Here is a 144,179-nt window from a genome sequence, read left to right as displayed (position 1 = left end):
TCCAATGTTGCTGCTGGCTATTAAGTCTCAGGTGCCTAACTTTAAGAACCGCCAAGCCATCAGGATGTCTTGGGGGTATTCAGGTCTGCTGAGGGGGCAGGTGGGGAAAGGAGGAATAGTGCGTAGAGTTTTTCTTTTGGGCAAGCTTGATGAAGAAAATAAACAAGGTATTAAAAAAGAGAGTGAAATGTATAATGACATTTTAATGTGGGACTTCATGGACACCTTCTTCAACCTGACATTGAAGGACATACTGTTCTGGAAGTGGTTCTCCAAGCACTGCCAAAATGCCCGCTTTGTCTTCAAGGGTGATGATGATGTCTTTCTGAGGACACCTGCTGTCCTGGACTACTTGTGGGACCAGGAACAGCTTCACTTAAAAAAACATGGACACACCAAAAAAATGGATGATTTTCTTGTTGGGGACATTATCACCTCTGCAGTACCTCTGCGCTTGGCAACCAATAAATATTTCATCCCTGAAAGTTTCTATAAAGGCTTGTACCCAACTTATCCAGGTGGAGGAGGAGTAATCTACTCTGGTGCTCTGGTTCCCAGACTTCTCCACATGTCCAGGAGAGTTCATCTCTTCCCTATTGATGATGTTTACATGGGAATGTGCCTTCAAAGGCTGGGGGTCAGCCCCATCAACCACCCAGCATTCCTCACGTTTGATTTTAATGCTGAAGAAGCGAAGGACCCCTGTGCCCATCACACTATCCTGTTGGTCCACAAACGCAGTCCTATACAAATATTAAGACTATGGACAGAGATCATAATACCAAGCACCGAATGTAAAAACACAACCCTTAGAACGAGAAATAAAGAATAAGATATACTTTTTATTGAACCTGTTAAGCAAAACCAGGAGTAACTTGACCTTGGGAAGCAAAAACATTTGGGTTTAACAGGTTTTGAAAGAAAACATTTCACCCTTGACTACTTTTGTTTGCTGTGAAAGACTGCAAACACGACTCACTGTTACTGATTCTGTATTATGAAGCTGAATTCCAAGAAGTCTGAACCTTAAAACTATGTAAACACAGGTGTCATTTACTGTAACACTCAAACATTTTAGGTATTCACAAAGTAGAATGATAACTTTTGTCCACCAAAGACACCCCTCTATATATAGAGAGACTGAGTGTGTGCAAACATAAAGAGAAATGATATGGTTTTAAAATGATAATTGGCACCTTATTTGCCTATATGTTTATAAATACCAACATTTGACTGAATGCATTCTTTGAATACTCAGGGTCTCAGGGTCTAGCAATTGATTAAAAAAATAAATAAATGTGATTATTATTTACAGTAACTCTTATGGATTAACTCTTGATTTCAAAAGGACATTTTCCCTTAACAAATGCTTGCAGCAAATATACATCAGATTCTAGTCTAATACAAAATAAGAAATGTTTATTGCCATATGTACACAAATAATACAAAATGTCAACACACCCGATCTTCTTGAAACATGTAATCCTATATGCATAGAGAAGAGGTCTTTAGCCACTTTAAAAATTAAATCAACTGACGATCTTGCACTGACAATTTTTTTTTAATCTGCTCCAAATTCTTTTGTTTAACATTCATGGTTCGTTTGTAGAGTCTAATGATTATATGACTATTCAAAGAAGTAAAATCTTGCAGCTTTTGTTACGGTGAACACAGGATTAGATGTACAGAATTGACTAAAAGTTCTCTTGTCCTTCTTCATCTTTGTCCTCTTTTTCATCATCGTCATCTTCATCTGAGTCTTCATCACTCTCACTGTACTGCACAGTGGCTCGGTTTGTGTTAACAAAAAGGTCCAGTTCATTGTCAGAATCGCTGTTGTCACAGTCATTCTCTTCCTCATCTTGCTCTTTGGATTTAGTCTCATCTTTCTGTGCTTCTTCCTGCAGCTGCCCTCTTAATCCTCCTGCCTCAAATCCTTTAGGCCTGTATGAAAATATCTTAGTCAGTAGATTACTAAAATCTCATATATTTATAATTATACTCTCCAATATGATATGTCAATAAATGTGAGAAATGTTTTGTTTTCTCACCAGATGCCAAGTTTCCTCAAATAGTTAATATGGTCCGTGTACAGAATGAAGTTGATCTCTCCTTTCACCTTGTCACCTTCCTCAATAGGATCAACAATCACAAAATCACCTGCCAAAGATAGCAGTGGTTAAATAAACACTGTAAATATTCCAAAGAAACCATTATAAAGCCAGTTTTAAGCAAACCTCTTTTGATCCAGATGTTCTTGCGGAACTTTGTGGGCATGCTGAGCAGAAAACTCTCACCACTCTCTGTCACAGCCTTGTGGAGGTTATTGCCATCGGTTCCTGAAATCTGGAAGATACAGAAGCATTCACTAGTTGAGCCCACAGCTTTATAGCACTCCTGATATCATGTGCCATTCAAGATTTATATCTAACTTGAGTGCCGTGTATATTGCAGGTTACTTGTGCTGCATGGCATGTCTCTTCATCTGAAGATTGTTTTATTGTAATTGCATTGGCAATAATATTTCATGACAATTGTTAGAAACAAAAAACAAGCATGTAAGCAAATTGAGGATGAGGTAGTGCAAAACAGATTAGTACTGATGTCTGTAATACTGCGGTTGCATGATGTGCATACCGTAGGAGGATGGAATAGTGCATAACAAATACAGAGCAAATATTTGACAAAGTAAAGTGACTAAGGTATTGCTGTGGTGGTGGGGGTTGTGAGGGGGGCATGAAATAGAACCAGATAAACCAGCAATAGAAACTCTGAGAAAGAAGCTAATCCACAAGCTGTCTCTTTTTGCAGATGTGGATAGACCTGTGGCATTTTCCCCAATGACAGTGGGGTTAACAAACAATGTTTTAGGTGAGAGGACACTGATACTGAGAAATTATATAAAGCGGTGGCTGGTTCAGGAGTTTCACACTAATGATACATTGAGCTCTTGGCTACATGTTGCAGGTCTCTTTGGTCAGCATCAGTGCAGCTATATGATATGATAGAGTTCACAGTTAGAAATAGTAAGATTTCTCTTTTCAGCTCCCTTGTTGAGCCTTCTTTAAAGTCTGGATTGTGTTTAGTGAGCAGTAGAACTCCTGTTACAGAATCACAGCAATTTAAATTTGGCCACTTTCTCCATCTCTATGTTGTTTATATAACAGGGAAGGTGTTTTCTGTCCTTCAGGTTTAAATGTTCTAATTTTTTCATATTTTGAGAAACAAAACCAAATAAACTTACAATAAGTAAAATATTGTAAGTAAAACAAAACTCACCTTCATAATCTGCTGTTTCTCATTAGGTGTGATGTAGTTGCCTAGAACTTCCTTGACAACATGCTTGCGCTTGGTTGCCTTGGACATTGTTGGTGATTTGTGGAATCTTCCTTATCTGTAATAAAAGATTGGATTTAGATCAATCTAGTATCCTCTACAAATTTGATGTGTGGAGAATAAACGCATAATTCTTTATTTATTTATCTTTAAACACTGTTCATCATGGATTTTTATTGTCCGTTCCCTGTTCACACCATAGAGCACGAATACAAAGAAAAATCTCTTCTGAAAACTCCTTTGTCTGAACTAATGTGTCTAGTCCTGTAGCTAGTCTCTGGTCTGACACCTTCAGCTAAATTAAACCTAAATTTATTAAGAAACCACTGAGAAAGATAATGTTTTTGGAAAAAATGATAGAATTTAAAAAAAAATAGATTAATCCAATTTTTAAAGGTTTTCTGTTCATTCTGGTGAAATACTTTACTAAGCCTGCATCTGGTCTGTGATCCTCCAAATGATGACCACTGGACTAGATAATGATAAACACAAACTGTGCTTAGAAAATGTCTTTTTTTTTTGTCCATTTTTACACATACATTGTGGAATAATAAGAAAAATGGGAAAACAGGACAGATAATTGTACACAGTAGTAATTCAGTTGTTAAAACATTGGGTTGCTGATCAGCAGGTCATGAGATCAAACCCCAAGTTACCTTTTGTAGCCCACAACCCTCAACTGTTCAGCTAAGCTGTAGATAAAACCTTCTCCTCAAATGAGCTGAATGTATTCATTATTTAAATGTACCAGTAATGTTACTGGGTCTGATACAGTTCTTCCACCGCTGTACTGAGGATGTACATTCATCAAAATATTCAGGTCCCTTTACCACAGATAGCGTGTCAGAAATTGTGACAAACTGTAAATGTCAGTAATTTTACCTTTATATAAAAACTGTAATTATAACTTAATATAATCACTGTACCTTTATAAAGTAGGTTTACTTAATATAAAATGTCATGCGACGGTTATAACATCTCTGCAGTACAAAATGCTGAGTAATTGAGTTAGCTAGATAGCCTAGCCTAGCTGTTGTTAGCCGGCTAGCTACTACTCGACTAAAATGACGTTCATTTTACAAACTCAGTAACATCGTAAAAGTCGCGATTTGTAAACGCTACATACCTGTAAAATCTTCATAAAAATCCAAAATTAATCCAGTTGTTGCTGTTTGGTACATCGAAATAAAGTCCCACACGCTGCAAAACCGCTGAACGCCTCAAGGATCAAGCGGAACTCACTTCCTGTTGCTTCCGTTTCTAGGACGTGGGTCATTGTGGGTAATGTAGTAACAGCGTCATACGCTTCGTGAACACAGAGACGACAACATACAAATGAAAATAAGATGAGAATCAAAAAAATAATAATACTGAAAAAACTAATGTATATGTAAATGTATAAAGACATAAAATAAAAATTTGAAAAATAAATAAATTGTAAAGTTGTGCTACAGATGATTAGAATGGAATAGAATGAGATGCTGGGATGTAATACACTGTTAGAAATTTTAACAGTACAATCAGGTTATGCTTAAAAGCAGTAAATTTTTTTTACTTGTGAAATAAAACGCCATTTATTGTATTTATTTATTATAATATCGTATTTATTGCGTAAGGAAAAAAACAGTACTTAACAGTATTTTTGGAACAGAAAACTGCAGTGTTCGCACATGGATTCTCATCCTTCTTCCCACTGTGAGTTAAAAAGTAAGCACCCTTTTGCTTTTACAACAAAGTTGAATTGTGGATACTGGAACTGTAGCTGTTTTTATACTCTCATATTAGTGATAAACGAGCCAACGGGTTACATGCGACATGGTGAGGATCGTCCAACATGGTATGAATTCCTCTTCGAAGATAATTCTTTATACAAAATTGCATTTAAATGATTCAGGGCACTGAAATGGCCTGTAGCTTGCTTACAAATAATTCCAGAACCTGCTGTTAACGTCAGACAAAACAATTTCGGTACCGTTGTGCTTGCCAGTTTTGCTAATCTTTTTCTAATTTGTACATGTCTCTACTCTGAGTAGTATTTTTTGAAAACTGCAGCGAGCGCATATGGATTTTCATCTGTCTTCCCACCTAATAGGTGAGCAGCGACTTTTTGCTTTATACACAAAATTCATTATATTTGCAATTAAAAGAGTCGTATTATGGATACTGGAACTGTGACTATTTTTTATATACTCTCTTAAAACATGTCAATTGGGACCTTGTGATGCAGACCTTTTTGTCTGATGAGATACTAAATCTCTATAACTGTTTGTGCTTGGAGACAGAATCATTAGACAATATTGAAAATATCTTCATTTGTGTTCTGAAATTGAATGAAAGTCTTACAGGTTTGGGTGAGCTGAGGGTGATGACTTTAAAAAAAAAAATGACATAATTCGCATTATGACATGTTGACTGTGTTTCTGTCCAAACCATTCCTTGATCAACATTTAAATGCTTTTGTTATGTTAGAAGAACAGGGCTCTGTGAATGGGTTAAATGATGTCTGTTTCCTTTACATTCATTTGCAATCTGGCTATAGAAAATGTATAAATTATGTGGCTGCTGAAATGGTTTTTTCTTCTAAATGTTTTAGGTGAAAACCCAGGAAGCTGCATGCACTGATGGATGGCCAGTCTTGAATCTTATCGAGTACATTTTCTCCCTAGACAAATTCTGAATATTCTCTTTAATTTTCATTAAAATTATTGATGTGATCATTAAAAATAATGTGCATATTTCAGTTAAACAATTATTTGTCTTGTGTTTATTATAAAATATTGAGAACATTTCACTAATAAAGTCAAGATATACATTACAAACCTGTGTAATTCTTAGGCTTGATTTGAGGAACCAATTTACGCTAATAAAATTGATGAAAGAAGGCCTCGTTTATTTTAAGAGAATTGGTTCAATTATGCAGTTTTGACTGAGATGCCTTCATTTGAATCTAAACAATGGCAGCGATCAGACGACATTTTGAAGGAGCAGACGAAGGAGCAGTGAACACGTTGAGATGAGGCTTAATAACATACATTTATCCTCATTTCTTAAATAAGCTTTTTCAGGAGAGACACGCTATGTTCACGCTATAGTTCAGGAGCATAATTGTACACTGATATTATACAGAGCACCAAGCCATATTTAAAATTATTTGCTTCTATGTTCATTTTGAACTATATATTGAAATTGAACAAATGGTTTAGGTTCTAATATTGAAATATTATAATTATTATATTATCTGAATCTGAACAGCAGTGATCAGGTGACATTTTGTCATGGTGGACAAACAGTGACCACGTTAAGAGGTAGGCCTAAGCATTACTAATTTAAACATTTATTATTATGTATTAAACTAGCACTATTCAGATGCACACTTGGTGTTCACTCTGTTGAGTTGAATCAAGTGTTTTAAAATAAAGGTATACAATTATGTGATGTGTTTTGTTGTGAAAGTAGGAACGATAGTCTGATCTTGAGCTGGTAATAACTAACGTTGCTCACATACGTGCCGTAGCTAGAATGGACATTTGATTGCTAACATCAGTCATAAGTGTGTTCCAGAAGTTGTGCACGTGGTTATACTTTTAAGAGAATTTATATGCTCATATATTCACTTCGAATTGTAAAATGGGTTAGAATTTTGAAACCTTTAACCCTTTCATGTAATATATGCAATGTTTCCTTCATACTCAACATGAGGTGGTTGAATTGTGAGACACATCTATTGTTACCAAGTTTTGGTGAAAGTGCACTACACTGAGTGACTGATTGTTCTACAGCTTTTAGTAGGTTAACTGGTTTTATATGTTATGCAAAACACAACTTATGTCAGGTTTTAGTCCAGAATGTGATTAATCCCACAAAAAAGTTTGACGTGGATAAATTCAAGAACTGTTTTACATAGATTTATTTTGTCAGATCTAAATACTGCTGTGCATTTTATATACATATACATATATATATATATACACACATATATATATTGTTTTACAAATGGTGTTTACAATTTTGTTATTAGTGGAACATGGAATAAAAGCATGTTTATCAACAAATATGCATTATGTATTTATTTCATTGCACATTATTTTTTTATTTTATGATTAAGTCATTTATCTTGTAAATTGAGGTTGATTTGCTTAAACCAAAAAAGCAAATTCCACTAATAATATTACATTCATCCTGTGTTAGGCTAAATCATTTTTTTTCAATGATTTATTCAAGTAGATTCTGCAAAAAAAATCAAGTCTTAAAAACTACATAAAATCAAAAGGTTTAGAAAAATATATTTTAAAAAATGATTAATCTTTATCGTCATCTTCATTAGATGTACAGAATTGACTAAAAGTTCTCTTGTCCTTCTTCATCTTTGTCCTCTTTTTCATCATCGTCATCTTCATCTGAGTCTTCATCACTCTCTCTGTACCACACAGTGTCTCGGTTTGTGTTAACAAAAAGGTCCAGTTCATTGTCAGAATCGCTGTTGTCACAGTCATTCTCTTCCTCATCTTGCTCTTTGGTTTTAGTCTCATCTTTCTGTGCTTCTTCCTGCAGCTGCTCTCTTACTCCTCCTGCCTCAAATCCTTTAGGCCTGTATGAAAATGTCCTAGTCAGTAGATTGCTAAAACTTTTTATATATATAAAATTACACTCGCCAATAAGATATATGTCAATAAATGTGAGAAATGTTTTTGTTTTCTCACCAGATGCCAAGTTTCCTCAAATAGTTAATATGGTCCGTGTACAGAATGAAGCTGATCTCTCCTTTCACCTTGTCACCTTCCTCAATAGGATCAACAATCACAAAATCACCTGCCAAAGATAGCAGTGGTTAAATAAACACTGTAAATATTCCAAAGAAACCATTATATAGCCAGTTTTAAGCAAACCTCTTTTGATCCAGAAGATCTTGCGGAACTTTTTGGGCATGGTGAGCAGAAAACTCTCACCACTTTCTGTCACAGCCTTGTGGAGGTTATTGCCATTGGTTCCCGAAATCTGGAAGATACAGAAGCATTCACTAGTTTAGGATAGCCCACAGCTTTATAGCACTCCTGATATCATGTGTTATTCTGCATTTGCTTGCGTACTGGACAAGATGGTTGGATTTATATCTAATTTTTGGAATGACATGATGAGGATGAGTTAGTGCAAAACAGATAACACAGTACTGATGTCTGTGGCTGTGATTAAGGAGGAGTTTAAAATAGAATTAAAACAAAACTCACCTTCATAATCTGCTGTTTCTCATTAGGAGTGATGTAGTTGTCTAGAACTTTCCTGACAACATGCTTGCGTATGGTTACCTTGGGCATAGTTGCTGATTTCTGGAATCTTCCTTATCTGTAATAAAAGTATGGATTTAGATGAAAATCTAGTATCCTCTAGCAAATATATAAACCAAACTGAATAAACCAGCACCAATGATGCCCTTATGCACAGATTCAGTGGTCTACAACTGTGTGTTGTGAATTTGATGTATGCAAAATAAACGCATAATTCTTTAGTTATTTATCTTTAAACACTGTTCATCATGGATTTTAATTGTCTGTTCCCTGTTCACACCATAGAGCGTGAATACAAAGAAAAATCTCTTCTGAAAACTCATTTGTCCGAACTAATGTCTCTAGTCCTGTAGCTAGTCTCTGGTCTGACACCTTCAGCTAAATAATTAAACCTAAATTCATTAAGAAACCACTGAGAAAGATAATGTTTTTGGAAAAAAGGAATGAATTAAAAAAATAGATTAATCCAATTTTTACAGGTTTTCTGTTCATTCTGGTGAAATACTTTACTAAGCCTGCATCTGGTCTGTGATCCTCCAAATGATGACCACTGGACTAGATAATGATAAACACAAACTGTGCTTAGAAAATGTGTCTTTTTTTGTCAATTTTTACACATACATTGTGGAATAATAAGAAAAATGGGAAAACAGGACAGATACAGTAATTGTACACAGTAGTAATTCAGTTGTTAAAACATTGGGTTGCAGATCAGCAGGTCATGAGATCAAACCCCAAGTTATCTTTTGTATCGTTTGAACGAAAGCTCAACACGAAACAGCTTGTCTCTGGACGGGACATTGTCCTCAATTATGACCCTAAAAATGGCTGGGCTTGAGCCAAAATGTTTTAAATGGGAGCAACATTACAAATGATAAAGGAGTCCAAAAAGGCAACAAACACTTACAATAAACAACTACCTTTTGTAGCCCACAACCCTCAACTGTTCAGCTAAGCTGTAGATAAAACCTTCTCCTCAAATGAGCTGAATGTATTCATTATTTAAATGTACCAGTAATGTTACTGGGTCTGATACAGTTCTTCCACCGCTGTACTGAGGATGTACATTCATCAAAATATTCAGGTCCCTTTACCACAGATAGCGTGTCAGAAATTGTGACAAACTGTAAATGTCAGTAATTTTACCTTTATATAAAAACTGTAATTATAACTTAATATAATCACTGTACCTTTATAAAGTAGGTTTACTTAATATAAAATGTCATGCGACGGTTATAACATCTCTGCAGTACAAAATGCTGAGTAATTGAGTTAGCTAGATAGCCTAGCCTAGCTGTTGTTAGCCTGCTAGCTACTACTCGACTAAAATGACGTTCATTTTACAAACTCAGTAACATCGTAAAAGTCGCGATTTGTAAACGCTACATACCTGTAAAATCTTCATAAAAATCCAAAATTAATCCAGTTGTTGCTGTTTGTTACATCGAAATAAAGTCCCACACGCTGCAAAACTGCTGATCAGTGATTAGTTCCCGATGCCTCTAATTTCTAATTCTAATGCGCGTCACTGAGTCATAGTAATATAAACAATAACAAAGTGCAATGACGTCACAGACACGACAACACACAGACAATATAAAAATTAGATGGGAATAAAAATAAATAAATAAAAATACACATATGTAAATACAAATAGACAAAGAAATTAAAGAAATAAATACACTGTATGTACAGTTGTGCTATAGAAGATAAATAATATAAGATAATAAATATAAGATTATTGCATATTGTTATTGTATAATGGGTTGAACTTTTAACTAACTGCAGCGCTGTCAAGTGTCACGCATTGAGAGTGACAGTCACGCATTTCGGTCTTTTGTCACGCTCTCCGCCAAAAATCGTATTTGTCACGCAGAAAAACTTTTTGACTTTTTGTCATATATTTAATAAGCCGCAGCGCCCAAAATGTATCAGCCCGCACCGCTGTCTCTATTGGAAACGGGCAGGAATCAAGCGCGTCTCCCCTGGAGTTCTTAGTCGAGCCTGACTGACACTTATCCGCCAATCAAAAAAAGAGACTACACAATAGCCAATCAGAAAATAGCACTATCTGGCGAAGATTTAACGCAACAACCAATGAAAAAAAAAACAACGTATTCATTAGCGAGGGTATTTTCGATGGTCGGTTTGAACGAAAGCTCAACACGAAACGGCTGGTCTCTGGACGGGACATTGTCCTCAATCATGACCCTAAAAATGGCTGGGCTTGAGCCAAAATGTTTTAAATGGGATCAACATTACAAATGATAAAGGAGTCCAAAAAGGCAACAAACACTTACAATAAACAACTACCTTTTGTAGCCCACAACCCTCACAAACACTTACAATAAACAGCTACCTTTTGTAGCCCACAACCCTCAACTGTTCAGCTAAGCTGTGGATAAAACCTTCTCCTCAAATGAGCTGAATGTATTCATTGTTTAAATGTACCAGTAATGTTACTGGGTCTGATACAGTTCTTCCACCGCTGTACTGAGGATGTACATTCATCAAAATATTCAGGTCCCTTTACCACAGATAGCGTGTCAGAAATTGTGACAAACTGTAAATGTCAGTAATTTTACCTTTATATAAAAACTGTAATTTTAACTTAATATAATCACTGTACCTTTATAAAGTAGGTTTACTTAATATAAAATGTCATGCGACGGTTATAACATCTCTGCAGTACAAAATACTGAGTAATTGAGTTAGCTAGATAGCCTAGCCTAGCTGTTGTTAGCCGGCTAGCTACTACTCGATTAAAATGACGTTCATTTTACAAACTCAGTAACATCGTAAAAGTCGCGATTTGTAAACGCTACATACCTGTAAAATCTTCATAAAAATCCAAAATTAATCCAGTTGTTGCTGTTTGTTACATCGAAATAAAGTCCCACACGCTGCAAAACTGCTGATCAGTGATTAGTTCCCGATGCCTCTAATTTCTAATTCTAATGCGCGCGTCACTGAGTCATAGTAATATAAACAATAACAAAGTGCAATGACGTCACAGACACGACAACACACAGACAATATAAAAATTAGATGGGAATAAAAATAAATAAATAAAAATACACATATGTAAATACAAATAGACAAAGAAATTAAAGAAATAAATACACTGTATGTACAGTTGTGCTATAGAAGATAAATAATATAAGATAATAAATATAAGATTATTGCATATTGTTATTGTATAATGGGTTGAACTTTTAACTAACTGCAGCGCTGTCAAGTGTCACGCATTGAGAGTGACAGTCACGCATTTCGGTCTTTTGTCACGCTCTCCGCCAAAAATCGTATTTGTCACGCAGAAAAACTTTTTGACTATTTATCATATATTTAATAAGCCGCAGCGCCCAAAATGTATCAGTCCGCACCGCTGTCTCTATTGGAAACGGGCAGGAATCAAGCGCGTCTCCCCTGGAGTTCTTAGTCGAGCCTGACTGACACTTATCCGCCAATCAAAAAAAGAGACTACACAATAGCCAATCAGAAAATAGCACTATCTGGCGAAGATTTAACGCAACAACCAATGAAAAAAAAAAACAACGTATTCATTAGCGAGGGTATTTTCGATGGTCGGTTTGAACGAAAGCTCAACACGAAACAGCTTGTCTCTGGACGGGACATTGTCCTCAATCATGACCCTAAAAATGGCTGGGCTTGAGCCAAAATGTTTTAAATGGGAGCAACATTACAAATGATAAAGGAGTCCAAAAAGGCAACAAACACTTACAATAAACAACTACCTTTTGTAGCCCACAACCCTCACAAACACTTACAATAAACAGTTACCTTTTGTAGCCCACAACCCTCAACTGTTCAGCTAAGCTGTGGATAAAACCTTCTCCTCAAATGAGCTGAATGTATTCATTATTTAAATGTACCAGTAATGTTACTGGGTCTGATACAGTTCTTCCACCGCTGTACTGAGGATGTACATTCATCAAAATATTCAGGTCCCTTTACCACAGATAGCGTGTCAGAAATTGTGACAAACTGTAAATGTCAGTAATTTTACCTTTATATAAAAACTGTAATTATAATTTAATATAATCACTGTACCTTTATAAAGTAGGTTTACTTAATATAAAATGTCATGCGACGGTTATAACATCTCTGCAGTACAAAATGCTGAGTAATTGAGTTAGCTAGATAGCCTAGCCTAGCTGTTGTTAGCCGGCTAGCTACTACTCGATTAAAATGACGTTAATTTTACAAACTCAGTAACATCGTAAAAGTCGCGATTTGTAAACGCTACATACCTGTAAAATCTTCATAAAAATCCAAAATTAATCCAGTTGTTGCTGTTTGTTACATCGAAATAAAGTCCCACACGCTGCAAAACTGCTGATCAGTGATTAGTTCCCGATGCCTCTAATTTCTAATTCTAATGCGCGCGTCACTGAGTCATAGTAATATAAACAATAACAAAGTGCAATGACGTCACAGACACGACAACACACAGACAATATAAAAATTAGATAGCTTTAACAGAGAGATTCGAATCTCACAGTTAGCAGATGATACTACTCTATTTTTGAAGGATAAAGAGCAAGTTTCTCCAGTTTTAACTACCATCAATGCCTTCTCTAATGCTTCTGGGCTCAAACTTAATTTATCTAAGTGTGAAATTATTTGCTTATTTGACACTGTGGAAACTGAAATTGAAAATATACCAATTAAAAATGAAGTGAAATATTTGGGAATTCATATAACAAAAAATTTAATTAGTAGACAATCTCTGAATTTTTCTCAACGGTTATTGAAAACAAAATATATTTTTAATAATTGGCTCCAAAGAGATTTATCAATTTTAGGCAGAGTTTTCTTATCCAAAACAGAAGGATTATCCAGGTTTGTGTACCCTTCCCTGTCTTTAGCTGTAGATAATCACACCTCCAAAAATATAGATAAGATTTTTCTTGATTTCATTTGGAGCAATAAGTCACACAAGTTGAAGAAATATGTTTTAGCAAACAAAAGGAGTGATGGGGGTCTCGAAGTCCTGCATTTTGATGATACTAACAATACATTTAAAATTAATTGGTTAAAAAGATGTTTGCTTGGGTCAGATTCTTTGTGGTATTTTATTCCTAATAATATATTTAAGAGGGTAGGTGGCCTTTCTTTTTTGATGAAATGCAATTACTCCACTGGTAAATTACCTATTAAACTGGCTAGATTTCATCAACAAGCCTTGTTAGCCTGGAAACTGGCTTACAACCACAACTTTTCACCCCACAAGACCATCTTATGGAATAATTTGGATATTAAAATTAGAAAAAGATCAATCTTTTTTGATAAATGGTTTAATAGAAACATAATTTTTGTTGCTGATCTATTCAACTCTGATGGTGATTTATTATCTTATGAAAGCTTTATGAATATCCATCATTGTCCCGTTCCATTTAAAGAATTTAACTCTGTTATAAAGGCAATTCCTGATGGATTAATATGTCTAATGAAAGCTTCCCTTACCCATGAGTCATGCACAAAACAACTTTCACAGTTATTTTTGGGAGGTGTCTCGCTTTTAAGTAAAGATTGTAATAATAAATGTATTCGTCAACTTTTTCAATCTCGAAACTCAATTTCTCCAAAAGGGAAATTTTTTTGGAGTTCTAAAATAGATAACATTAAATGGAGGAAAACATGGTTATTACCATATAAATACTGCATACCGAATGAAGTGAAAGAAGTGCACTTCAAAATTTTGCATAATATATACCCTTGTAATGCATTTTTGTCTAAATTTTGTGATGTAGCTGATATATGTACCTTCTGTAAAAAAGAAAGTGAAGATATTTGTCACTTATTTTTCTCATGTAATGTTTCCTCACTCTTCTGGAAAGATTTGAGTCTCTATTGTTTTTCTAAAGTTAACGTGAATGGTGTTTTTCACATTAAGGATATCGTTTGCTTTTTTGAAAACCAAAACAAATCTTTAGAGTCAACTGTTAACTTTCTTATCCTCGTGGCAAAGTTCTATTTTCACAAACAAAGATTTCTTAAGAAAATACCTACTTTTATAGAGTTCGTATGTGTAGTAAACATTTAATTAAATCACTGAGAGTAATTAATAACAAAAAATGTATTTCTTTTTTGAAGAGATATGATGAGATCTTTCTTGTAACGTGATTAATACTTGTTTTGATGTGTTTATTTTTCTTTTTTTATTATTTATTTATTTATTTAATTTTTTTTTTTTTTTTTCTTTTTTTTAGAACCCTCTTTTCTTTACTTGTTCTGTTTCTGCCTTTTTTTCTATCTATTCTGACATCTGGTCAGTTAAGGTTGGATGTGTTGATGATACATTTTGTGTAATGTATACATAGCTGTGTTCGATTAGAATCTTTGAATTTGCAATAAAAGAAATTAAAAAAAAAAAAAAATATATATATATATATATATATATATATATATATAAAAATTAGATAGGAATAAAAATAAATAAATAAAAATACACATATGTAAATAAATTAAAGAAAAAAAATACATACAATGTATTTATTTCTTTAATTTCTTTGTCTATTTGTATTTACACATATGTAAATACAAATAGACAAAGAAATTAAAGAAATAAATACATTGTATGTACAGTTGTGCTATAGAAGATAAATAATATAAGATAATAAATATAAGATTATTAATGGTGCTTGCAAAGCAACATTATTACTGTTGTGCCGGACAAAACTTCGGCACGTAACTTGTCCCGCAGCTTTTGTCCTAGACCCATGAATGAGGTGTCAAATCGACCGGCTCATTGAGGAGAGGTGGGCTATGACTTTTATAAGCGATCCGAGTACCGGTACTTCTGGTATCGGGTCTCAAATTGGCCTTTTTTCCCATAGACTCCCATTATAAACTTTGGAGGTTTATAACTCGGCAAGCTTTCGATCTATCTACACCAAACTCGACCAGCTCCTTTAGGGTGATAATTTAAACAAAGTGTTAAATTGGTGTACTGACTGGCCTTCCGGTTGTGCTGCAGCACCACCCCCAATATATGCAAAATCAAAAAACTTTTTACAACATGGACATGTGACATATCAAAACACTCAGCACATTGAGGGGAACTTCCTCACATGTATTTTGATGACGTCACGTGATGTCACGTGAAAATAAAAAATGAGCACAACATGGACATGTGACATATCAAAACACTCCACAAGATACATATCAGAAAACATCCTCAAGAGTATTCAGATGACGTCACATGCTCGTCTCGACTAGCCTCTGGGATTTGCCACATGCAAGCACCATTCACATTTTCTTCAGAAAATGTACGTTCTAGTTGCATATTGTTATTGTATAATGGGTTGAGCTTTTAACTAACTGCAGCGCTGTCAAGTGTCACGCAGGAGAGCCAGTGTTGGTGGAGCAGCTGTTTGACATGAATTTCCCTAGTCTCACTATCTGCTGCTTATCTGTCAGAAAGCTGGTGATCCACTGACAGATAGCGCTAGGAACAGAGAACTGGATTAGTTTGTTCTGGAGGAGTGTTGGAATGATGGTGTTAAATGCTGAACTGGTCTACAAACAGGATCCTTACATAAATCCCTGATTTATCCAGGTGTTGCAGGGTGTAATGCAGTCCCAAGTTTACTGCATCGTCCATGGACCTGTTTGCTTGATAAGCAAACTTCTGGGGTCCAGTAAGGGTCCAGTAAAGTCTTTCAGATAAGCCAGAATCAGTATTTCGGACAACTTCATGATGACAGACGTCAGTGACACAGGTCTGTAGTTGTTAAGTCCTGTTTTCTTGGGTTTCTCTAAGACAGGGATGATGGTTGATTGTTTGAAGCTGACAGGGACTTCACACAGCTCCAGTGATGTGTTGAAGATGTGTGTGAAGACAGGGGCCAGCTGGTCAGCACAGGTTTTCAGACAGGCTGGTGTCACTGTTTGGGCCTCGTGCCTTCTTTTGTTCTTTCTGAAGACCTGGTGCACATCATCTTCACTGATCTGGAGCACAGGAGATGGGGAGAGGGGGGTTACTGGAGGTGGTAAAGGTTGTGTAAAGAGATGGTCAGAACTGATGTGAGCGATTTCAAATCTACAATAAAACTCAATCAGATCTTCAGCAAGTTGTTGATTTGCCACAGTGCTGGGGGATACTGTCTTGTAGTTGCTGATGGCTTTCAGACCTTTCCAGACTGAAGCTGAGTTGTTAGAAGTTAGCTGATCCTCTGACTTTTTGGGTAGCTCTTCTTAGTCACTCTAATCTCCTTATTCAGAGTATTACTGGCCTGATTGTACAAGACCATGTCTCCATTTCTGTAGGCATCCTTTTTAACCATCCTGCCTGACGAAGGTGTCTGAGTTTTTCTGTAAACCATGGCTTATCGTTGAATGCTAGATGACTTCTGGCAGGGATGCATATGTCCTCACAGAAACTGATATATGAAGTTACAGTCTCGGTGAGCTTGTTCAGCTCATTGGAAGCAGCTTCAAAAACACTCCAATCAGTGAGGTCAAAACAGGCTTGTAAAACCTGCTCTGTATTGTCGGTCCATCTCTTTATAGTCTTTACTACAGGTTTAACAGATGTAATTATTTTTGCCTGTAGGTTGGTATAAGACAGTGTTACTCATTGCGCGGCTCGCGAGCCTTCTGCGGCTCGCCAAGCTTTAATATGCGGCTTGCATGGCAGTAAATAATACGATGATATGATCATGTGGTTAAAATTTATTTTTCATTTAAATAACATTAAAAACAATCAGGCAAGCATAGAAAAATGAATGTGCTCTATTACAAATAATAATATGTATTTATATATATTATTTGACTCGTCACTGACTCACTGCGTTCTGCGCAATAGCCAGTTTTTGGCGGCCTGTCAGAAGCTAGTTTGTGTTTCATGCTAGTTAACAACTTGTGTTTACTGTACACACGGACTAAAAAATGGATCGATTTCTTATCAAACAATCCTGTGCACAAAATGTACAGCAACAAAGCAATGTGACAGTGACAAAAGAGGTAACTGATGGGGAGCATGCATCATCCGCAACTCGAGAGGAAGACGGAGACGTAGGTTGTGGAGAGTCCGCACCTGCTAAAAAAAGAAAGGTGCGAGTCATACAAGATGAGCATAGAAAATTTCAAGAAAAGTGGACAGATGAATTTTTAGTTGTCCTTCACAGATCAAACCCTTTGTGTTTACTATGCAAACAAACCCGCTCTGGTTTCAAGCGAAGTAACCAACGAACATCTTGCATGCCTCACAAGCCTGGTCTCTAAAAAACCTTATTCAAATAATTTCTTTCAATGCTAAAAACATTAACTAAGGAACATCTACTAATCAATTAAGAAAGCTCTATTCATTAAGTGTTTAGTGAACTGAAAACAACAAACAATCTAGATCTAATCTAGGAAATGGCCAAAGTCATGATCCTACCAGTTAGACACCTATAATATGTCACATATTTCTATTTTACAGTTAATGTGAGCATTTCATATGAGTGTTTTATCGTCTGGCTTAAAGGGTTTTCCCTTGAAATGTATCTGCCTTTACTAAAACACCACTTTAGACCAGTTATTAAATTTCATAAAGATTTATATAATGATAAAGAGTAAAGAATAGATGTGCCTTATCAGAATAAAATGAATAATTCTATAACAGCATGACTGGAAATGTTTTATTCTTATACCTCAGCAATTTGCAAAAAAAATACTAGAATTTTTAATTTATTTACAAACATGCTATTTAACGAGCACTTATCTTAGAACAGCTGTTCCCAGTTCTAACAGATGTTCCCTCACAAGCTTTTTACCCACTCTCTTTTAAGTTAATGAACAGTATAATCCACAGGTGTCTGATCTTAACCCTGAAAAGGTTTGGTGTGAATGATGGTTTTCTTTCCAACCAAGCAGAAGTCACAGCACATGACAAATTAAACAAATAAAGTCATTTAAAGTCAGCACTTCCCTTTACCCTCGACTGCTCAGCTATATAAAAAGTGATCTATGTAAATCACTCTAGATTAAGGCATCTGCCAAACAGTGTAAATATAAATGTTAAGATAAATGAACATTTGACTGGCATTGTGTTTATATACTCCTTTACCAAATATTACAGCTATGACAAGAACAGGATCTCAAGTAAACGTTCAGCCAAGTAAACATGATTTTGTTAAATACATATTGATCAAGCACCATATTTCCTTTCTCTGTGTAGGGCTAGATGTTTTTAAATGAACACAAGCCAAGCATTGACGTGTCTCTCACCTTCTCACCGTAGTCTTCTCCCCAGCTGCTCTTAATAGCCCAAAATGGAACGCCGTTACCTGTATACAAAACAAAGAGCCAATTTATCCTGAGGAAAAATGACAAAATGACTAATGCTAAAACAACAGCTTTGTAGAGTTAAATTTAGGGATTGTTTTTAAAAACAGATATTAGTTCCTGAAGGTAAGGATTATTTTAAGACAGGTTTTCTTTCTCTTTTTCTTTAGCAGACTGAGAAACTAAAATATAATGATTCCCAAACATTTTGCAATATGATGTGTGCAAAAGCAGTATTCATTTGTTTCTAGACATACAGGTATGTTATTGCTATAATTTATTGCTGACGTTAGCCCTATTGAAAAAAGCCTCAGTTGGTTGAGGGTAAAACTTGTCAAGGTTTTTATTGCACTTGTAATTCGCCATACAGCCTGCAGAGGCAGCAAAGTGCTTCTTTTGCGGTATGATTCCTGGATTTTAAGCTGAACTTAATTTTGTTTGTTTATTTCTCATATGTACAAGTAACAAGAGTGGAAAAACAAACAAACAAGCAAACAAAAAACACTGTCCCATAAATTAAGAATGTAGATAATTCAAGCCATTTGCGTGAACTTTGTAAGACAGGGAACAATAAGACTTGTTTTACCTGAAAGATGTCATTCTGTAAGAGAGTCACTAAACCTGAAATGCTACTGATGGCTAGTGGTGTGGCACTACTTAAAGATACAAAAGCTTTTTCCCAATTTAAAATATCTTCAGGCAATTATTTTTTAAGTTGTCTCTCATTTTCACAAACAATTATTAATTGTTACCTGCAGTGTTTCACAAACTTTCCACAGGGAATGAAGGAACCTGTTTTACTGAACCAGGAGAAGATCCTTGGTTTTAAAAACATGCATTACAAAAGCTACATCATAGATTAGCTCTTCACTGTGGTCAACTGGACAGTGCTTCAAAACACATGGTTATGACTAATGCTTTATTTATTTGTGCAAATTTATAGGAAAATAGCTCTCAAGTTCTCCATATCCGACAAGCAGCATGGTGTGATCGATCATCCAGGGGTTGCACAGGATCCTCAGAGGGCTGACGTCATGAATATCTGAGATAAGTGGAAAACAATGACACCCAAACATGTGAGAACATTTTTATTGAATGATGAATGGGAAATTCAGCTTATAGTTTGATATGTACCTGTAGTCAAAGACACAAGTCTACACCTCGTTTCCCTCAACAACTTGTGACTCAGAACTGTGACTTATATCTGATGACAGGACGACAGTATTAGCTGTGGTTCCCTTATAAGGATCTGGTCTCTAAAACACGTTATTTTTTGTTCTACATTCTTTAATCTGGTTAATTAGGGCCTGAGCACCGAATGGTGCGAAGCCCTATTGTTTTTCCTCGGGAGTATTATTTTTAGGGCCTGAGCACCGAATGGTGCGAAGCCCTATTGTTTTTCCTCGGGAGTATTATTAGGGCCTGAGCACCGAATGGTGCGAAGACCTATTGTTTTTCCTCGGGAGTATTATTTTTTTTTTTTTTTTTTTTTTTTTTTTTTTTTTTCCCACACATTGGCCAATTGGGGTCCCTTAACATGCTCGAAAACTCTTGAAATTTGGCACACACGTCAGAGTCGCGCGACACTAGGATTGGACAAAGGTTGGAATACGGGCGTGGCAGGGGGGCTCTGTAGCGCCCCCTGTAATGCAAAAACAAACATTGGTGCACAGATCGGGCAATTATGTACGCACATGTACGAGAGTTGGTACGCATATAGATCTCATCGACCCGAACAACCTTCGCGCTCTAAACTATGAGCTCCGCCCAACAGGAAGTCGGCCATTTTGGATTGTTTTATAAGTGCATGCGGTGAACTTTTAAATACTCCTCCTAGGGAATTCATGCGATTGACATCAAACGTTGTGAACATGATGCCAAGACATTGCACTTGCTAAATTGCGAAGGGATTTTTGATATCTCGAACGGTGCTGCCATGGCGAGGCGACAAAGTTATGGCGAATTCAGAGAAACAGGAAGTGTCTAATATCTAAAGCAAAAAATGTCTTATTGGGATGACACGCGGTGTGTATGTTCGGCCAAGGATTCCGATCGCATCGATGTGCTTATTGTGAATCTCGGACATAGCGCCACCAACAGGCGCCAGGAAGTGTGTCAGTCACAACAGTTGCATGTGGTGAACTTTTAAATACTCCTCCTAGGGAATTCATGCGATTGACACCAAAAGTGGTGAACATGATGCCAAGACATTGCACTTGCTAAATTGCGAAGGGATTTTTGATATCTCGAACGGTGCTGCCATGGCGAGGCGACAAAGTTATGGCGAATTCAGAGAAACAGAAAGTGTCTAATATCTAAAGCAAAAAATGTCTTATTGTGATGACACGCGGTGTGTATGTTCGGCCAAGGATTCCGATCGCATCGATGTGCTTATTGTGAGTCCCGGGTATAGCGCCACCAACAGGCCCCAGGAAGTGTGTCAGTCACAAAGGTGGATTTTTTCACAGTTGCATGCAATGAACTTTTAAATACTCCTCCTAGAGGATTCATGCGATTGACACCAAAAGTGGTGAACATGATGCCGAGACATTGCACTTGCTAAATTGCGAAGTGAGTTTCGATATCTCGAACGGTGCTGCCATGGCGAGGCGACAAAATTATGGCGAATTCAGAGAAACAGAAAGTGTCTAATATCTAAAGCAAAAAATGTCTTATTGTGATGACACGCGGTGTGTATGTTCGGCCAAGGATTCCGATCGCATCTATGTGCTTATTGTGAGTCCCAGGTATAGCGCCACCAACAGGCCCCAGGAAGTGTGTCAGTCACAAAGGTGGATTTTTTGTCAGCTTCATGCAGTAAACTTTTAAATACTCCTCCTAGGGGATTCATGCAATTGAGACCAGACTTGGCCAACATGGTGCAGAGATATTGCAGATGCGAAATTGCGAACGGATTTTTGATATCTCAAACACTGTTCTCATGGTAACGTGTCAAACTTTACTTTCTTTTTCAGGCATATTTAAGTCTTTTGGCGTGCTTAGATTAACTTGAAATTTGACACATACATCACATTTGTCGGCTGTTAAGTGTGGACAAAAAGGTCAGACAAAGGTGTGTCTCTTAAGTGGCTCACTAGCGCCCCCGTTTGTCTAAAATGTGGGGTTTCATTTACCTACAGTCCCCAAATGGGTCAGTAACAACATAAAATAGTCCACTGATATTTACCCACTTGATGCACTTGCCCACCGTGCATTGTTTTCTGGAAGGCACCGTATAGCGATGAACAAACGTGCGAAGGCCCGTCATCGCTGCTTGCAGCTATATTTTTTTTTTAATTTTTTTTATTTTTTCCCACACATTGGCCAATTGGGGTCCCTTAACATGCTCAAAAACTCTTGAAATTTGGCACACACGTCAGAGTCTCGCGACACTAGGATTGGACAAAGGTTGGAATACGGGCGTGGCAGAGGGGCTCTGTAGCACCCCCTGTAATGCAAAAACAAACATTGGTGCACAGATCGGGCAATTATGTACGCACATGTACGAGAGTACGCATATAGATCTCATCGACCCGAACAACTTTCGCGCTCTAAACTATGAGCTTCGCCCAACAGGAAGTCGGCCATTTTGGATTGTTTTATAAGTGCATGCGGTGAACTTTTAAATACTCCTCCTAGGGAATTCATGCGATTGACATCAAACATGGTGAACATGATGGCGAGACATTGCACTTGCGAAATTGCGAAGGGATTTTTGATATCTCGAACAGTGCTGCCATGGCGAGGCGACTAAGTTATGGCGAATTCAGAGAAACAGGAAATGTCTAATATCTAAAGCAAAAAATGTCTTATTGGGATGACACGCGGTGTGTATGTTCAGCCAAGGATTCCAATCGCATAGATGTGCCTATTGTGAATCTCGGACATAGCGCCACCAACAGGCACCAGGAAGTGTGTCAGTCACAAAGGTGGATTTTTTCACAGTTGCATGCAATGGACTTTTAAATACTCCTCCTAGAGGATTCATGCGATTGACACCAAAAGTGGTCAACATGATGCTTAGACGTTGTAGATGATAAATTGCGTAGGGATTTTTGCTATCTTGAACGCTGTTCACATGGCAAAGCGTCAAACTTTACTTTCTTTTTCAGGCATATTTAAGGCTTTTGGTGTGCTTAGATTAACTTGAAATTTGACACATACATCACATTTGTCGGCTGTTAAGTGTGGACAAAAAGGTCAGACAAAGGTGTGTCTCTTAAGTGGCTCACTAGCGCCCCCATTTGTCTAAAATGTGGGGTTTCATTTACCTACAGTCCCCAAATGGGTCAGTAACAACATAAAATAGTCCACTGATATTTACCCACTTGATGCACTTGCCCACCGTGCATTGTTTTCTGGAAGGCACCGTATAGCGATGAACAATCTACAAACTATCAAATTATATAAACTTTGGAAGGCTACCTCTCGGAACATCGTCAGGGAGCTCCTCATGCTCTTCAGCCGGGGTGTGATCCCAAAGGACAGGATCACAGACCAAGGTACACCCTTTACGTCTAGACTAATGGTTCTCCTACCACTCGGGAGAGGTTCTGGGAGCCCTCTGAATGGCCAGGCTGATGGCTAACACCCACAAATGACATCTGGGGCTGGGGCAGTACCTGGGCTACTGCATCGGTCAGGGGTTACTAAAACTATAAGCATATTTTTTTAAGGCTGTCATGGAGTACCCCAACCTACTACAAAGATGCAGGTATGTACTTTTCTGGGTTTGGCTGTATACTACCGACAATTTGTCCCTAACTTCTTTGTAGCTTCCCTCCTTTCAGTTTTGATGATGACACCGAGCAGGTGTTCCTCCTCCTCCTCATGACAAATAAATGCGGAGGGAAAAGGCGGCGGTTCAGCACCATGACCAGCGTCGCTGACAATGCTCCCCAGTGCTACAGCACCATGGTCAGCTGACTTGCTCATTGGGGACAAATACACATACACACATACATACATACATACACACTGTGAACTGTATATATCTTGAATTTTTATTATATTAATTCTTTATACTTCTCCTTATGTTTATCTTTTGTTTTATGTTTATGTTCTGTAAAGCTGCTTTGTGACAATGTCCATTGTAAAAAGCGCTATACAAATAAACTTGAATTGAATTGAATTGAATTGAATTAGGATGTGAGGTGGGATGGCCAATCTCCCACCAAAAAGCAGGGAGGTATGATGGGGAAACCCCCTGAAGGATCTGCTGTTCTTTATCATTTCAAATTCTTCGTACCAAAGGAAGCATCACCTGTCTGCTGAGCCTGAGCCTGCTGAGCCTGAGCCACACTCCTAGGACTCCTAAGCTCCACCTCACCTCACCACTGGCTGTGCTTTCCACACTGACCTCATCATCCCTAAGGCTATCTGCACATTTCTCCCTAAATGCTGCACCGTATTTCTCTCTCTCTCTCTCTCTCTCTCTCTCTCTCTCTCTCTCTCTCTCTCTCTCTCTCTCTCTCTCTCTCTCTCTCCCCCTCTCTCTCTCTCTCTCTTTCTCTCTCTCACCCCTTGTCTCCCAATGCCAAATAAGTGCTTTTGTTTTTACCTGACTTCCTGACTCATTGGTGTTTTTTCCGTGTCTAGGGTGTCCTACAACTGTAAGAGTAAACTGATATATAAGTCCTTCTGTCACACTGTTGGAGAACATATTCAACCAGACCCATATGAAGGATAAAAGTTGAAAAGTTGAACGCGACAGTACACATCAGCAGACATTGTGAACATGTAAAAAATGACTCGACAAAGACTCGACACATGAGGAGGGGGATAAATAGCAGCCAAATTAAGAGTAATCAAGCACAGGTGAAGACATGGGAGACCTGATCAAATGACATTCACAATGAACAGTGATACACCTGCCAGTACCCCCTAGTACTATTTCAGGGAAATGTCCTATTCTATAACATTTTCATTAATAAATTGTAAATTGCAATCATGCTGTTATTGGAAAATAATCAGCTAGGGGTGAGAACAGTAAATCCCTTTTGCATCAGGCTAAATCACAATGCTCTGCCATTTATTATTATTTTAATACTGCATTACTTATGCAATTAAAATTTTTTCATTTCGGTTTCATTTATTAACCTCACCTTGTTCTTAGAGCAACAGTAGTTGTCCAGTTTACCTGAACCCTTGGCCTTGGTGACAGAAAAAGCCTGTGTTCAGTACTTGTGATGTCATGCTCCCCCCTAGTGGTTAATGGCTCATATACAGTAAAAGTAGTCATGCAGGGCTTTGAGAATTTTCATTTTAATACCTATTTCTTTTTTAGCTAGTATACTAGGCTTAAATCATTTTTATCATTTTATTGTGGCAGTTATATACAGTGTTTTACTATCAATAAAGCTGTCCGTTTTATCTCTGTGCTACTGTTATAGTAGAGAGGTTTGGATTGTTTGCCCAGCAGCAGGCTCATTTTCGTCCTTTTTCTTATCACCCTGCTCAGTAGCAGCTTAGTCTCAGCCTCAGACATCACGGAAATGCAATGTTATCTAAACATCTGATGCAAATTGGAAACACTTCAGGAGTTTCTAAATCATTATCTGATTGGCTGGATATCACAGGATGTCCGGGAGATTTCAGACTGGTTGCATTGCATGTCAGTCAGGCTGCTATGGAGTCCAGACCTTCTGCAGTCAGACTGAAGGTCTGGTTATACGAGACAACTAGCAGCTAAAGTCATGATACTCTACACCCAGAAACCCAACAGTTTTCTGGATAATGTAGGTCTATTATTACACTAATGCAAAATGGTCTTTGTATATACTAATTAAAAATGTCTGATAACTTAATTTCTATTTTGTGGGCAAAATGGAACACCAGTGTACTGCTAAAAAGGTTAATAAATTATAGCGTTAAGACACATTTTTACTGCTCAAGCCGGACCTATTTAGAGTAGTTCAATCATTGACATGAAGTCATTTCTGTCACCAGAAGCTAAATTAATCTTAAGTTATTATGATTTCTAAATCAAACATATATCCTGACTGGTTAACTCAGGGCAAATGCTTCCCATTAGGTGGATCATTGTCTCTGACCTGGTTCTTGACACTACTGACAGCTCAGTGGTCTCTCCAGTCCCAGCTGTCTGGAGCTGCCTTACTCACTGGAGCTGCTGGCTTTATCTGTTTCTGCAGGCTCCAGTGACTCATAATGGGGTTCAGATAAATTATTCTGAACTCATCATCTACATCACAGAGTCAGAGACAGACAGGTGGAATAGGTTTTACCATCAGTTTCAGAAGAGAAGAAAGAGAACAGTGTTCTGGCAAGAATACTGTGCATATCAGACTGGAACAGTGTACATACACACATTCACATTCAAACACACACGCTGAAGAGTGTATTATGAATAAGGTATGTGTAATAAGGCTTATAGGAGGACCTCTGAGCCAGTATTCACGAAAATTCTTAGTGTAAAGTGTTTCTGCTAGTAATGAAACAGGGATAATAAATGTATTGCAGACAATAGTTATTAATGATTCATTTATTGATTATTAATTATTAAATGTGACCAATCATATTAGAGATCACAACACAGAAATGCCACATATGCATCTATATATTCTGCTGTTATGGCATTTACAGATTTTATGATTTTATGCTAACATATCTAACACCTACAGCTGAAATGCCATAGCAGCAGAAATTATATAATTTAACGCTGATATTTCTGTGCTGTGTCAAAGATGGTTATATTTACATTTACATTACATTTATTACATTTGTAACATACAGATTTTATTGCATCTCTAATATGATCGGTCACAAATGTAGTCCCTATAGCCTAAAAAATCTTAACATAGAGACAAAGTGAAGGCTTATAATAGACCAGATTTTAAAAGCACTACTTTCTTTTTTTTTTTTTTTTTTTGGACAACCAATCACAGTTTTCAAAAGAATGTTATATCAAGGTCTAATATATCAATGTTAGATCATACCTAGTAACAGGTTTAGCCCCACCTACCTCTAAGAAGTTTGTGTATTTACTTGCTCAGAATTTCTCTAAGATTGGTCCTGAATCACGCTTATGATTTCAGTCTCTCTGAGATCATTCTTAAAATCTTAGCCCTGATCTGCTAATGCTGTCTGAACTGTAATATATAAGAAATGTCAGGTCTTGAAAAATATTTATTGACATATAATACCTGTATAATGAGAATATGACACACACACACACCTGTCAGGTCACTGAATTTGGTCACACCGTATTCTGCTGTTCCCTGGTCCAGAGCCTGCAGAATCTCTGCTGTTTTCAGATTCTGCTGGAAAATCCCCAGGCACTTCTCAGCCTTTGAAGGAGTCAAGGGCTTCATTTAAAGATTTTTTTAAATATCAGCTTTCTTTTCAATGTGTATAGTATTCATAGGACCAGTACATTACTGCATAATGACAGAGGATGGAATAATGCATTTAAGCAGAATGAGACGAGTTAGTTCACTGACCAATAAGAATTAGAATAAACATAGTGTGGGTGATTACCATCCTGAGAGGCGTAAGTACAATTGTATTTGACTATAAAGTCTTTGAACTGTGAAGTCTTTCAGATAAGCCAGAACCAGTTTTTCGAATGAGTTCATGATGACAGACATCAGTGACACAGGTCTATAGTTGTTAAGTCCTGGTATCTTGGGTTTCTCTGGGACAGGGATGATGGTTGAGTGTTTGAAGCAGGCAGGGATTTCACACAGCTCCAGTGATGTGTTGAAGATCTGTGTGAAGATGGGATCCAGCTGGTCAGCACGGGTTTTCCGTCAGACTATTGTCACACCGTCTGGCCTTCTTTTGTTCTTTCTGAAGACCTGGCGCACATCAACTCTACTGATCTGGAGACGCATGAGAGGGGGGTTATTGGAGGTGGTAAAGGTTGTGTAAAAAGATGGTCAGAACGGGTGTGGGGGATTTTGATTCTACAATAAAACTCAATCAGATTTTCAGCAAGTTGTTAATTCACCACAGTGCTGGGGGATGCTGTCTTGTAGTTGCTGATGGCTTTCAGACCTTTCCAGACTGAAGCTGAGTGAACTGATCCTCCAACTTTTTAGCGTAGCTCTTCTTAGCCGCTATGATCTCCTTATTCATAGTGTTCCTTGACTGATTGCACAAGATCCTGTCTCCATTTCTGTATTCATCCTCTTTAGCCAACCTCTTTGGCCTGACGAAGGTGTCTGAGTTTTTCTGTAAACCATGGCGTGTGGTGTAACAATGGTCCAGTATATTACTGTCTCTGGTGGGGCATGTAACGTGCTGCCTGTATTTTGGCAGTCCACTGGAGAGATTTGTTTTGTTAAATCCCCAAGAATTATTATAACACAGTCTGTGTGGTGATGTTCTGTCCCTGTAATCTGATCAGTGAGTTTTTGTAAAGCCAGTCTTACGTGCGCTTGTGGTGGAATGTAAACACTCACAAGAATGGGAAAGTGAAACTCCCGCGGCGAGTAAAACAGCTTGCAGTTAATAAAGACTGCATCTAGATCTGGACAGCACATATTCTTTAACACTGTTATATCTGTATACCACCTTTCACTGATGTAGAAGCATGTCCCACCGCCTTGAGATTTCCCTGTTGATTCTGCGTCAGGTTTCCGTGAATCGCAGAGCATCAGAGTGTGAAAAATCGTTTTGTTGGGTAGAAACCATTCATTATTGATTGATTACTTAATTCATTCATTCATTCAGTACACACACACTTATTCATATCAAGCATGAGTCCAAATTAGACATATGTAGGTGAAGAAGAGTTTGGAGACTATCTCTACTAAGTTTGTTGAATAGATCAGTATGGACATGAATAAGAGTCTATGATATGCACAGTAATGTTTTTGAGTCCAGCAGCAGTTCTTAGGCACAAACTAGTGTCCAGGAGAGATTATCCACTTAAGCAAGGATGTGTTGGAATAATCTGTTAAACTGCAATTCTTTATGTGGAAACAGATCGGACGTGAGAAAGATGTGTGATTCAGTTCATAGTTGTAGTGATAAAACATTCTAAGGTGTAAATGCTAGTCTGTGCCACCTCTGTGGTTATTATGGCAGTATAAACAAAGAACAGAAATTGAAACACAAGTCTGGAACAATTTAGTGATTTTATTCAGCAGATTGACCAAAATAGATAGACCTGAAACCATGCAAGAATCAACAATTATTTAAACAGATTTAAAAAAAAAAAAAGCTTTGATAATTAAACAAGTTATGTCACACTTGTGTGCCATTCAATAATAAAATGTAGTATATTTTATATAGTATGTTTATGTGCACTTCAAATCATTTCTGTTTTGAAACATAGTTATCTATTTCTAAATAACAACGATGAAAAACCAATATTAAACTAGCTACTAATCAATATTATTTAATAACGTTAATAAATTAGAAAAGTATTCATCATTCTCTTGTGGGCAGCTTCCAAAGTCAGTAGCACCCCAATGTATCACCACAATAAACACAAAATCAATTAGTAAATATTAGTTTAAAAGTCAGTATTTAAATTAGAGGCAAATATACTAAAACAACAAAGTATGCGATGAAGCATCACAGTAACAGACTCAGAGACATTGCACTTTATGTTTGTAACGGAAATGAAGGTAATATGAGGTACTGACACTTCATCCCTCTCTGCCATTTTCTTTCTGTGTTTTAATCTAAACTCAAAGGTTTAATAAATTCTAATCTCAAGAACAGTAATAAATGACAGAGTAGAGAATACTTGAATACATCACATCACAGTTTTAACAGATATTAGAACACTGTAACTATTGGGTATTTATGCATGGTTTTGTACGTGTGGTCATATATCTTTCCTACGATATCCTTGTGCGTGCGTGTTCACATATGGTCCTAATTAACCACCGCAGATGAACACATCTTATTAATTCCACACAGACTGGATCCTCTGTACAGGTAGTAGTAACCCTGAACAAAAACAAACATCAATACTTATAATTATTTCTATAGCATATTGACATTATGTACTAAATCTTATCCATATTTATAGATAATGATTAGTAAAGTAGTACACACACATATAGAACTTCCTATAGTTTAGAGGTTTTGTTTAAATCAATTAAACCTTATTCAAATAATTTCTTTCATTGCTAAGAACATTAACATGTACTAATCAATTAAGAAAGATCTATTCATTAAATGTTTAGTGAACTGAAAAGACACCTATAATACTTCACGTATTTATATTTTACAGTGTAGGGAGACAATCAGACACATCAGGTGTACTGAGGCAGGAAGGAATATACAAGGGTGGGGCAGACACGTGAACACAAAACGTAAACAAAAAACATGGCACCAGCAAAAAGTCTGGGCTAGACCCTGACATTCAGTTAACGTGAGCATTTCATATGAGTGTTTTATCGGCTGGCTTAAAGGGCTTTCCCTACATATGTATCTGCCTTTACTTAAGCACCACTTTAGACCAGTTATTAAATTCCATAAAGCATGATATATTTATAATTTTCCTATAACAGCATGACTGGAACTGTTTTATTCTTATACCTCAGCAATTTGCCAAAAATACTAGAATTTTTAATTTATTTACAAACGTGCTATTTAACGAGCACTTATCTTAGAACAGCTGTTCCCAGTTCTAACAGATGTTCCCTCACAAGCTTTTTACCCACTCTCTTTTAAGTTAATGAACAGTATAATCCACAGGTGTCTGATCTTAACCCTGAAAAGGTTCGGTGTGAATGATGGTTTTCTTTCCAACCAAGCAGGAGTCACAGCACATGAGAAATTAAACAATTAAAGTCATTTATGGTTCCTGGTGGACTGGATTGAAACCCTGCATCCTGCATGCTCAGTGATTAAACTACTGCCTACTGTTAACGACAGAAGGTTGTGAGTTCAAATCCCAGCACTTCCCTTTACCCTCGACTGCTAAGCTATATAAAAAGTGATGTAAATCTCTCTAGATAAAGGCATCTGCCAAACACTGTAAATATAAATGTTAAGATAAATGAACATTTGACTGGCATTGTGTTTATATACTCCTTTACCAAATATTACAGCTGTGACAAGAACAGGATCTCAATTAATAATGTTCAGCCAAGTAAACTTGATTTTGTTAAATACAGATTGATCAAGCACCGTGTTTCCTTTTCTCTGTTATAGGGCTAGATATTTTTAAATGAACACAAGCATTGACGTGTCTCTCACCTTCTCACCGTAGTCTTCTCCCCAGCTGTTCTTAATGGCCCAAAATGGAACGCCGTTACCTGTATACAAAACAAAGAGCCAATTTATCCTGAGGAAAAATGACAAAATGACTAATGCAAAAACAACAGCTTTGTAGAGTTAAATTTAGGGATTGTTTTTAAAAACAGATATTAGTTCCTGAAGGTAAGGATTATTTTAAGACAGGTTTTCTTTCTCTTTTTCTTTAGCAGACTGAGAAACTAAAATATAATGATTCCAAAACATTTTGCAATATGATGTGTGCAAAAGCAGCATTCATTTTTTCCTAGACATACAGTTATTGCTATATGTTATTGCTATAATTTCAAAAATACCTTAGAAAAAATTAACTCCATTTCATATATCTGTTAATATGTTTATGTGCCCTGTTGATGTTGGTTGAGGGTAAAACTTGTCACGGTTTTCACTGCACTTGCAATTCACCCTACAGCCTGCAGAGGCAGCAAAGTGCTTCTATTGCTGTATCATTCCTGGATTTTAAGCCTAACTTTATTTTGTTTGTTTATTTGTTTGTTTATTTCTCATAAGTACAAGTAACAAGAGTGGAAAAACAAACAAACAAACAAACAAAAAACACTGTCCCATACATTAAGAATGTAGATAATCCAAGCCATGAACTTTGTAAGACAGGGAACAATAAGACTTGTTTTATCTGAAAGATGTCATTCTGTAAGAGAGTCACTAAACCTGAAATGCTACTGATGGCTAGTGGTGTGGCACTACTTAAAGATACAAAAGCTTTTTCCCAATTTAAAATATCTTCAGGCAATTATTTTTTAAGTTGCCTCTCATTTTCACAAACAATTATTAATTGTTACCTGCAGTGTTTCACACAGGGGCGTAGCCATCATTTAAAAAGTGGGTTTTTTCAGTTAACCGTTGTGTAAATGACAGGTTTTATTTTTAATCATGATTTTTTAGTTATGATTATAAAACAGAAAGAAAGAAAGAAATAGAACAGCTTGCCACTGGGACAGTACCCTTAAAAGGACATCTTTGTACCTTATTTACATTTTTTACATTACATCATCCTTTGCACCCCGTCATCCATCCACCGAAATCTCAGTTCAACATTATCTTTATTCTTATTTGAAGGGTTTTGATAACACATTTGTTAAAACAAAGCCGTTATAAAAGAGTTTATATAACGTTTGTCAAAGCAGCTATTTTTCCTTATAATCCTTTAAATTAAAACTTGCTAATTATTCAACAAGAGCAACAGGCAGAGTTACTAAACATTATGCAACACAATTCGGATACCATATGTCAACTTACACTGCTTGACATTTTTATAAAAAAGGAGTGAAGCGTTTTTTGCCACTTTGAGCTCATCGTAACCGAATGCTGGACCGCGGGTGTGACTCGAGCCACAGTACTGGGGGCGCGTGATGATGACGTGACAAGTGAGTGACTGATTGCCGTGAACGTCATGTATAGACTTAAACTTAGATCTTAAACTTTCTTGTCTCTTTGAATTTTAAATCACTCTGCATTTATATACATTGCTCCATTAAAACCTCAACATGTGGTGAACACAACTCTCCACTAAAAAAGTGAAGGGGACAAATTTACTTTTTTATAAAAAGTGCGGGGGACATGTCCCCCGTGTCCCCTGTGTAATCTACGCCCCTGGTTTCACAAACTTTCCACAGGGAATGAAGGAACCTGTTTTATTGAACCAGGAGAAGATCCTTGGTTTTAAAAACATGCATTACAAAAGCTGCATCATACATTAGCTCTTCACTGTGGTCAATTGGACAGTGCTTCAAACCACATGGTTATGACTAAGTGCAAAATCTTTATTTATTTGTGCAAATGTATGGGAAAATAGCTCTCACGTTCTCCATATCCGACAAGCAGCACGGCGTGATCAATCATCCAGGGGTTGCACAGGATCCTCAGAGGGTGAGACACTCCCTTTCTGTAAAACTACACATACAAGTAGGCAATTCAAATGATATAGTTTCAGAATTGTGTACAGAGATTCAAATTCAAATTTTGTCCAGAGGTACAAAGCAAAAAACCTATCTTGACTAAAGGATGAAAAATTTCCTTTCAAGTGTCTAATTTTTAAACATTATTAAAAAATGGTTGTAAGTTGTTTTTACTCACAACATTTAAAGTTAGCAAATTAAACAAGTATTCATCAAATGTAAGTAAGAAAGCAATACACATTATATAAAAATACAGCGAATATTAATAAATACCAGTTGAGCATATTTAATGTGTGCACATCAAAATTACATATAAATTCACCCACAATTACCCATATGTGGTTTTGATTTTTGAATAGCATACTATGACAAGCAAACATGTGAGCACATTTTTATTCAACGATGAATGGGAAATTCAGCTTATAGTTTGATATGTGCCTGTAGTCAAAGACACAATCCTATACCTCGTTTCCCTCAACAACTTGAGTGTGACTCAGAACATCGAGTTGACTCAAGTGATGACAGAACAATGACAGTATGTGCTGTGGTTTACAGGTTAGACAAGGATCTGGTCTCTAAAACATGCACAACAAAGCAAGAAGAGCTACATTCTTTAATCTGGTAAATCTTTAAACAGTGTGTGTTTGTATGCAACATAAACAAAGTATAAATAAAAGGAACGAATTCTGAACAGGCTGGATATCTGCTTACAATCTGCTTACAAACTATTCATAATCGTTGTGGATAATTGCCATAGGATTATCTAGCCAATCTAATCTAGCAAAATTGATCTTTATAATCGCAAACAAATTCATTATAAATTCATTACACATATTGAGCATACTAAAACAAATTAACTTCATTGTCTTCTTTGACACTAATTATTAGAGTTGATACATTAGATAAACTTGACTAGATTGGGCTAGGAATGCAGTTTAATTACATGATATTATTACATGAGCTGTACACTGTATATTGTTTCGTTGAATTCCCAATACTGTCCTTTTAGCAACTTTTAAATACTATGTGCTCAATACAGAGGGCATGTGGAAGGAGTTCCCAGGTATAAACTGCATGATAACCTACCTTAATAAAAAAACATGAGAAATGTTATTACTACTGATGTGCTTGTGCTTCTATAATTGACAACAAATGTATTACCTGCATGGCAAAAGCATTGAGAGCAGCAGAGACAGGTCCATTCTCAGCCAGCCAAGCAGCAATATCTAAACACACACAAACACAATTTAGATTCTTATTGTGTTACATATATGTTAATGTGTAAACTAATGATACAATCAATATTCCGATCTATGTATTCGGTTACACAATATGGCATGATATCTTCATTATAAAATTATTAATTTAATGAAGATTAAAATTGTATTGGATTAATCACTGGATAAAATTGATCCGTGTGGCCAAATCTGTAAATTTATAAAACTGACCAATATTCGTAATATGTGCATTTGCTCATGTCCAGATAAGATATAAGTAGTGGATATGTTAGTCCAAAACAAGGGCAACCTGTTGTGCAGTTATTTAACAATAAAGAAATTCTGTGATATCTAATCACTGTATTTAAATACTACTGCTATATGCCCTATCTGTTCTATTTTATTTTATTAAATATATTTTCTTTACCTTTTTTACCTCATTAATTCCATTTTTATGATGTTTCTATCCGACTCTATTATCAAATGAGTAGAGCCATACTCAAGCTCATCTCTAATAATAAATATAATATTATTATTATTATTATTATTATCATTATCATCATTATTATTAATGATAATAATAATGATGATAATGATAATAATAAAGATTTCAATGTCTAATTCAATCATTTAATTTCAAAAAATCTTTATGAAACTGTAAAATTATAAACCCATGAAAAATAAAATAAATTATTGTCAAAATCAGATTTCTCAGTAAAAATTATTATCATCAGTAAAATTATTTATTATATAATATAAATAGAAGATGTTTGTATTTGTCATAAAGGAAGTGAATATTTGGATAAACAGCATGTGTTGTTGTACCCCGTCTTCCTTTTCTCACCGTTTTCATCCTTGGGCAGTTCTACAGAGCTGTTGATGTAAGCTGCCACTTTCCCAGAGAAAAAGTCACACTTCTGCTTGTGTCCTGTGTAGCTGTAGTCTGCCTCTGTCTCAAGACCTCCTGGAAAGGGATGAATATAGATTAGATCAATGTCTGATAAAGAGTTTGGCAAATTACACAAAGTATAAAAACAACATGTTATGCGTCACTGGTACACAATTTTTGCTTTCTTTGCAATTTCTTACCAAGGTTTTCAATAGCTTCGTATGCATTGGATGGAAGCCCACCTCCACAAGCTTGATCCAGCTTATCACAGTCCACCAGCTCTGAAACACACACATACAAACCTGTGATTTTCTATACAGTGCAAAAAACGTTTAATTGAATTTTATACCACATTGTTGTTGGATTTGTAGATCTGATGACTCAGAATTTGTTGATTTATTTTACAATGGTAGCTCTGATAATACAGGTTTATATTATACTTATATTCTACAGTAACAGCTCATACACAGGAACTTTATGATAAACACACAACACAATCTGAGACCACAACATGTTGTATGTTACCAAATAATACAAATAATAACTACTCGAGCCTTCTGTAAAGAGACATTTATTGAACCTTATGGAACATTTCCACTATGGCAAACAATGCAGGAAAGGGAAGTTTTGTGCTTTCTGTTTTTTTGGTAATAAGGCAAACTGTGATTTTGTATTTCAAGATAGAAGTGGGAAAAGGCTGATGAAGGGATAAGTGTTTATAGCTGCTATAAAATAAGTGAATGTTAACCGTGTGACGCAACAGAAAAGCCGCTCCTCACCCCAACAGGATAAAACAAGATAAAAAGGAAGGGAAAAGGTGCCAGATCAGCACCATGGGCAGTGAGCAGCTGACAATGCTACTCAGCACTACAGCACCACAATCAGTGCCACTGGATTAGGGTGCGAGGCAGGGCAGCACTTAACGCAGTACATCTTACACCAGCATGCGGTGACCCAGGAGCTGCTGAAATTACTGCTGCTGGATCAAAGGCAGCGACAATCCCTTTCCCTGATCCTGACCGTGATGCTCAGTCCATACTAAGCAAACTGCTTTTCTGGACAGATTTGACCGTACTGCGGAACAGGAGGCCTGGCCTAAGCAGGATTTGCCTACTCAGCGGAGACCCTCAACTGGCCTATTTTGCCCTCTAGGGGGACACCTTGAGCCCAAAACACCCTGGAGAAACTGCGGGATCGATCCACACTGGGCTCGTGCCCAGTGCCAGCGGACTTCCCCCATGAAACCTGCACCTGCGCCCCTCATCCCCCTACCTATCATCTACGTACTATTTGAGAGGATCGGCATAGATCTCGTCGGCCTACTTCCAAAGTCAGCCCGGGGCCATGAGTACATCCTCATGATTGAAGACTACACTACTCGATACCCCAAGGCAGTCCCACTATGGAAGGCCACCTCTCTGAACATCGTCAGGGAGCTCCTCACACTCTTCTGCTGGGTTGGGATCCCGAAGGACAGGCTCACGGATCAAGGTAAATTATGTATAGACTAATGGTGGATCCGTGTCGGCTGTTGCAGTTTAAGCAGCTGAGGACGTCCGTCTACCACCCACAGACTGATGGACTTGTGGAGCGGTTCAATCAGACGCTGTAGAGGATGTTAACAAAAGGTGGTAGATGAGGACTGATCATCAAGTGAGACCGATTGAGTGAAGTGAAGGAGCAATTGTGGAGGAAGCCCAGCACGCCCAGAAATGGGCTTTTAATTGTCCGGCCCAGCCATGTGGCCTGGCCACTTATTCCATCTGGGAGAGGTTCTTGGAGCCTTCCGGAAGGCCGGACTGACGGCTAACCCCCACAAATGCTATTTGGGGCTGTCCGAGGCACTGTACCTGGGCTACTGCATCGGTTGGGTTTACTAAAACCACAAGCAAAGAAGACTGATGCCATCAAGGTGTACCCCTAACCTTAACAAAGATAGGGGTAGGACTGGCAGGCAGGGGCTCATAGCTAAGGGAGGGCCCTTTATTATTAGCCATATTAACATCTTTATTAATCAATTATAAATTGCAGTATTGCAGTCATGCTGTTATTGGAAAATAATCAGAAATGGCTGTTGCTATGGTGCAGTCAGAACAGTCTAGAGCTAAACACCCTCAAAACTGTGGAGATGATAGTGGACTTTAGGAAAGACCCCTCAACACTACTCGCTCTCACAATATTCAACAGCCCGGTGTCATCTGTGGAGGCCTTCAAGTTTCTGGGCACTACCATTTCCCAAGACCTGAAAGACCCACCAGTACTTTCTATGCCAATTAAGGAAGTATTTTCTGCCACAGGAGCTGTTGATGCTGTTCTACACTGCAGTCATAGAATCTGTCCTGTGCACATCCATCACCATCTGGTTTGGAGCAGCAACAAATCAGGACAGAAACAGACTGCAACGCACGGTTAAAACAGCAGAAAAAATAATTGGTGCCCCCTGCCCACTCTCCAGGACTTGTACGAGACAAGAACCAGAAACCGGGCAGGAAAAATCACCACTGACCCTTCACACCCTGGACACAACCTCTTTCAGCTTCTCCCTTCTGGCAGGCGCTACAGAACTTTGCTTACTAAAACTGCCTGACACAGAAACAGTTTCTTTCCCCAGGCAATCACCCTGATTAACAACTCACCATAATTATATTCACTGCTTCATATCTATAAGTACTGAATTATCAGAACTGTCAGTCATCACATCATCTGTATATGTTACACACACTACTACTGCTGTATATTGCACAAAAATCATAATATTGCACACTATTGTTATTTGCACTTCCCACACTTTATGTACATAACTGATCAGTCATATATTCTGTATATTTAATACTCATAATATCTATTGTATCACATCTGCATTTTCTTATATAGACTGTATTATCTTGTATAGTATAGTGTTATTTATGTCTGTACTTTTGAGAGTCACAAACAGCTGGAACCAAATTACTTATGTGTGTCAACACACTTGGCCAATAAACCTGATTCTGATTCTGATCAGGACAAACCACAATGCTCTGTCATTCATTATTATTTTAATGCCATGCCCTGTATACTGTATTCCCTACACAATTAAAAATATTATATATTAATTTCAGTTTCATTTATTAATAAATCCTCACCTTGTTCTGAGAGCGACAGTAGTTGTCCAGTTTTCTTGAACCATTGGCCTTCAATGTTCCCAGTGACAGAAAAAGCCCAGCAAGAGCCACAGAATCCCTGAACCAGACACAGTATTCAGAAATCATTACATTTACATGTATGACATTTAACAGACACCCTTATTCAGAGCAACCTATAGAAGAACTTTGAAGTTTCTAGCAATGAATACAACCTGATACTGGTTCATTATGTCACGAACTAAGAAAACTATCAGTCTATAAACTTTGTTGGGTACGTAATCATCACAATCATTAGAAACAATTATCTCCATGAAACTAATGTATGATCAACATGCATCTTCTTCTTCTTTCGGCTTTTCCCTTCAGGGGTCGCCACAGCGAATCAGCTCTCTCCACCTATCCCTATCTTCTGCATCTCAACACTTGCACCCACTAGCTTCATATCCTCATTAATTACATCCATATACCTCCTCTTTGGCCTTCCTCTTTGCCTCCTGCCTGCCAGCTCCATTTTATTTTATTTTTTTATCATAGGTCAAAAAACTAACTATGGCTGTTTTTTGGGGGGCCTGTGTTCAGTACCCATGATGTCACATTCCGAACTAGTGGTTAATGGCTTTGAGAATTTGCATTTTATTTAATTTTTTTAGCTATAATACAAGGCTTAAATTTTATTGTGGCTGTTATATACAGTGTTTACAATCAATAAAGCCGTCTATTTTATCTCTGTGCTAGATTTATTTTGGAGAGGTTTGGTTTGTTTGCCCATTTTCCTGTTTTTTTTCTCATCACCCTGATCAGTAGCACCTTAGTCTTAGCCTCAGACGTCATGCCCATGCACCGTTATATGAACATCTGATGCATACGGCACAAAATTGGAAACAATTCAAGAGTTCCTAAATCATTTTCTGATTGGCTGGACTTTACAGGATGTCCAGGAGACGTGTGTCACTTTTGCAAACTGGTTGCTTTGAATGTCAGTCAGGCTGCTATGGAGACTACCAGCAGCTAAACGCAGACTCATTATACTCTACACCCAGAAACCCAACAGTTTTCTGCATAATGTAGGTCTAATATTAGACTAATGCTAAATGGCCTTTGTATATACTAATTAAAAATGTCTGATAACTTCATTTCTATTTCATGGGCAAAATGGAACACCAGTGCTAAAAAAAGTTAATAAATGATAGCTTTAAGACACATATTTACTGCTCGAGCCCGACCTATTTAGAGTAGTTCAATCATTGACATGAAGTCATTTCTGTCACCAGAAGCTAAATTAATCTTAAGTCATTATGATTTCTAAATCAAACATATATCCTGACTGGTTAACTCAGGGCAAATGCTTCCCATTAGGTGGATCATTGTCTCTGACCTGGTTCTTGACACTACTGACAGCTCCGTGGTCTCTCCAGTCCCAGCTGTCTGGAGCTGCCTTACTCACTGGAGCTGCTGGCTTCATTTGTTTCTGAAGGCTCCACTGACTCAACATGGGGTTCAGGTAAATTATTCTGAACTCATCCTCTACATCACAGAAAAAGAGAAAAAAGAGGCAGAGATTGACAGGTGGAATAGGTTTTACCATCACTTTCAGAAGAGAAGAAAGAGAACAGTGTTCTGGCAACTGTACTGTACATATCAGCCTGGAATAGTGTGAATTCTTAGAAATGTGGGTGTTTCCCCTTAAAATTAAAGAGAAGATCCTAGTAAAGATAAAAGCTATTCATAAAGCATCTTAACCCCTAAAAGAGCCCATAAGGTCAAAAAGTGTTATGAGCAGAGAGGAGGACTTGTAAGAGGTTTAAGAGTTTCTTTAGCAAAGGAGAAAATGTGAAGAGGGACAAGAAATGTGTTGCAAACAATATTTATTATGATAGTGAGTTAATAAGATGCTACAGATTAGATCGTATAGGGATTCTTTTTTTGACCGATCATATTAGAGATAACAACTCAGACACAGCGCAGAAATGCCATATATGCATCTAAATATTCTGCTGCTATGGTCTTAAACACTAAGATCTCTTACACAGAGCTGAAACGATATAATTTGGTTCTATGATATTTCCATGCTGTGTCAAAGATGTTTATATTAACATACATTACATTTATTACATTTGTAACTTACAGATGTTAGTGCATCTCCAATATGATCAGTCACAAACATAATCCCTACAGGATATAGCCTATATATCTTAACATAGAGACAAAGCGAAGGCTTATAATAAACCAGATTTTAAAAGCGCTCCTGTTTTTTTTTTTATTTAAAGCTCTTTGAGATCATTCTTAGAATCTTAGCCCTGATCTGCTAATGCTGTCTGATCTGTAATATATAAGAAATGCCATGTCTTGAAAAATATTTATTGGAATATAATACCTGTATAATGAGAACATGACACACACACACACACACACACACCTGTCAGGTCACTGAATTTGGTCACACCGTATTCTGCTGTTCCCTGGTCCAGAGCCTGCAGAGTCTGTGCTGTTTTTAGATTCTGTTGGAAAATCCCCAGGCGCTTCTCAGCCTCTGAAGGAGTCAAGGGCTTCATTTAAAGATTTTCTTAAATATCAGCATTATTTTCAATGTGTATTGTATTTCATAGTACCAGTACACCACTGTATACTGACAGAAGATCAAGTGCAATAATGCATTCAAGCAGAATGAGACGAGTTAGTTCACACTGTATAATAAGAATTAGAATAAACGTAGTGTGGGTGGTTACCATCCTGAGAGGCGTAAGTGCGGTTGTATTTGACCATGAAGTCTTTGAACTGCATCAGAAGGTCTACAGATTCCTGAAGAAGATCATGGAAACATCATGTTATAGAGTTTATCTATAAAATATAGACTGTTGATGTCTTTTTCTATCACTTAATATGCATTTTCTTCATATTACCTGGCTGGGCTTGGCATGAGAGAGAGGGACATGTACAATGTTTTTAGTCTCCTTTCGAACTAAAGAATGAAGCAGATGAAAGTCAGTAAAGTAACAATAAAAATCAACTTATTCAGATTATACTATTGACTCAATACCTTAAAAGCCTGAAACTCACAATAACTTCAGTTTAATAATCCTGGAGCTCTGAGGCAGCAACACCACGCAGTGCTCAACTATGAAGCTTTGTTTGTAACACGTTTCAGTACAAAATGTAACTTAAAATGAAATAAATATTTCATTTTTTTCTTTGTTGTTTTCTGTGGTCAAATGCTTACCAGAGAAGTGTAGCTGTCAGTGCAGACTTGTGTGTGTGTGTGTGTGTGTCTGTGTGTGTGTGAGAGAGAGAGAGAGAGCACTTACTGACCTACAGGCTGGCATTTCTGTTTGAGAAGAGTGGTCTTGTTCTCCCAGGGAATGTTCCACACTTCAAACAAACACACCTCTGTCTGAGAGAACAAGAGAGATTAAATAAATAAGAGCATAAGGAAGATGTATTGGTTTCATAACTGATGTGACAAGAACAGTAAACCTGCAAACACACAAGATTGATATAAGTGTTCCTCACAGGATCCTAAACCACATGATCATCGTCTTGGGGGGAAGAAAATCAGGATAAACAGCAAAGTCTCCAGTTCCTGTTTAGTGCTACAAATTGCTGAGTCATGTTTGTTTTAGGGAAAAGTTTACAGGTTTGACAACTGTGTGAGACCACAAGGGAGATGCAACTGTTCTGACAGATGATCGTTTACAGCATTAGAATAAAAACTCACGATTCAGTTCTATTATAAAGTGACGTGAATTCATTTAAACTTCAGACAAGTAAACCATTCCTATGAGGAGATATATATTATACAATGTATGTTATTGTTCTCCTCTACTGTATTTCTCTTTTTATTTGTTGTTAAATATATTGGGAGTTTATGCTGTTCTTTTCCTCTGTGATGCAATAGGTTGAACAATCAGGGTGGCAGTAAATGTTAAGTGTATCTCAGAAACACTGTTTGCAAATCTATTGTTATTATTATTATTATTATTATTATTGTTGTTGTTGTTGTTGTTGTTATTGTTGTTGATGATATTATTATCATAACTTATTATTAACCCTCTCCTACACCCAGGTTTGCTCACCTTCCGTTTCTGTGACTCTTGGAAAATTTTACAGTCCTCTGTAACATGGAACTCTGCAGATTTCTTACACTGAGTTCGTCCAATTTCTGCAGTGATGCTGTATCTCACTCCCTTAACAAGCTGTTTAACACACACATACACACACACACACACACACACAAAGAGAGAGAGAGAGAGAGAGAGAGAGAGAGAGAGAGAGAGAGAGAGAGAGAGAGAAATAATTATACACAGACCTGCTACTTATGTTAAACATAGACTATTGATGCCAAGATTGTGATTATAACTGTGTAATAACATGTTATGTAGTTCATTAGTAGTGTGCACTGCCAGGAAAGACGCCTTGTAAGCGCTAATAAATTACACAATCGCATTACAGAATCACAGGCTGAAGCCACAATCTTACAGCACAGTTTTCTGGCCACTTGCTTCTGCTTTAGCAAAATTCTACAGCATTTTATTGCGCAAAATGAGTGCAAGGTTGAGGCACGTGAACATGTTGTGGCTGTGCGGCTGAACCAATGTATTTGTGCTTGACGCTAAATCATTGACCTGTTTACAAAACAAAGCCTCTAGAACCCGAACTGCAGCTTAACGCCATACGTGTGACTTATCTGTCTGAACATTAACATCATTCCTGAATATAAATAAAGGTGCAGTGTCTCACCTGCCTGGTGGCAGAGATTATTTTGGTGACTCTGCGGATGTGCATCCCGTTAGACAGCATGTTGTAGCGTCGCTCAGCGAACTCTAGTGCTTTCACAAGTCCGGGGTCCGAGTCGGTCAAACGCACCGGAGCTCCAAGAGCTCCAGCGATGTGTCCATTATCTCCATCTCCTCTCACAGCAGCACATACACACACAGTCAGGACGAGGCTCAGGGTGAGCTCCATCTTGTCCAGCCCTTAAGTGCAGAAAAAAGGGACTGAGGCTTGTTTTTGTCCGCGTTTGTTGACCCAGTTAAAGATCCACCAGCTGACGCAGCGGCTCACACTCAACTGCCCCAAACAAATATGGCGCCTGAAGCCGCAGTGACGCTGTGACGCTTTACCTCCCTTTTAGGGCAAAACTAATTCATTCAGAGCACATGTATGTTACGTACATCTGTATTTATGTATCAGAAGAATTATCTGTGTTTAGGATATTGTTATTATTATTATTGTTGTTGTTGTTGTTGTTACTATTATTAGTAAATTATTATTATTATTATTAGTAAGTTATTATTATTATTATTGCTATTTTTCAATTATTATCATCACATTATTATTATTAAATTATTATTATCATTATTATTATCATTTGATTATTATTATTATTGTTATTATTATTATTATTATTATAAGTTATAAAATGATAAATGACCTTCTTTACTGACCCACAATCCCCCTATAAAGTCCTATAAAATTTCTCCCAAAATCATGTTGAATCAATAAAGTTCAAATAACGAAACAAATAAACTGATGTTTATGTATGAAAATATCATTAACCCATTTTATTATCCTCATTAAATCCAAACAATTGTATGCCTATCCTTTTAGTTCCCCTATCCATATAAAGCACTGATTGATGGTTTGCTTCACCAGAATCAGAATCAGATTTATTGGCCAAGTGTGTTGACACACACAAGGAATTTGGTTCCAGCTGTTTGTGACTCTCAAAAGTACAGACATAAATAATACTCTACTATACAAGATAATACAGACTATCAGAATCAGAATCGGAATCAGAATTAGAAAGAGCTTTATTGCCAGGCATCTTTTCACATGCGAGGAATTTCTATACAATACAGGCAATTTGTATGAGCAATTGAAATATACAATATGGGCAATTTGTATGTACAAATGTACAAGTGTGAAATGAGCAATTGAAATATACAATATGGGCAATTTGTATGTACAAATGTACAAGTGTGAAATGTTCAATTGAAATATACATAGTATATATTTTAAGTAAATACAGTGTGAAAATAGTGTGTGCTCTGTGTATGTTAAGTGTTCATCAGATGGATTGCCTGAGGGAAGAAACTGTTCCTATGTCTGGTCGTTCTGGTGCTCAAGGCTCTGTAGCGTCGACCAGATGTCAACAGTTCAAAGAGGGAGTGTGCTGGATGTGAGGGGTCCAGAGTGATTGTCTTTGCCCTTTTGCTCACTCTGGAGAAGTACAGGTCTTGGAGAGTGGGGAGAGTTGTGCCAATGGTTCGCTCAGCAGTCCGGACTACCCTCTGTAGTCTTCTGAGATCAGATTTGGTAGCTGAATATGAATACAGAATATATGACTGATCAGTTATGTACATAAAGTGTGGGAAGTGCAAATATTATGCTTTTTGTACAATATATAGCAGCAGTTGTGTGTAACATATACAGATGATGTGATGTCTGACAGTTCTGATAATTCAGTACTTATGATATGAAGCAGTGAATATAATTATGGTGAGTTGTTAATCAGGGTGATTGTTCTGGGAAAAGAAACTGTTTCTGTGTCTGGCAGTTTTAGTAAGCAAAGTTCTGTAGCGCCTGCCAGAAGAGAGGAGCCGAAAGAGGTTGTATCCAGGATGCGAAGGGTCAGTGGTGACTTTTCCTGCCCAGTTTCTGGTTCTTGTATCATACAAGTCCTGGAGAGTGGGCAAGGGGGCACCAATTATTTTTTCTGCTGTTTTAACCGTGCGTTGCAGTCTGTTTCTGTCCTGATTTGTTGCTGCTCCAAACCAGATGGTGATGGATGTGCACAGGACAGATTCTATGACTGCAGTGTAGAACAGTATTAACAGCTCCTGTGGCAGACCATACTTCCTTAATTGGCGTAGAATGTACATCCTCTGCTGGGCCTTTTTGATGATAGAGTTTATGTTGCTCTCCCATTTCAGGTCTTGGGAAATGGTAGTGCCCAGAAACTTGAAAGACTCCACAGATGACACCGGGCTGTTGGATATTGTGAGGGGGGAGTAGTGTTGAGGGGTCTTTCCTAAAGTCCACTATCATCTCTCCACAGTTTTGAGGGTGTTTAGCTCTAGACTGTTCTGACTGCACCATAGCACCTGCTTTCATGCTGGTCAGAATACTCTATAGCTCATATTTCATATATTTCATATAATTAGAGGACATTTAGTGTTTAGTGATTGTAAATAGGATATATACAGGCATTGATATAATTTCTAATTAATGAATCTGATTATTACTAAGATCATTAGATATACAATATTGCAACAATATTGTCTGTCATACTTCTGTATCTATACCAACACTCCTCACACGTTGCTTTCACGTAATACTTTTACGCCATATTTTACACAAAACAAAAAAATAAGGATTTTGTATCATTATTGTAACAATGTGTCTACAATGCGTTTCCATTTTTGTACGCTAGATGGCGCCAACACACTAAATTAATAAACGTGTATTCCCGAATAGCACCTTGCGCTTTCAACACTTATTAAAAGTAACAATAAACCGTAAACATTAATAGTAATGCAAAACGTATAATTGTTTTGATAAGTAAAAATTGATTTTAAATGGTCTTCAAGGGAAAAACTGACTGAGTCGACTCACTAATGAACAGAACCGTGCTGTGGTTCAGTAAAAATAGTTAAAATCTTATAAACACTATTCTATATATATTTACATTTATTTGTGCATTTTATGGCAAAATCCAATAAAATGCAAATGTAAATGTACATTTTCGTGCAGGTTGTATTTTTCCAGACGCTCATGAACTCACTACTGCCATCTACTGTACATGCGAGTGACGTACGTCGCTGTTTATGTTCCGTGTAGAAACAAGAGTCTGTATCGACTTACCTGTTCATATCAGTAGGTCTGTAAACACAACTAGTTTTAGTTTAGTGAAAGTTTAATCGGGTAATTAGTGACTTTAAGATGGACGGAAAATATCGCGCTAAAGGAAAAAGAGGAAGCGGAAGAGTAGGCCGAGAAAACCGAGAAGAGGTGAGTTAACAGACTAGATATAAAAACCCACCCAGTGTTTATTATTATAGTTACTTCGTGAACTTCATTAGTCTACTTTATTTGAAGTCAATATTTACTCAGTCTTCTTAATGTTTTTCTTATAGAGCAGAGATGTGCGTCTGTCCAAATCCCTGACTTACGCCCTAAGACATGGTGCTGCTAAAATGGGGCTTAACATGGGCTCAGGTGTGTGTGTGTGTGTGTGTGTGTGTGTGTGTGTGTGTGTGTGTGTGTGTTTAATTACCCTGGTGTGTGTGTGTGTGTGTGTGTGTGTGTGTGTGTGTGTGTGTGTGTGTTTAATTACCCTGGTGTGTGTGTGTGTGTGTGTGTGTGTGTGTGTGTGTTTGTTTGTTTGTTTGTTTGTTTAATTACCCTGGTGTGTGTGTGTGTGTCTCTGTCTGTCCAAATCCCTGTCTTATGCCCTAAGACATGGTGCTGCTAAAATGGGGCTTAACATGGGCTCAGGTGTGTGTGTGTGTGTGTGTGTTTAATTACCCTGGTGTGTGTGTGTGTGTGTGTGTGTGTGTGTGTGTGTGTGTGTGTGTGTGTGTGTGTGTGTTTGTTTAATTACCCTAGTGTGTGTGTGTGTGTCTCTGTGTCTCTGTCTGTCCAAATCCCTGTCTTATGCCCTAAGACATGGTGCTGCTAAAATGGGGCTTAACATGGGCTCAGGTGTGTGTGTGTGTGTGTGTGTGTGTGTGTGTGTGTTTGTTTAATTACCCTAGTGTGTGTGTGTGTGTGTGTGTGTGTGTGTGTGTGTGTGTGTGTGTGTGTTTAATTACCCTGGTGTGTGTGTGTGTGTGTGTGTGTGTGTGTGTGTTTGTTTGTTTGTTTGTTTGTTTAATTACCCTGGTGTGTGTGTGTGTGTGTCTCTGTCTGTCCAAATCCCTGTCTTATGCCCTAAGACATGGTGCTGCTAAAATGGGGCTTAACATGGGCTCAGGTGTGTGTGTGTGTGTGTGTGTTGGTGTGAGTGTGTTTAATTACCATTTATTCTTAGATACCATTTAAAGTCCTACAGTTTATTGCAGTTTTTCTCAAAGCGGAGAGCTCCCTGTCTATTTGTATTGATTTCTTCCCTGCTGTTGAATCCAGATGGCTTTGTATTTGTGGATGAACTTCTCACTCATGGACAGTTCAGGTCATTTTCATTGGAGGACATAGAGAGAGTGGTGGCTACAAATGAGAAGCAGCGCTTCAAATTGCAAAACCATATTGAAAATGGACGGCCACAGATCCGTGCTAATCAAGGACATACTGTACAGGTCAGTGGAGTCAACAGTTTAATAAATATTAAATAATAATAAATAAATATGAGGTAAGTGCAGCCAATTACAAAGCTTACAACTATGTAATAGTACTTTGCATAGACTACTCAAATTTTCCATTACTTAGTGCTTTTTCAATTGCTTGACTTTATTTACTGAAGTTCATTTAATTTTATTACATGAATTCTATTCTTGTTTTCTGTTCTGATCCTGAAACATTATAAGGTTGGTTTTGTGTGTATTCAGGTTGAAGACCTAGAATTGACAGCAGTGGCTCTGGGTGCTCCAGACTGTCCACAGGAGGCTGTTCATGGGTCCTACATGAAACACTGGTCGTCAATCCGTAGCCAAGGCCTGTCGAGGATGAGCAGAACACACATTCACCTGGCGCCTGGGCTGCCTGGAGAAGGCCAAGTTATCAGTGGTGTGAGCCACAGAGAGAATTCATTCATTCATTCATTTTCTACCGCTTATCCGAACTACCTCGGGTCACGGGGAGCCTGTGCCTATCTCAGGCGTCATCGGGCATCAAGGCAGGATACACCCTGGACGGAATGCCAACCCATCGCAGGGCACACACTCTCATTCACTCACGCAATCACACACTTGTCACACAATTTTCCAGAGATGCCAATCAACCTACCATGCATGTCTTTGGACCGGGGGAGGAAACCGGAGTACCCGGAGGAAACCCCCGAGGCACGGGGAGAACATGCAAACTCCACACACACAAGGTGGAGGCGGGAATCGAACCCCGACCCTGGAGGTGTGAGGCGAACGTGCTAACCACTAAGCCACCGTGCCCCCTAGAGAGAATTCAGTGTTTTGGTTTTAACTCAAATGCAGTAAATCAGATAAGTTTTGTCAGTTCTTTGAGGTTCATTTCTTTATTGAGGTGCTGGAATTGTTAAATTGTTAAATATCTGCCTCAAATCACAAAGAATTTTCTAAAAAAATCTTTCACTCATAATTGATGAGGTGATGTCTGGCTCATAGTAGGACTGATTGGAAAAGTATTAGTGACATTAGACTTCGTAGTAGTCACTCCAATGCAAACCACAGCTAACAAAACAAATTCTGGATAGCAAATGTTTTGGTTCTGGGTAAAGGAAAATAACTTCCAGAAGATGAGACATTCTAGAGCAGTAGTTCTCAACTTTGGTCGTGGGGAACCGTTGTTTGCAAGCTGTTCCCTTGCAGATATTTTCTCCAGCTATTTAGATAATGTTCTTCAGGTCGATATGCGTGGAACTCCATGTTTATAGTGGGGACCCACTGTTCTGGAAGATGGTGATATGAAATTGTGACTGAGATGTAGAGCTCTCTGTGAGGTTCTACCGCTAAACAACATTGTACAAGCGATCTGTAGACATATAAATTAGTTTGTTTTATGTTTATTTATGTTTTATGAGTAAAAATTATTTCTTTATCTTTTTTTTTTTTAGGGATGAGACATAATTGTGAACTTGCTGTGTACATCAATGTCCCTAAAGCAATAGCAGGTAAAAAGGGAAGCAGAAGCATTTTCATCCTCTTAGTTACCTCTTAGGCTTAACTAAGGATTTATTTTTCCTTTTCCTTAGACGGAATTAAGTTTTACTGGTCCGAAAATAAAGTGCTTTTGACGCCAGGAGATGCTGAAGGAGTGTTGCCTCCTAAATATTTCTTGCGTGCACGAAGACTGAAACCTTCACGTGAGTTTCTCAAACAGAGCAACCACATTTGCAGTTAGCAGTGTTTGAAAAGAATCCACAAACCACTGAAGCTTAAATACCCATGTTTTTCAAATTTGCAGCATGGTAGCTATGAGCCAAAACAATGCCATCTTATATAAGTGTATACATTTCTAAATTTGTTTGGGGGCATGATGCTGCAGTGACGCCTCACAGCTCCAGGGTTCCTAGTTTCCTCTAAGCTCCCAAAAAACATTTAAGCTCTGACTGTTAGATAATGATGTAAAGTTAAGAAGCCAGTAGTCAGATGTCACCCAGTATAGAAATAAACAGTGTCGCTTGAAAGTTTGTGAATCCTTTAGAAATTCCAATATTGCTGCATAAATATGAACCAAAACAACATCAGATTTTCAAACAAGTCCAAAAATAAAACAAAGCGAATACAAACAATATTAAACAAATGAGCCAACAATATTATACGTCTTCATTTAATTAGGGAAAAAAAATTATCTAGCATATCTGTGACTTGCAAAAAAATGTGAGCCTTTGCTTTCAGTATCTGTTGTGAGCCCTTGTGCAGAAATACGTTTCCGGTAACTTTTGATCAGTCTTGCACAACAGCTTAGAAGGAAGAATTTTATTCCATTCCTCAGAACAGAAGAGCTTGGATTTGGGTGTCCTCACATGAACTGCTTGCTTCAGGTCCTTCCACAATTTTCGTTTTGGACTAAAGTCCGGACATTGACTTGGTCATTCTAAAACATCATCGTTCCTCTTTAATAATTCCTCTTTTGGTACTTGCGCTTGTTGTCTTGGTGTATGATCCATTTTTTTCTTGAGATTCAGTTCATGGACACATGTCTTGCATTTTCATTTAGAGATCATTGGCATAATTCTGAATTCATTGTTCCATCAATGATTACAAATGTCCTGGCCCAGAGGCAGCAATACAGGCCCAAAGCACGATACAACCACCACCATGTTTTACAGACAGTATAAGGTTCTTATGCTGGAATTTATTATTTTCCTTTCTCCAAAAATAATAATGCTTCTCATTTTAAAACAAAAAGTTTTATTTTGGTCTCATTCTTCCACAAATTATTTTTCCAATGGTCCTCTGTCTTGTCCACGTGATCTTTAGCAAACTTGGGTAGCAATGTTCTTTTTGGAGAGTAGTGGTTTTCTCCTTGTTACTCTGCCTTGCACACCGAGGTGGTTGACCACTTGTATGTACCAATGGTCAGTACCAATGGTCTTAAATTTCCTCCATTTGTATAAAATCTGAGTCCAGATTCTTAAGAAAGGATTTTGTAACCTTTTCTTTTTCTAAAGTACTCAGAAATCTCTATTGTTTTTGCATTGATTTCCTTCCACAAACACACATCATGAACAGCAGACTTTGATATCTCTGTTCTTTAAATAAAATATGACAATCATGGAGACCTGATTGTCATCTCATTGACTAAAATCAGTTGGACTCTAATTTGACCCTGAAATGAAGTACTGAACCTAGAGATTCCAATATTCTATACAGTATCTGTGAGAGGGGAAAATATGTGAACTACTTTTGCCTCTCACAGATATATAATTTTGGAACATTTTCCTGAATATAAAAATTACCAAGTATAATATAATAGTCTGATCTCATTGGGTTCACTTTGTCTGTTTTTGGGACTTTTGTGAAAATCTGATGATGTTGTGGGTCATATTTATGCAGAAATATAGAAATGTTCAAAGGGTTTGCAAACTTTCAAGCGACACTGGGCATTGATGGCATGGGTAAATGTCTTGTTTTCCAGTCATTCTTTATCAAATACTGTATTCTCTCATTTAAACTACTTCGATTCTGGATCAGCTTAGTTAGAGCTTGTTCTCCTCATATTTGTGGCTTCTGAATACAGATTGTGTTCATTAGACAATACTTTGGTTAACTGTTGGTCAGAATTTTTCCTGAAGAAGAGAATAACATAATGTATGTCTTTTAATTCCAGCATGTGAACTCGATCTGGAATAGACAATTGGAAAAGATTGTTCTCCATGACCAAAAAAACCCCAACTGATCTTCAGCAAAACCACAAACGACTGTACTGTACATGGTAACCAGCAGAAATGAGATGAGAATGTTTGAGACATCCTGTATGAATTAACCCTTGTGTTGTCCTCCTATATAAATTACTAGCCCTGAGTCAACTTGACCTTGTCTGTTTTGACTGCTTATAAAAAATTAACTATATATGATAGCCTTTTATTTATTTATTTATTTATTTATTTTAACCTTTTTAGTCTAACTTGTTTCCAACATATTAACATATTTTGCAAAAATCTTTGTCATATTTGGTATAATAAACCTCATTAATATGCAAAAATGCCTCATTTTTTAGTAAAAAAAAAAACAGAAATTTTGAATTATTTTCACTATAGAGGCACAAAAGTTGATGCACAATTACAGGCTGGTATATTTCAAGGGCAGGAGATTGTTTTGAAACCATTTTGACCATTTTTAATGTCAGCAAATAATAAAACCTGTTTTTTTTCCAGGCCAAATTGACTTGAATGCTTATAAATCAAACATTCTACAATTATCACCATTCTGTGTGTAATATCTATTTTACACTTGTAATATGTATTTTACCCACCTGATGTCATCTCATGATAATTTCATGTGAATAAAACTTATTTTACACTCATGTTTTTTTTTATTACACTTAATTTATGAATGATAAACCTTATAAAATTATGCCATGTTTTGAGTAAAATAAGCAGAAATTATTAAATATTATTTTGTATAACCACTGACTGATGAATGTCAAACATTACTCAGCATATCTCTAGGCCAAAGCTTACTGGTGCAACTAAATGTATAAATAAGAGAGAGGAAACAAATATGATTTACAAAACACATGTATTTTATTTTTGAAATTCTTTATAGAAATATGAATGTGTGTGTGTGTGTGTGTGTGGGCGTGCATGTGTGTGTGTGAAATGTTTAAAAATACGTAGGCTTTGTTTTGTCTAGAGGCCAACTGAAATGCAATGTCCAATGCTTTGAACAGTGTTTGACTGTGTGTGTGTGTGTGTGTGTGTGTGTGTGTGTGTGAAGCTTCTTCAATTCAATTCAATTCAATTCAAGTTTATTTGTATAGCGCTTTTTACAATGGACATTGTCACAAAGCAGCTTTACAGAACATAAACATAGAACAAAGGAGAAGTATAAAGAATTAATATAATAAAAATTCAAGATATATACAGTTCACAGTGTGTATGTATGTATGTATGTGTGTATGTGTATTTGTCCCCAATGAGCAAGTCTGAGGGGCTCAGGCAACAGTGGCAAGGAAAAACCCCCTTAGATTGGTAAAGGAAGAAACCTTGAGAGGAACCAGACTCAAGGGGAACCCATCCTCATATGGGTGACACTAGATGGTGTGGTTACAAATATACAAGTATCACAGAGTCCAACTGGAGCCGGTAGATCTGTAGATGTCTCAGGGTTCTCACAGAGTCAGCCTTGTCTCAGTGGAGGTCCAAAAATTTCAACGCACGGAAGACGATCATAGCATGGGTGTCTCAGCATGGGTAGAAAAAGAGAAGAGAAGAGCAGTGCATAGGGATTAACATATCTGCTGTTCATAAGAATGTGCAAGTCTAGTGTGATAGTGCACAATATTTATGGGATGTATTATGTGTACGCCTGACTAAAGAGATGAGTTTTCAATCTACATTTAAACTGTGAAAGTGTGTCTGAGCCCCGAACACTATCAGGAAGACTATTCCAAAGTTTGGGAGCTAAATAAGAGAACGCTCTTCTGCCTTTAGTAGACTTAGATATTCTGGGGACTACCAGGAGTCCTGAGTTTTGTGATCTCAGAGAGCGTAAAGGATTGTAACGTTTTAGAAGACTAGTTAGATACGTGGGAGCTAAACCATTAAGAGCCTTGTACGTAAGTAGCAGCAGTTTGTAATCAATTCTAAACTTAACAGGTAGCCAGTGTAGAGATGATAAAATTGGGGTTATATGGTCATTCTTTCTTGTCCTAGTGAGAACTCTGGCCGCTGCATTTTGGACTAACTGTAGCCTATTTATTAAAGATGCAGGACAACCACCTAGTAATGCATTACAATAGTCGCCTAGTAGATCAGATTTTCTTCAGATTTTCTTGGTAGATCAGATTTTGCCCCCAGCTGGACAAATGCATCTGACAAGTGTGAAATATTTACAAATGAGTAGCTTTTGTTTTTTCTGGAGGCCTAATGAATTGCAATGACCAATGCTTGTGTGTGTGTGTGTGTGTGTGTGTGTGTGTGCGTGCGTGAGTGTGTAGCATCATTTCGGTAGATCATATTTTGCCCTCTGCTAGGCGAAGGCATATCAAAAGTGTGAAATATTTACAAATGTTTGGCTTTTTTTTTTTTCTGGAGGTCTAATGAAATGCAATGCCCAATTTGTGTGTGTGTTTGTGTGTGTGTGAGTGTGTGTTTTGGGTGCGTGTGTTAGTGGACATTTTATGTGTGCATTTTTGTGTCTGTATGTATGTTCATTGCGCTGAAAAGGGCAAAAGTGTGAACTATTGCCCCACTAAATGTGGCCGAGTCAAAATGACTCAAGAGGATCACGAACGCGTAGTATATACTGTTCTGAACACATAGTTCAACGAAAATAGACAAAATTAATTTTGCTTGCAAAGTTCATAATTTGGAACAATCCTGGTAAATTTCAGGCAAATATGTAAGAAAGCCAAAGTTATGACACATTAAATACAACATGAAGGTTAAACATAACAGAAGTTTGGTCTCACTGAGCTGCATGTCATAGAGACTATCTGAAAAGAGACAGTCACTGGTTGTGGTCTGGTAAACTGAAGCCTGCATGATGTTGGGCAAAGATAAGGAAGTTCTTTAGTGAAGATTTGAAAAACTGCTGGTCGATGTGATGCCTCTTGTGCTGGGTATGATAGACTGTGGTTTCCTCAGCTGTCACTTAAATAAATTAAAACGACTTTCAAGGGACATGGTAGAGTGTTGTGTATGTCTTGTGCAGATTTCTTAACGTATTGATACAATTATTTATATTTCCTGTTGCATTTAAATAAATCTGTTCTGTAGTTACATTTAACTGTGCTTCAGTAGGGAGCAAGTACAGTACGTTTCAAGTTTATTGTCATGTAGGTCATACAGTTGTACACTCCTTCTCAGACACAGTGCAGAAATGATAAATACTAAAGAATGAAGACATTTTATATATTTAATCACTATTTCACTTGTCGGTCAGTGAATAGGACAAATGAATATATCTGCAAGTCCATTTAAACACAATGCTGCGTAGTTATAAACATGGCATTGAAACCGAAATAGGTGATGACCCTTAAAAACAGACACACACACACCATGCACTGCAGCTCTTCAGGAAGATTTTTCACCACATCATTAAGCTGTAGCATGTAGCTTTTTATGGTAGCCAGATATACCTAATATTCATTGAAATACTTAAATTTTTTTTTTTTAAAAAAAAAAAGCATGTGAACTTAAAAACAAGGCAGATTTACTGGAATGATATCCAACTGGTAATTCTAACTATAAATGTCTAACTATATGTCCTGCTAGGCATTAAAGCAGATTAAATAGCATCATGGCCCCCAGTGAGTTTGTGGAAAAGCTCCTCGTTCAGTGTGTCGCTGGTCTCTCTTGCACGCGTCGTCATGAAGATGTAGCCACCAATGTATTCGTGCACTATCTTACAGTCTGCATTCACACAGCTGAAGGCTATATTGATGTTGCCGTCAAACTCAATGGCCACCTGTAGAGAAACACATCCAAAAACAATTATAGCATGGTTGAAAATGTAAAGGCACAAATCCAAACATTTCACTGTGAAATTATAATTAAATAGATGATAAAATAGACTTTTTATTGATAAACCAATTGAATTGCTCATGACCGACCTGTCGTATGTCCCAGTTGACGTTCCACTGCCTCATGTTGTTGTAACGCCAGGTCTTCACTACATCACCCACTCCCAGATCGATACGGATCAGGCGGTTGTTAGCAATGCCCAAGACCTCGTCTTTACGGCTACCCTTAAATCTGAAAATTAAAATTCGCTGCAGCTATAATTTATATTTCCAGTCTAAATTGTTATTCAGTAAAATAAAAAAAAGTTAATCATCATTCAGTAGCCTTGCACCTCTAGTGAAAGCGTTCTGGCTCTTACTTTCATAAATCTCAGACTCCAAAATAATACTGAGTGCCTTCTTACCTGACCATAACGTAGGAAATGCCAAAGTCAGGCAGCGACTGCCAGATCTGGAGGAACTTCAAAATGGCTGCTGTAAGGGAGAGCTGAGCCACATTCTGATAAGCCTCCAGGATCCGTGGAGTTAACTGCGAGGGTTAGCATATTGCATGCTTAACTGCTTGTTAGCATATTGATCAAAGATGAAGCATGTTTGTAATGTCATTCATAATAACATTTGTAATTAATAAAAAAAAATTAAATATAAAAATTATTAATTAATATTTTATTGACATATAAAAAGAGTGAAACGTCATAAATATAAACCATGAATTGAAGTGTGTTTTGTATTTGGCTTCAAATGTATACCTTAATATGAACTTTATACAGCTAAACAACTAAGTAGGAGTTGTAACTCTGACAATAAAAAGTATTATTACTTAAAAATAAAATTGAGAATTTTTACAGAGATCTATGCATCATGTGAGTGCTATGGCTGAATGTCTGCTTTATACATTTTTTTTTTTACTTAAAAAAATGAATATTAAAATTACATTTGAATGGGATAATATTATATTATTCCTATTTATAATGAATTTTGACATCATTCTCATTCATTGACTTCATTCATTCACATTTTCAAAGAATCTATTTTAGCCGATTATTCATGAATTCTAGATATTTTTCCTTGTACCTGTTTGGCTTTGTATTTTTTTGTGTAGCGAGGTGAGACAAGGCTCAGTGTGTTAATGCTGTCGTCAGTTTGTGCAGCTGAAGCAGATGAACTGGAGCGCTGCATGGCCAAAAAGGTCTGGATGTTTTTCACTTCGCTCTGATAAGAACTGTCCAGCAAGGTCAGACCTTTAGACCCCAGCTTACAGGCCGCCATCCACTCAGAGTACTGCTTCTCCTGCAGGGACAGAAAAGTATTGAACAGTAAAATGAGGTCCATTCTGTATAAGGTTGATGTAAGTATCTGTGAACATACTAAACATATAAGTAGAGTGCTGGCAGCAGGCGATGTAACACTTCTGGTGAAATGAGACAGATGTTGCTTGTAACTTTTTGATTTGTGCCTGTCAAGTAAAACATGGCTCTGTAACCTTTCACAGAATGATGTCTGTTTTCTGTGATGCTGCATGAAGTTGATTCCCAAATCAACCATCTCGCTGTAGTCATCACTTACATTCTCACATCGCAGATACACCTCCATCATGCCCTCAGGCACTGGGATAAGGAGTCGGATACAGAACTTCTGTCCTGCTATGTTCACATCAGGAGCCACTTCACAGCCTGCAGAGAGACATTTGTTTTCACGTAAACAGAAAGGATTTTGTGAGGGCACAGAAACTACTGACAGGGACTGACAACATTACAAACAGCTTGTGTGCCTCAATGTATAATAATGGCATTGTTTCAGTCATCGGCAAACGTTTATATCCCATATGGTTCTTGAATAGAAATATAACATTTTGAAATGTTACATTTACATTTAAGGCATTTCACAGACGCCCTTAACCAGAGCAACGTACAAAAGTGCTTTGAAGTCTCTATCAATGAATACATTAACCCTGGTTCACTAGGTAGGTCTTTATTTGGCGAATGACATATATGCTCGCTGTGATCATGCTGGAATATTGAGACCTAAGCGCTACATATATCGCTCGTTAGGGCACGGCTTCTCTTGCTTGTTATCTAATACTGACGCTTATGCTACATACTGTATCTGCACAAATCTGAAAGGCTGTTGTTAAGGCCTTTGGGGGTTCATTTTAACAACCTATCTGCTCTTAAGCAAGTGGGGTTTCATCAGCTGTTCCCCACGTGCTGAAATTGGCACTTTTCAATGCGCATTCTGTCAATAACAAGGCTGTGATGTTATATGACATCATTACAGAACAAAAATTGGACCTTTTGTGTCTAACAGAACCCTGGCACAAAGAGTCTGATGGTCTTCTCTTTAATGAACTTGTTCCTGCTGGATATGGCTTGTTTGATGTCCCGCAATTCTCTGGTAGAGGTGGGGGAATCATTGTTCTGTATAATCACAAACTTATTATGAGCCCTGTGGATGTCCCTCAGTTTGAATGCCTTGTACTGAGTGTATCTGCTTCCCTCTCCACTGCCATAGCTACAGTATATAGGCCTCCTAAGATAAAGACTTTTTGTCTGAATTTGCAGATATGTTGTCCTTGTTGTGCCTCAAATTTGAGAGAACTCTCATTTTGGGTGACTTTAACATTCAAATGGACTTAAAAGATTCTATAACAACAAAAGACTTTTTATGTCTATTGGAGTGTTTTGATTTGAACCTAGTGGATTTTCCTACTCATAATAAAGGCCACACTCTTGATTTAGTGATCCTAAAAGGTTCATTTGTGTCCCAATTGTCCACCTCTGACTTAGGACTATATGATCATCTTGCTGTCTATTTAAATATGGAGCTGCCTGACATGAGCACTACCTCTTTCACATTACAAATTATCGCAAATGAAGATCTATTGACCACTCTGATTTTGCTGAATTCATTGATTCTTCTTTAAGTTGTTTTTCTCCATCTGCTGCATTGGAAGACAAAGTCTTCATGGTTAACTCTGTTCTCTCATCTGGCCTGGATTTATTTGCCCCTTTGAAATCACGATCTATTTCCTTTGGACGATCCTCTCCCTGGTTTAACGATAATCTGCGTGCAATGAAGACATCATGTCATACAGTGGAGCGTACAGTAAGTGGCGTGTGTCTGGCCTGACTGTCCATCAGCAGGCATGGAAAGACCACTTACTTCAATATAAGACTAAAATTGCAGCAGCAAGATCTGCTTATTTTGTGCAGATCGTTGATAACAATCAGAATAACCAGAGACAATTGTTTCATTCCATCAACAAACTACTTAAATTTATTTATTCTTTGACTGGTTCTGCCTCAACTCACTTTTGAAATAAGTTTCTTGATTTCTTTAGCTCTAAGATTGATCACACTTGTAAATGTATTATTTCTTCTCTTCCTTTGTCTGTTTCTTCTTCATTTGCTTCAGAATTTTCTGGTATCCATCTTTTAAGCTTCTCCACAACGTACTTGAATTCTCTTTGCAATGAGAGCTGCCACATCCATTGTTGATTCTGTACAAACCAGGCTGTTTCAATCGTGTTTTATTACCTTATGTCCAGCTGTATTATGCATCATCAATGATTCTTTGTGTACTGGTGTAGTGCCAGCAACATTTAAAATTGCTGCTGTGACCCCCGTACAAAAAAAGAAATCATGAATTTTGATAACCTCAATAATTTCCGCCCCATATCCAATCTTCCGTTTCTCGCCAAAATTTTAGCGCGAATTGTTGCTAATCAATTGAATTCTCATCTTACTACTAAGCAATCATTTTGAGCCCCTTCAATCAGAATTCCAAAAACTCCACAGCACTGAAACAGCTTTAGTTAAGGTCACTAATGATTTGCTAATAGCTTCTGATTCTGGCTGTCTTTCTATCTTGAGTCTTCTTCATCTCCGTTGACACTGTTGATCATTCAATTTTACTTACTCGGTTAGAGTCTGGTTTTGGTGTTTCTGGGACTGCACTAAGCTGGTTTGAGTCTTATCTCTCAGATCGAAAGCAGTACATTACTATGGGTGGTTGCAGGTCTGATATTGATGTTGTGAAATCGGGTGTTCCTCAAGGATCAATTTTGGGACCTTTAATTTTTAGCATTTACATTTATCCATTGGGTCAACTTTTAAGATCACTTGTAATTCTCTGCTGGTCGGGGTTTCAAACGGTACCCTAAATAAATTACAGCTGGTTCAAAAGTCAGCCGCCCGAATCCTGACTGGAACCAGGACACGGGATCACATCACTCCAGTCTTGGAGTCCTTACATTGGCTCCCTGTAGATTTTGTGTGGATTTTAAAGTTCTTTTGCTTACCTACAAAGCTTTGAATGGTTTGGCTCCTCACTTCCTTACTGAGCCTTTAGCCCCCTACACACCTGTGCATGCTCTCCGATTTCGGAAACTGTCCTTTTAATCGTCCCACATACCCGTTTAAAATCTATGTGTGATAGGGCATTTTCTTCTGTAGCTCCAAGACTCTGGAATTCCTTGCCTATTTGGATTAGGCAAGCAGAATCCCTTAGTGTCTTTAAATCCTCCCTTAAAGCTTATTTCTTTAGGGTAGCTTTTACTTGAAATTAATTTTTTTAACTTACTTGTTTTGATAGTATGTTGTTATTTGGTATGTTTTTATATCTTACTTATTTTAACATATTTATATAATTGTATGTTTCCTTTTTCTTCTGTGAAGCGCTTTGAGATGCTACTTTTAAAGGCGCTATAGAAAATAAAGTTTTTATTATTATTATTATTATTATTATTATTATTATTATTATTATTATTATTTAAACGTTGTTTGAAGATGGCCAGTGTCTCAGCTGTTCAGACATCTAGGGGAAGTACGTTCCACCACCTCAGTGCAAGAAAAGAAATGAGTCTTGCTATATGCCTACCTCTCACCCTGAGAGATGGAAGGACTAGCTGAACAGTGCTAGTAGAACAAAAGAATTATGTTGTACGGTGTTTCCTGCAACAACATACTAATTCAAACTATAATAAAAAAAATGTAATCAACTGAAACGTAGTCTGTAAAAAGGGAACAGCTTTGAACCAGGGATGGTGACGACTAACTCTTCATTCTGCATCATAGCACACTCAGCCCTCTTCCATACATATACATGACCTCACAAATGTCCGTAATGTTCATGGCCAGTGTCACTGTTATTGACACGCGAGTGAGAACATGCCATACCTTCCACCCAGACAGCCCCAAGTCTGTGTTTTTGTCTAGAGCAACAAACTTCGGCATTCAAATCGAAATGCATTCTAAAGAAAATCCTTCTTGGGTAATCTCAATTATGTAAAATTTACATTTGTTAGTCAAACCATGTCTATGTTTCTGTTTCTGTTTCTGTTTGTGTGTGTGGGGTGTGTGTGTGTGTGTGTGTGTGTGTGTGTGTGTGTGTGTACCTTTCAGATTAATTTGCTGGATGGGCTCGCCATAGCTTTCTTCTTTACTCTTGTAATAGAAGATAGAAGTGTCCTGAAACTTGAACCAGTATTGTTTGTAGTCCCTCAGAGTTAGTCTCCTGGGCCTAAATATCAAAACAATTAAAATGACTCGCAATTAATGCTTCTGGTCCCGTTTTAGTGCTAAAAAGGGGGAAATGTGTAACAAAAGATAAAAATATATTTGTCTTACCGAAAGATTTTCAAGTAGTCATTCAGTTCAGGTGGGGTCAAGTTATCCTAAACAGTCGTTTAAATAGTCAAAACCTCTAATGCATTTCTTATAATTGCACTTGTATGATCAATTGTACATCAGTATCAAACCTAACTACTGAGTAACAGAATCAGGTAGATCAGGCAGTGTTTAAACAGCTAATCAGTTTCCTACCAGCTCATTTGTGCTGCTGTTCTCTCCCACTATCTTGACCTCAAGAGATTTCAAGGCAGAATCCAGATCATCCATGCCTTGGGTGGAGCTGATATCCTGAGACAGTGACATCTTCCCTATATGGTACTGAGACACGAAGAGAGACAGTTTATTTTTATATAAGTAAGTTTTTATTTTTGGTGTCCACGTCAGAAAAATCAGAAGAAATGAACTGTTAAAAAATATTTTGAGTAGGATTAGTTGTAGCTGGTTATTCCTTTGACTAGGATTTTGTGCCCAGAAGAACGGTTATAAAGGTGTGAAGACTGAAACAGATCCTGAGCACAGAAGAGAGAAAGAGGAACAGAGACAGGAATCATCAACAATAGTATTGCAAAGAGGTCAGTACGTGAATTTTAGTGGTGATATAGGAGTGAAATTAAATATTGTCAGTTTGTCATATGATGCCTTATGCTTGGTGGCAATCAAAAGATGTTTAGGGATGAGCAAAAACATTATATTTTAATTATATTTAGAACATCAGCAATGAAATGAAAGATTTTTTTTAATCTTTCATTGACTGATACTCATATATTGTGCAAAAAATGACTAGAAACACGAGCATTAAATCGGTATTTCTATTCTGTTTTCACTCACAGAAGCACATTAAACTGCACTGCTACTAGATTAGTGGGTGTTGCCTGTGTATTGTGGTTTAAAGGTTTTGTTTTTGTCACCCTGAAGTCTGACCTTTGTTTCCTGTAAGTGGCTGTAAGGCGCCGTGTGTGAAGCAGGTGGAAAGGTTTCTTTAGCTTTGCAAACCTCTACTCCAATGAACAAACCTGCAGGGCTCCAAACAGCATCATTTCTTCCTCAGTGCAGTCTGTGTCCTCCAGCAGGATTGCCCAGCGTGCCTGCTCATACAGCTGCATCAGACGTACCTTATCGTACTGACAGAAATAAGGTTTTGAGCGAGTATTTCCAGAATGCCTATCATAATTTCTCATCTGTATTGCACAGTTCAGACTAATAAGAGATTTTTTCTTGTGGCACTCAGAAGCACACACACCTTAGGGTCCATATCATAAAAGGTGTAGTATTTGAAGCGGAGCCACAGCTTATCGTTTTCCTGTATCCCCTGCTGCATGAGGGAGCGTGATGAATCTAGCCATCTGAATAAAAAGAAATATTATAAAGAGCAGCATAAATGTTTTGCATTCGCAATATGAAGATCTGTTCAGTAGTGTTTGCTCATACCTGGTGTGGATGTGTGTTTTGTCCACCTTGCTGGCTGGTCGGTAGAGTTTAGCGATGGTCTCTGGAGCAGGAGACGGCTGGCACATAGACAGAATTTTATAGACTGCCTCAGTTTTAGGGGAGTCAGCGAAATGAGCCGGCATGCCATCATACAGAAATGGAACTGATCCTGAAAGTATAGTTTGTTTTAGGTGAATAAAAATAAAGACCTATTCAACTGGGCTTAGATAAAATGTTTAGTCAGTGTATATTAGGGTAGTTTATTTTTGAGATTGTAATGATTTAAGCTACACAGTTGTGTGAAATACCTGATGTTAGTGGTACGTCTGTAAGGTCATACTCCTCTTCCACGGAATCTTTGTCTTTCTTTTTCTTTTTCTCCTCCACTGGCCTTAGCAGAGACAGTTCTTCTGGATGGCGGATGCCTAAGAGACGAAGAAATAGATGGATGGAAACAGAATAAAGTCACCAAAATCTTTCATTCATTCAATTCACACATTAATTTATCTTCATTAGCTGATTTATCTTGGTCACAGGTGCACTGGGTCTCATCTGGGGATCATCCGATCTCACCATTCACACATTCACGCCTAGGATTAATTTAGTGTAGCCATATAGCATGTTTTTGTGAGTTTGGAGGAAAACCAAGAGCTCTGAGGAAACCCACATGGACACAGGGAAATCATGCAATGCTCAACACCGAGCATTGTATCAGTAACCCGAGCTCAGGTGCAAATTAAAAATGCTGGAACTGGGAGTTCACAACACTGCCCATTTCACCACCATGCCACTATTCACCCATTTAAGAACACCATTGTTTCTATACACGATAATAAATTGATCATTGTGGTGGTTCCCCCTGGCAAAAAAAAAAAAGAAAAGCAAAATAAGACACAGATACACCTTCACTTTTTCCCTTATCACAAAAACTAAATGCACTTGGAAACATTTCCATCCTACTCCCATCCCTTGATCTAACTGCATTGTTAACTGGCCATCATAAACAAAAATAAACTTCATGTTAACTAGAAGGCATCAGACCGACTAGGATTTCTGTATATGAGCCACAAAATAAAGTACATGACAAGAAGCATGCCCTTAACAAGCAAGGCCATGATTTGGGATGCAATCAATAAATTATGGCACATTTATTTTTGACCAAGGCAGACTATAAATTTCACAGATCTGCCACGAGACCCTGTTAGATATAGGATAATAGAAATAAATACACCTGCTGTATTGTGCCACTGAAATTTGTAGCGAGCTTTGATATCATTTTGAACTTCAGCACCATGTTAAATTTCTTACTCAGAATCCTGCAGATTCCCTGGACAGTTCGAAACAAGGTGCTGGAGAAGCAGGCGTGGAGCCGCAAGGTGACTCCATTAGGAAGGCCCATCCGCAGAGGCTTGTGTTGCGTGGTAAAGAGCAGTCGAGCATCAGCATGAATCCCACATTTATCAAGTGTCCAGGCTGTCCGCAAGACCCACTGCTGCTTCTGCTCCCACCAAATTGCATGATCTGACCAGTCCTTCTGCATCTCTAATACAAGAGGTCGAAATATACAACCATTAATGCAGGGGTTTTAACTCATCACATTAATCAGAATATATTTACCTCACATACAGTATAAATGAGCATCTTAAAGATCCTGTCTTGTTCAAAATATATGCTAGATGTCTTATAACCTGGTTTGACTTTGCATGTGTATCTCATAAACGTTGCTAAGTCTGTTTGTACGAAAGAATTTTTGTTAATAATACCCTCAAACTCCTCCACCCATGCAGGATGTATAATATTGGATATAACTCACGTGTTTTTTCTACAATTTTCAGAATGACCCCGCCTATATGGAGGTCAGAGGTTACGCTGATTTTAAGGGGTGGAGCATCAGGGCCCAGCTCCTCCACAGTGACTGACAGGTCCCATGCCGCCATCCTCAAAGAGCTGGAGAGAGCAAATAAAATGAGAGAAAAAATATGAGCAATAGAAGCAAGAATCTCATTTAATGGACATACAGTATGCATAGAGTAGTGCTATAAATACTGTAAAAATGTAAACATGTTTAAAGGAGCAGTATGTTATTTTCAGAGTTCTCTGCATTCTGCCGAGAAAATTTGAATTTTATTTCAAATCATTAGGAAGCTTTGCCTTTTCACATACAAAGCTTTGAAAAGTCATGACTCGTGTTTCCTGCTGCTGGTGGAGTTTATTTCTGGACCAGAAAAATGTCAGTGTTTATTTAGTGTTTATTCAGTTCAGGAACAGCTCTGGTACCAGCCAAACTATAAAGGCACATATACAGTATATTACATATCTTTTACACGGGTAAAGAATTGTACACGAGTACGTGTGAGAGTACATTCTTTCTGTTTCTCTAGAAAAAAACCAAACATGTGCTACATAACGTTTTTATGATGATGATGTACCTCATGATACATGCTGTTAAAAAGAATGACTTGGCTTGTCTATCACATGTTATGTGTGATTGTGCTAGCACTCACACATGTATGGAGAAATGCACACACTTCCTTCCACACACACACACACCCTTATGACATTAATTTTCCAAGTCTTGCCCTGCAATACACTATACTTCCCATTTTTACCACAATCACACTAAACCATGTTTCCTCTTTCAGTTTAACATCAACAGTCAGTTTTAACCATACACAGGCATGCGTACACACACACACACGCCCCCACCAGCACAGAAGAATGGGGAAGGGTGTGGACCCAAAGAGTCCTCATAATGACCAGTCCATTGTGTACAATTCTCATATTGCTCTTGCAACATATTTTATTTATTAGCTTTATTAGAGAGAGTGTGTGTGCCCTGCGATGGGTTGGCACTCCTTCCAGGGTGTATCCTGCTTTGATGCCCGATGACGCCTGAGATAGGCACAGGCTCCCCGTGACCCGAGGTAGTTCGGATAAGCGGTAGAAAATGATTGATTGAGTGAGCTTTATTAGAATGATATTCGTATTTAAATGAAGATACAGTTTCCTCTAAGGTTCTTTCTAAAGACGGTTAAGCTTTCTAGAGACGCCTTACCTGGAACTTATTCTGTAAGGAAAATCCTCTGTAGTAGGATCCAAAAAATAACAAAGAAGGATCCCACAAGGACAAACCAATGTATAATTTACTTTTTCTAGTTGTCTATTTTATACAACATTCATAAATGATTGAATATAAATTAGACATCATATTAATTTCCTTAGATTTTACATTGATTATATACAGTTAAGACGATGGTAGAAAAATGTTGTTCTTGAAATAAAGTACTTGAAATAAAGTATTATGCTGCCAATATTTTAGAAGTAACTGATATCAGATCCAGTTGCAAAAAGGAGAACTTCATTGTCTTTGCATATAAACCTTTTCTTCCAAGAGCATTATTTATACTTTTATACATTTTCCACCCACATAAGACTAAATGAAGGATGATGTCCCATAAATAGTCTACATTTGCATTTACATTATGAGTAATGCATTGTCTTCACAATTTAACTTTTTTAAACATAAAATCTATATAAAATATAGATTTTTATATCATATTCTTATACATTATGTTACTGTATGTAAATATTCCTATTCCTATTATCGTTATTGTTGCTGTTGTTTTTGTTTGATCCCAGGATCATGTCTATTTAAATAAACATACATTTTCATAAGTACACTGATATATTTTCTCACAAGCACTTAAGGTTCTATAGGTTTAAGGTTCTATAGGTGATTATTTTGTCATTTTAAGGCTTTTCCTTTTTAGTCAAATTAGTTTTAAACAGATTGATATCAAATAACTAATACACACTATTAAGTACACTGTCATCAATAAAATAAAGATAGCTACCTTTTCTGTCTTTGGGGAGTGAAGTGTCTTCACCTCTGAAAGTGACTTATATCTTTCTGCTCGGCTTCACACTGAAGGTGTTGGATTTTTTGCTGCCGCAGTTAAGTGAAAAGGGGTGTTACTGTTGTCAGTTTCTGTATAACGGAACAGTGTGCGACCACAATCTCTTTGGGTGTGTTATTTTAAGAGCTTAAAATAACCGTTTATCTTGTTTATTTAGGCAAATAGGAAGGAACTTACTTTATAGGAAATAAGTTTCAGTGTAAATGATTTTATTCTTGCTGCAGTCACTCGTGTAAGTTTTCATTCACCTTAAATGTTCTTAATTGTAAAGCAGTGTGCACCCATTTAAATTAGACAGGCATTTTTATAAAAGATCCTGGACCACCTTCTGTGTTCCAAGATTGCTTTAAGGTACTGTATTTGCTAGTTTCTCTAAATACTTGGTGCTCATGTTTCCCGCTAGAGGGCAGTGTAAAAGTTAAACACTTTAACTCTCTCGAGTCTCGGTTTTTTAACTCAGTTTAACATGGACTATTTGTACCCTGTCCAATTTTTAATTTCACAGAGAAGAGAAATTTACTCCAGCTCTGTGAATGTTATTCAAATTTTAATATTTAATGATATTAATTGCAATTAAAAAGTTGCACCTCACTGAATTATCAAAAGCTATTATATGTTCTTCTATTTGTGAGTTACAGATGATACAGTAATTCTCAGAATGAATGTAAGCTTAGTGACAAGAAACCCTGAAATGTAATAAAAGCTATGTGCTAATCAATTCTCACAAGACCGTGTAATCAGTCTATATAAGAAACCTAAGGAATATACCACAATGTGGTGAAATAAACTGATTTTAACAAGTATGGCATATCATTCTTTAATTAATAAATAATTGTGTGAGTATTAGCATCCTTATGATGTAATCTGGCAAACTGCTGTGGTATAAGAGGAATAAAACACTTGGGGACATATTATTATGGGAAAATAATAACCTTTGTAATGCACTTTCTTATAAGCTACTGTACAACTAGCAGGTAATGTATGTATTGCATTACAAGCAATATTAAATTCAAATGTTAAACACTGTTATCTGCATTAAGGTATATGTGTGGTGCCTACTTTAATCCAAAAAGCAAATGGCTTTAATTGTACTTTAATTACATTATTAATTTATTCATTTATTTATTATATTATTATTCTTTTTTAAAGGCACTGTTACATTGGGAAGCTCCATCCATTACTGCTGCCATAGGTGTTGTTATTTTGTTTTTATATCTATATACCTAAAAACTGTTTAAATCACACTAACATGCTTTTTTTAACATCTATTTATTTGCACAAGACTTTTAACAATATACATGTAACGAAAGCAGATTTCCTGAGATCCAGATGTTGATGTAGATCCCTAAAATATCAAACCAGAGTCAAGAGTGTCAAAGGAAAAACTCCCTGAGATTACATGACCTCTGGAAGTATTCTCGAGAATCAGACTTAAAAGGGTGCCCATCATCTTCTGGGTGAAACTCATTCATTCATTCATTTTCTACCGCTTATCCAAACTACTTCGGGTCACGGGGAGCCTGTGCCTATCTCAGGCGTCATTGGGCATCAAGGCAGGATACACCCTGGACGGAGTGCCAACCCATCGCAGGGCCTGGGTGAAACTGCATAATATAATCAATCGTTCATCTTCTAGAACTGTTTTTTTTTTTTTTTTTTTATGGTCAATGTCACAGTAAATTCAAGGACGACTAGGAGTGAGGTGTGGACACACCATGGATCCAATGCTCACTTAAAGCACAATACCTTAAGCTTTTTTCTTTATTAACCTATTTCTTCATCTACATAGATCTGGGAGGGACATCCAGAAAACCTTAACCCATTAACCTTAAATGCATTTAGATGTAGATCTTTGACATTCTGTACTTTACTAGTAGTAGTAATGTTTAGCTTTACATTAGTACAGAACTTTAGATCTCTTGGACATTATACATTATATCCACAGGATAACTGGATAGTTAGATCATGAATCACAGTGCGTGTATTGACCACTAGGAGGCAGTGTAGGATAATAAGACACCGACATTTCCGGTAAAGACAAATGAGAAGTAAACATACACTGGACCAGATTTAATGGTACATGAGAACGCTTTACTTTCGCTTTCACTGTATATGAAAGCAAAGTTTAGGTGGATAAACAATTGAATGGAATTGGATTTGAAAGCACTGGGAAGAGTCCTGCTAATTTAGGTTATGGCGTTTCAAATATCCAAAGTCACGGCTCGTGTTTCAGTGCCCGTGATAACTCGGGTTTTGGAAAAGCAGCAGCTTTCGCGTGGTGTGAAGTTCACCGTGTTTCACCCCGCTGCAAATACCCCGCCGTGCGCGCGCGGTGGTATAAATATAGCCACGCGCTCTGAGGGCAAACGTTTCAGCGTGTCCAGTGGCGTGTTCAGTCGCTCTGTCGCAGTGCTGCTCGGAGCTGCCGGTGTCTCCGCCGCCGCGCTGAGCTCCAGCGCAGTTTGTGCCATGGCCGCGCGCACACCGATCAACTTAGACACGGATAAAAGTGACTGGAAAGAAACGAAAAGTGAGTTCCTCTGCTGTGACTAGGTCAACTACGACCTGTAACCCTTATGCTTTGACAGAATTGGAGCACAAGATTATTTATTTTAGTGTTATTCTTGGACTGGTGGAAAAAAAACAGAGAGCATTATTTAGCATTAGCACTTAGACCCAAATTTACAGTCCAACTTGGGCTGACCAGCTACCAGTTGCCACAACACTGTTCAAAATGGTCAAACTGGTAGACCATCTTTTCAGCTTTTACGTAGAAAGGGAACAATTTCTGAAATCGTGCTATTAATACTACATCAGTCCATCCTTAAAATATTCTTGTTTGCCCCGTAACCCGACTGACCCTGTCAATTTAGGACCGACTCAATTTAAAAAAATTTTTTTTTGCTTTAATTTGCGTTAAGACCGACCTTTTTATTTACTCTTCAAACAACTAACACAAAAACAATAAAATAATATTAACGGTTCATGCACCATAATACATCTAAAAAATTAACTAAAACAGCTCGACACCGCTTTAACTTGCCACGAAGTTCTGGAAAAACTGTGCGCAGCATCAAACTAAGGTTTGCAATGATGCTCCCGAAGGCACAGGTTGAAGAACCAGTCAGTGACGTCACGATATGCTAATTTGTTTAAAGTCATACCTACGTAATCACCATCACCAAAATTGTACTTTTTTTTTTTTACATTGAAACTTGAAAAAAAAAAAATTTAGACCTACCTACCGACCCCTTTTTTTTTTTTTTTTTTTTTTAACTGTTACTGCAAACTATAACAAAATATTTTTAAGAATGTCCTCATGGACAAGTTATCACTTCCTGCATCTCCACTACCCAATTTATCCCAGTCCAGGTTGCATTGGATCTGGAAGCTTTATCAGGAGCAGTGGGAATGAGACTAGAATACTGCTTGGTTGGAATGAAAACCTGCACCCACACCGGCACTTTGTGGATAAGATTGGACAACGCTGCCTTAGAAGAAGTGTTTTTGGAACAGGAAGCCAGAAAACCCACACAGACACATAGATGATATGTGACACATGAACCAGGAATCAGAGCTCAAAATAGAATTGGGGAATTGGAGCTGTGGGATGGTAACGCTAACCACTTGTGCTGCACCAAAGTGTCAAACATTTACTTAATAATCAATTTCGTCAGTAATAAGGAAGTTAGATTATAGCCTACCAACTGGGCATAGTCAACTCAGACTGTGATTTGGCAGCTGATAGCTGGTATATAGAGTATACAGTAACTACATTTTAATAAATAAATAATAAAAGGCAAATAATAGATATAGTGATTTATCCTTCATTCAATTACCTTTATATTAATCAATAATCAATTTTATATTTACAACCTGCCTTTATTCCTTCTGTCTATGTAACAATACAGTTTTAATCATATTAAAATATCAGTAAATGCTTAATGGTCTCAAAATGGATTACTGTAAATGCCTCAGTTAACTGTTTTTCTAATGAGTGTGTGTGTGTGTGTGTGTGTGTGTGTGTGTGCGTGTGCACGTGTTTGTGACGTTCTGGTTTGTATCATTATATTGTGTGCCATATTAGAGGAGCTTCTGTCCATGAGCATGAAGGAGAGAAGAGAGCTGTACAGGACTGACTACATCTCCCTGGACAAGGTTCCTGTCTGGAAGCACTCAGGTAACTAAATACTTATAATAACTCATGAAGATTTAGCAGCTCTTTTTATCAGCTCTCTACCCAACTCCCGCACACTTTATTTAATAACACACTGTTTATAACATGGTTCTCCTACAAAAGACCTCCTGCCATGAAAAAAGCAGCCTTTTTAAATAAGAAATATTAACCAGTAAAATAAGATTGATTGTTTCTTGCATTCTGTATCACCTACAATTCTATTATTACATCTAGAAAATTATAAAAATTATAAAATTATAAAATCTATTATTATCTACAAAATAATTTTGCACAGAAATCACATTTAGTCTTTCTCAATTCTGGTCAGAATGCAAGTATCCTAAAGGAAAGCTCCTGTTACTGTCTGGAGTCAAGCAACCAAGTGCAATAGAAAGATCTGGCTCTGATTCTGTAAAGGTCTCTTACCACATGTCCATAACCCCAGTGACTCATTTGCATCCAATGTTATGAAAGACGACTAGTCTTGAACAAGACACCTGTATTCTATGTGTTAGAGTTCATTGCTGTTTGCTCAGCCTTTTCTGAATAACTTAATTTTATCATACTGAACATTTTTTTTTCCTTTTTGGCAACTAGGTGCTGCATCTGCTAAGTCTCTTTACAAGGCCAATGATGAACTGAATCAGAAAATCTCTCTCTTCCGTGGTGACATCACTAAACTGGAGATCGATGCCATTGCCAATGCAGGTGAGGATTATGCAGTGAAATATAGTCATGGTGTGCCTCATGCTATATTCTCAGACCAGCTATGTCTGGAGCATCCGTTCATGTTTTTGTTTTTTTTTTTTGTCTGAGACAGTTGGGCAGAAAATTAATCCAGTACAAAAAATAAATTGGGTAGTTACAGTATGTATATTACAATCACAAAATACAGAGGTGACTATGTTTCAAAAATGTAAAATTAATTATTTTTATTTACACAATCAAAATGTGTTTATTAATTTTCTATAACAGCTCTGATATTAGTGCTGACTATAACACAAACCACTGGTTTATGATTATTTTAAAAAAAAAACAGCAAATTCATAGGAATCTCATGTGGCAGATGCAAAATTTAAGACTAATAATAAACTGAAGTATTATTATTATTATTAAACAGAGAGAAAAGCAATATGGTGAAAGTTTCTATAAATATCTATTAGTGAACATTTATGGAAGGAGTCTCAAGTGACAGCAATTTTTAAGCTTTTCAGTTTTCTACCATGGTAAATTTTTTATTCAATAGGAGTTTGTAGCATTTTCTGTTACATTTCTGACATATTACGTTTAAAATTGTAAGCTTTTTGTGTTAATGAGGCTTTCTTGAGCAAAAGAAAGCTGTAAGCTTCATTAGCATTATAAGTTCAGCAGTATTCATCCCTCAAAATGGATCAGAGAATTCTAATCCTAATCATTTTTGCTTTTTTAATCATTTCAGCCTTGATCTGATGCTATTTACTATGCTCCCTGTAGCATATATATGAACCACAGCCCTTAAAATATGTAGTCCTTCATTTTAGGGGTTTGTATATATATCAAGTGAAATTTGAAAATGGATAAGCTGTCTTATTGAGTATAGTACAAGTTTAGTAATATAATTCAAGTACTGCTGGATATATAAGCATGTATAATGTCATGGTATATGTGGATATTGAGTATTTTAAGGCTAATGATACAAACAATTGAATCTACTTTTTGTCATGTTATACAACAGTATAAATTGATCCCATGTGTTATTGTATGGCATATCTAAATGAAATGAAGATCTGAATTCTGGCTTGCACAGTAAATTTTCTGATATCTGTGAAACCACATTATACGTTTGCAGTCCTACAGAATATGACAAATCACTTACAAATTTAATCAGGCTAAAACACAATGCACATTTTGTTTTATTGCCTTCATTCAAAGAGAATTATTTTATTATATTTTAACAAGAGATAAACATGGTTGATGGACCTGCGTCTTAAGAGACGCAAGCGACTGTTCGTTTGCTCCTCTGCGGCTTTTCAGTCTATTGATATGTTTTATGTTTACAATCACTAATTATTTATAGTTTTTATTAATTTTTTTTAACGTTCAAAAATCTCCTTAGACTAATTTTGAAATGAATAGCAATGCATTTGCCAAATCTAATTTCAGTTTTTTAAAGTTTTTTTTTTCTTTGCCCAAGAACCTCTTGAGCGAGTCAATGTAATCTAGCCTATCGGCTAATATAAGCTAACGCTACCTGGTTGATTTGTGAAATTTGTTAACATGAATCATCATGACAGTGTCGTAGAAGAGTTCAGCACAACGCAAATATAAACGTAATCATAGAGTATTCAAATCTGTATTGAAGGATTTTTTTTTGAACGGAATCAAAAACTATTGTGAGACTTCACAGACTTGTCAGACTTCATAGTCGCATTATAAGGGTTCAAATCCTGAGTGAATTTGGTTGGAAATTTCCCAAAAGACACAAAACTTTGTAAACATGTTGAAACGTCAGTCAGAGTAGCAAACCTATTTATTTATTTATTTATTTATTTTTTCAAATTTGCCAGGAATAGACTTAATGGGCATTTGTTAAAAAGTGTCTCAGTGATGTTAATACCCTCAGTCCTGAAAACAACCATTTGGGAATATCAGACATTAACAACTCAGATGAAACATTTATATTTAGTATATTAGGGTGGTGTGTATTGAGAAGTGCAGGTATTTTAAGATGGCAGAAACTTACTCTTATTTGCACATCTCTTGGTGGTTGTTCAGTGATGAGTGTTTCCCCCAAACTTTTTCTCAAACCCTGACATCGAGCTTTGAGGTCACATGCTTTACTGCTCGTGGTGTTTTTCGTATCAGTGATATAATATGTAAATCTTTGTAGAGGTTATACAAAGAGCAAAATATTTCTTTTCATGTCCCTGTAAAGTCAGGGCAGTAGTCAGGTCAAAAATAAAGACTGCTCAATGGCTTTAGGTGACCCAATGGTAAGAGTTTATAGCCACTAGATGGAAGCAAAGTTTATTTCCATATCGGTGCTATTGCTAGAAGGGACTCTTGGGTTTTGCCTGGTAAACAGTCTGCCAATTCCCTGAAGAGAAATAATTCCATATGCTGCAATTCGGGTGGGAATTTGTTGTCGATTACATCACTTTATAGAGAATGGACGCCTCAGCCTCACAGATGTTGTGTCGCCAGGATCAGTGTCAGCATTTCATGGTTATTTGGCAGTTTTGACATTAATGTGGTATCACAGCACTGTAAAATTGCGTAGGGTTTATTATTTTGTCCATCATTCTCTTCCAAAACGGCTATAGACCAAGACGACAATGGCTTTGAGCAGCCATGCTTTGAGAAGCAGATCCAGAGAAACCTTTAGGGCTTAATATCCTGTTTGAGGTTTAGATAGGAGTTTGCTGAAGAAATTATAGGAGTGTAAGAGAAAAGAAGCAAGGGAAAAAGGTATTGAGAGGAGGTGGGAGAGAAGGATAAGAGTTAGTGAGACAGGACACTGATTCATCCCTCCAAGCAGCATTGATCGACTGGCCGCTGGGCCTCGGGTGTAAAAGCGTGAGGATTAACAGACTGTCCAGAGGTAATTAATTTGGTTGCTGGAATGGACTTCTCAAGACTGCTAAGTGTGCACCAATCCGATGCGTTAGTGTATTCACATAAACACACATACACACACAACCTAAACACTGGAATGGTGTGCTATTTGATATCACAAACACTGGCCTCCAGTTTAACATACAAAATGTCGAGCACAACCACACACTGCTCCTTCATTCTTCCCCAATGTCCAGGTTTGTACATGAACAATGGTATTTACTGTCTTACACATGATGCACCACTGAAACTGTAGTTTAGTGATTTTTTTTTTTACTTCTTTTCATCCAGTATTACATTTCTCATTTCAGTTTGTTTTTCCCCAAGATATCTAAAAGGTCACAATAAAAGTACATTCATCTATCATCAGTAACTGCTTTATCCTGGTCATGGGCACAATGGATCCGAAACCTGGACATACACCCTAGATGGGATGTCAGTATATTACAGTGCAACATGCACTGCATACACATTCACACACTCATTCTATGGGACAATTTATGAGCGGCCAATCCACCTACCGGTATGTTTTTGGAGAGTGTCAGGAAACCAGAGGAAACGCACACACTCAGACACTCATCAGAGAACACAGGAAACTTGCAGTGAGATGACACTGCTACTCACTGTGCCTCTGTGTAGGCCACAATAAAATTACTGCCATGCAAATTTCTTTTCCATGACCGTAGATGTTGAGTGTAAACTATGTTCAGCTTATTAAATACATGAATATAAAAGTGATCATTATCCAAACTCCACCCCCTTTTAAATCTGTCCACCTTCCTCTTTGATTGTAGCCTGTACATCATTACGTGCATTAAATCATCTATCCCCCTGACAGTTGTGAATTATTAGTGTAATAGTATGTTTCAGGAATGGTAGCTGTTTGTATTTAATTCTAGTAGACCCTATAGATAAACTTTATATTTCTCTACAGATTAATAAATGATAATATCCTTAAAAAACTGATTTGCTCTTATTATAACCTGTTTTTTATTTCAGCGTTTGCTGTTAGAATTGTAATGAAACAGAGTGTTTCAGTAAGAATAACAGCTTCTGGATTCAAATAAATGCATTTTTTAAACCAAGGATATTCCAAAAAAATTAGCTATATCTTACGTGCTCTAATAAGTAGGTGTCTGTTTCAGGTTTGTAAGAAAAATAAGTCCATTAACACAAACACACTCCCTCAGCTCTCTGCTGTAATAAACATTACCTTCACACTAAAATCCGGTGAAATTTTAAAGGCACGAAGAGAGTGTTGAGTGTCTCTGAAGCTCGAAAACCCCCAAGGACACTCACGAGTGCTCAATTATGACAGAAATGTTAATTGTGATGAGGCTGTTTTGAGTGATAATGTGCTTGCAATTATTAAATTATGCTTAAAAGTAATCAGCATGTTTCATTAATTCACACCTTACTCTTCGGCAACACCTAGGATTTGCACAGTTTCATGAACACGTGTGATCGCAATCCACAATAAACTCCACAGCAACACGACTAAAACTAGTTGAAGTTCATGCAACGGACGAACTGATATATGGAATAAATTAATTACTTTGCAGTGTCTCAGTAACAGCAATAACTCAGCCTACTAAATTCAGCCTACTGTGATTGTGTGTTGTGTTTTTGTCCAGATGTTTTCATGTCAGCTGTGTTTATAGAGCAGGTCAAAGCATCCTATTGCAGTGTTTGAAGCTTGTAGATGTCTTTTCGTTGCACAGTGTTGATTCTTGTACAGTATTAAATTCAGAATAGTCTGAATACGATGCCATATTACATTATTATATATTTTTTATTTTTGATATGAATTGTGAATGAAGGGTCAGTGTGTGTATGTACATCTTAATACTCCTATTTTAAAAAAGTGTTTGTCCTTGTCTCAAAAATTCCTTTTTTAAAAAGCATTTGATTTCCTGTTGTCTTGGAAATAAAAGGATTTGAATTTGGCTGAAGAATTCAGAAGTAATCCCAGATGCCTTCAGATAAACAAATCTGGCAGGTGAAGATGAACTGTAATATATGCCGAATTTATTTGAGTAAATCCTCTAAATTGAAATGTGATTTTAAAAACCTGTCTTGTATACATTAGACCTACTTATTCATTAATACCTTTTTAAAACCAAATATGAAATATTCATCTTGACCACCGTGCTGCTTCGCTCCTGCACATAGAGATATTGATTAAACTATGTGAGTAGTCCTGCTAATGTATCACTGAACACAACCAGGAACTAAATGAGAAAATAAAAGGCTGTCCTCTAAAAGGTTCAATCTTCTTAACTGATAAAGGCCTTTGACAGTTCCTCGCAGGAAATTTGAGATTCGATTCCTTCCTGAAACATTGTGTTAAACTAAATGAACAGTAACTGTGCAGGACCTGTACCTTAATAACTCCTGTTTATCGCAGTATTAGGATATATGACATTGTGTATATACTTTCATACCTCAGCACTGTTCTATAACAGCAACTCTTACAGTAGCGATGCACAAAGGTTGATATGAACTCTCTCGTTCTTATATGTTAACATTTCTGTCGTAACAGCTCTAGACAATTTAACAATAAATTGATTAAAAACATGTAACAACAAAAAAGCCCTCATCAATCATGTGGAAAAGGAGTCAGCACTTTGTGACGGTCCGTTGCATTTACGTAGCCTTTAAAGCCTTCAGTACACAGGTGTTTATTGCTTTACTGTTGATCAGTAACATGAAAAGCTGCATTTGTGTTTATTAACTTAAAAAGAGATAAATATAAGGTTGGTGAGGAAACGGCTTTTACAGCACATGTAAGAGTAGGATCTTACTTTTCTCATGGACGTGCTTTTAATATTGTAAATACAAATGGTAATAAAGTGGGATGTGTTGCTCCTTAATAAATACAGCTTTTTAAATTGCAGACTGCAAAAATAGTGGTATGAAAGGAATAAAAGAATTCAGCAGTTTTTGAGAAAATGATCAACATCAGGGTGCTAATGAGATCGCACCATGCTGTAATTGAATATTTTCGTTTAAAAGCCCTGCACTCAAGTGTTTTATCCTTTTTTTTAATATATAAAATTTAGAACATTCTCTAGAATAAAAATTGAGGCAGTGTGTGCCCTCAAACACACAAACACACACACACACATCCGTCTTCCCTGAAACTTCACTGAGAGATGATCGATCACAAGATGGAGAGAGCAGAGCAGTGTGAGATGCAATGCTGGGTGGGAGAGGGGGTGGACTGTTTGTGTGTTGTTCTCAATAAAGATTGGATTTCCAATAAGATCGCCTCCACCCCCTGTCCTCTCTCTCCTCCTTCTCACAACATTTTACAACTCTTGGCTCCTGCTTCCCCCATAAAATACACCCAACATAAAATCCACTAGCACTTAGGAACTGTCCTCCTGAGAGGCGGGGATTGGGGAGGGGTAAACATCCTTTTTACACTACTAAATCCATCCATCCATCTATCCATTGATCCGTCTATCCATCTAGTAAATTAGGGAGGATATATTGTTGCAGGTTGGTTTATTAAGATGCGTTGTTTCATAAAGAGTGGATTGTTAAGCTGTGCGCTAGAGAGAAAAGGGACTTCCATGCACAGATGTTTGTAAGTCATAGTAAATCATATGACCCAATAAAGTTTCTCGTGTTTGTTTATGTTTGATTTCTTACTGATGTTTAAAGCTTTAAACTTTAAAGCCACAATCAAAGTAGACATGATTATGACAATGCCCAGAGAAAGTGTTTTCATGATTTAACTTTCTTGAGTATTACACTTTAAACTCAAGGCTAGAGACTCTGGTCTGAATGTCTTCTTAAACGTCTGTTTCTTCGGTTACCACATAACTTCTGGTAAACAACGTTGACAGTGACTGTTTCCTTAGACAAGGGCTTTAAGGACGTGGCTCATCACCAGGCCTCTTTGGCTGAAGAAAAAAGAGATTGAATTTGGCATGTTGATTTAAATGTTCCCTTTGAGTCTTTCTCATTGGATTACTCTGATGGAGGAGGAGAATGTATATTTTTGGGACACAGATAACATATATTGCAAACCAGATTCCCAGGGAGTTAGAGGAATGATGTTAGATAGAAGGGACGCTATCCAATATACTGAAGATGGAAATAGAATGCAGCTCCAGCACCAGGTTTCTCTTTTTTATGTTTTTATTTCACTGGCACTTTAGATAAGAGAGCCATGTTAATGTGGTTAGATTTTTTTTTTTTTTAAATTATTATTTTATGTCTTCTCCTGACAGACAGTATTATCTAAAAAGCCCAGGGATATGACCTACAGATCCCACTCCAGTGTAAGACAGAGAAACAGCCCTGTAGTTTAAATAAAGAGAAGATCGAGTGGGGAGGAGTGATAATCACCACATGCAGTTTTTTCTCTCTTATGGCCTGATAGTTGAGTTCATAGAGCTTATAATTCACATGCTCCTATAACCCACAGACAGTATTTTGTCATATATGTATATGATGAGGAAAATGTGTAAACATCTCTAAATAAGGCTGAAAATGCACCTTATTTGTCAAAGTGTGTAAGCCATTAAATCTGTTATCTGTTGCAAATGAGGCATAGCATTCCAAGCTCCTGGTTCAGAGCTCTCTCTCAATAGCATAAGCAAATTTAAAATGAGTTCACACAGAGAAATCTCACATCTCTCAGCGTATGTCACATTGTTGCTAATTGGAAGCCAGGCTTGATAGAGCGAAACAGTTGCCACATGCCTAATAAATTCATTGCAATCTGAGACGCTTACAATTTGTTTTACTTGAGCATGATGCTGTTTTTCCAGTGAATATATGCATTTGTTTATCATTTAATAGTAATTTCCTACCGAGTAGCCTTTCACTTTAGAAATTGTATATCATGGTTAAAAAACATTAAATAAAATTGTAAGGATGATTTTTAGAAAATGAATGTGTCAGTGATGAGTTAATGAGCAGATACACTCTTGTATGTGAATGTTCTGCGACATCTGGAATGTTTGCAGAATGTTGACTGTGTTAATTGAAATTCTGTTTGATGTATGGCATTGACGAACCAACTCTCAGACACTGATCCATTAATGAACAGTACGGTAGCTTTAAAACTAACTCAATGAGCTTGCAGAAAGGCATGCATAGCAATTATTGCAGGCCTCGTTAAAAGCCTCCCACCCCTTCCATTCTCTTCCAATCAATCGCCACTTTAGCTCAAATGAAGGAAACTTGAATGCTGGCCTTCTCTTAGTCTAATTAGCTTAATTGCCCTAATGTGGTAAATGGAGGAAGAAGAGACATGCTGATCATCTGGGCCATCATCAGGATGCTTGTTGCATAGCTCTGTTAAACTAATGTCAAAATAGATTGTTTTTTGTCAAGTTAATGTGTTCATTTTATATTTCAAAATGTGCCTGTTCACTTGAATCCAACCACAGGTGAAATATTCTGCATTGAGTTTAACCTCCTGGTTAGTTCTATGTATCAGTTAACCAATCAATCAACACTGTTTTCACACAAATTAGCCCAGATTAACCTTGTTTTCTTTTACTCCCTCTCGTTCTCTCTCTGTTTCTCTCTCACACGCTCACTCACACTGTTGAATCAGAGATACTTTTGGGTTCCATAGATGCATTATATCCATGTAAATATAGTTGCTTAAAAGAGACACATGATATATAAAAGAGAAATAATTGCTGTTGAGAATAATTAACCATGAATGAGTTTGTGTAAATGTCTAGAATTATACTGATAAACATAATGGTGTTAATTGGTGTTGTGAATACCTGCCTATGGAAACCCATTCTGTGTCTTAGATGGACACATACACTGTCCTCTCTCATTATATTGATCCATGTGTTGCTAACACAGGCTTTACCACACACTTCAGATCGAAAACATGTCTGCTCTAAAAAAAAAAACAATCCGTTTGCTTTCTCTCCAGATACAAATGCCTCATTGACTCCTGTGCCATAAAAGGCCATTGTTTTTAGAGAATTCTCCTTGAAATGCCAGGACCATTTGAGAACCTCCCCAAAACTTGTGTATGATTTGATTTTATAAGTGGCACATTAGAAGGAAAAAAAACAATATGTTGTCTTTTGGATGTATTCTTGTACAACTAAAACTAAGACAGAAATGCTGTTCAGCACAACTGTTTTAATTGTGATGTAAATATAGATAAATATACGGATGGGAAAAACAAGCTGTTTATTATTTACTGCAGAGAAAAAGTGACAGATTTGCTATTTATTCAGATATTTCACTTTCAAAATGCATCATAAAAGGCAGGAAAATTAAAGGGACTACTGTATATACTATTCTGCTGACATTACTAACACTCCATCTTTACAAGCAATGCTTCCAGTTTCTACCAATAATTTGGGTATAAGATTCTCCTTATCCGTTTAAAAAGAAAGACGGCATTCTTTACCACATTCCATTACTTATACAAAAGTTGCAGAGGTCCACAGTGTTGTAAATGTTACTTTTATATTTGTACCTGATTTCTATTGTCAGTACCTTAAGGGCATGGATGAATTTTATTAGTGATTTTTCATGGTGACATAGTTAGAGTCATGGAAATGTCCACTGGCTACTTTTCATGGCCTTTATTGGATTAAGTGCTCATGTTATTCTCCAGACAGTGGTTCTCTATCGATATCCTCTTCCCATTAGCTTGGATTAAGTTAGTACCAAATTGACTGCTTTATCTGTGTCAGGCTGTCAGTTTGAGAGAGATGTCTTACTCGCATGATTGTCTTTGAATAGCCTTTTCCCCTTTTGAACATCTCATCTAGCTTCTTTTAAGCGCTGGTTTTTAAAATATGACACTCATTTTGCAATAACTTTTTTTTAAAGACTAATTTCTTAGCAAGCACAAAACCATGAAACCATTTTGTCAGTTTTCCTGGCACCCACACACTTCAAATTTCCTCAATAAAAAAGAAAGAACCCGGAATAATAGTAAAACTTCTATCACCTCTGTCAGATTTTTGGGCTGGGAATAAAGTCATTGCACAGCATAAAAAAAATACAACACCAGAGAAAATCTAAAGAGAGAAAGGGGTAATGGGAATAGTAAGAACCTATCATCTGAATTACAAACAAAAAAAGTTTTTTGTTAATTTGTCATAGTTGATGTTGGCAGCAAATGAAAGGCACCCATTTCCTTCGCTCATACACAGTACAGGTAGTAAAGTTATAACTATACACACCTGGTTCCACAAGATAACATTATCTTAATGCTACTGTTATGTTTCTTTAACATGACTTAGCTCAAGGAGAAAACAGGTATGAAAAAATATAAAAGTTCCCCAAACCTTCAATGTTAAATAATATCAATACCAAGAATGGTATCTCTGGCACTTATTTGTTGTTCTAGATTTTTTCCCCAGGGAATCATTGTCCCAAATTGTAACGGTTTACAGATAGACTGGAAACAGACCAAAGGAGGCACAAAAGGGTACATTGGATTAGGGGTGTGCCATGTGAAAACCTGCTTTATGACTGTATGGAAATGAGGCCATTTGGTAATCTTGTCTTATAGAAAGTGTGTTTATAATGAGACATATCACATAACCCTAATAAATCAATTAATATATCTAAACTCAGATCTGTTTTTGTACCTTGAGTGGTTTGGGAAACAAATTTGGTTTTAACTGGATTTGGAGACCATTTGGATTTCATGGATTGTTTCTACAACCTGTTTATGCAGTTGTTTAATTACCTGTTTGATTTAATATGTTCAAAACAAGCATTTTAAAGTTATGAGATTATTATGGATATAAATGATAGACTACATCAGAGTTGGCACACCCCTACTTTGGAACCTAAGACAATGAACAAAGCCCTACTCAGCTACTTTGTCTTAAAAGATAGTGGCCAGAAAAGTTAGGGGATATTACAAAGACTATCACGTGTAAGCATAATCTATATCTGGTATTCCACCTTCTCTGTATCCACGGTTTGTTCCATAGCTTGGATTTGCTGTGTGGTTTAGGGTGCTCCTGTAAAGGGTTGTATTATTCGAGGGAAAAATAGTATGAATATATGTCATGTCCTCAACTTTTGCCTTTGGCTGCAGGGGCTGTTGGGCCGCCAACGGCGTCATCTGGAAACCAGGTGTTCCGATCTCTAAGATCGAAGTGTCCTTAATGGTACCAGATTCTACATAGTCATCATAATGCTTGACAGCACTACGAGGCCCAACAACGTCACGCGCATAGACAGTATGATCATCAGCTGTAAGATACCCAGCCCGATGTCCATACCAGCAGAAAATCCCAAAAATTAAGAACAGAGAAACACATGCAGTCACCCCTCCTATAATCCCTGCAAGGGGTAAGACAGTAAATTCATCTGTACCTTGATCACCCTGACCTTGATCAGCTCTAGGCTGAATTTGAAGGTCTGCTGTCTCTGTTCTGGCACAAGCAGGGTGTTCATGCTCTGAGTCAGTGTTCAAATTCAACCCCCCTGTTCCGGTAAATGGTGTCCTTCTTCCTTTACTGACAACAAGAGGCACCACGCAAATAATATAACTTGACCGTGGTTGTAACTGAGTGAGTAAATACTCTCTGCGGTCTCCGGGGACAAGTGTCTCTGTAATGGATCCCATGGCTGGGTTACTGCTTAGTCTTAGCCAGGATAGCCTGAACGCTGAAGCTGGTTGAGCAGCCTGCCATGTAATATGGGCTGTCTCTGGAGTTAAAGGCTTTACACTGATCAACAATGTTTTACTAACATCCTCACCCTCGCCCTCTGCAGAATTGTCCTGTCTCAAGTCAGGGTATCTGTGTACGGGTCGTCTGGACCTGAGTGTGAAGAGAGAACCCTGGGGAAGTGTGAGGGTTGTTGTGGTTGGGGTTTCAGTTGAAGAATCCCCTTTGTCTCTTTTAGGTCCATCATCTCCCACTGCTCCTGCAACTCCTCCAGGTCCATCCAAACCTGCCTCACATTGTTCCATTTGACTTGTGAGGTCCCTAAGTGATTTGCCCCTAACTTTTTCTGGTCCATGGCATGTTAGACCCCTCACTGTTACTGACGAACCTCGGATATGCAACCAATCGTGGAGCCAGCGGAGGTTGCAGCCACAATACCAGGGATTCCCACGCAGAAGTAGCTGAGAGATGCTGTCCAAGTCCCTGAATAAACCCCTAGGAAGAGTTGTCAGGTTGTTGCCTGACAAATCAAGCTTCTGCAGCCTATGCATGCCATCCAATGAACCTCTTGGCATGTGAGTCATAGCATTTTCCTGTAGGTATAGTCTAAGAAGGTGCATGCTAGGTAGGTTTAAGGGTGGTGACTGAAGAGAGTTGCGTACCAAAGAGAGCTCTGTTAAATTAGATAGTCGTGAAAATGTGTCATCAGCTATACGTTGATTTGCCAACAAGTTCCCATCAAGAAAAAGACGTCTTAGTGAGGTAAGTCCCCTGAATGCATGTGTTGGAATTGTAGAAATTCGATTGTCATCCAATCTGAGCTCCTCTAGTGATGATGGCAATCCTGATGGTATACTTGAAAGGTGGTTGCGTGACAAGAAGAGAAGTCGTAGTCGTGGATTATTTGCAAAAGCTTTGTCTTCAATGCTTACGGTTGAAATTGAATTATCATCCATGTGGAGTTTCTCTAGCAAGGGTAAACGTGCAAGAGCTGAACGAGGCAAAGTTCGTATGTTGTTGTCCTGAAGGTGCAGTTCACGGAGTGATGGAGGCAGATGTGTTGGAAAGTCATCAAGTTCATTGTCATAAAGATAAACTACTTGAACAGTCATTCGCCTTTCTAAAGAGGTTGGTAGGCCAGCATTATTAATGCGATTATTTTGCAAATAGAGCACAGCTGCTGTTAATGGCAAAGGTGGTATGATGCTCAATCCACGGTCATTGCAGTAAATAAAGCCATCATCACACCTACATGCTGATGGACATGGAACATCACCCTGAAGCTCTGCCTCCCCAATTGCTGCCTCGGTGATGGCAGCTGTTGCTGCTGCAAATTCCAGCACTTCCACCAATAAAGTCAGGCAAAGGAGAAGCAGGAACAGCCAGTCCCTGAGCTCAATCACACTTTCAGCTGCCATGGTCTTTCAATATCCTGCAAACAGCACAACTCCTTTGGAAACTTTTTTGGTGGATTTTTTTTTCCTGCCACCAAGTTTTGGACCTGTGGAAAAATAAAGAGCAAAATGAACATACATTGTAGGCACTTGTTTAAATTACACCTCAGTCCACCCAATATGTACCACTGTCTTTTACTGGACTCCTCAGGAAAGATAAAGGCTAATGAGAAAGTAACTGTTGACTAGCATTTTTGGTTTGCTTTATATTCTGTGTCTGTTTTATGTAGGCCTTCATCATCACCAGAGGAAGATGAGGAGGGAATAGCATTTGCAATTAGGATGGAAATGACTTATACATATTTCATTTTGCATCTTTGCTTAAACTGATAAAATCTAGAATACTTTGCCTTCTGTTGACATTGGAGGAAAGTATTGCAAAAAAGTGAAACAGATTGATAAATATTTTCTTGTTTTATTTAACAAACTGGACAAAATGATGCATTGAGTAATATAGATAGTGATAGATTTACAGTAAAGCAATGCATAATACAAGAAAATAAAGAGTAGTTTAAACAATCATAAAACTGGAAAACCTTTTTATTATGTAATAACCAAGATATAAATTCATTCTTTATTTACTTGTAAAGTGCCTTTTGTTTTTTTTGTTCTTTATTTTGAATCATCTGTATACCGTATACAAATATGGGATCCCAAATGGTTGTCAGTCATTTCACAGCTGTGTGTAGGTGTTATCACCAGCTGGCTGATCTCAGGTTGAACTGGTTGTACACAACAGGATTCTACTGACAAATTGATCAAATTGGAAGCTAATTTCCACAGATAATCAGATGTGTGAAAGTGGTAAATAAGTCAATGTTGGATAAATGTACTAGAATGACTGAGATTGGCAGTAGCCATCAACAAAAAAAAAAAACAGTTGTGACAAGTCATCATGAAGTTTCAAGATTGTGCATTCTGAATCACAAATCAAACATTTACACTAAATCCCATTGGCTATATTTTAGTACATGAATTACTATGTGTGTGTACAGTATGTGTGTGTGTGTGATTATTTGGTATTTTCATTGTTAATACTTTATTATTATATACTATTTTACTCACTATACGTAATGATGATACTGATATTCTGACCGTAGGTGAGTTATGTTGCACTTATAAGCCAAAGCAAAATATATGGATAAATATGTCCTAGATATGGACCAATATGCCAAGCTCTAAAATTTGATAAGCAGATTGCACTGATTCCTTGGGATTTTGAGGATTTTTAATGTCTGTACAGTGTTCTCAAAGATCCAGTTGCAGCATGTATAGGTTTAGCCTTACTTAATTTTTTACCATTTAAACGTATGGAATTAGTCTTCAACGTCAAACTGCTTGTCTGAACCAAAAGAAGACATTTTTGTAATTCACTTGCAGATGATTACTGCACTGGCTTATTCAGTCCAAACTGTGATTTATGTTATTGATGGTGAAAAGCAGTAACTTCAGCTAGCCTTGACCAGTGACAGCCTCTGTAGTTTGTAACTGCTTCTGTAAGTTATAATTAATTGATATAATATAATTAAATAATTGACAGGAGTACAGGACCTCTGTCTTTGCACAACTGATCAAACATCAAAACAAGAAAGTGTAACTGAAAAAATGTGATTAAAAAAAAGAACAATAGAAAACAATTAAATAATTGTTATTCAACCAATTTGTTGAATTCATTTCTGTATTTCCTATCAAATGTGTGTGTGTATATATAATATTTTTTTATAAACAGTTTATCATGTAATTGAGTGGAACAGAGTATGAGATCAACAATAACCTTAATTTAACTTCAGCCTGTTTTATCACAGGTTGCTTGCTGGAAGTTTATCCATTTAGATTTTTTATTCATGGAGCCACAAGAGAGACACAACACCACCTGTTTGTATTCTTACATGTTTTGAGCGCAAAGGTGTGTGAGATTTCTGTTGGGGCCTCATTCTTTTTTGCTGCCTGCTCTCTCGTGGGGTTGTAGTCGGCCTTGTTTGTGTTGTTGGCCAGGCCAGATGGGAGTTGGTTAGCTGCCCCTCGGCTGCACACATTGTTGCCTCAGGCAGCAACTACATGCAAAACAAGCCCTTGAACGAGCTAGCTCACATGCAAAACTGATCGAGATGGTTTACCCAGATAGGTGAAGAGAAAGATTAGTAGTGAGAAATAATTTTGCATATGGTTTGCTATGCTTGTTGACAGCAATTCCTAACAGGTGCAATGTATTTTAAAGAAACTAATTTAGCAAACAAATAGATTTCCCTTTTATATTTAGAAAATGCATTTTCTTCAAATCAGCTCCAAAGACAGCATTGCTACTTAAAAATGAAGCAGTATATGAAGAGCCTCTCAATTTTAGACTGTTAACAGTCATGAAAAGAGGTACTTTGACAGAAAATGGAGAGCAATTTAAATGTCATATTTAATTGTTCGCTCAGTGTGTATACATATGGGTATTTTTAGACCAAATCAACTGTCTCTCCAGGCTCATAGTGTTTGTATTTGAGCAGGGAGACAAAGCTGAACAGAGGATGGTGATTGCGGAAGGCATCTTTTTGAAGCTCAAATTAATATATGGGAAAAATGTGTTCTCACTGGCTTTAACCATGTCATGGTTGTTGATGAAAACTGCTGAACTCCTTGAGTTTCACACAGTCTTTTGAATTAACACAAAATGGTATAAAAAATAAATTGAGTGAGTGACAATTCTGTTAGAGGAAATGTCTTGCTGGTGAGATTGGTAGGAAGAAAATGGCTAGATTTGTTCAATGCAGCAAGAAGGGTACAGTAACTCAAATAACCACTCTTTACAACTGCTGTGAGCAAAAGAGCATCGCGGAGCATACAAAACATAAACCTTGAATTGGATAAGGTATGATGCATATTTAGGGTCATATTCTTGTCAGACAAGAACAGGAATATGTGGCTACATTGAGCACAGACTCACTAAAATAGGAAAGTTAAAAAAAAACTGGTCTTTTTCCAATCTTTAACTGTCCAATTTTGGTGACCTAAACTAATCTAAACCTCTGTCTGTTGAGATCGATCAATCAATAGATAAATAGACAGACAGAAGAAAATTAAGTATGCTGTGTGTGTGTGTGTGTGTGTGTGCTTGTGTATGCACTTTAACACTGCTGCTTGGCTTTATAGACAGACTTGTACATGTACTCCACATTCTTAATGAATACAGTTACACTCCTGCTTATCCACCTTCATTTCCAGCTCATTTACTTTTTCCCTACACTTAAATGGTTTAATCACTGGTAATTTTCTTAACCAGTTGCTTCTCCTGATATCTCTACATCTATCCATAGTGTTTTCTTTTTTCTGTTTCACCGTCGCTATTCGAAAAGATTTAATTTGTAGAAGTTACTGTAAGGGTTATCTAGCTCTTTCTTCCTTGTTTTGGTGCATTTGACTCCAATTGAGGTTTTTGTCCTCTACTGTTCAAGCAAATTCTTCTTGTTTTATTTAACATGCAATTTAAAAGACAAAAATTTTAATTGTCAAATACAAAAATTGTAACCGATCCGGATGGACAGACAGACAGACAGATAGACAGATAGATAAAAAATAAAAATAAACATCTTACCTTCTTGAGTGAGTTTGGTGGTCCTTTTTTGTGGGTGTAATAGCGTACGAGTGTGTGTATACAACTGATGGGTGATTAGCAATGAGATAAGACTGTGTAAAAATCTTCAGTTTTATTGGATTTCCTGTCACTTCAGTGACAGATGGCCATTGCAGCCATTACTGGTAGGATTATTGTAAAATATAGGCACAGAGGCAAGGATAACTCCATTTAGAAAAACGGTTGCGGTCTTAACCATTCAAAGCAGTCACTGTTTGTCACCACTTCCAAAACGAAAAGAACCTGAAGCTGATGTTTTGAGTTGAAGTCTCCGTTCATCCAGAGGCATTGTCATCATTCTGATTGTATATCACATGGTGATGGACGGAACCTACTGCTTGCATCAATTTTGAGAAGCCATCACCTGTCGGGAACACAAAAGTCACAACGGTGAATGAATGCATTCATAGTCTAACTGCAGTACTTATAAAACCCACATCCTTCAAATACTTGACAAAATGGCAGCTTTGTAAACTGGGGAGTGAAGGGAATTCAGCAGGTGGAAAATCTCGATTACAGATGGCTCCAGACCTAAACACAATATTAATACTAACTGGGTCACTTTGCTCACACACAATTCGCCTCATTGTGCAACAGCAAAACAAAAGTCTTGCTCCCCCTCTTAACATTTACAGATGCCTCAGTAATTTCATGCATGAGTCTAAAATTGTAGTGTGTAGATATTTGATTGTTTTGTGTTTATGTTTACCACAATGGCCATTACGGGACCCAGAGTTTCACTCTGGTGAGTATTATCTTTTGTTGCAACACTATGATGTATTTCCCAGTCCTAACACGTGGCTATGTTGTGGAAGAATTTTTATTTTTTAAAGTCTCTCCCATGGACCATTGACTCACAATCTAATGGTTCTGCTATGCATCAATCAGAGACGCAGTGTTCAAAAACAATATTCCTGACATGCAGGACACAGTGTGGGTAATATAGAGCAAGCCAGGTGGAAATGGATCACTGGAGAGCTCTACTAACCTGCGTGGGGAGACGGTGAACATTTCCAGCTCAGAGATAATTCACACAGAATAATTCACTGTGGTAATAATGAATGTGTGGGTTAATTAAAATCAATAATGGATTTGGGGATTTTTAGTGAAACTGTGCTGATTGTTGGTACACTGGGGAGGAGCAGAATGATAAATTGATATGCAGAAGATGAACTTCTGAATCTGAGATGCATTTCCATCTGTCCTGCACTCAGAGCTGCCTATGTTTTATATTCCATTTACACTCTCATTACACTCTGCTCAACACTTCTGGATTCTCATCTGCTGCTCACAACTCTTTTTGCTTATTCTCCCTTTCCTTATAACATGCTTCCTAACCCTTTTCTCCTTTTCCTTTTTTCTGATAGTGTTAGCTAGAATGTAATGATCAGATTTGATAGAATTTGATGGAAGTTTGTCACGGGTGCTGACTTACTTTGACTTTGACCCTGACAGTACAGACCTACATGAGAATGTCACAGCAGTTCACTATGTATTGCTTTATGCTTACTGCTGTTGATAGCAATATTTTATACATATGGGCCATAATGCATGGCATTGCAGTCTTTGTATGTGTTGTAGGGTTTTTGGTGAATTGTGCATACATTACACCAATTTATTACCCAAAAGCCTTTGCAGTTATTTGTGAGGAATAAACACTGTTGATAAGTTTGTCGAGATCAAGGCTTAGTGGAGACAGTGCAGTAATGTTAAAAGGCAATGATGTGAAAAAACATGTACAGATAAAGCTAGTCCTATAGTAAATTTCATGAATAAACTATTCTGACATCAAGCAAGATTAGTAAAACAAAGCTTTTAAAACTAATTGTTTTATTTGGAGATTTTGCTATAGTACATTTGATAGCATGTTTATTATATGTTTGTGAATGTGATCTTAGGCAAGGCCAGGTTGTTATGTTCACTTTAACACCCTTGTGTGCTTGGTCACCTGTGCACCAGAGGTCTACACTTCAATGACATCACCAAAATGTGGACTTGGAAGAAGACCTCAGGGCTTATGGCACTGTTTGGAACACTGCTATATAGTATATAGTAGAAGGGAAAAGATGTGATTAATGTCCCCGTGCGGTTATGTGTTAGCATAGCCTGTGTGTGTGTGTGTGTGTGGAAACCATTTAACCAACCTGTGCACGTAACCCTTCCCATCTCTGGCTTTCAATTTCTCATTTACTGACTGAGGGAATGAGAGAGTGAAAGTGAGGGAGAGCCAGATGGAGAAGGAAAGGGAAGAAGGAAGATTGATGAATCTATTGCAATGAAATTTGCAGGCAAAAATTACTGTTAGGCCAAGTAGGATTTAGGCCCAACACAGTGACTGAATTCAACACACACGCACACATACACACACACACCCACACACACACACGCACACACACTTATATACTTGCACACTCTTTGTCTTAGGTTCATGAAGGAACATGAAAACTTAATGACCCCTCACACTGCTTTGTCATAAAATATTACTAAAGTACATCATGAAATAATTATTCTGCAGCAGATCTAGTTCATTATTAATTCAGGGCAGGACTTGATATATGCTGTTGTGATACAGACCATGTGAACAGAGCAAACAGACAGAGTAATTTGTGTGTGCTTAGTACATGAGAATGTTAACAAAACACTTAATATGATTTACAGTGTATCCCTTAAGCTCTGGTACTGTAGATAATGGTGCATGGGGTAGTGGACCAGCCCCTGTGTGTGTGTGGGCATGTCTATCTGTCCCCCAGTCCTGATTTAGAGTGGTGAAGTGGTAAAATGATGGCCCCGACTGCTTGTTTATTAAGATATTTTTTGGCACTAATATCACTGTCACATTTCTTAAATCTGAATCTCCCTCCTATACATCCTCTACTTCAGGACCATGAACTAATGAGGCTTCAGAGTTTCTATATCAAACCTTTCCTCAGGGCTCAGTCTAATTATGTACCATTCAGAAGAAGGAGAAAGAACGTAATTGCTACACCAAAGTGTTTTGCCAGGTATTATCCATAAAATACCTTGATGAGAGGTGTCTGGAAACCCTGCTTTTTTTTTCTCCCTCCGGCCTGGTGACAGCACAGATCTTAAACCGCCTATGGCTTTGAATAGTAATCTGTGTGTGTGTATGTGTGTGTGTGTGTGTTTGATCTGATGATAATTAGCTAAAGGTAATCAAGAATAACTCGGCAATGGGAGGGAAAATCTGTGGGAGATGTACAGACACAGAAGGATGTGACCAGCCTCTCAACGCGGAGCCGCACACAGCAGTCTTTTTAGCATGAACAACCACAGAGAGAGAGAGAGAGAGAGAGCGAGAGAGAAAGAGAGAGAAAGGGGCAGTGGAGGAGGACAGGGAACAACAGAACCGGAGCGTTGAGGTTAAAGGGTAAATAGGGTAGAAAGATCGAAGATACCATATTTAGGGGATTTTCTATCATAGCATTTTCTAAACAGTGGACTTCTTTAAACTCATCTGTTAAATACTATTATATTAATACTATTAAATTTGATGCAATGTTTTTTTGTAATTATTTATGCTTAACTTCTCCTGCAATTTCCCTTCTTTCCTCCCTCTCTCTTTCTCTCTGTCTCTCTCTCACTCTCTCTCTTTCTACCATCCTGAACAGGACAGTAATCTACACACAAAAACTCCCACTGATTCTTTTTTCTTCCCTGAGATTTTTTTTTTTTTTTCTAAAATTGGCTTTCTTGAGTCTGAACCATGCTTGATATTTTAGTGTGTGAAACAAAAATTGAAAGTTGACCTGACCTTTAACACACCAGGCCTGGTATGCTTTTAAGGATGATTGTTATTGGCCCTAAATGTGATGGACAAGACTGTCCACCTGAAACCTGGACTGTTGCAATGTCATGTTTTTAGGATTTATTTTTCTGTTTCCTGTTTTATTAGCTGTTTTTTTTATGTTTCTCTTAGTAGTTTGGCTGCAGTCGGAAAAAAAATTCTGTTTCATTTGTTGAAGCTGATGGGACCAGATTGTTCTTTTTTCACATTGTGATTGATTTTGATCTCTAGCCTTTTTATAACAGACCTGTTGTATTTATTTTGGGGGCATGGGCTCTCATTGGTTGTAATTCAACAGAGAAATATATCCTGCTCTGGGGTTTAATTCTTACTTTGCTGTGTGACATTTTGGTGATGGGTTTGTCTGTCGTGCATTCAGAAAGATTCCTAATGGAAACTTACATTACTTTTAAATTTGTAGACCAAAATGTGTGTTTGTGAATGTAGAGAACACGACACACACACACACACACACTCTCACACACAATAGCTCCTTTCATCCACTGTAGGCTTCAACTGATGCAGATTATTTTTCCTTCACCTCTAGCTGAACCCTGAGGTCTGTTTTAGTAATACAATCGGTAAATAAATGATCGCTGCCAGTAATGCACATGATGGAGCTGCTAAAATGATAATCAGTATTATTTTTGCTTGATCACAAAATCATGATTTGCATTTTATTTTGCCAAGAGGGTTTTCTTTCATATTGTGCATTATACTCCTGTATTCGTTTAGAATTTGAATAAAAATTATACTCCTCATTAGTCACATTAATTAAATGGATCTTTGAAATGATAAATATACACACAGTTATACTCAAAATAAATCTAAATAATTTGTCCCCTCATTGTATCCTACGAAATACATAGTTAAAACACAAACAGGGAGTTCATAACTGAATGGACAAATCAATAAAAATATCTTTGGCCAGTGATGAACTTTAACTTCATCTGCTGATTGTTAATTATATTGTATTAAGGCCAAAATTCCTGTTCCTGATTAATATACAGCAAATTGTCTGTTTTTGTTTTTAAAGATAATTAGCATAATGAATAGTTTTAATTAATAAATTATATAGCTTATTATAATTTCCAAAGTAAATATGTTAGTTTATGATATGATAACTGTAGCCAGATACTTATTAGTGTTTAAAAGTGTGTGTGTATGTGTGTGTACTGTAGGAAATCATATGGTTCTGAATCCAATCTCCTCACAGTTACACTCAGCCTAGAATAATTGTCACACTGTCAGACTATCTCTAGTTCAAACTATCTCTTTTCACTCAAACGCTTACTCTATTTCCCTTTCACTCACTTTCTGTTCACTCTTTCTTCTTTTTCTCTCAGTCTCTGCCTCTTTCACACAAAGACACACCTGAGATTCACACACTTTACACAGCAATGTATAAATGCAGCCTATTAAATTTGATACAATGTTTTTTGGAATTATTTATGCTTAACTTCTCCTGCAATTTCCCTTCTTTCCTCCATCTCTCTCTCTATCTGTCTCTCTCTGTCTCTCTATCTGTCTCTCTCTCCATGCCTCTCGCTTGCTCTCTTATGCTCTCTAATGAACTGGCAAAAGCTATAAACAGGAATCACATCCTGTCAGCCCTGTTCAAGTCTTTTCACCCCTCTTCCTCTTTCCTCCATTCATGTCATTTTAGTTGGATTGTTTGAACTCATCTCCTGCTTTTAGTCTCTACTGCATGTCAGTTCAAATTTTTTTTGTCTTTGATAGGAGCTATGCTTGAACACTTTGACAATTGCTAGCAAAATCCAAGGTTATCAAAATCCAAGGCTCCTAATCATCTTAATCATCTCTCTTTCTCTGCAGAGATAAACCACCACTTTGTTTTGTTTGCTTTTACATTTCATCCTTTCCAAGCCCTTAGTTTCACTTTCCCCCTTTGTCTTTCTCTGCTTCACTTGCTCCCTCTGTAGCTGTGTAAATGATGCAGTGTCTGGAAATAAACAGGCAATTTAAGCACTGGATTCTTCACAGCTTTCCATGCTTTTCTAGTACAGCACACACACACACACACACACACACACCCCTTCATGCTCTTTCCAACAGTCCTCATGAACAGCACAACACATGGACGCAACTCTTAAGGAAATATGAAACACTCCATATAAATGTGTTTGTCGCTACAGATGCATTTCTTATCTGTTTCTTTTTTAAAATGGAAAACCCTAGAGTTCATCACATACTAATGATGATCATCAACCCCTTCCACGATTATCTACCTTTCTACAGGATTCACTTTAGTCTGTAATCCTCCACACCAACTCCAGATAATCAGTCTGTTGGATTAGCTGGATCAGCTCAGCTGGATTAGAGCTGGAGCTAAATTCTTCAGAAAGGTAGATTTCCAGGAGGATAGAGATCACCATTCAAAACACAGCACAACATGTCTCTGTTTATACAAGGCTGCCTTCTGCATTTAGGTCAGTGAACATAGTTGCCTAAATGGTAAATGTGCCCTGATCATCAAGTGGAACTGCCCATGTTCAGCAAACACTCTCTACTAAGCTGAACATGATTAGCCTTCCTCTGGGAGGCCTTTGTACTTTTTATGGCTTAATTAGAGCCAAACTACTAGGCAGCAAGCAGTGTGCAAGAAAAGGAGATGGCACATGTAAATTTGTGTAAGCCTGCTTACATTAGTTTGTAACATTCACATGTTGCGAGTTGCTTAAAGAGACTGTACACAGATATATCACAACCCGTCATACAACACGGGTCTTATAAAAACTAATGCATGCTGGAGTGGTGTGCTATGACCTGATGCGTATAACCGTGTTACCATTATCAGACACTTATTAACGGTTTATAGTCATAGTGAAATGTTCACAAGACATATTTGTGACGTTACTTCTTGTTATCAGCAATGTTAAAACAGCTATTCTGTCGCCAGCATCTTGGATACACTCTTCAAGTTAATAATAAATAAATAAATAAATAAAATTTGTGTGCCATGTTGAATTTTATTCCCTACATCACTTGTGGATGGCCAAAAACTGCAAAATAACAGCTTTTGTTCCCCTACTAATGGTTATCCTAATGTTCACTCTAATGATGCACTAGATAATGCTGTGAATGTAGGTCTTAGTCATGTGTCCACAATTTTTATTGTGGTTCTGCTTGTTTAACAGCCCTTAACATACCCCAGTGTAGCAGTGGACTCTGCTGTAAAACTGCTATTATTATATATATGAGTGGTAAACACACAATAATTAATTAACAATTAATCAATTACAATACTCAAAATTAGAGAAGGCTGATATGACAATAGTAATATTGTCATTATGTTAGAATTGTTTTTTAAATATTAGTATTGTTTTTTTTTTAAAGAACATTAATAAAACTTTTCACTCATGTTGAATAAGTATTTTTCATATTGTTTATTTTTTATGTAGCAAATTGTATGTTTCGGTCAACATCAGCAAACTGAAATATTGTGATACATATCATGTATTAAGAAAACATCAGGTATCATGATGGGACACTTATGCCATATCACACCCTGGCTGTGTTTGTTCATGTTATTTGTGAGTATTGTTTAAGCATCTGGAAATTAGCATTCATTTATTATTTGTTTACTTTATTGAGTATTATACATGATATTGCATTTATATGACAAGTAGGATCGCAGCTTCTAAAAAGAGCTACATCTGGAAATATTTAGCTTCAGATACTTGTGGGGATAATTTTTTTCAACAGTGTGACAGATCCTTATTAGTTTTTAAACTTGTCTCATACATAAACGTTTGGACGTGTTTGTGGTGTCTTGTCCAGAGTGATTTCTCTCACCTTGTACCCAATGTTACCAGGATAGGCTCTAGATACACCTCAAACCTGACCAGAATAAAGAGCTAACTGAAGCTGAATGAGTATTATAATGGATATAATATTTGCACACCACAAACCACAAAATTATGAAAAAGGTGAGGCTACACTTGATAATCCTTTTTGTTAATCCTGTTTATGCCAGTTTTCTTTCTTTCTATGTATTTTGGCCTCTCTAAATATTACTGACATCACAGACAGTTTTGTATCCAAGATATCTGCCATGTACTGTATAAGGGCTACAGTCAGCTGTGTTGAAATTTTTTCTTTTAAATAGCATCTTCGAGTATAAGTCATATTAAAATAGTTACTTTCTAAATACAGCTGAATGCTTTTTATTTGTAACAAGTTGCCCATCTGTAATTCCTACATTGTTTCTTATATTTCACAGCATTTACATTTGAAGGAACATGTCTTAAATCCTGAACAAGATTTACTCAAGTCTGTTGAAGCTAAACTTGTCTTACTTTTCAAAACAAAGTCACACCTTAAGACTACTTTGTGTGAAAAAAACAAATGTCCAAGTCCCTGACCAAGAGCTGATTTGCATGTGCTGACCACTTTTGCATGTGTTGAAATCTTAAAGAAATCTCCTAAGCAGAGTTGGATTACAGACATCTTTAACTCTTACACAGCCCCTGAAAAACACTGAAACAATTCATAGGACTGAGTCTGGGATATTCTGTCACCACCACCGCAATAATGTAAGAAAGTCTTAAAGCTGCAGTTTAGTGCCATACGGCTGCTCTTCAACACCCATGCTCATGAACAACACAGCTTTTCTGTTCACTGTCCACCACAAATACCATTCAGTCCAAAATCTGTGCAAAGAATGTTTGATTTGACTGAAATAAATCACTCGGTGGCAATGAATAAAATGGCCACAGTGATTAATGAAAGAGGCTGATGTACATCTCATGGTGTCTATGACAACCTTGGCCTGGCAGAAGATGAGACAGAACTGCTCATTGTTCTGCTGGAGTGGAATCTTCTCTAGAGAGGCCTGTGTGTGTGTGTGTGTGTGTGTGTGTGTGTGTGTGTGTGTGTGTGTGTTCTAATACTGTTGTAATAGACACTCTATTTAAACGATTTCAAGTTTTCAGATTTTCAGATTTCAGATAAAAGTTCATTTCAGAGATGGGATAATACCACTTTTTATTTTTCAATACCGATACTAAAACCTTGAGCATAAGAAAATATTGTTATTTTTTCCCTTAAAACTACTAAGATTAAAATATTTTTTTTATTACAGAAAATAGCTAAAATAGCTAAAAGCTATTTTGATTCCTAACTTGGTTACACACAAATCAGTTATAGTACATATAATAAATATAATAAAGTGCTAATATAGCAAAATAAAACCTAACAAAAAAAAAAAACATTTAATCTAGCCTAGTCATTTCCAACTTTGTAATAATACAAATCTTTTTAGTTTGAAGTATTTCCACACAGCTGCTAGGAGACTAACTCCCACACATATGTTTTGCTGAATAGCTCACAGTTTGTTGTTAACTTTAGGTCACATGGCTACTGTTAACTAATACATTACTTTAATTACTCTAATACATACTTTATTGGCACTAATACCGACCCTAAGTATCGGATCGGATCTGTCTAATTAATTGTTTTAAACGATTATAAACCTTTAATATATTGACCAGGTTCTCCTTTGGTCAAGCTTGCCAGCAGTGCTCTACTTTAAACCCACATCTCTGTATAAACAAAGTCTTGATAAAACCTCTATAAAGTCCAATTGCATAATGACAGTGTTTGCTTTGTGCTGCAGCTGTGTATTTTTGCAGACGGCAAATGCTTTTGTTTAAGTGTCAGCTCTAAGGCAAGCCGGCTCTTTGTGTGTGTGTGTGTGTGTGTGTGTGTGTGTGTGGAGTGAGAGAGAGATTTCCGCTGTAATCCGCACAGTATTGTGGCTGCAGTATTTTTATCGTGCTGCTGAGCGCAGACTGACCCGTGACGCACACATCACTCGTTCAGAATCGAGCTGTGAATTAAACACAGCTGCAGCTGCTGACCACAGAAAAGATTATGAAGACGAAGACTGTAAAATCCTTGACTGAGGCCATTCAATGTCAATGGATCTGTTTTATAATGAAAAGCAGGCATTTCAGTGTGTAATCTCAGTGTTATGTTCAAAACAGTCACATTCTATGCATAGACAGTTCACAGTGGGGTGGAGGGGCACCACTCTCTCTCAAACTACTTAACTATCACCTTAATTACAACTGAGTTGATTTGCTGAAATTGTGCTACAAGCAATCGAGAAATTTCATTTGTATTGTTATAATGGCAGTTAAACTGTTGAAAAGGTTTCTAGTACTTTGACAAATTGTTATCTTAAAAATTCACTTTATTACAACAGAGAAATAGCACTGATCCTGTCATGAAGCTGACAGCAGTGCAGAAAAGTGTGTGAATGTCAATGAAGACTTGTGTGCCTGTGATTGTATAGTGTGTGTACGTGTGTGTGCACGCTTGTGCATGTGTGAGATGTGGTTCTCCGTGGTCCAGTGCGGAGTGGTTTCATGTGGTTTCGACTGTGTTACACACTCTTCCCACCGTGCTGGCATGGCTGGGAGCTCATGCTGGCAAGTCTACAAAAACCCCACTGTTTTCTGGCTGTCACCAACAGGGCAGGAAGAAAGAGGAGAGAGGGTGGAAAGCAATGAAAGATAGCGGAGTTATCACCGTGCACACGCACATACATACATTGGCAATTTTGCAATCACTAGCTGGTAGACAAACAATTTAAAGACTGGAGGAAAATGACTTGGGGATACTAGAACTTAAACACATGTTTAGATTTCACATTTCAGTGTATTCCTTTATACAAGAGATGCACAGCGACAATAAGCATTAAAAAGAAAATCATATTACGCTTATTAAAACTGACATCCTATTATGATGGATTACAACTTTTAAGCATTTTGACAGCCAGGATTTTTACCGACTGTGCGTTTTAACCCAAACATGTACACACACGGATGTTTGCAGTCATCACCTGCCACCGCACATTGTGATTGTTTCCGTACGTAAGTGCTCTCACACACTGTGTGTGCATCTCCACATCATCTTCAGCTCAGCATGCACCGACGTAGATTGTTGGTTTTTACCTCTGAAACGATCCCTAAACGTACGAATGAATTTTTATGACGGATGACCTACAAATACTTGATCCACAAATCTATAGCTATACAAGAGATGCTTATCCTTTTTAGACTTTTATTAATGCTGTATTAGTGGTATTATACAAACACTCTCAGAAACTACTTGACCTTCTCCTTAGGATGGAACCATCATCTCTTTTTTTTTTTGTAATTAAATAAATAAATAATAATTCGTTAAAAAAAGCTTTTTGCATTAACCCACAGCTTGCCCCCTTTCCCATGTATAAGATACTCACTCAATGTACCACCAAAGCGACATGGAAAGGTTTCTGAGTGTGAACAGCTCTGTAACAGGTTGGGAAAGACTCCAAACAACTAGGCATGTAACACGAAGAGTTTACCTGGACATCACATCCACATCACATCCACATCCACCACATCCATTTAAACGCCTATTTGTTTCTAAAATATCTGACATTAATAGCTGGGAATTTAGTGCTAAGTTTCTTAGCCTCAGCCATTTAAACACAATTGTTTCAAAGACCAGATATTTACATTATTATTTGTTGTTTTTTTTTTTTACCAGACTGCCTATATATTTTTTTATGCTAATTAAAGTCAAAAGCTGAAGATTTTAGACGGCTAAGGTGTAATAGAATGATTCCGGCTTTCTGTCGTCTGACGTTTATAAGAGTAACAAACAATCCGGTTAAAACTGGTAAACGTTAAACGACGAATTTAGTCAACAAAATAATAATCTGTAAATGCCACGTTACCTGTGTATCAGTCGTCCATTTCTCTCCGTTTCGATCCGTTTGTTCTCTCGAGAGTTTTTGTGTAACGACACGCTTTCCGTTAAAAAGCCGTTAAAACGCTTGTGGCACGCGCCGGTCTGTGGTGAGTGCCGCGCGCACAGGCTATCGCGCTCTGCTGTGTCTCTCTGTCACACAAACGCTCTGCGCGCGCTCCGCTCTGCGCGCGCTCCACCCCTCCGACTCCTCAGTGGACTCAAACCGTTCTGTGTGCCAATAGAGGGGGAAAAATACACTTAGAACCCAAGCCACTGTCCTAACGATAAGAAAACTACAAACCGGATACGGTTGTCATCCTGCACAAGCCTTATAAACCTTTATACCCAATGCAAACCAAAGTTTGTTATTAGTTTACTGTACACGGACATGGTGAGTGTCCAAAGTCACGCCTTTAGCCCTGATGCAGAGGACGGGGCCACTTTCTCAGGTTCACACACGAATGCATGCTGTGTGAATGCATGCAAGTGCCCATGCAAGAGTGTCCATGCATTCCAAGTGAAAGTTTCCACAATTCTACTTGAAGATGTCCACACGTTCTAAGTGAACGCTTTCAGGCGTAGTGTGACAACGTGTTCATGCATTCAAATCCTGTGTCCAGCGAGCACTGCGTGTGAGAATGTCCACACAGTCCGTGTGTGTTCATGCACTCCAAGTGAGTGTCCACACACCACACGAATATGTCTGTGCAATTCACATGAAATAATGATGCCTTCTAGCTTATCGGGCACCACAGATTAGAAAACAGCCTATAAACATAACCACAACACTGATGTTTGTTCTGTTTTCATTGTTACGTTTGCTACAAAAAAATTTGTCACGTCTTGTTTGCTCTTTTATAACCGAACGCACTACTTTTTGATACCGTGCATATTTCCCCTTTTGACTCAAAATATACTTAAATTAGCACATGCTGTGCATCTGTGTGCAAGTTGTACCAAAAACAATCAACAGAGCTGTGCATCAAAAGGTGTCAGGCTTTATTGCATGCTAAGGAAGACATCCGCCATCCTTGAAATAAGACTGGCCTCCACAAGTTCCACTAACTCTGGACCCTACATCATAACGCTGAGAGGTCTATTACTTTTGCTGTTATATTTATCGCATATCGATTAAAATCGGGTGCTTGTTGATTTAAAGCATCGGTGGTGGAGGTATTTGTACGAATTCAAGCTCTTAATTATTGAAACTACAAACTATGGATTTAAACACTGATATATAAAATGCATGTAATAAGGGGTTAGGTTAGTAGTCTGGTTGTTTCCACTTATCAAGGCATAAAGTAGTACCTCAAACCATGCGACACTTGCCGTGTGATTTAGACACATATTTGTCTTTCAGGTCTAACACAACAGTTTTCTAACGGCAATCTATTTGCCTCAGCTATAATCAAGTGAATGGTGAAAAGCCAAATAGATGTTGTGGAAGACGAGTTTGCAGTCCTGCATCTATTTCATGCATCCCGTCTTATATTAGACCAGTGCTTCAACTGCCAGGCTTGTGGTTTTGCCACTTCAGATGTTGCTATCGCCCAGATGAATCGTTAAGCTGTGAGAGATTGTCCAAGAACGGAGTCAAGTGTTAGTGAATGCATATGTACTAAGTGGGAGGAAGTGACTATTAGGCTTGTATGTGTGTTAGCCAAAGTGTTGGCAGGGTTCTGGAGTGTCAGACACTAAGGACATCTGTTACTATCCCCTAGCACAGTGCATCTCACTCGCTCACTGTACTTCACCCACTCACCCCTGTGAAATGCTATTTTAGACACAAGAACACACACACTTCCACTCCATGCACATACACACACTCCACTAGTGGTGTACAGCATTTTTACCATTTTCTTGCATTTATTTTATAAAAATGACTTCTATTAGCATGCATGATATTCAATGATATACAAATGATTTCTATTAACATAGACAATTTCCTATAACATACATAATATCCATTAACCTTCAGTTATCCAGTAAAATACACACGATATCCATTAGCGTACACACTAATTTCTCTTAATTTACATACAAATTATATTTACATATGCGTGATTCCCATTCACATTATCATGCAAAAGATTAGTATTAATGTACAGGCTTACTTCCTGTTTGTATGCACTCAAACTTTAGAAGCAGAAGAAAAATCTTCATCTGTAATTGTTGACAATAGAATCTATATTAACAGAATTATTGTGCATGCCGTACAATTTTGGTTTTAAAAGTGGTACTGAACACACATCTGTTTAGCATTAGTATAGACTTTAAGCAGGAGGACAAACGAACAGATGTCACTGATATTTTGCAGAAGAAAACAACGTAAATGCTCAGTGGAGAGATATAAAAGGAATATGGTGTAGAGAGGGTGAACCTAGAGCAAAGACCTGTCATCAACAATTTATTTGAACCTACAGCAACCCCCTGAAATCAGCGAGCAAGCTCGTCACATCACTGTTACTCTTTGAGCATGCTCATCACATCTGCTTGTTAAGCCTGAGCAGTTTAGAGACACGATTTACCAAGTGTGTGAGCAGGCACAGCTGCTCTGACATTTTTTGCAGCATGTTTTACATGAACCACAATGAATCTTATAATGTGAGTACAGGTAGAAAAAAACAGCAATAACGCTGTACCACAAGCCAGTTTTTTGAGCACCAGCCAATGAGAGAATGAAAAAACTCAGTGTAAGGTGGAAAAAGCCAAAATAACTCATGGAGAAGCTCCATGGTGTTCAGGTGGACCCAGGAGTTGAAAAGGCTGGTAAAGTTTTGGCAAGAGCGGAATTCTTATATTACATAAGCCAGAAATGCCCGATCTCTCTTCTATATTTTTGGATATTTTCTTTTAGGGTTTTTTTTCCCCCAAGTGACTGAAGAAGCGGCTGCAAAATACAGCTCATATTAGTTCTTCGATTCAGATTTTGTATGTCTCTATGTGCATGTAACCCTTGTTAATTCCTGACTAACTAAAAGTTTGCATATGTAAAAAATGTCGAACATTGCAAATAGAAAGAATTTATAAAAAAATAAATAAATAAATCCATTTGCAAGTGAATATGGCAGGTCATACTTAAAAGTGCAAAACACAGGGTGGAATCAACATAAATTGATTGGTTTAACACACAGTGCGATTTTGCTAAAGCATGAAAATCACATTCTAGGTTTTTGATTCTAGGATTTTGATAAGCAAAATGTAGTTAACTGTCCAAAGTACAATATAAGGCCTTTTCTTATGACCTGGCTGAGTAAACTGAAACCTCAGGGTTTACTGATAAAAGCCCTGAATGCTCTGTAAGATCTAGCAGCTCATTCCACACTAACACACTAACACACGTTCAACACGGCATGCTCACATTCTCCATTCTATCTGTTCCTGTTCTCTTTCCACCACATCTTCAAATCAGACTATATCATGTCATTTTCTTGTGGCTGGCGTTCTCGTTCACTCTGCTCTTCTCTACCTGTGTCACTCAGTCTCTTTTGATGTGAGCGCTTTCTACCTTTTGCTCTTTTCTTTTCTCCCTTTTTTTAAAATCTTGCTCGCTGTCCATCAACTGTTCGTGTGTATAGGCTTGTTTTTCTATCTTTGTGGGGACCAAATGACCTTAAATGAATTGATTTTTACAATACATGCATTGTGGAAGGTCCTTGTCAGGACAGAAAGACTAATCTGTGTGTTCTACCTGAAATGATGTGGCATTCATTTTTAGCACTTTTGCTGTTTCTAAAATGTTGCTTCTTTCCCATTTAAGCACATACTCTTCCTGACACCCTCTCACTCTCTCTCATCTCTTTATCCTGCTGTCTGTCTTTCTGCTTCCTTTGCCTGGCTTTGTTTTTTTTTGTTGTTGGGTTTTTTTTTGTAATTGTAATCCAGATACTCTCACTACTATTTTTATTCTTTTTTCCTTTTATTTGATCTTTTTTGCACTGGGAAGAATGTTAGGGGCTTTCCTTTCTTAACCTTGTCATTGACGTTAATGTACTTTCTGTCTAAGGGGGATTGTAATAGATTGGAGTAAAGCGTGTGTGTTGAACACGTCAACATGTTCAATCTGATCATGTCGTTTCATCTCACTAGGCTGTGTATGTGTGTGCGTGCGTGTGTGTGTGTGTGTGCATGCACGTATGAGCGAGATCTTTATGATATCTCTGCCACCCTTCTCCTGGGTACAGCTGCACATACAGGGTTCTGGCAGATGGCAAATCTCTCTCCCTGGGGTATCAGGGGCAAACCGCCTGCACTCATCTTCTCCCTTACTGTTTCCCTGCCTGTCCTTTCTCATGCATGTCTGATCCCTGTTCCTCTTCACTAGTAGTTTTTTTTTTTTGACAGACAGCACAGAGAGGCACCACCACTGGCAAATTATATCCCTTCTCTCCGTTTTTCTTTTTTCTTCCTCTCATTCTATTATGTCTCCCCATCAGTTCTCTTTCTCTCCCTTGTTCCTTTCTTTATTCCTTCCTTCTTTCCTTCCTTCATGCCCCCCTTTATTTTATTCATTCTCTCTTGTTTTACACTCCCTTCTTCTCCAGTTCTTTCTATCTTTCTCCCTGTTTCCCTTCTCTGTGTAATTAAATAAGTAAATAAGGTTTCAGTATAAAACCTTTGGGCTTTGACGTTGCTATGGTTACCTCTCCATCCACAGTGTTTTCGTGTGTGTGTGCCTGTGTGTGTCTGTTGAGTGTTTCTGAATTTGGTGATGTTTATCTTGCTTTTTGTTCTTTTGCATGTTTATTTACAGCCTTGTCTTTATTCAGGTGTACAATGCTATAAAAAGCTCTTTGATTTTACTTCCATGGCCTGGGTTTAACAACGCTCTGTATAAAGGCATTGCTGACTGTTTGGTTTATTCACTGTGTGCACAGATATAATGAAATTCAAATGAGAGACATTTAATCAACTATCAAATTGCTCATTTGTGATGGAGCTGTGCAGTCTAGTCATAAAATGTTACTTACTGCACACAGCCCTCCTCCAGCTTCAGGCGCTGCCTCACATACAAACCTCCATCAGTCTCAGCAGGGGTCCAGTAATGCCTGTTTACTGATATTATACTAGTGGTCAAGAACCGGTTTGAGTAATTTTCCCTTGATTACAGTTGTCTCTTTGCCCTGATTAAGAAACCCCTAATCTTGGTTTAAACCATGCTGTCCATTTGGTTCAGCGTTAAAGTCCCAGCAGTTCATCAGTGCATTACCATGAGTATGCTCTCAAGAACTCTCATTGTCTACCAAGCCTTTATTATATCTGATTCTAGTAAACTGTTGGCCTCACAATTATCGCTAAAATGGTCATTATGATAACTGTTGATGGTGGTGTGATTAACTCAGAAGATGAATCAATGTAATGGAGCTTAGTGTTCTTGCACAAAAAGCCCCAAAATACTTTGTAAAAATCTGAAAAGTTATTTGTTGTCATACAAGTGACAGAACAAGTCTGAACATCTTTTTATTATCAGATATGTATCTAAGCATTATGGTCAGTTGAAATAATATTGACATGGGTTTCCTCCATCCTTCCTTTCCCTCTCATTTCCCAAAAACTGATGTCCCATCCAGGTCATGTTCTCACCTTGTGTTCAAAGTTCCCAGGATTTTCTGTACCTTGTTTAGCACCATGTACTCAATCCATCTTCATCTTCAGTAGCCACTTTATCCTGGTCAGTGTTTTGGTGGCTCTGGAGCCTGTCCTGGATACACTGGGGTTGAGTTGTACATCCAGGATGCAGTGCTAGTATACTGAAAGGCATCATTCACCCTTTGCACATTTTTACAAGGTGGGTAGAAACCCAAAAGGATCAAACTGCAAACCCTGGAGCTATGAAACAGCAACATTACCTGCTGCACCATCATACCTCCTGCCTTCAATCTAAACCCCATTCATTTTCATTAGATAAAAATGAAAGCCTTTGCAGAATTGTATGCATGCCAACATATGGTAGTTTGTGAATAAAGATGCAGTAGATTGGTTGTACAGGTTCAGTAACCAGAAGGACTTCCACAGAGTCATTGTTGATCCCATGAGCAATGTCCTTCACCCTCAACCACTCAGGCCTTAGATGCCAAAGCAATAAAAGTTAGTCCAGTATTTGATTTGATAGTATGTTTTGTATTGACCAGGCTCATCCATTGTATATACAAAACTGTGGCGTTTAATCCTCAGTGAGCCGCAGGCAGGGTACTGTATCCTGGCCCTAAGGTGCTGCTCTGTATTGCTAAGTTCTCCTTTTACCAGCTGTACACTCTAAGGAACACCGGTCCTGTCTGAGCTTTTTCTACACCCGAGGTGGCATTTACACAGAAAATGCCAACATGCTTCACCAAACAGAATGATGAGATTTTAGGGACATGAGCACTACATTGGTAATTTAACACCAGTCATCAAGAGACTGTGCTTAAGAGCCCCAGCATATTCATAGATGCTCAAATATTCATGGCCTGCATGTAAACAAGAAAGACAGCCATTTTATATCCCTTGCATATGGGACTAGGCGGTATGAGAAAATATTAAAATATGTGGACACCTGACCAAATAAAACCATATGACATCTCCATTGCTGAGACACTATTTCATTAGATTTTTGGTTGAAAAGACCATTAACACATTCATTCAGTGTTTGAGTTTATCTCAAAGGTGTTCAGTGGGGTTGCGTTCACGGCTCTGTACAGGACACTCATTTACTTCCACTCCAACCTTTGCAAACCATGGCTTTATGGGCTTTGCTTTATGCACAGGTGCATTGTCATGTTGAAATAGGTTTGGGCCACTTAGTTCAATTGAAGATAATTTGTAATTCCACAGTATAAAAAGACATTGTTTCCCGCCTCCACCTTGTGTGTGTGGAGTTTGCATGTTCTCCACGTGCCTCGGGGGTTTCCTCCAGGTACTCCGGTTTCCTCCCCCGGTCCAAAGACATGCATGGTAGGTTGATTGGAATCTCTGGAAAATTGTCCGTAGTGTGTGATTGTGTGAGTGAATGAGAGTGTGTGTGTGTGTGCCCTGCGATGGGTTGGCACTCCGTCCAGGGTGTATCCTGCCTTGATGCCCGATGACGCCTGAGATAGACACAGGCTCCCCGTAACCCGAGGTAGTTCGGGTTATCAGCCCATAAGCTGATAACCCGAAGGTATAACCCGAGGTAGTTCGGGTTATTTTAGCCCATAAGCGGTAGAAAATGAATGAAAAAGACATTGTAGGTAATTGTGCTTCAAATTTGTGACAACAGTTTGTGGAACATCAACATATGGGTATAACGGTCAGGTATCCAGATACTTTTGCCCGTATTGCGTAGATAGTAGATTTTTTTTTTACTCCAAATCTGTAGCATTATTCAGTATTTCCAATCTGAGACTAAACAAATATTATTCTGAAGTGTTTACTCTAGAGTACGTGTAAAAAAACGTGTTATCAAGATGCTTTGTTTCTCACCCACACGAAAGCATAGACTGATTTTTCACCTCCATCATCCAACCCCAACCTTATGAATTAGTCTGGATTCAAGTCTTCTTTGTTTATAATCTGAATTGTTTTATGCTGCTGCTTTGCATACTGTAGTTGTAGAATTATTATAGGTTTAAAAGCCCAGTCTAACGTGAACATTTCAGAAACAGGCTGAAGCATTTCAACCCAACTAAAGAGTGATGACACAGACTTTTGAATGTACTATTTAACATTCAGGTCAGTGCACAGGTAGCCCAACCTTACCTTAATCCTTATGGGCTAGAATGTCTCATACATTTTTCTCTCTTTAATCTGAACAGTAATCATATTGGTTACAGGCGCTGGGCTGGAAAGCCCAGTATTTGTCATTCTGAAAAGTTTTTCCTTAAACAGTCTTCTGTTTTCTGTTTGTCATTTCAGCCAACAAGACCCTGCTGGGCGGAGGAGGGGGTGAGTCTCTTTATTCTCTGTCATTTTCAAAGGTGGAATAAGTGAGAGGGAAAAATTCAAACATTAGAAAAGAAAGTGTTTGGGTAAAGTGGGATGAGGGTGAATTATCGGAGAAAGTGAAACAGCAGGAGGAAACAAAAGTGAGAAAGAGGAAAGAGAGCTGGAGTGTAAGTGAGAAACAGAACTTGTGTTTTTTGTGTGTGTGTGTTTGTGTGTGTATGCGCATGCTGCTGTGTGAGGCTGTGTTTTACACCTCTCTTTGACATTAGAGGTGTATTTATATAAAGCTAAACACACTTTTTTGAGGAGCAAAGGAATGAATCAGAGTCACAGGAAAACCTCTGCGACCGATGGTGCAACCTGTTGCCATATAGCATATACACATTTGCTTCCACACTCACACAATCACTCATTCTCTCCAATACACAGCTTGTACAGCTCAAGACAAAGTTGGACAAAACAAGCTTGACAATGTTGAACTACTGCGTGTGTGAGACTGTCAATTTTAATTTAACCTTCGGTTTTAGTGTCAGTTTGTAAGTTTTTTCTAGCTTGTTATATTTTTTAATTATTAAAAATTGTAATAATATTCAAGTATTTTAGAAACATGTGTAAACCTGCTGATTCATGCAGTTCATCATGCCAAACCAGGTCAAACATGTTAGATAATCAAACATTAGAAAGGGGAAAATTTGATCTGACAGCTTATGTCACGTATTCATTGCTTTTTGTTTTTTGCACCATTCTGTATAAATTTTAGCATTGTCCCGTGATCAGATGTTTCTGAAGTCCTCAAACCCGCCTATCTGGCAGCAACACAGACATCAGTTGTTCCTCATTCTGGTGTTTAATGTGAAATCTTGACTAAAAATCTTGACCCATTGCTCTGCTGCCAAATGATTGGCTGATTGCATATCTGTAATATAGTCAGGTATAGATGTGTTCCTATTAAAGTGGATGCTAAGTGTATAATTATACATTAATTATTTTAAGGATTACTTTAAGATTATTTTCAAATTATTTTCAAATTGTAAAGCTATCTATGTATCCCCTTGGTTTTTTACTTGGCACTAAAAACACACACACATGCTGTTTTTGTGCAAGTTAAACTTCACAATATGCCCAGACTGAATTTACTCTCTTTTTGCCAGCCGCCAGGTCATATCATGCAGACGTTGCACCGGCAAAAAAAGACAGAAATCAGTTCATGTCTGCTAATTTTATTCTGGCTGCTTTTGAAAGCAATACTTTCAATATCTATTTCTTTAAATTCATTTAATTCTCGTATAATATTATATTTCAGTTTAGTAAGGAAAGGGGGAGTTTCAGACATAATCAAATGATGAAAAGGAAATGGATTTTTAGATGAATCATTTGGTTTCTTGACTAGATTCAAGCCTTTCCTTTAATAATATGTTAAAATGGCTCTTACCAAAACATAAATATCCTTCAGTTGTGTCTCAATTTGTCTACGCTTTCATCAGTAATGAAGGCATGTCTGTGCAGTCTGTCCTGCAGCTTAGCGAGATTTATTAAGCAGCCTGTAAAACAGACACGCTGACTAACCATGATAATAGAATCATTGCTGCCTAGATAGCTAAGTAAACCAGCCTAAGTGTATCAGGTTTATTGCCATGTTTACTAAGCCGACCTGTAAATAATAAAAATAATCTAACAGTGATATTAAACATGCGGATATTATGTACTCATAATTGTAATTGTAAGTTGTCCTGTTGTTTGCTTTCATTGTTTATGACTAGATGAATGACTGCGTGGATCAGTCGGTATAATCAGAATTAGTGTTGTGTAGTTAGAGACTGCATGTATTGGAAATTCTGTAATTGTTTTAAAAAAGAAAATCAAGTAAAACAAATCAGATGCATCTAAAGACCTAAAGGGATTACAATTACATTATTATTAATTACTTTGTTACATTTTTTTTAATATTAATTGTTAAAACCATGATCAATCTGAGCAGTTTTCTGAATTTCATCTAAATGAAAAGGTCAAAATTTCCTAAAGGTTTTTCATGGCCTCTACATGTCTAAAGCATAAGACTGGCATTTTGCAGCACATAAAGAGGTAAAAGCCGAGTGTCATTCATTCTACAGCATTACAAGATTGTGAACGTGGCAAAAATAACAATTTCACTACGGCTATACAGTATGAGCTTAACGGCGATGACTTGTGATTCATCTGGATTCATGACCTCTCATGCTGGCTATTATACAACCTCGCATATACCTTATATTTATAGGAAACAATGGAAGCTTCACGTCTATGTGAGGTACAGGATCATCACTTGTGAACAAATGAAAACATAAACACATGTTTTGATGTTCTTAATGTATTCCCATTGCATGTTCCAGTAAAATGTTTCCAGTTAAGTGAAATACTGAAGAGTAGGTGAGCAGTAAAGAGTAAAGTCAAGCATGTCTACAGAAATAGATATGGACAAACATATTTATTATATCTGCCTGGTAATAAAGAAACATTTGTCAGGAGGAAGTGCACTCAGTATACAAGCCTAGAAGCTTGTAGAAGAAGCACACTGACATGTTTTAGGGCTTTCATGTAGAAGCAATCTCAGCTCACATGTAATTGCTTTTATGCGTGGGTGTTTTTTTTTTTTTTTTTCTAAACAGGATTTTGAAATGGACAGACTGAAAATTATTGATGTTTCAGAATTGTGACTCATCTCTCTTTGGGAGAAGAATGATGACTAATTCAAGTTGTGGTAATGTTCCATAAAAAGAAAAACAGCTCTGTGTTTACCAGAGATGCCAAACAACAATGTGGGTGTTCGCCTCCGTGACTCTCACCTTAACCTTTAACTACATGTGACTTGCCCATGCCATGAAAGATCTTCCATACTACTTAATAATTTAGGAATTATTTCGAAGAGAGTCTTCACATTTGACTTGACACAGAATTTCATGTCTTAACAGTGGCACATATATTTAAATGTGCACATTCTATTGATTAATTGTAGTTATCAAAAGGGAAAAAATAGCATTATGCCCCGTTGAGGTTAATTTTACTTGTAGTGGTTAGAAATACACTGAATGCAGAGTTTTCATTGCTTAAGGTGATGTTATTTATTTGATGATGTTTTCTGTATTCAAATATCCATACTTTATTGTACCAACAACTCCTGAATAAATTCCATGGACTATCTCAGTGCATATTTATTTTATGCACAGGATTTAAAAGTGTAGAATACAAATTTGGTTTATTTATTGTAGACCTAAAGTTTTTTTGTTCTATCCAAAGACCACATTATGTCCATTGTTTATAAGCCACAATTTTAAAACTATTAAGTTCTGGACTGAATCAGTTCAGTTTTTAAGTCAAACGTGCTTAAATTATCAGACTAAATGATTAATAGAATAACATTGATAACACTGGCCTGTGTTTTCCATTTGTGGAATTATATGAAACAGTTACAGAGAACAACAGTTACAAGTATGTATATATGTCTATCTATATTTTCTGTACCATACCTCAGATTGCAGCACAGCGTTTAAACAGGTTCTTTAGCAGCCTACTGAGCTTTAGTACTGGCAGCTTCTGGCTGTAAGAATTCACCCGACTTGCACCCACAGCATCAGATAATCAATGCATACCATCTGGACAGATAAAACACGCGCACACACACAAACACTAACAAAAAGCATTCTCTTTATCCACTTCTCACCACCCAGCTGTTACCTTAAGCATCCGTACAATCCCCTTTCATATTTAAAAATGCAAGGTATCCATTTATGATTCAAGGTGGACATTAAATCTCCCCGGAAAAGTTTGGTTTTATTAAGCATCATTAAAATGTAATTTATAACATAAACAAATGTGAATTACAAGGGCTAAAAAGACAAAGTCTGGTAGCACAAAATATAACAGCTTGTGCATGGTGCATCGTAATAAGAAAGGTGAAAATCTATTCATCTGTTTTACAAGAAAGACCGCAAAAAGGATCATTTGGCACAGCTTGAGCAGATTCTGTTTTACTAACCACTTTATCCAACTTTTTTTATTAAGTGTCATGCCTTTCTACTAGACATGACAATTAATTTCTGAAGTAAAAACTAAATCGCTTCATCCATTTATCATGTATCATTATCATTTGTATAGCACTATTGTTTATCTCCTAATTTCTGTACAAAAATACCTTTTTTTTTTTTTTTTTTTTTTTTAGAATTTTCCAGAAATTTCAGAATTATTTATAATGATGTTCACTTAAAGCTTCAGACTTTTAGAAAAAGAATCTTTTGCTCAATGCATTAACATGAAAACACTACGTCACTATATTTCTCTATAATCATTTAATTATAAATACAGAATGTGAACTTTTAACATCAGACAGCTTCATGATTTTGATTGAAATTCCACTAATTTAAAAAAAACTTTTCTTTTTTTTGAGAATGACACTTATGTGTCACAGTAATCTCTTTGCAGCTCTGTACACTTGTTACTCTATATTAATTACGGGTATAATTGTAAGCAGTTAATATTGTGACAAGTATTGATTAGTGTTTAGCTATATCATGTTGTCAAAGTTCTCATGTTAGCTGACATTTGAGAGGCTAGGAATAAAGTCGTTGTTAATAATTAGTAGATAATATTTTCCAGCATTCCTTCGTGGAAGGAGCATTAACTAAATGAAATTTGATTTAAATTAACATCACTGTGCGACTTGAGTTCTTTTCTTTTGTGAATCTTGTGGTATTACTTTCATGTATTAGGTCAGTTAAGTAAAAAAAGTTTATAGTTTTTGAGTTTAACATCAGTAAAGATTCTGAAGCTAATTTTTGATTGATTTGAATGAGTAGTTACGCTGTTACGTTCGTCTTTTGGCACTCTTTTGTGCTGGACTTTTTTTATGTCTAGTATATGAGATTACCAGTGAATTCATTTCCACTCTTCACATGTCATTTCTCAGCACCTCTAGCCTGCTAACAAGACATCCTTAAAGCTCCAGTCTGACCAGTCTGTGGATGAATTATACTTTAGGCATTATTGATGTCAGAGATATGACGTATTTTTTCTTTTCAGTGCACTTTTCCATGTTTCCAGGCTGGTCATTAGATTTATTGTGGAGTGCCAGGATTTTTGAGCTGGTTGGTTGATTTAGGAGGATGACACTGATTGTATGTTAAAAGGCTTCTAACAGGGTTTTAATGAGTGGTTAATGTACACTGACAGTCCAAAAACCTGGAAGTTCTATTCTTTACAGTTTTTTCCACCATTTTAACCACAGCAAAAAACCAGAAGGTAAAAACCAGAATTAACAGATATCAATTAGTGAAGCCAATATTTTATTATGTTAAATGTCTATGTAACTATTTGTATTAAAGTAATTGGTATCGGGTCCTAATGGGAGACTTATAAGGGTTTTATTGCTTTAGTAAGGGCCTGAACACTTTATGGAAAATCATTTATGCTTGTAGAGAAAAGAGTTATGGACACTGCTACTTGTTATAAGACAACATGTGTTGTGTGCTTCAAATGCCTAATTAGAAAGATTCACATCTCATCCTTTTCCAATTAGATCTTAAGTAACTATTCAGTTCACGTACACCTGTTCCTCAGATAGATCATTTTAGTTTTTAATTTAATGTAATTACATTTTGTTTTATTTAAAATTGCTTTCAATGTAGGATATTCCAAATCAATGAAACAAAAATACAATTATGGTACACAATCCAATTTTCTTAGATAAACTATACTAAGCTGTCTGTTTGTCTGTCTCTCTCTCTCTCTCTCTCTCTCTCTCTCTCTCTCTCTCTCTCTCTCCAATAATCCAATGATCTTTTGCTGTTGTAGCTCATCTGCTGGTTAAGAAATACTCAAACATAAACCAGCATATCTGAAACCATCAATCATGCCATGGTCAAAAATCACTGAGATGACATTTTTTCTGCCCATGCTGATGGCTGATGTGAACGTTGCCTGAAGCTGCTTCCTGTATCTGCATGTTTTTATGCATTACAATGTTGCTTCAAAATTAGCTGATTTAAATAATTTCAGAAACATCTAGGTGTACATTTCTTCCTAAAAAGTAGTGCTCATTGAGTGTATAATAAGAAATTAAGCGAACATTTAGATTTCCAAAAGAATTTTTTTTTTTACAAGTCCAGTTCCAGTCTCATTCGTTACAGGATTAAATCCATTATTGTTTTGCACCATTTTTTGCCGCTATGAATCTGATAATGTCCTGGGTATCAGATCAAATCTTCCATTTTGATGTGTAATAAAATAAAATTCTTTAATGAAAAATGGAAATGTAGGTGAGAAAACAGTGATAATAAGCAGAAGCAGACTGGATTGCCTGTGGAGGAGAAAACAGTCTGTTTTTTCTTAGTAGTTGGTCAGCACTGTAGGTTACTTATTATTGTGAGAGTGTGTGAAAGATGATTTCTTCTGTAGCTGATGGAAGTAGAGTGCTGTGCAAATAAACTGTAATTTCTTACTGTGTTGACTCAGGACTTTGGGGTGTGAGTGTGTAACTGTGTGAGTGTGTGTGTGTGTGTGTGTGTCCGTGTGTGAGTGAGTGTTAAGTGCCTGGCTGTGAGGTAATCAATACCTGTGATAAATCTCTGCTTCACATTTTTACTCATCAGATCCCCCCCCCCCCTCCCACACACACACACACACACACACACACATACACACAAACATATACACCAAAAGACAAATGTAGAGCTGCACTCTGTTGTATTGATGTGGGTTTTATGCAGTCTCTGAAACACAAAGCTTCTGATTTAGTCCTGACCATTACCTCACTGTCCTTTCCTGCCATGTCACCCATCTTTAATTTTTCATCCTTCCTTTTTTCACTCTACCTCTCTACCCCTTCATCGCCCTCTGCCCTTCTGCTCCTTCTCTTGCCAGAACTTTAACACCTTTCTCAATTTAATTCCCTGTTTTTTGTCACCTGCGTTCCGACACACACCTTCCTCATGTTCTTCACACACTCTCTCCAAACCACACATTTTCCCTTTATCTTTCTTATTCTCTCCTCTCTTAGATTTTCTGTAACACTCTGTCTATTCACGCACCCTCTTCTCCCCTGTCCTTTCTTATCCTCTCCTTTCTTTTCAGCACACTCTTTCCCAACACTTTCCTCTCTCCAGTTCACGCCACTCCTCTCCTCCTTCTTGTGCTCTCACACCCTCCCTGTTTCTTTGTCTTCTTCACTCTTGAGGTTTATTAAGACCTGCTGAACCTGGGTGATAATTAGCCAGGGACAGACTATGCAGCAGAAGAGTCTCTTAGCATTAAGAAAGAAAAGAGAGAAAACAAGGGTAGGATAAAAAATGGACAGTGACCCTCAGGTGTAGTACACACTTGTGTGGGGTGTAGAGTAAAGGATCCTCGTATAATTTGGTCTTTCTTGTATGTGATTATAAAACCATGAAGTTAAGTTCTTAAGGTCAGTCTGGTGTTAACTGTATAAACAACTGTATGTACTCTTGGTCTTGTTCTCTTGTATAAATGAGTTCTCTTGGATCCACTTCAAAGTGCTTATTCTTTGTTACTGTTTTATTTGGATAGACAAAATAAGAGAAAGAACTGATGTGTATTTTGTTTTCTTCAATTAATAAAATGAAACCCTGGAGTTCTTTTAGAATATTAAAGTGAAGCACCTCATATAGCTGCTATATAAATATATAATGCTGTATAATTTTGCGTTACCTACCTTGATACTGCCTTTAAACTAGCCACTGATGTTGGCATGGCTTTAAAAGTGCAATCAAATATTAAAATGTTCGCAATGTTGCATCATTCACAGAGCCGTCTCGTCTAGGATTATTGTGCTGCTGAGATAGTCATGTTGTTTAATTTGTGCAGTACTAGAATTGCTTAGAGCAGTTTAACCAGCAAGTGATGAATCAGTGAAGACTGAATGATCTCCTGCTCGATGGTGTGATCCATCAGCAGAACAATGCAGATGAAGTAATTATCAATATCAGTTTACTGGCCCAGATTGAAAATGTGAACAGAGCAATGCACTGCTCCTTGTTTTTGGTCAAAACTAAGAGGTTAAATAATTCTTGGCTTTATATTAGGCTATAAAAAATATTTATTCAGTAATTTAATTACCCAGGTTATGCACCAGTGTGCTGTGGGTAAGATTACAACATATACTGTAGCAAGCTTTTTTTTTGTTTGTTTAATAACAGTTCTGCATGGAGAGTCTAGTATAATAATTAATTTGTTCTCTGTGTAAAATTTATCATAAATATTTAATTGCAGTAAGGAAATTGCTTTTGTTATGATGTAGGCAGACTTTGTGGTTTAGACTTTGCGGTTTACCATTTATCCATTCTTTTCCCTCTAACACATGCTCGAATATCAGAAATATCCCAAGTGCACATCACAGTCTATCTGCATCTGTTCCTGAGCGTACATTTATTATTCTGTCCTTGGCCTTACACAAGTATTTTTCAATTACTGCTGCAATTAAGTGACTAATCAGCTTTTTGCCTTTTGAAGGAAAAAGAAATGATCTTCAGCACGAAACGTATTAAAGAATATGTTTTAGTGATGAATCGTCTTGAAGTCAAAAAAAAAAAAAGTTATTGTAAAAAAAAAAAAAAAAACATTTAATATTTTTTGGATATTTATACTTCCAGGTAAGGAAGGAAGGTAAAGAATCTGCGTTCTTCGATGATTCATTGGTTTATGTGCTTTTTCTGCCTTGGCTCTTAGGAATTTAAGAATATCTTCTAATACAAAACCTCCTCAAAGCACCAGACATCAAGTAGCAGAACACTGGTTCTACTTAATGCTGCAAGTATTTTTTCAAGCATCAGTGTTTGTTTATCATTAGAGGATCAGAATCCAAATATGCAACACCCACTGCTTCTCATCAAGTCAAGTAGTTTGAGTGTGACAAAGTAAGAGACGGCAGAATTCGATGCTTGCATTCGTACACGCTGTTTTAAAATGCCGTTCATTCTGTAAGCTGCTTCATATTCACATGCCCCTGCACCATGTTGTCCTGACGTCCTAGACGATTTTAATGTAAACTGCTTTACACTCTACTTAATAAGGCTGTCCACAGGTGTCGCCTCGTCCAAGCTTCGCTTGGTTTGCTCTCTCAGTATCAGGAATGTGGTATACTAGAGGTTAGGGTGTTGGACTAGTGATTGGAAGGTCTTGAGTTTGAATCCCAGGGCCACAAATCTGCCACTGCTGGGCCCCTGAGCAAAGCCTTTAACCATGAATGGCTCAGCTGTATAAATGAGATTAAATGTTAGTTGCTCTGGATAAAGGAGTCTGACAACATTTTGAAATGATTGATGTTTTCCATGCCATGAAGTAATTGTGTCTAATCCTGGAGACATTTCTTTGAATATTGAGAGCAAGAATAAAGGAGGACGTGAGGAAGTGTGTTTCAGAGGGAGTTGTGGCAGTGGTAAGCAGATGTGCCTGATCCAATCAAATGTTTCTGCTAATGGCTGCCATGGTAACCAGTTAATCAGCCAATGACAGGAACTCATTCACTAATCAGCAAGTCTAACTGAGAAGTCCAAGCCAATCCAAGGTGAGGCTTAAAACTGAGCAGCAGTTAATGAGATACTGGTGTTTACAGTGTGTGTGTGTGTCCGTGTCCGTGTGCACATTTGTGTGGCTTTGTGCTTGATAAAAAAAAGAAACACGTGATTTATAAGATTTATTTTTTCCACATGTTATCAGGTCCCTAGTCGGGTAAGCGCAGAGCCAATTAACACCTGCTAACAAGAAGTCAGCATTTAATCATCGTGTGTGTATTTATGTGTTACAATTACACAGGAAGTGAGTCTATTCCCCTCAGCCATCTTTCATCACCACATTTGCGTCGTCTTTATTTCTCTTTTCTTCCTTTGCTCTCGTTTTTTGCTCACTTCTGATAACAGTTTGTGTGCCGTGATTCTTTTTCTCACCCCCCCCACCACCATTTCTCTTCTTCTCTGCTATCCCTATATATTTTCCCTCATCATCTCCTACTCTATGTATCAGAGTGTTTCTCTTACAGAATTAGAGTGCAGTGCACTTTAAGCAGGGCGATAAAAGCCCTTGAGCTCTCCCAAAAAAATGCTGCTGTCAATTCTGAGAGAAAGCAGCTGTTTCTGTAAATCATCCCAAAATGCACCGGAGAAGAGCGGCTTCACAGAACACCGCAGGAAGCAGAATGCTTTACATTAACAGCAGCCTTCATTGCCGAGTTCACATAGAATGGCATTTGTATCGAAGGCCACATGTATCATTAGCATTAACCTATGTCTTGTTCTCTGATGATGGTTAGACTGACGTTTTTGCTCATTAACATTCTGATGTTTCCTACATCTGCAGTGGACGGAGCCATCCATCGTGGGGCAGGTCCTCTCCTGAGGAAGGAATGTTCCACTTTGGGAGGGTGTGAAACCGGAGAGGCCAAAATAACTGGAGCATACGGCCTTCCAGCCAAATGTGAGTCACTTCTGTTTACTTGTAGTTAACTCCAGAATTATTAGCGCCTTTTATGAAATTAAGCAAAACAGGTGCAATGAGTGATCATTTCTAAACATTTGGTTTTTTTTTGTATTGACTGTTCAGTATTTTATCCTTTAAGTAATGTTCAACAGGTTTGAGACACTTTAGTCCTCCAGGAATATTTCAGGCTCGTTTGTATTGAGGTTTGTTTTTGTGAAAGCGCTCTTCACCGAAGACCTTCACCGAAGGCAACAGCTCCAGAGAGATTATCAACATAGAATGTGTTAGCAAAACTATTCGTGTTGATTTGTATTCAAGTTAGCTGTCATTAACTTGCTGAAAGATACACCAGGTTTCTTTTAGGTGCTGATCATGTTGCCAGCTATTTTTTTGAGATGAAAAAACCTGTTGTGTAAAAAGGAAGCTACAGTAGATGGAACTATTTTTGGAGGAATGTTATGAAGTGTGAAAACTTTTAATCATGTCATTTTTAGTGCATCTTTTGAAGTGTACCAATAAATCTGGGGTTACTGTATGTTTATTGGCTCTGGATACCATGTTAATGGTGTGGTATTTTTTTTTTTTGTTCTATCAGATGTTTTTAATGTACCTGAACAGCACTAATTGTAATTCTAGATAGAAAAACTCCTATAGATATTGCCAGCACGATCAATGTTCTCTCTCTCTATTTAATCAAATTTATACCACACTGTAGGTGTCAATTGCAGTTTGGTTCAGGAATATTTTTACTGGAAATCAAGCTGTTAAAAGCAGAAATGAATAATTGGTAGTGTGTGTAGGAGAAGCTTCCTACAAGCAGTGCAACAGTAATTGAAAAACAGTACACATTTATTTCATCTCACTTTAATGTGTTTTACCTTTACAGCAACCAGCAGGCATTCTTACCCATAGCATCTTAGAGAAGTACTTGAAAATGTCCTGATGCCACTACGGATGATTTTTATTGGTATAAATGCCTCTGTGTGTTTGTGAGTCATGCTGTGGAAATCAGATGCACATTATCCAGCCAACTGCTGTTTTCCTGTATCTTTTCTCTTCCTGGTCTCATGATCTCTCTTTTTTTTTTTCCCTCTCTCTCTCTTTCTTGCTGTCTCTATTCCCACCTTCCCTCCCTCGCTTCCTCCCTCCTTCTCCTACAGTGTGTTCAGCAATTATGTAGTCAGACAGTGTTTACAGAAGCAAGTGCACTTTAATTTATTCGTACACTTAGCAGTAATTTCCCTGCCTAATTTATGACCCTATCCCCGCCCCTCCTTACCTTGCTGTGTGACGATGGAGAGATAGAGAGTGCACATTCGGATGTATATACAGCTTGATCGATACATAAACACATGCTTGAAAATGCCCATTGTGTGGTTTTCCTTAGCCTCATTACTTTCAGATCATTTCTGTGCCCGTAGCTCTCCCACTCTCTTTCTCACAGGCAGTAAAATAGTAAATAATATTTTGGCATTAATGATTGGAGTGTGTTATTCAGATTGTGATTTGTGTTTTATTTACTGCTGTTTGTCAGACACTTTCTGTATGTGTAATAACTGTTTAAACTGCTTGCGTGAAGCAGATGATGAGTAATGGAGGAGGCAGGATGGAGGAGCACCGTTTTAACGGATCAGGCTGACTTTAAATACTTATACGTGAAGCGCAGAAGCGACGTCAGGCTTGCCCAGCAACTAACCTCGCAGATTCAGGCTTTACACAGCAGGTGTTATGAGGCATCCTTCCATCTGTAATGTTGTTGTTTCAAAAATGTGGTAGTGTTCAAAGGTCACCACTACTATAATACTGTTTTTATTACTACTAATAATAATACGTTTATTATTAACTTATTTTGATCATTCATTCATTCATTCATTCATCTTCTACCGCTTATCCGAACTACCTCGGGTCACGGGGAGCCTGTGCCTATCTCAGGCGTCATCGGGCATCAAGGCAGGATACACCCTGGACGGAGTGCCAACCCATCGCAGGGCACACACACACTCTCATTCACTCACACAATCACACACTAGGGACAATTTTCCAGAGATGCCAATCAACCTGTCTTTGCATGTCTTTGGACCGGAGGAGGAAACCGGAGTACCCGGAGGAAACCCCCGAGGCACGTGGAGAACATGCAAACTCCACACACACAAGGTGGAGGCGGGAATCGAACCCTGACCCTGGAGGTGTGAGGCGAACGTGCTAACCACTAAGCCATCGTGGCCCCCCCTTATTTTGATCAATACTATTTAATTACTAATTACTGTCATCTCTAACATCTGACAAAAAAATGAAGTTCCAGTCAGTGTGGTTGAGAGATTTCAGGTTTGTTTTTCTCCAGCCTAGTTTGAATTGATCAAGGCTGTTGAAAGGATAGAAGGTATGTCTCAGAGCATAACATTTCTACCTTTGTACACGGTTCAATCATGTGCTCAGGTTACAGTCTGTGCAGAGTTTCTGCCCATGTCTGTATATAGTCCAGCATCTCTGCTTGCCTCCCACCACATATGAAAATGCCAATAGGCAAATTAGCTACAATAAAATGGCCCCTAGACATGAACGTGTGCGGAGGTCTGGCATCTGATCCAGACTGCATTCCCAGGGTAAGCTCTGGATCCACTCTGACCCTGACCATGATAAAGCCTACTGCATATAAATGAATGAATGTATTGTAGAAAAATGACATCACTTAAAAAAACTCTGGGGGTGGAAGGATTTCAAAAAATAAATAAAAACAACTTCCTTGATTAAAAAAATACATGAGACCAGTTTGCACAGAAAGTGATCTCACAAGGTCTGACTTTTCTCTGTCAAGTATATCTCACAGAAAAGATTCACTTCCATTTTAACCAACATTCTGAAAATGGAATGATGGATGCGTTGGACGTTTTTTTTTTTTTTAAAAAAATTCAGTTGCTATGGTTTACATCACCTAGCGCAATCCTGCAATCTGATTAAATGAGTAAAGACAGCTACAGTCTGTAAAAAGCCTCGCTTTATTTTCTCATGTGTTTTAATTTCATGTTTGTAGCTTTCTACATATGAATTAACGATACAATATCCTGATCATATCGCAGTCTGTGATGCTAACCATAGACACCATCCTGATAAACTAATTCTGTAAAGTGAGGTGTGATCTTTTTATATCGGTTACTGTCACAGGATATTACATAAAGGACTTTTAACAGAGTACACTTCCAGAAAGTGAGGTGGGAGTTTGACCCCAGTCACACCTACAGATCACTGATAGGGCAGGTGGCATTTTTCCAATCTTCAGCTGTCCCATGTCAGTGTGACTGCTCCTGCTTTAGCGTCTTGGCTGACAGGAGTGAAACCTTATTCAGTCTTCTGCAGATGTAGCCTATCCACCTCAAACTGAAGGCTGTGTGTTCTGACATGCTTTTCTGTTCAGCACCATTGTATAGAGTGGTTACATGATCTACCATATCTGATCAGTCACATTCAATCAGACTGGCCATTCTCTCTGTTTTCTGTCATAAGTAAAGTGTTTCTTTGGTTGTCTCTTGTTTTTTGCACCATTCTGTATAAACCCTTAAGACTAATTGTGTGTGAAAATAGGGATAAATAGAGGTCAATTGAATTGAATTAAAAATCTGGCACCAAAATCATCCCATGGTCAAAGTTAGTGAGTTGACATTTTTGCTCCATTGCTGAGGTTCATTGTGAATCAGCAAAACTCCTAGATATAGAAACGATAATGTATTAGAAATGAGTTCATTAATATAAACCCTCTCCCCGTGCCTTGGGGGTTTCCTCTGGGTACTCCGGTTTCCTCCCCCGGTCCAAAGACATGCATGGTAGGTTGATTGGCGTCTCTGGAAAATTGTCCGTAGTGTGTGAGTGAATGAGAGTGTGTGTTTGTGCCCTGCGATGGGTTGGCACTCCGCCCAGGGTGTATCCTGCCTTGATGCCTGATGACGCCTGAGATAGGCACAGGCTCGCCGTGACCTGAGGTAGTTCGGATAAGCGGTAGAAAATGAATGAATGAATAATATAAACCTGTCATTAGAATTACAGCTGGAGTTGCGTTCATCTATCAGAGCTGCAGAAACTGAATAGACTTTTAGATTCAACAACAAACTCTCGGCACCCTCCACTCACTTTAAATCAGGTAGAGTTTTTATAATGCTATGACCTGTTTCTTGATCAGTCTTCAGTACGATAAACTTTTGGATCATGTTGAATTGTCAGGTGCTCAATGACTCATACGTAGTCTAGCCAGTGGGATGTGTTTACACAGTGAGTGAAAAGATCCAGTAGCGAGGATCAACATCTGGCCTGTAAATAGCAGGTTTCTTATCTGGGTTTTTAAGGCTTTTGCTGAAACCCTTAGTCAGATCTTGTCTGCCCGTGTGTGTGTGTGTGTGTTGGTTGTTTGTCCTCTTTCTGTTTTCGTTGCAAGGCAGGGCTGTGTGTCTACAGTATGTACGTTATGCTGCTGTTTTGACGGTATTCTGGCCGCTTTTTGTGTTTGAGGCTATGCACCGTGGTTGAGATTTTATAGACTAAAATGTCCCTATGTGTGTGTGCATTTGTTCATGCCCCAGTGTATGTGAGTATATGCATCTGTTTGTGTTTAGTGCTCAGTGGTGGGCGGTAGAAAGAAGCAATTAGGTAGCATCCAGTGATTCCAGGTGTGTGTATAAGAGAGAGAGAGGCAGCAAAATTGCTGCAAGGGAAAATGGCAAAGAGCAAAACACAGGAAGGGATTAAAAGTATGGCAGAAAATGTGAGGAGCATAGAGATAGCAGAAACAGAACAGGTGGGAACAAAAAGAATAATCATTAAGGCAGGAACATTATTGCTTATTGCAAAATCAGAAACGGAAATGAGAAACATTCGCAATGTCATTAGTGAGATCTCTCTTCGATTTTCCAGCCGATTGGCAACGCATCGTTGCTCAGCCGCTCCTTTACACAGATGAAAGGATGGTTCAGATACTAATGTTATTTTAGTCTATAAAATCTCATAAGCACAGTGCAGAGGGTCTGCTGCTCATTTTTCAACAAAGGAAAGATCTGATTCATTATGCATCACATGTTTCTTTTTAGATTTCAAAAAAGTAAACCATATGAATTTAAAGGAGTTTATCTACCAGTCGAAGCTCCACGAGGGAGAAAGAAGGAAAGGTGTGAGAGAGGTCTGTAGGGTGGCTGACCCAGAGGATGTCAGCAGTGTGCGTGAAGCAGAAAGAGTTCAGTCCCTCTGCCCACCTGTGTACCAATACAGGACCTGACCGGGGATTTAACCAGCTTATAAACAGCAACCATCACTACGGAGAAGATAGGGGAGGGCCGAGTGGCTTCAGCAACACACACATACTCAAATATGCACACACAAACACAGACTCATAGGTCTCATTTCCCTCAGTGGCCAATTAACACTAATTAAAATCCTTACAGGCCAGATGAACACCGCTTTCCTCTCTTGGACATTCTCTTGGCTTCACCTCTCTGAATGCACACATTCACAGTCTCTACTCGGTCACATGGACAATAAACAGTTTTATTTTTCTAAAAAAAAAAAAAAAACGTATATTTGTCGTTTAGATCACGACATATGATGAATACGTTCTGAAGCAAAAAAGTGAGGTAGTTGCTACTTTTTTTGCCATGCTTTAGTGTGTAGTCAGTAGCTGTAAAGCCTTCGATCTGAGTCCAACTTGGCAAGATAAAGAGAAAAATATAAAAGCAGAGAAAGCAAAAGAGAACAGAAAAAAACAACATTCACATCATGCACCTTGGAGTCTTTCAGATGTTAAAGAGCTCCGCCTCCTGTCTTCTCTCCCCTCCCTCGTTCTCCTCCGCTGCCTTTTTTGAAATCAATGCACCTGCTCTTCATCCGGCACGGAGGGGGTCAGGCGGAGCGAGGGTGGAGGCAGGTGGACGGGTGGCCTATAGAGAAAGGCGAGGTGAAGAGCCCCACACTCTGCCTGGTCTCTCCTGAGGCTTTGTATTTTAGACGTGGCCTCCTTTTGTGCCAGAAGCTGCTCTTAGCTGCTCATGGATGTGCTTCAGTGAGCACCGAAAACCGAGACTGTCCTAGGTTTGTTTAAAGAGTGGGCAAAAGGAGGTGTGTGTGTGTATGTGTGTGTGTCTGTGATGTCCAGTTTAGGACCCCTCATCTAAACCCGTTTATGGACAGCAGTTACTCACATAACAAAGCAACCCCTAGGACAGCTAACAGGCTCATGGTAGAGTTTCAGTGCTATCTCATGTTTTTCCCTCAAACCCAATGTTTGATCGCATCAGGAATTGATTAGATTAGATCACAGCGCACTGACTGAAAAGCAGTGTTACTAATAATAATGGATGTACATTACTAGTCCAGCATGGCCTGAATCCTAGATATACTCTAGATGATGTCATGTGATCTACTGATAAAGACCTTCATTTTACATCCCTTAAATGTCCAACTGTCACAGTCACAGTAAAAAACTGTACTTGATGAGTAACTGATTGTTTTGATTTTATATTTTATTCTGTCATTTTTAGTTGTAATTTTTAAACCACTGGCAAATTAGTTCCAGATCCTACCTCACACCTCCAGGACCCCTGGCTCTGATCTTGTATTACTCACTGTGCTGAGTTTCTGTGCTTATGTTCATGTGGGTTTCTTTTTTGGTTTTCTGATTTCCTCTCAAAATCATATTATAAATAGGTGACTCTTTTTTTAATTAGTTTCTTTTTTTAACTAAAATAATCATGGTGAATAACACAGTACAGTAAATGATTGATCCACACTAAAGCAGGGAGATTGATTGATTGATTGATTGATTGATTGATTGATTGATTGATTGGGTGTAAGAGAAACCAGTGCAGGGTCGAGGAGTATCATAGGAGAGAGCATGGGAGCAGAACAATAGCAGTGATGAAGCTCATGTTTTGCCTTTTCCACCTTAATGTCTCACACCTCAGGCATGCTGAAAAGAGACAGATGCTAATAGAGAATCAGCATGTGGAACGACCACAGGTGTTTGATTTTCTCTCTCTCACACAAACACGCTTTCACACACACACACACACACACACACACACACACACACACACACACACACACACACACACACACACAGCCACATGCACACACACACACACAGACACAGCATGTTAGTCTAGAGCCATTAAAAATCATGGGGGGGTACAACAAATTACTGAGAAAGCATGAAAAAATAGTCTCATTTTGAAGTGACAAAATGGGCAATTAACAAGCAATCTGCATGTTTTCTTAATGTTACCAATTACCAGTACGTTTTCTACTTTAAAAAGGGCATTTTGAAATTAGCACTTTAATTTGTGTGTTTCTAAGGCAACGGGACACATCTAAGAGAGTGTGGCAGAAATAATGTAGACTATAGATAAGACTTCAGTGGCAGGGTTATGGTTGGAGTCGGGGTGGAAATGGGATTAAAGGTCTATATAATTTATAGTCTTTATAGGTGATGATGATGATGATGACATTTACATTCATGGCATTTCGCAGACCCCCTTATCCAGAGAAACGTACAGAAGTCCTTTGAAGTTTCTATCAACGAATACATCAATACTGGTTCGCTAGTTCACAGACTTGCGATGCCATGAGTCTAAAACTTTTTGAGAGATAATAATGCACACAGATTGATGATGATGATTATGATGATGATGGTGGCTTGTAAATGAATGATAATTAATGATCTTTTAAAGATTCTTCTAAAGTTTCTTCTAAATTTCAAGTAAAAGTAAAAATCTGTTGAAATGCATGTTAAAAATCAGTTGAAAATCCATGTTATCTTTCTTTCTTTCTTTCTTTCTTTCTTTCTTTCCTGTCTAACCCCTTTGGCATAATGCCTACCTCTTTTTGACAGACAGACAGACCGACTGAAACACACACTCAACATCAACGACAACGACAACACAGCATGTGAAAGAACTGTTCCTTTACCCCCTGTGCTTTGTCCTTTAGCAAGATTTAACCTTTAGCTGTATCTGGGTTTCCATACACTTACCCAGATTCCCCCCCCCCCCCCCCACCTCCTTACAACAACAAAAATTCTTCCAATGTCTCTTTTATTGTTTTGCATTATATGATGCTATTTTTACACCCTAACAACTTCATAAGTGCATTAATGGTGTGTTCTCCTTTCACACATATTCTGTGAGAATGTAAGGTAGATACACATGTTTCAGCTCTACAGTACTAGTGGGGGGTTAAGTGCTTTATTTAAGGGCAAAGCAGGAACAGTCAGTGGACCAGGGACATTGGAACACAGCATTCTTTGTCAACAAGAATCAGTGGCTTGACTGTGATTTAAGACGGTACTCTTTGGTTCCCTTTCCCACCGAGCCACCTCTGACCTGTTAAGAAGGTTATGTTTCTGCTTTTTATTTCCTGTCTTTTTAGGAATGAGTTTGATGTATAGCAGCACAGCATACATCTGTTTAAACCAAAGACAAGTAAACACAGTGGAAGACGATAAATATTGCCGTTTGACATGACCTTGACAAGCTGACCAAGGAGAGAGAGATGAGAGAAGAGATCCCTGTGATCCGTGTGATCAGGGAAAAGGGAAAGAAATGGCTAGGACCAGGCAATGTGATGATATATCGATATTGTAATTCAATTCAATTCAATTTATTTGTATAGTGCTTTTAACAATTGACATTGTCTCAAAGCAGCTTTACAAATGTATAAAAACACAATAAAAATTGTAAAGTTTAAAACAAGGGCAAGGAAAAACTCCCTGGGATGATATGAGGAAGAAACCTTGAGTGGAACCAGGCCCAGAAGGGAACCCATCGTCATTTGGGTGACACTGGACAATAAATAATATAAATGTAAATAATGTTCTTTCTACAACAGTTTATAGTTGAGTGGAATTGTGCAGTCAAGAGCTCCTGAGGGACTAATAGGTCAGGGTAATTTCTGAGTTTATTACAGACTTAACACTAATTCCTTAAAGTGGAAGTCTTTAAATGTTGACTGATGAAGACCCGAGCACAAAGCTGACCAACAGGATGACAGTTCAAAGACGGCGTGATAGTCTGCAAGCGGTTCTATCCACAGCAGTCCTATGGGCAGATCTATCAGTGCTTCTATTCACAGCAGTCTCATTCAAATCTATCCCAGCAGAGTGTACCACCAAGCGATGAGACTATGACCAGGGGTAGGGATGGATCAGGTAGGACTGGAAAGAATAGCCAAACTGTGAAATCAGAACACTGGGAACTCAAGAGTGGCATGTATAGCTCGACACAGAAACAGAGAGAAAGAGAGAGAGAGAGAGAAAAAAAGGGAGAAAAAATATGAGGTATGTAACGTAATCATGTGATGGATAAAGACAATGTACACTATGTACAAAGTGCAGGCAGGGACCAGCTATGACAGCATAATTAAAAGATATAATAGCATCATGGCACACTCTTATAATTATTGTCATTATGATCAAGTGTCAGTGTTATGGCTCCTTATATAAGGTCCTTTCATTTAGATCAATAGAAAAGCGATTAGATGAGCTTTTCAGTCGTGTTGGTCCCCACTATATGACTGACAGGAGTGGAACTTAAAGCGGTCCTCTAGTGATGTTACACATCTGCTTCAAGGTTTGACGTTTGAAATGCTCTGAACTGCTTTTCTGCTGTAGAGAATGTTGTGCATGAAAATCCCAGGAGATCAACCATATCTGAAATAGTCAAAACAACCTGTCGGGTACCTGCATCCACGTCACTGTCAAATAACTCAGATCACATTTGATCATGCGAACATTAACCGAAGCACTTGACACGTATCTGCATGCATTGGATAATTGCAGGAATGAGTGGATGTTGTATTAAAGTAACCGCTGAGTGTATATAGTGTATCATGTATATGTCTTCAATTATTTTTGATATGATATATTTGCAATTACAGATGAAGTCGAGGATTAGAGGAGAAAACAGAACCACTAGTATGTGACTCAGGTGGCATTATAGACAGAGAGGAAAACACAGATGAGAAGTGAAGGGTTGAAGGAATCGAGAGTTGATGGTTTAAAAAGGGAAAGGTAGCGCAGTGATTAAAAGTCAAGAAGAGAAAGATTTAGGAAGCACTGGCATGTGGAGGACTGAGAAAAGAAAAACAGAAAAAGCAGAAGAAATAGCAGTGAAATTGGAAGCTTAGGGGAAGAAAGTCTAGACACACCGAACACATGAGGGTGGGAAGATGACAGACAGTAGCCGATGTGTGAAATAAAATTTTGATGTCATGGCTATTATTTTTTCCCTTTCACAATGTTGTGTGCCTTTGTTTCAGTGTTGCTGTAAAATCATGAGTAACACAGAATTATTGCTGAAGTCCTGCCAGTTTACTGGAGTGGTTATAGACAGAAAGGAGAAATGAAGAGGGTGTTTATGGACAGTATGACACTTGTGTGATGGGTCAGATAAAGGGGTGAGAGAACGTGTTTGAAGTCACACATGAAGCGCTGGTTTATGATTAGAGTCAAGATTAAAAATGGAATTTTGGGAGAATGGTTAAATAAAGGTTTTGTTTTAATAATTCATCTCTCACTCTCTTCTTTCTGTTCTTCTCTTTTTGACTCAGACGTTATTCACACCGTGGGGCCAATAGCTCACGGCTCAGTGGGAGAGACGGAGAGGCGAGCGCTCAGAGACTGTTATTATAACTGTCTGCGCACAGCGACTGAGAACCAGCTGCGGACAGTGGTGAGAGAAAAACACTCAGATAGGATGCACTTCAAGGGCAGTAGGTTTCTCTAGATAATAGATACACTAAATTTTGTCTTCATGTAGACGTGGAGACATGTAGTCTTCTATGACAGCCTGAATAAGATCACTCAAATGTGGCTCACATTCAGTAATATAGCTATCCGTAGATAGACTCTAGCCCCAATGCAAACATGTTGCAGGGCTTTCTAATATTAAAAAAAGACAATATAAGGTTTAATTTTTTTCATTCATATAGTATTATTTGCTGTTGAATAAACACAATTGTACTGCCAATTAGAGATTAGCGGAGAAATACACAGAAGGTTATAAGAAGCAAACCTTGGACTGAATTCTTTCTAGCACAAGCTATAGATACATGCAGCCTATTTCAATGTCAGATGATTACACAGAGAAAACATGTAAATATGTTATTTAACAGATGTGTTATATAGTTCTATTTATATATAGCTAGATCTACCATATTAGTCAGAAATGGACTCATCGAATGAGTCTCTCTCTACGGTGTGCACTAACCAGATCCAAAAGATCGATCATAGAAAACATACAAATATAAATGTGCAAAATTCTGTAGCTGCTGGTGTAGTATGACTATTGCAGATTATGATTAGGTTTACTGAAAATGTGGAAAGGGCAAAACCACTTTAGTTTATAAAGAAAAATGTTTTGTTTTTGGTTTTCCTTAAGCACTCACACGCTTTATATATTATTATCTGCATGACTATAACAAACCAGTTATGGTTGTAGAGGTCTACAAGGACTGCCCGAAATATATGGACATTAAATGGCTGGACCTTGTCATTTCCTTGTAATAAATCCTTGTTTATTATACACCTCTGCCAACACTGACACACACCAACACATACTCATACTCACATGGTAAACATCTGAAAGCAAACATACATGAATGCGTGCCTTCAGTACTTCACCCCTCATCACTGTGACTTTAAAGTTGTAGCTGTATAATATACACTGTTGTATCCAACTTTGATGCTTCTTTTGTCAGAATATGCTTTAAAAAAGCTGGCGGCTGTGTCACAAATAAAACGCCACTCACAGGTGTTAGGCACTTTATATTATATGTTGTCACCGTAATTGTTAGTATGCAGCTCATATCTGGTGCTGCTCTGTTTAACTTGTAGAGGTCCTGAAAGCTTGTCCATTTATATCAGTACTGAGGATGAAGTTTGACATGAACAAGTTTCACTTACATTTATATTTCCATTTATAGCACAATTACCACTGTTTAATTGCAGTTCTATACTGTAAGTAATATACTATATAGCTGGACTACAGATCATTCCACGGCACTGATGGAAATTTTCTAATGGAAACTCTAAAAGTAGTGGCAGCTGTTAATCAAATATTAATAATAATGCTCTTAATCTAATTATATCACATTATAGTTTCTGTAGTAACGGTTTATTCTCATGATCGGGTGGTGGATGCTGTAAGGAATTATCTTTATTAAAAAATATATTAATGGCAGGATGGTGTGTTGCATTTCCACTCAGAATTCTTGTTAATTATTTGACAAGAATTATTGAATGTTCAATGTATTTTACAAGAATTATTGAATGTTTAAAATGTTCAAAATATCTGTTTGAATATTTTATTAATTTGAAATAATTAATTTCCTATTCATTTATTAATTATTTTTCAATAACAGCGCTTCCCATTGCACTTTTTTGGCATTACAGTAGCGTATTAATTAACACCCATTTGTTAAATCTATGTCTGTTAAAATAGTAATTACTAATAAAGCAGTAATGTCACTGCCAGTGAAACAGCACCTTTGCTACAATACCTTGTCAGCACACTTGCCTGAGGGACTGTGGTTAACATAACAGCTGTTATGCATTATTCATTTGATTTTTTTATACCTGTGATGTTTCTGCTGCAATAAAAGTTCATAATTGTTATATTGTTAAATTATTATAATTATTATTTTTTTATATGTACATTATATACATATAAAAGTTACATTATATAAGTTACACACACTCGGTAGTAATTAGGTAGAAATAATTTTTCAGATTTTTGGCCCCTGACATTCTACTGACAACAGTGTTAATTCAAAGAAAGACTATCTTTACCATTCACATCTATTCACGTTATCTGGAAGATAGCAATTGTGAAAAGGGCTTAGCTCCGCCGTCTTGGCACAATCACGGTATGTCATATCCTGTAAAAGTTTGTTTGCTGCTATTTCAATCTGTGTGTTTTAAGTGTTTTTGATGTAGACTACTTTTTTAATTCTCTCTCTCTCTCTCTCTCTCTCTCTCTCTCTCTCTCTCTCTCTCTCTCTCACTCACACACACACACACACACACACACACGTATCCCATTTGATGTCCTTTCTAGGCTTTTCCCTGTATCTCTACTGGAGTGTACGGTAAGTGGGAGAAATCCAATGAGACTCATTTCACATAAAACTGTCAAATGTTTCACGCTCATTTTTAATGTAATGTTAATTTTACAAAGTATTTCATCGATTTCCACTAGCAGCTTTGCTCTTTTTTGGCTTTCTACATAATCTAAATAATATCCAGTGGGACTGTTATAATGCATTTGTGAAGCAGTCCTTTTCAATGATAACACTTCATTCTGTGATGCCTGTGGTTTTTCATTAACTGTGCTTATAATGATGCCCTCATCTGTTCATCATGTTCATGATCCGCAGCTGTAGAAACTCATTTCTTTCTGGAATACTTTCAGTAGATATCAGTTGCAATACCATGTGGGATTATTTAGATTAACAAAGATTAACAAAGAGACTGGGTGAGCAAGTATGTCATGGGGATTGTAATCTGTGTGCCCTGATTAAAGGAAGATCCAGCACTAACTCCCAGAGCCCTTTTCTTTTTAATGCATGGCTTTCAACTTTATCAGCATCCAGTTTTATCTGTGCTCTCTTCTGTGTGTATAAAAAAAAATAAATGTATAGATGCAATAAATCAATTTGGCATTTTTAGTTATTTCATTTTTCATCTTAAATGATCATAATTAGTTTGTACATTCAAAACAGCAGGTGGGAGTTTGTGTAGACAGATGCTGACACAAATCACTGATGATAATAAGATTCTTCTGTTCCATTCACAAGTACTTCACTGAGAACTCTGAAAGAACTTCACTAGCATGTTATCAGACTCTTGAAGATACAGTAATAATTCAGCTGTTAGAAGACTTGAAGTTAGAAGTCAGTAAGAGAAATCAGCTAGCTTAGTCTTATTATTTTAATACATTCCATTGCAAAACCAAATCTTACTAGGCCAATAGAAATGCATTTATCTAATAGTAGCTAATGATAATTAGCCTTACGCCACTGCGCCGGGTGTTGATTAGTTTTCCTTTACAGTGCAGACATTCCACATAAAATAAAATGGAGCTATTAACAGATTAAAAGTATGCCGTGTTGTTCGTTGATGAACGAAAACAAATCATTGGCAGATTGCTGTGAAAGAATGGAACACTTCAAGATGTGCTATTATAGCAAAATAAAATTTAGGGTTAAAACAGCTTCAGTGATTTTACTGTTCAGTATGATATATTGAGCAGTAGGATATGCTGGGTAATATTGTTTTATGCTGTACGTTTATTTGTCGGTCAGCAGTATCAGAGTCAAATGATTAGATCTTAATGAAAAGTTCTGGCACATGGTGACTTCCAGCAACGTGACAAGACAAAGTTAGCAAAAGTTTCAATTTACAAATATGAAGAAACTTGGTACAACGACTACAAACGGGTGTGAAGACAGTAGAGCGCATGTGATTCGTGGTGAAGTTCACACACTGCTTCTCCTTCATCTCATATATGATATGATACATTCTGTAGACTGTATTTATTCTCCATATAATGGTAAATGTTATATAAAAAACAATGTCCTCAAGAATGATTTTAGGGGCAAAAAAAACTGACTTGTAAAGTGGAATGCTAGTTGCGCTACCTGCTGCTAAAAGTTATTACTATGGCAACCAGTAGAAGGAACGCCTACTGGCGACTTTACAGTACAGCGAATTGGCAGCTTGCAGTGCTAAAAAGAAGCTTTAGCCTTCAACCTTCCTGGTTGTTAGATGTTGTATGATAGTGAAGAGCTGACTGGTGGGTGGAACTTGACAAATGACCAAATTGACCAGAAATTTATATATAGCTAGCTTTGTTTTGATTGGTGTTTAATTCAGTTATGACTTATAGTTTATTTAACATATATGTGTGAATCTAGTAACATTTATACATTGTGTGTGTGTGTTTGTGTGTGTGTCTGTGTGATGAAGGATACCCACCTGAGCAGGCAGTGGAAGTGGCTCTGAAGACTGTAAGAGAATACCTGGAGGACAATCCAGCGCAGGTGTGTGTGAGCGGGACAAACTCCCTGTTGGTGTTCTTTTTTAGCTGCTGCTGTTATTGTGTGATGCTCAATAGTGCATCATGTTGTCATGGTGGTCACAGAGGGACGTAAGCTCTGTCTCATCTTTATCACGTGCTTATGTACTATTCTAGGTGAACTATGTTTAAGTATTTTTAACTGTCTTTTGGGGTTACACAGAAAAATAAATAGAAGTGTAGTAAATGAATTCGGCCAACAGACACTGTTTTCTCTAATCTGGTCAGACAAGTCAATATCTTGGTCACCTGCATTAGGCACTGTATCTCTCTCTCTCTCTCTCTCTCACTCGCACACACACACACACACACACACACACACACACACACACACACACACACACACACACATGCTCACACAAGCCATTCATGTATGCATGGTTGAAAAAAAAAAAAACAAAGCCCATGGTAGATTTAACATGAAATGAAGCATCAGGTAAACTGTGCCTGCCTTCTCTCTCCCTCTCCTCTCTGTCTTTATCTCACTGTCACTTTCTATCTCACTGTCACTCTGTCCATCCGGTCCTGAGCCTCGTGCTGACTCGCTGACAGTTCATCTGCCTCTACAGTTCTGCGCAGTGACAGAAACGAGCTAATTAGAGAGTCTTAATTAACAAGCCCTCTCCTCCCCCCAGCCAAACTACACCATCAACACACACCAAATTAGCAAGAGAGAGAGAGACAGAATAGAGAGAGATTTGCTGAAGAAAAGAAAAACCTGAAGGAAAGAGGACAAAACAGGTGGTAGGAGCGAGAAAGGAGGAGAGTGCTGTTTGATGTTGAAGACAAAGCAGGAACAACAGAAATGGAACAAAAAGGTTTATAACATTTCAGCATATTAAATAAAACCAAGCTTTTATTCTCCCCTTGTCCATTAAGTTTAGTGTATATTCATGCAGAATTTTGGGATGAGTTCCTCATCTGATTACATAAATTTTACATAAAGTGTTTTTCTAGTGTAGAAGTGTTAAAGATGGTGTTTTTTCAGTAGCACCCGGATCACTGCCTTTAAGCCACAAAAATCAGTGATCGAGAATATGGACTGAAGTCAGAAATATAATATGATGTAACCTTAAAGCAAGATAAAATTGTACTTAATTATTCATTTAATTTAGTGTCATAAAATATTTGGTTGTCTAAAACAAGATGTTAACTTCTCCAACTTCCATGAAAAAAAGCCTTTTATGTTGACTTTAAAAGGTCATAGCTTGCTATACATATTTAATCGTGTCATGAATTTAATGTTGTTCTTAAATGACATTCCATTCCATGGTTTTTTTAAAGGACTTTTTAAAAGCATTACAAGCATTTGAAATAAATTGGAATTTATCAAGTATTAAATTGCTAAATATGAATGCATAGGTTTGGATTAGACTTTAAAGTTTTTAGGCTATTTTTAATCTGCTAATGAATACATTGTTGTTTGTAATGTAATTGATTCTATTTAAGCTTGACATCATGTCACATAGTCAGTAGAGAATCCAGTGTTGGTGACATGTGAGCCACATTCCCAGAGACACACATCTTAAGGGACATGTACAGTAAAATAATATGTAGCAGTATGTGTATACACCCTGTGATTAAATGAGAGGCAGAAATTGTAATCATGATTAAATGACACTTAATTGTGCAGCACTGCTCTGCGTCTCTGCCGGAGAGAAGAGTCGAGCCGAGTGTGACTGTAGGAAAAGGTCTTCCAGTTCACACAACACGTTTAACGTGTGTATGTGTGTGTGTGTGTGTGTGTGTGTGTGCGCGCGTGTATGTGCGCGCGTGTGTGTGTGCGCGTGTGTGTGTGTGGGTTTATCTGTGGTTTTGAGGCCAAGCATAAACAACCCTTGAACCTTATTTAGCATCTGCTCACAGGATTAGAAGAGGTTGAGGATGAGCTTGTATTTGTTGAGCTTGTAGTAGATGAGCTTGTAGAAGATGAGCTTGAAGTACATGAGCTTGTAGTACATGAGCTTGTAGAAGATGAGCTTGAAGTACATGAGCTTGTAGAAGATGAGCTTGTAGAAGATGAGCTTGAAGTACATGAGCTTGAAGTACATGAGCTTGTAGTACATGAGCTTGTAGTAGTTGAGCTTGTAGTACATGAGCTTGTAGACAAATTAGTAGTTGAGCCGTAACATGAGCTTACACAGAAGTTTGTAATTGGCAAAAATGTAGCAAAGCTTGGCGATGAGCTCGAGGACAAACCTGTAAATAAATTAAAAACTTTACAGTTGTGCTAGTAGATTGAGTTTGCATCTGAGTTTGTAGATTACATTTGTATCTGAGTTAAAATTTTCTGTTGAGATTATAGCGTGATTTTGGAGAGCTTGTGATAGGAGCTTATAGATGAGTTTTTAGACAAACATTGTAAAAGAGCTTGTAGACTGAGTTTGTAGAGAAGCTTCTAGACACTGAACTCATTTTATTATTGCATTATGTATTATGTGAATATTGGTGGTCATTGGAGATGTAAATATTCGCTTGAACTGGAGTGACATTGGTGATGACATCTGCAGGCTAAGAGTGTTATTATTGTAGAAGATCTCTTTAGCATTCTCCTGCTCTCATCGCCCTGACTGATTTGTGCTGATTTGAGTCTTGATTTGTTTTTCTGTCTCATCAGATGGACCGCGTGATCTTCTGCGTTTTCCTCAAGTCAGATGATGATCTGTACAAGAGTCGACTTCCTGCCTACTTTCCAGAAGGTCTGTTTCTAACTTCCTTTACTTTTATAAAGCATTTTATCTTCCTCTATCTTGGAGGAAAAAATATTTTTTACTTTGGCAAATATATACTCTCACTATTTCCCACTCTCTCTTGAAGACACACATAAAAAACACACACACAGTGGTCCCAGTTGCCCTCTCTGCTAAAGGGCTTTTTTCAAAGACACCAGCCAAAAGTCACTCTGAGCCCTGTATCCATTAGATTGCTTTATATTCTGCAGCCTGGCTTTTTTTTCTGCATCATTTTTTTTTTTCCTTCAATTGTTGTCAACATTAATCTAGTTTGATAAAGCATAGTACATGCCACGGGACTGGGCTGTCACTTTCAATCATCTGTAATGTTATTTTGCCTTTCTAAACAAACAACACACTGTCCATAGTGTGGAAAAGAGCAGCGTTCAGTACCTCAGAGTTAGCATGCAAAAATTTTCAAGCCTAAATAGAGAAAGTCATTTTATTTTTTTTCCCCCCCAAAACCTTATTTGTGTCCCCACCCCTTTCAGCCTGCTGACCAATCAGAGAGCTCGTTGTGAGGACAGGTAACCAGCCTGGTGTACACTAACTAATACTTGTGCTTCGTTTTAGTGTTTTGTCTGGGACATTAAAATGGAAAGGTGTATTGTTTGAAATAGAAAGCTATCAGTGGCAGTACTCTGTTGAAATGTTTACAGATAAACATATGTTAATAGTTTGCAGTGCTAACAAACTAACACTGAATATATTAACATTTTCATGTGTTTTTTTTTCTTGCAAATAGAAGATAATTAAAAACAGGTGTAGGGTTTTTTTGTCTGTTTTGTTCTGATTTTATCACCTTACTAATTCCTAGTTTTTGAAGCTGACAGTGGCCGTGCATATTTTACTTACCTGAATATAATTCTTCATTTCTTTCTTTCTTTATTAGTCGAACGAGATACCGCCTTCTCTTGCTATATCTGTATTGTCAGAATTTTATTGGCAGGTGGTTTGAGTGTAACCCTGTGTTTTTTTTTAGTGTTGCTACCTGTCAGTGCAAGTGTGACACCGATGTGTGATGATCTTTGTGATTTCTTGTGCACATCATCTCAGCTAAATGCGTTTTTCTTCCCTCTCAGATGTGCTACCTAAAAGCAAATTATGAGTGGATGTAACTGCGTTGGATGCCTCGCTCTTCGCCTGCTCCTGCTTCCCCGGCATCTGCCCTGTCAGCAACACCTACTAATTATTTTTTGATTCCACAGATTTTTATTTTGATGGCATGCATCAAGTAATTTCTTATTGCCCAGTCCAGTCTTTTTTGAGCTGCAGCATTGATGATCAAAGGACGGCTTCTTAGCGTAGCACTTAAGAGGACTGCAATCACGCACGCAGCACATCAAGTAAATAAAATGACAAGTGTTTCATTATTTCTCTGAAGTAGATACTGTAGCAATCAGGAATCCCAAAAGGTTCTTTCCATACATATCTCATTTCTGATAAATTGTATTTTACTATAATGTTCTGGATCAGGGGTAATCAGTCTTATTCACAATGCCTTCAGGTTTTCTTTAAAATCATGCAGGAGTTACATCACCTGGTACAACTCATTAATTGTTTGAAGCCTGATACCAAATTATTGTATAATTGGAATATAATCAGAATATAAGCACCTACAGTCTCATTCTGCAGTCTCTGTCTGATAAGCTTCAGAGATCTTTCACAGATGTAGAAATTTAAAGTAACTCATTTCCAAATACGGATTATGCTTTCACATCGATTACTGCGCTTTGGCAATGTACACTGTATGTTGAATGAAACATGAAGTTGTGTTTATTACAGTTAATAAAAGTTGTCACTAAGCATGCTGGGATTATATGGAGCCAAAAATCACCATGACTCCAAGAAGTCTCTTTTTTTTGGACTATTTAAAGGCAAGGTGATAGTAGATATGAAACCAATATCTAACTAACATTATGAAGCCTTAACACTGCATTGTGCACATTGTGAAATTTCCACTTCTGAATCATTAAGTACAACAGAGGGCCATTCATATGGGGATTGCCTTGTAACTCTATTTGAATGTAGCAACAGATCCTAGGCACTGAGTTTCTCAGATCAATTGTATTTAGGGATTCTTTATTTCCTGTTTTACTTTTTAATGAAATTGAATTGTTTTTGTTGCAAGAATACTCCTTGGATTCTGTCTCCCTACAAAGGTAATAAGTCTGAAATTGCCTATTGCCGTTTTAAAGAAAGTAAAGAATTTGGGCAAAAGCTATGATTTGTACAGCATAATTTTAAGCTACTACAATGGGCATGAACATTATGTGTAAAAGTATATTATTAAAAATGAATTTTAAAAAGAAATCAGGCATATTGCAACCTATTCACAGCGGCTCACACAGGCCAGTGCTCATAATACTTAACCTATAATGAAAATGCACTCTTTCTTCCTTTGCTATGTTTATGTAGGTCGCTATGATGAAGGATTCTCATTAAAACCCATTCCTGCCACTGAATGAATGGCCAGTTCTTCTCTTAACGCAACTTTCATTAATTACACCCGGTGCCTCTGTGCTAGCGAGCTGCAATAGAGCAGCCACAGCGACAGAATGCTTCAAAACAGAGCAAACAATTTGAAATATTGATTTTAAATCAAGAGTACATTAGCCAAACTAGCAGTCACAAGAGAGTCGTTCTTTTAATGCAGTGCTTTTTGTTTCCACAACATTCTCTCGACCCAGAGATTGTACAGTGTCACATTCTTCTTCATCTATATCTACTCTGTTCTTCCCCTGAGGAGGAAGGACAGCGAATAAGCGCCTGAGAGAGAGAGATAAGTGTGAAGGAGAGCTTGATGAACTCGTCTGAAGCCGTGTTCATTTTTAATAAGCAGTGGGCAGCTCAGGTACTGTCATCAGATGAGCCGTGCGTAATATGGAAGTGAGGAGTTAAATAGAGGGGGGGCAAGAGGGAACGAAAGAGAGAACGCGCATGAGAGTAATTATCCTAAATTGAGACTTCAGTGCTGTCCCATCAGCACTTTCTCTCTCTCTTTCTCTCCCCTTTTCTCTCTCATGCTCACTCTCGTTCTGTCCTGCTTACTGAAGTGTTATTTAATTTGCACTACTGGTGTGCTAAATGCAGAATAGAGAGCTGCTGACAAAGTATCTCCTCACTGGAGATGAGATGCTCTGAAGTGTTTGCTTCATGCCAACAGCAGAGCTATGGAAAGAGATGAGGACTTTTCTTTTCTTTTCTTTTTTTAACCTTTGCTGTCTCATCTCTTTGGCTCTGCCCCCTTTTCATTCACTCTTATCAATGGTCATCTTTTCTTCTTTTTACTTTCTCTTTCTGTCAGTATCTCTCTCTCTCTCTCTCTCTCTCTCTCTCTCTTTCTCTTTCTCCTAAATTTGTGAAATCTACTTTTCTACTGAGTCCTGCATATTCCCCTATACAATGTACATATTGTTCCCTCTGGAAATATGCAGTACGTGTGAATTATTATTTGTTATATTATACATGTGACCATCTGTCAAACATATTCACCACAATTAGTTATCTGAGAAAGACTTTGCAAAAAGGGGTGCACAAGCTAGAAATACAGACACATAACTAGCCAACTGGCATAAATTCAATTTTGTATCCGATTAACTGCCAAAAGTTAAGAATGAAAGCGTTTTTCATGGCACATATTAATTTTAAGCATTAAGTTGTTAAATGAAATAACAACAAAGAGTTAAACAGCTAGATTTATAACATCTTCAGCCATCACTAACTGGTGAACTCTGTGTTGTTAGAAGATTTTGGTAATAAAAAAAAAAAAAAACAAATGATCAGAGCGACCAATTACGACCTGAAAGCCAATAATGATTTCACATGCTTGTGTCCAAATGAGTTCCTGCTACAACACTCTGAATTTAAGTGCATAAAGAACACTAAACATACAAACATAAAGTGAAGTCTTTTTTTTTAATCCTGGCAATAAAAAAACAGCAGGCGAGGCAATTAACATACAGACACGTTTTGATCTCTCTGATATTAACTGACGATATGTGGAAGCCCCAACCTCTCTTCTTCCATCTCTCATTAATAAACTTCCAGCTGGTTCTTCTGTCTTGACTTGACTTCCTCTCTTGAAAGATGTATTAAACTAGATATTTACTAGAGATGCAAAATGTTTGAGTAGCAGATCAACAGTGATTACTGCAGCCACATGGAAGCATTTCACAAGTTCAACCAAAGACATTAGACAAGCCTAATCTGCTCACTGACTTATTTAGAATATTGTACTGTGATGTTTTTTTACTGTTTGATGTGGTTTCAATATGCCTTTCCCATTTACCGTTTACTTGTTTAGAGTACAGTGATGTATCTATGTAGCACATTCATTCATTCATTCATCTTCTACCGTTTATCCGAACTACCTCGGGTCACGGGGAGCCCGTGCCTATCTCAGGCGTCATTGGGCATCAAGGCAGGATACACCCTGGACGGAGTGCCAACCCATCGCAGGGCACACACACACACACACACACACACACTCATTCACTCACGCACTCACACACTACAGACAATTTTCCAGAGATGCCAATCAACCTACCATGCATGTCTTTGGACCGGGGGAGGAAACCCGAGAACCCGGAGGAAACCCCCGAGGCACGGGGAGAACATGCAAACTCCACACACACAAGGTGGAGGCGGGAATCGAACCCCAACCCTGGAGGTCTGAGGCGAACGTGCTAACCACTAAGCCCCCTATGTAGCACAAAGCGACTAAATTTTAAAGGAAAGTGACAATGAAAACAAGTTCAATCAAATTTATGAAGCTCAACTTTTTGTTCATACACATTGCACAACAAAAATGAAGCTGTAAATACAGTATATTTTTGTGGCTAGCTCTCAGAATAACATCATATTGTACAACTACCATCAATTGACTACCAGAAGATTTGTTCACATGGATGCTTCTTGTAAATATGGTCAGTAGAGTTTAGCTACATATTAAGAAAGTCTTTAGCGCACATTCATGTTGATTAATAACTGAATAGTATATACTCTTTCACCTGGGGATTAGTATGAGTTGTATGTTATGTCGAACACACCCTGTGTCTTGTAACCTCCACCAGTTTAGCTAGAGGGCCATCGCACTGCACACCTGACTTAACTGAAGAAAGCCTTGATAATTAGTTGACATCAGGTGTGTGGAGCAGGATAGCCATTTAATGTTGCAGTTTTGGACACCTTCAGGGTGAAAGGTTGTGTGTGGGCTTTTTTTTCCAAGCTAAAATTGACCAGAGGCCTACAATGCAATCAAAAAGTGGAAAAAATAAAATGGACCTTGCGAGCTAGCCGGAAAGAGTCACGCTCATCACAGCTGTGTGCGTGTGGACAAGCAGTGCTCTGTGTTGTAGGTGAAGTTGAGGGGTGATGTTTATGGATGCTGATGGAGAGGGCAGAAAGGTTGTGTGTGAGGGGGTTGTAAACCGCTAGTGAAATGAAAATGGCTCTTTAGCAGAAGCCAGGACGCTCCACTGCCCCCACAATCAATGTGTTGATTTACTACCTGAAAGCCTGTCAAACCAAGAGTGTGTGTGTGTGTGTGTGTGTGTGTGTGTTTGAAGGAGTTCAACAAGGTGGAGAACAAGATTGAGGTAAGCTTTAGATGGCCAGTTATGAAGATATGAACCCTTTCATTATAAAATTTCACAACTCCATATACAAAAGATTGTGAAAGTTCCAAGTATGTGAAATCAAGTGCCAGGTTTAGTTACGCTAACCAAACAGCCATGCCTTTTCTTCTTCATTTTTCTTTGCTCTTCTTAGCAGTTTCTTATTAAGTGGTATTAAGTTATCTGTCTACATCTAAGGTGTATGCTACGTTAGGCTTGAGGAGATGAATTCATTTGTCTGTGCGGTGTGTGAAGCGTTACAGCGCACTGCGTCGTCTACCTGCTGTGTTTCTCACACCGAATTGCGTCTAATAAAATATTAATCATGTTTACTTGACGGTAGCAGAATGTCTAGGAGGAGACTAACATATTTTCTCATTCTGTCTTTCACTCAAACACGTGTGTGTTCATCTCAATCCAGATCAACAACTATTTTCTAAACGTACTGAATGATCGCCGTCACGGAGCTAATAACACATTCAAGTGTCTCTACACTTCAAGCTAATGAATAAATATGGTTCCATGGAACTGAATTCAAATGAATGAAATTTAAGCTGACTGATTAGTAAATTACATTCATGCAAATTGATTGCATTAATTTGTTTGCAAATGATTGCATGATTAATTTGGTACTATTTAAAGATTTTTTTTTTCCCCGGAGCAAAGAAACATGTATGAAACATTTTTAACATTGCAAACATATTAAATTGGAACATAAAGCAGCTGACAATTATTTTAAGCAGACTGTACTCACATTAGCTTACATTTTCTAAATGTATATAAAAGCGTGAGTCACTCTAATTCCTGTTTTTTAAAAAGTTTTTTTTTCAATTATTAAACGTTTAATTATAAGAACATTAAGAGAAAACTGCTAGAAAACTTTATTTTTATAAATACTCATTTAAGTTAGTCTGATAAATTCCTTTAAGAAATGTTAGTATTGAACACATTATAGTTAAATAATATTGTGTAATAAAATCTAAGAGCCAATCATATTCCAATATACAAATTAGATTTATGTACCATGATTTTACCCAGAAAATGGGCTTTGGGGGGCATGAATCCTTTTTTCTGTTTATGTCTAATGGCCTCCTCTCGATTTTGAACTTTAGTTTTAAATAATATAGAAATAATAAAGGTTATTAAAGCAGGTTCTGTGATGACTTAAAATTCCATACGATGAGAAATAAATGTGGTGGTATGGGGATGATCTATAGCTGACTTTTAGTAGATAATAATATTTAGAATACTTATAATTAAACAAGGAGGAGAAAAAGAAGAATTTCAGCTGTTACTTTATTATTCTAACTGCTTTTCTTGTTCAGGTCCTGGTGTGTTAGTGTAGTAATACAGAGCTGAAGCGTAGCTTTTGCTCTATTCAGCCAGCAGTCCTTTTTTTCCTCTGTTCACACTCAAGCACAACAGATGGTCTTCATACAAATAGTGTTGCTTTGGGTTTCACTTTCCTCTGTAATTATAAATCCATTAATAATTTTCCTGCTGAAATGTAGGATTAAGAGAGGTGAAGCTCATTTACATTTTTACAAAGCAGATCTGAACCACTTCCACACGCGCTCTCACTGTGTAAGAGCTGAGAACTGTGATAGTGGGGTTCAAAAATAAATGGAGCATTTCAGATAGTGACTGTAGGCTGTGGAGGTGTGTAATCTGTGTGGTGTGTGTGTGTGTGTGTGTGTGTGTGTGATTTGCTAATTAACAAGACTCATTTGACACTTACAGATGCACTATGCTTGCAACACACATGTATTATTCATGTAAACGGAAACATATTTCACACGCAGCATAAAACTGATGTGTTTTGTTTTCCGCCCCCGTCTCCTTGTGCTTTTCTTTAAGTGGCTGAGTTACTAAGAGCCCTGAGGACATATACATTTATCACAAGAGTCCATCCTCACTAATGCATGCCTGAATGCGAAAATGTGTGGGTCTGTGTGAGCTTTTTTTTGTACAAATCTAATACATTTGTGCCTCATGAATGTAAATGTCAGGGGGTTTATCCTGGTATCTTAATGCACTTGGAGTTTGTTTGTTTGTGTGTGTTTGTGTGTATGGGTTTGAAAAAAAAAAGTCTTTGAAAAGCACAGGTGTGAGTGCTTGAGAGAGTGTGTGTGTTTGTGTGTGTGTTTGTGTGTGTAAGAGAGAGAGAGAGAGAGAGAGAGCTCTTGCGTGGACAGTACTTGAGTGCTCTCCCCTCACCCATCCGGATTTTGTTTTATTTTATTTTTATTTTGAGCGTTTAATGTATTAAAAGGGCTGTGGTAATGAATTATAATCTTTAATGCAGCGACCGATCGATACATCCACAAAAATAAATCAGCTTTTTACTGAGAGCGTCAAAGCCTTTAATACACTAGGGGGCGAGATGGTGGAGGGAGAGGAGGAGGGGAGGCTGGCTGACAAGAGCTGGTGATGGAGGAAGGAGAGAGAGAGAGAGTGAAACAGAGGGAGAGAAAGAGGATAGATGAGAGTGGTTGAGATGGATATTATTAGTGACCATGTTTAAGTGCACGTCCTCAGAGACCATATGTTCATAATTAATGTGTGTGAGGTCAAGAGGTCAAGACTTATCACACACTGTGTGCAGTCATGTCACTGTTCCCTCAGGTTCAGCCCTGGAGCCACAAAGACTCCCGATCTCTCTCTCTCTCTCTCTCTCTCTCTCTCTCTCTCTCTCTCTCCTCTCTCTCTCACCCTATTTCTGCAAAAGCCAAAACCCCACAAACAGTCTGGTTGATTTTGTGGCCAAATCTTTCACACGACTGTTGTTACTTACTGCTGATATTTTATTCTACCTTCTGGCAAAGGAGCAGAAACACTAATGCAGTTTCTTTTCAATAAGGTCCTATGCCCTTTCCTTGCACTTTATTTATTCACACGCCTACAAATCAGTAGCTTAAAACTTTTGAGCAGAATATTTCTGACATGTTGGTGAACTGCAGCCAGCAAAACGACACTGCCTGATTGTCGGTGAAGAGTCAGACATGGTATATCATCATTTCATAAACAAAATGCTCTGTGGTCTGATGCATTTTGATGAATGTCGCCATGACAACTGCATAATTCATGAATTGTATTAGTGCTCCATTTGTCATTTTTGAGTTATGATTCATGCTAGGGATTGTCAAAAAAAAAAACCCTCTTTCCTTTCACCCACAATGTTTTAAGATCCTCACCCCCACCCCTAAACACCCCACCACACCTCTTCCTAAATGT

At 37.6% G+C, this 144,179-nt stretch overlaps 8 protein-coding genes across 10 annotated transcripts in view; 3 read left to right on the top strand and 5 right to left on the bottom strand.

The window, feature by feature from the left end:
- si:dkey-160o24.3 (N-acetyllactosaminide beta-1,3-N-acetylglucosaminyltransferase 2) overlaps positions 1-1,318 on the top strand; it is a 3,720-nt gene extending 2,402 nt beyond the window's left edge. For both annotated transcript variants that reach the window (XM_060885998.1, XM_060885997.1), the window contains one exon: positions 1-1,318. This exon is cut by the window's left edge and continues 512 nt beyond it. In XM_060885998.1, coding sequence (XP_060741981.1) covers positions 1-832 — 832 coding nt within the window. In that variant the 3' untranslated portion in view covers positions 833-1,318.
- Positions 1,319-1,397: 79 nt separating this feature from the next.
- eif1ad (eukaryotic translation initiation factor 1A domain containing) lies at positions 1,398-4,617 on the bottom strand. The gene is made up of 5 exons (XM_060885999.1): positions 4,463-4,617; positions 3,280-3,394; positions 2,238-2,346; positions 2,052-2,160; positions 1,398-1,944 (listed from the first exon to the last, which is right to left on the bottom strand). Exons 2-5 carry the CDS (start codon positions 3,364-3,366, stop codon positions 1,695-1,697), a joined length of 555 nt encoding a protein of 184 aa, XP_060741982.1. The 5' UTR covers positions 3,367-3,394; positions 4,463-4,617; the 3' UTR covers positions 1,398-1,694.
- Positions 4,618-7,638: 3,021 nt separating this feature from the next.
- On the bottom strand, positions 7,639-10,130 carry LOC132856406 (probable RNA-binding protein EIF1AD). Its single transcript, XM_060886000.1, has 5 exons — positions 10,009-10,130; positions 8,562-8,676; positions 8,223-8,331; positions 8,037-8,145; positions 7,639-7,924 (listed from the first exon to the last, which is right to left on the bottom strand). Exons 2-5 carry the CDS (start codon positions 8,646-8,648, stop codon positions 7,675-7,677), a joined length of 555 nt encoding a protein of 184 aa, XP_060741983.1. The 5' UTR covers positions 8,649-8,676; positions 10,009-10,130; the 3' UTR covers positions 7,639-7,674.
- Positions 10,131-28,992: 18,862 nt separating this feature from the next.
- ctsf (cathepsin F) lies at positions 28,993-43,358 on the bottom strand. Its single transcript, XM_060885995.1, has 14 exons — positions 43,027-43,358; positions 42,363-42,482; positions 41,599-41,680; positions 41,193-41,251; positions 41,019-41,091; positions 40,709-40,822; positions 39,668-39,816; positions 38,293-38,389; positions 35,371-35,451; positions 35,126-35,245; positions 34,226-34,290; positions 32,969-33,059; positions 31,092-31,150; positions 28,993-29,834 (listed from the first exon to the last, which is right to left on the bottom strand). The coding sequence occupies exons 1-14, from the start codon at positions 43,249-43,251 to the stop codon at positions 29,760-29,762; spliced, it is 1,410 nt and encodes a 469-aa protein (XP_060741978.1). The 5' UTR covers positions 43,252-43,358; the 3' UTR covers positions 28,993-29,759.
- Positions 43,359-46,092: 2,734 nt separating this feature from the next.
- On the top strand, positions 46,093-51,805 carry trpt1 (tRNA phosphotransferase 1). 2 transcript variants are annotated; one of them, XM_060885914.1, is made up of 7 exons: positions 46,093-46,299; positions 46,425-46,506; positions 47,416-47,585; positions 47,835-48,012; positions 49,034-49,090; positions 49,172-49,282; positions 51,253-51,805. In XM_060885914.1, exons 1-7 carry the CDS (start codon positions 46,231-46,233, stop codon positions 51,273-51,275), a joined length of 690 nt encoding a protein of 229 aa, XP_060741897.1. In that variant the 5' UTR covers positions 46,093-46,230; the 3' UTR covers positions 51,276-51,805. The 2 variants fall into 2 exon arrangements, 1 of the variants encoding a protein (XP_060741897.1); XR_009649421.1 differs by lacking the exon at positions 51,253-51,805 and having other exon boundaries at positions 47,835-49,090; positions 49,172-49,262.
- Positions 51,806-54,385: 2,580 nt separating this feature from the next.
- fermt3b (FERM domain containing kindlin 3b) lies at positions 54,386-66,159 on the bottom strand. The gene is made up of 15 exons (XM_060885363.1): positions 66,023-66,159; positions 63,982-64,115; positions 63,477-63,710; positions 62,477-62,593; positions 62,169-62,337; positions 61,981-62,083; positions 61,754-61,861; positions 60,933-61,058; positions 60,738-60,784; positions 60,506-60,630; positions 56,677-56,783; positions 56,185-56,400; positions 55,515-55,639; positions 55,201-55,342; positions 54,386-55,055 (listed from the first exon to the last, which is right to left on the bottom strand). The coding sequence occupies exons 2-15, from the start codon at positions 64,103-64,105 to the stop codon at positions 54,876-54,878; spliced, it is 1,923 nt and encodes a 640-aa protein (XP_060741346.1). The 5' UTR covers positions 64,106-64,115; positions 66,023-66,159; the 3' UTR covers positions 54,386-54,875.
- A 1,965-nt stretch (positions 66,160-68,124) lies between these two features.
- Positions 68,125-137,133, top strand: macrod1 (mono-ADP ribosylhydrolase 1). The gene is made up of 10 exons (XM_060885369.1): positions 68,125-68,615; positions 70,173-70,265; positions 70,860-70,970; positions 107,004-107,033; positions 117,372-117,488; positions 128,070-128,191; positions 130,577-130,607; positions 132,487-132,560; positions 135,213-135,294; positions 136,410-137,133. Exons 1-10 carry the CDS (start codon positions 68,279-68,281, stop codon positions 136,433-136,435), a joined length of 1,023 nt encoding a protein of 340 aa, XP_060741352.1. The 5' UTR covers positions 68,125-68,278; the 3' UTR covers positions 136,436-137,133.
- On the bottom strand, positions 81,444-99,258 carry flrt1b (fibronectin leucine rich transmembrane protein 1b). The gene is made up of 3 exons (XM_060885881.1): positions 99,118-99,258; positions 87,524-87,926; positions 81,444-83,990 (listed from the first exon to the last, which is right to left on the bottom strand). Exon 3 carries the CDS (start codon positions 83,905-83,907, stop codon positions 81,742-81,744), a length of 2,166 nt encoding a protein of 721 aa, XP_060741864.1. The 5' UTR covers positions 83,908-83,990; positions 87,524-87,926; positions 99,118-99,258; the 3' UTR covers positions 81,444-81,741.
- Positions 137,134-144,179: the final 7,046 nt, after the last annotated feature.

The sequence above is a fragment of the Tachysurus vachellii genome, chromosome 13 (genome assembly GCF_030014155.1).
Source record: "Tachysurus vachellii isolate PV-2020 chromosome 13, HZAU_Pvac_v1, whole genome shotgun sequence".
Taxonomy (NCBI): Eukaryota; Metazoa; Chordata; class Actinopteri; order Siluriformes; family Bagridae; genus Tachysurus; species Tachysurus vachellii.
The sequence above is the reverse complement of the archived record's forward strand: the minus strand, read 5'-3'. Positions and strand labels throughout refer to the sequence as shown.

Coding starts and splice junctions, on each gene's coding strand:
- trpt1 (XM_060885914.1), top strand. CDS start 46,231: ATGGACGGAAAATATCGCGCTAAAGGAAAAAGAGGAAGCGGAAGAGTA. Junction 46,300..46,424: donor GCCGAGAAAACCGAGAAGAG/GTGAGTTAACAG, acceptor TTTTTCTTATAG/AGCAGAGATGTGCGTCTGTC. Junction 47,586..47,834: donor ATCAAGGACATACTGTACAG/GTCAGTGGAGTC, acceptor GTGTGTATTCAG/GTTGAAGACCTAGAATTGAC.
- fermt3b (XM_060885363.1), bottom strand. CDS start 64,105: ATGGCGGCATGGGACCTGTCAGTCACTGTGGAGGAGCTGGGCCCTGAT. Junction 56,401..56,676: donor TGTATCTGCGATGTGAGAAT/GTAAGTGATGAC, acceptor CTGTCCCTGCAG/GAGAAGCAGTACTCTGAGTG. Junction 55,640..56,184: donor AAAAATACAAAGCCAAACAG/GTACAAGGAAAA, acceptor TAACCCTCGCAG/TTAACTCCACGGATCCTGGA.
- flrt1b (XM_060885881.1), bottom strand. CDS start 83,907: ATGGCAGCTGAAAGTGTGATTGAGCTCAGGGACTGGCTGTTCCTGCTT.
- LOC132856406 (XM_060886000.1), bottom strand. CDS start 8,648: ATGCCCAAGGTAACCATACGCAAGCATGTTGTCAGGAAAGTTCTAGAC. Junction 8,332..8,561: donor AGAAACAGCAGATTATGAAG/GTGAGTTTTGTT, acceptor TGTATCTTCCAG/ATTTCGGGAACCAATGGCAA. Junction 7,925..8,036: donor TTGAGGAAACTTGGCATCTG/GTGAGAAAACAA, acceptor ATTTTCATACAG/GCCTAAAGGATTTGAGGCAG.
- macrod1 (XM_060885369.1), top strand. CDS start 68,279: ATGGCGTTTCAAATATCCAAAGTCACGGCTCGTGTTTCAGTGCCCGTG. Junction 117,489..128,069: donor ATACGGCCTTCCAGCCAAAT/GTGAGTCACTTC, acceptor TTTTTGACTCAG/ACGTTATTCACACCGTGGGG. Junction 135,295..136,409: donor TCCTGCCTACTTTCCAGAAG/GTCTGTTTCTAA, acceptor CTTCCCTCTCAG/ATGTGCTACCTAAAAGCAAA.
- eif1ad (XM_060885999.1), bottom strand. CDS start 3,366: ATGTCCAAGGCAACCAAGCGCAAGCATGTTGTCAAGGAAGTTCTAGGC. Junction 2,347..3,279: donor AGAAACAGCAGATTATGAAG/GTGAGTTTTGTT, acceptor TGTATCTTCCAG/ATTTCAGGAACCGATGGCAA. Junction 1,945..2,051: donor TTGAGGAAACTTGGCATCTG/GTGAGAAAACAA, acceptor ATTTTCATACAG/GCCTAAAGGATTTGAGGCAG.
- ctsf (XM_060885995.1), bottom strand. CDS start 43,251: ATGGAGCTCACCCTGAGCCTCGTCCTGACTGTGTGTGTATGTGCTGCT. Junction 33,060..34,225: donor TCAATGCTTTTGCCATGCAG/GTAATACATTTG, acceptor TTGTATGTGTAG/TTTTACAGAAAGGGAGTGTC. Junction 31,151..32,968: donor GCTTGTCGGATATGGAGAAC/GTGAGAGCTATT, acceptor TTTTGTATACAG/GTAACGGCGTTCCATTTTGG.